Raw genomic sequence first — 144,179 nt, forward strand, 5'->3', positions numbered from 1 at the left:
GTTGGACTAGAGTTCGACAGTGAAACGTAGCACAGAGAACAAATTTTGTGTTGGTTCTGGATCGAATGGATAGCCAGTGTAGGGTACAGAGCAGCGGGGAGGTGTGCTCTGTGGTGCTCTAAGTATGATCCGAGCAGCCGTGTTTTGAAGTTTCTGGAGTAGATATTGAGATGAACCAGACAGAATCGAGTTACAATAGTCCAGTCTTGAAAGTACTAATGAACATACAAGTGTTTTAGTGGCATCAACTGAAAGATATTTGAGAATTGAGCTGATGCGTCTCAGCTCAAGATATGCGGCCTTGCATATGTTCATGACATGTTGGTGCATTGTGAGAGTACTGTCCGGAGTAACACCTAGGTTTCGTACTGATTATGTGAATTTAATATTGGTGTTGTTGATATTTATTGTTTGAGGTAAAGGATGTGAATGAGAAAGTCTTTGTGTTGTGATCAGAATGGCCTCAGTTTTATCATCATTCATCTGCAGCTTGTTATAGGTCATCCATGATTTCACATCAGAAATGCACTTCTCTACACCTTGGATGGTAGTATCGACTTATGTTGGGTGACTAGATTTGTATATTTGGGTGTCATCAGCATACAGTTGGCGAGACACTGGATGATGATCTATGACACTTGAGAGCGACTGAGTGTATTAAATGAAGAGAACATGTCCAAGAACAGACCCCTGTGGAACATCACAACATAGACCAGCTGGGCTGGAGTGTTTTCCATTTGCAGATACAATTTGTGTCCTGTTGACCAAGTAGGACTTGAACCACAGTATGGCTGTATCTTGAATGCCAAATACATGCTGGAGACGGTGCAGTGATATATCATGGTCTTTTGTGTCGAATGCTGCAGACAAATCAAGGAGGGTGAGGACTGTAATCTTTCTGCTATCCAATGAGGCCTTCTGTGGCTGTTGAACTTCAAGCATACACATTACAGAGATTGTACTGGCTTTTAAAAAGTTGTCGTCCCCAAAAATCGGCATTCTCAATATTTTGTTGCCAATTTTCAAAAAATGTCACCAGAATAAGTAGTGAATATTTTTCCAGGGCTACTAACGTAACTGTTGTGACCTGAAAAAAATGCATTATCAAATGTATAATATCTACTTTCCTACAGTCTCTCTTTTTTTTAAAGAAACATCAGGTATTAATCAAATCAATATTATGTATATTTCCAATAATAGTTTTGTAAGAAAACTTATTTAGATAATGACATTTTAATACTAAAACCCTATGAACGTACTTAGCAGTGTAAGATATGTGACATATAATGCGATCATCAATTTCACACATTCAGGAATTAAATGCCCCCCCCCCCCCTTTTTTTTATGGCTAGTTTCACAAAGTACATCTCCATCAACCAGGAGTTGAGAAATTTATTTTTGCCGCACTTTACATGTTTTGCTTGTTAGAAAACTGCTTCATAAATCCCAGGAATGATCACTGAATGCTGTAGCTTTTTTCTCCACAAGCATATTATGATCTCCATTCCCAACAATGACACTTACACAAGTCAACATGACCTGGCATTACTGTACTATATACACCACTCCTTCGATAACTCGCAAACCCGCCTATAATGCGGGGTCAGGCGTGGATTCCATTTTTTAAATCAGAAAATACCCTCAAAATTGATCCCTATTTGTTGAACTTGAAGAAAATCACAATCAAAATTGGTAATGGAAACTTTGATGTATCGCTTGTTTTATTGTCGAAAACAGTAGATACCCTGGAAATTTTAATCAGCGCTATGAAATATCAAATTTAAAAATAGGTCATACATTTTTTTACATTTTCTTTTCAAACAAAATTCGTAGTACACCGCAATTAATGATATGTAAGGAAATTTTGATTAATGAAAATGTCACTAATGCCGAGTGGAGGCTTCACAATACTCTAATAAATAAATACAAATTAAATCATTTTTTATCAATTGAAATTTGTGTTCTGGTTCTATCTTTTAGTTCCTTTGAAGTCTAATTGTTATAAATGCAATGTGTCCGCTTGTAATTAAACGTAAAATGCGTCAATCTACCCTAACAGCTATGTCTGCCGAGCGTTTATCTGAGAATCTAATTAAGTGCCGGCCGTGTTTTGATAACTGACTTCAAGAAGTATTTGTTGTATTGTTGCTCTGAATTAAAATCTGGCCTCCTTTGTATTATCCCGTTAATTACGTCTTTTGAATCATATAAAGGAGGTGGAATAAAAGAAAATACTACAAACTTAAAATCTTGTGGCCCCAGTCGTATGTCAGGTGAACTCACTTCCTTTGACCAATTGAACACTTATAAATATTATTTGTGTATGTAACATGAACTACCTTAAATTAACTGACTCTTTCCTGATAACAAGGCAGGCAAGCGAAACAAATACTTCGTAAAATAAAGTGTTTGATTTCACAGATATGGACCATTGTGGGCAAGCAAGTTTCAGAGAATTCTTGAACTGGCGCTTAGAAATATCCTCAAGGATGATAAGAAATTTCATTATTAATTCCAATTAATTCACAACATCAGTATTGTACTAATTGAGCAATATAACAATTAAGTTTCAAAGTAGATGATTGTTCCACGAAGTAAATGTTGCGTGTTTTTGAAAAAAGGAATCTTGTTTGGTGGTGTATCAACAGTTAGTCTACTTCCCTGCCATGGGGACTCGATTTGGTAGGATAATATTAAACACCACTCCAGGAACCAGACTGATAAGAAAACAAAAAGCAGTTACGTAATACACAGATTTTTACACGTACACGTGATGGTTGTTGAAACTAGATGGAATCAAAGGGGTTGGTTGGAACGATTATTCATATGTTGGACAATTTGATTATAAAAGTTATATAAACAGAATAACGAACAAATTCATTTGAAAAAGCGCATTAAAAAGTATTATCAACGTGATTGTAAAATGAAGATTAAACCAATAAACAGCCCAGTTCCCTAATGTTGCCCCAACCCCACACGGTTTTCTCGATGTCAAAGCGATTTTTTTCAATCTTTGGAAGTCCCTTGGTTACTCACGCCTCGCTTATAGTGCAGTCTGTATTTGTGGACCCCATTATGCGCAAGTTGTCGACGGAGAGGTGTATATAAGCATTGATTACCATCATTAAATTAAAAGAAGGAATGAAGAAACATATCACAGAGCACATGTGCCCCCCAAACACTAATTCAGAATAAATATATTATTTAGTAAAGACCTTTATTTGCATATATGAGTTAATAATAAGAAATTAGGTGGAATATAAAATGTGGGAAATAGTTATCACATGTATGGTAGCTTGAGACCACATTTGATCTGTTAACATACCTATTTTAGGCATTGTTATTTATAACAAAAATAGGGCATGGTTTACTTGTCAAGCAAATGCTGGTGCTTTCACTAACTGTAGAACATGCGATTTCTTGAAATAATCGGTCTCATAATTGGTATCTACAATTTTAATAATCAGCTATACGTGGTATCAGCATAATTGGCAAAAAGTGGCATCGGTACAGCTTTATCACTGAGTCTATTTTTAATACACAATTTGCCATTTACATACTATTCTTTAAGTTGTGAAACACAAATTTTTATATTTTTCACCATCAAATGATTACTTGCAGAAATCGGCCAGTGATAGTTGCTATAATCAGAGACCTAAATAATACATGTCTGTTATGGCTTACTCAGGAAAGGGTTAATGGTCAGCTGTCACAACACATGGCTGTGAATGTGCAAAGAGTTTGTTTCTTGATGCATCTGAAATCAACGCCAGCTGTTTGATGGTTCGATGCCTACATTTCGCCTTGTGCTATAGCACAATACCAGTTTGATGCTAAGGCGAGTTAGTATCTCAGAACATATGTTCACTCAATGTACATCTAAAAAATCACAGAGTGAAGTTGTTTTTGCTTTTCTAGTGGAAAGGGCAAAGTTTTCATTGTTTGGGTGACTCAGTCACCCACTTCGCCTGGTAGCTTGACCTGTTACCCAGGAGAAGTTTTCTAAAATTTTGACAGCTCTTGTAAATAAGTGATATAACATTGTGCTCATTTTGTTTGTTGCCTGTAGTTATTAATAGCAGGTTTTACCCCTGAAGGTGTTGCTGTGAAAACTAGCTGAAAATGGCCAATGTTTCATGTGGATGTAAAATCTGATTGTGTTTGTGTGTGAATAAGAAATGGTCATTGAAATGAGCTGCAATTGGAATGTAGAGTAGGCATCCAGAAGTGTGAGGTTAAAGCCTGGGTGCTTCAGCGCAGTGCAGAGTGCATTCTCCAGTCACCAGAAGGAAAGGAAGTCACCGACAGATGCTCATTTGTACTAACAAATAAGGCTTTTTTTATACAATGAAGTGTTTCTCTGTTGTGAAGTCTTGAGATATGAGAGTGAATTTGAATATGTCTGTAATTACAAGTGAGTTAACCTTTAAAGTGCTTTATAGGTTTATAGCACAAGTTACCTAAATGCTGAATTGTGTGCGAACATAACTGAAAATTGCTCTTGGCTTTGAAATTGACTGTATTTTAAAAATTGTGTGTAATAGATATTCTAACCCCCATCTAGGATCAGATGCATCAAAACTGAATTATAAATAGCATGAAGTCATCTCTAGACTTGGTATTCTCCACTTACACATTTAATTTTAAAAAGTGCTGTTGTTTCCATCCAGCAGGTACATCAGACTTGTATTCAACATCATTCTAAAGTTAGAAATATTGCATGCAGACAACACAGTTTTTACTAGAAACCAGAAATAACCGAGCAGACAGTCTGCTTGTTTACATAAAGAGCTTCTGTTTGTTTTGAAACATCAGTAAGTTAACAGTGTTAGGGATAACCTTGCCAGCTAAGGTTAGAAATTATAAATCATTTAATTAAATGACTAAGTTTTGCACATTTTTCATATCCTTGATGCTTTTCTTTTTAAAATCTGAAGTTTTTTTATTTACAAACAATTGGGAGTGTAATAAAATACTTTAATCAGTATATGTAACTGGTACTTTGAGCTGATGATGAAATATTTAATTGACAAAGATAACGTTACTCATTATGCTATTTTTTTATCAATTGAACATTAATTTTATTTAGTTGCAGAATGTGTTGCAGTGGTAAATATTTTAAAAACTTTTTAATGTATTCATCAGTTACTTGAGCACATGATGCAATGTTTATTGCAATAACGTAAGTGTCCAAGACAAATATATACTACAGTGCAGACAGCAGAGTAAAAGTGGCAGAACAGTTGAAGCCAATAAGATTATCTCTTTTTTTTCCATGTCTCATTAAATGTGTGTGTCTCCTAGATTACAGTGAGGGGGACACAGGATTCTATTCCCATGAGATCCTACATGCAACACTATTATATTAGTCTAATATTCAAGCAAATATAAAAACAGAGTTAATTTCCTTTAAATTTCAGGGGTTGAATATTAACAGGTTTTGATCCATTGTTATATGCCATTCCAGTGGCACTATTGGTCACATTTATTCAAGTTTTGCCAGTGCCAGATTTCATTAGCAAAGCTGTGATGAAAGTAGTTGATCAGATCAGCTGAGCACTTCACAATGGCCCTAGTCAGTGTGGTTGATTTATATGCAGATGGTAGGTCAGCCTGACCCCTGGTCAGCCATGCCAATGGGTAGTGACTTAAGTAGGTCATTTTATTGGTAACAAGTGCTCTCAACTTGTTGATATAGATCCTGCTAGACAGGAAGATGGTGGATTATTTTATTTAGGACACTGAATACAGTGTGAAACATTATTTGTGTATTTTGTTGATACAGAGGTGCGGTTGGATAAACTATGTATGTGGTCATCTGAATGAAACATAGTGGAGCAACACCAGCCAAGTGCTGCTGCTATGATTGTGATAATAGATGTAGGGGTTTTCATTTAATCAATTTATGTCAGTCTTTGGTGTTTTGGTAAGTGGTAAGTTTTGTATTGTTTTCTCATTGGGGCATTACTAGGAACAGAGTAACATGTACTCTGCATAATTAAAGAAATGTTAAACTCACATTTCTATCTAGTAAGTGTTTGGGCAAATATGCAAAGCAACATAAAGAAGACTAAACACCAAGTTATCCTAATCACATTTCTAATCAGTCTTGACAAATATTTGTATGAACCCTAGGAACAATCATTATTGCATAGCTAATATATTTTGAACTTGAAAAAAAAATGAACTAGTGAAATAATGTTTTAATGTTTATTTCCAGCACATCCATTTTAAAGCCACGATTCGAAGAAAATAATATAATATATACATACATTGGATAAATCACATTTGTGCGTGTTTTGCAACTATACCAGTTCTAAAATTACACAACATAAAAAAGCAAGTGAAACTTATTTTTGATGGCAATTTCAACTCCAGATAAGTTATGGGATTTGTTAAAAAATTCAATGTTTTGGCTAGACCTGTCATTCTTGCAATATGTACTCTTTTACTACTTATTTTTCAGCTATTTGATGCTAATTAGGCACACAGCAACACATTGGCATAATGATGCAAAACACATAAATGTGATTTATCCAATAATTTAACTTCACAATTTAGGAAGTAGTTTTGTTTTTGTTTATCAATTGAAGGTAACTACAGCTGTAATCCAAATGACGGACTGGTAGTGGTAGCGCCACCTAGGTAGTGATGATAACTCACCACTAGTGCCATTATAAATAGTACTATCCTTAAAAATGTCCAAAAAAAGTCACACAGGTGAATGTGTATTCAGAACTATATATGGTGTTAGCAGTCATCAAACATGCCAAAGAAGCAGTCAAAAGGCTATGGCTATGACCCACTTAATTCACAATTCAGTTTCAGGAAAGATTCATTAGTTAACACAATTTCAGTTGTCTTGAAAAATGGTTTCAGATGCTTCTCTTTGCTAAAAATGTATGTATTGTATGTATAGAAGTTTGAATTATATGAGACATAAATGTGGTTCTTATTTTCGATAAATAATACTAATGATAATACTAATGATAATAATAATAACAATAATATTATTATTATTAGTACTAGTAGTAGAGGTAAGTATATTTTTTTTAAAAAGCAGAAGTGGATGTATTTGATCGCCATGTCTGTCATATCATACTATTGTCCTATTCTCCATTATTCAGTTTTCAAACTTGGTATCTTGAACATAAATTTGCAGTAAGTTCCCAACATACAATGGGGTGGGAATATTTCAGAATTGCATGGATTTAATCTACAGTCTAAGTAATTGGGGTCATAGATATATATAAAAAACAGGATGTAATAAAACTAATTTGGTAATTAACTAGTAAGTCCAAAACACTTTGTTACAATAGAGTATACAGCTTTTTAAACTTGTCATGCAACTTCTAAATGGGATTTAGATTGGCAATACTGTTTTAGAGCTCATTGCAGTCTCTGTTTATGCAGGAACCAAAGGGAGGTGTTATAAAAGGACAGCATCAAAACATGGTATTGTGTATGTCCAGTCCTGATATCAGGGTTAAAGAGAAATAAAGGATGTTATTAATCCATTTTGTAACAGTATCAGATTGAAATTTAAACAGTAATCATTACAGGTTGTCATTTGCTTATCATGCATCTGCCAACCTTCCAGATGGAGGTGGTGTGATTTGAGGCTTAAAAAGTGGGTTGTGTGGTCCCAAGTCTGGTGACCACAGTAAGTGATGGCTGCACAGTTAAGATTTATGTAGAAAATGACAGGTTTGTTCTTCTGATGTAACAGGTTTCATAGAGCTATATGCTACCAGCATGAGTTGTAAATATCAAGATTTTCTTTGTGCCTTTTTGAATGTGACATGGCTTATTGATTCAGACTGATTACATGGTTTTCAGGGCTCAGAATGAATGGGTTAGTGATTTTGCCAACAAATCAATTAAACCCAGCTGTCATTAATCCATTGGACCATGAAAAGCATTTATGGTCATTATCATAAGAGCTATGTTGTTGTTGTTGTTGTAGGGTTTAATGCCATTTTTCAGCATAAGATAGGCTATACATGGCGACCCGTATTAATGGTGGAGGAAGAACCTGGAAAACCCCAGGAAAGAACCACCGACCCACGAGAAGCTACTGGCAAGCTTTCTCACATAACCACATTAGCTGAATCCGAGACTCGAACCGACGCAGACAGAGGTGAGATGACAGTGATCCGTAACGGTGAGCGCTTTAGACCACTCAGCCACTCGGGGCCCCATCATAAGAGTTAAGAAATGGTTACAAGTCAGCATTTTCTTTGATGCTGAATTCATCTGTTTCTTGTGTTGATGGGGTACATGTCACCATCTTGCGCTCGTGGAGGTACACTAAATGCTCACATTGCAAATGGATGAATGTTAAAACCTGTTGTCCACTCATTGGCTAAATTACTGTGATTATTATTGGAGCAATTTTTATGCAGATTGAACTTTTTATTTCTCTTTTACCCATCCCAAGTACTGATTTTATTACTGGTGACAAACATACAGTATAGGGTACCAGGATAGTAAAGTTCAAACAAATTGGAAAAGGTTGTATTTCCTGATCTGACGAATAATCCAGAATTATACTGAATAGTTTGCTTTAATATTTATATCATTGCTGATAAACAGTCAGTACATTTTGCAGTGATTGTAAATGTGAAAGTATTTATACAGCCACAGCCACTACTGAAACAACAGAAATTGGATGATGACAAAGGAGAGAATGATTGCAAATATGATCAGAATAGACTTAGAATGTACCAGAAATACGAGGAAAATGAACACAAATGGAAGAATTATCCCAGGATTGGCTGTGATGACCACTTTCTGTACTAAGTTTTCAGAAAAATGGGAAAGTGTTCAGGTTACTTTTTTAATGAGTTTTGATTTTTGATGTTAATAATAAATGTTTAATTAGAAACAACTGGCTTCTTTTTCTTTAGCAGGATCAGTGAAATTTAGGCTGGACCAGTAAACATTTTATTTTGATGATCATTTGGATTAGGGCTATCTGAATGAGTATTCTCAGAATGATCAAGTACTTTTCTTTCAGATTTGCACAGAACATATACAGTAAGAGTTGATAACAGTTTATGTTGATTGATGGACTGTGCTTATGGCATAAGTAGTACCCTGGCAATTTTGACTAAATTGGGGTTCATTCTAGATCTTGTGCCAGTGATCCTTATTTTTCATCTTTTGAGCACAAACATTCCCTCCTACATGGCACCCATATGACACAAAAAAAGAACTCAAGAAAACAAAGTGAAAGATCATTACAGTTGGTTTTGGAAGTGGTGGCATCCAAACTCATCCAGGTGTGTACAAAGCAACAGAGAAGTTTTGTTCAGTCCTCAGTTATAATTTTTCACATGGGATTTGTGTATCAGTTATATACAGTAATTAAAGTACATGCAATTTAAAAGCAGAATGCAATATTCATTTCATTTCTCAACAATTCTGCACTGAGTGATTTTTTTTAAAACCAGAAAACAATTGAGCATTTTATGGGTAAACGATTAATAAAGTATTTGTAAATAGGAAAGAAGTTTGGAATGTGTCTCCTTTATATTGATGCATGTTTTCCCTAAGGCTGCAGTATTTATCAAACTTTCTGAATGTGTACACTGTATACAACAACTGAAAAGATTCTGTTTAATCAAACTGATGCAGCTGTTATCAGTGCTAAATAAACCTGATAGCCCAGTGCCCGTGGCACCTCTAATTTCAGATCAGGCCTATCCTTTATTCTACAAGAGGTGCCCACTGGGGTTGTAAAATAAAAATGAAATTTTTCAGAGAAAACTTTGATCACACTGACAAAATATGCATAAATGTATTTTTAGGATGTGCACATACCTGCCAAACATGGTGCAATCTCATTAAAATCCCATCAACACTGTCTTACATGAAATGAAGATTGTAACATGGCATGTATTGCTAAAAAACATGATTTTGTTCTCCCAAATCCGCTGACATGGTTGTGTTTTGAGAGAACTATTTTCAGTAATCTTCAAAAATTAAAAAAAAAATATCCACCACTTTCAGTGCCCATTACATGTAGCATTTATAAACAGTAAACAGTCATGATTGGAGCGAATGTAAAGCTATCCTTTGGGCAGTTTAAATAATTAAGTAATTAAAGGGCAAAGAGTTCAGGTATAAACCACCATTTGACTTATTACTTTATTGGCTGACAATAGCTACTGAGATATGTTAAAAACTGCAGTGGGTGAGTCCATTGTGCTAATCTGCATTGGTACGATCAGAACATGGAACAACCCAATATAATAAATCAAAGAGATGCCAGAAGTGTGTGGGTGAACAACAGTTATTACGTATCACAGCTTTAAATTAAAAATTTTAAGCCACATGTATTATAGGTTTTTGATAAGTTTGAACAGGAGCAATGTTTCTTTGAATTCAGGTTTTATTTAATTTATAAATTGCAAAGCTTGGTCATTTAAATTGTCAGAATAGTGTTGAGTGTGATTCGTGTTTAAAGCCAATTTAGGCAGCAATTAAATGTAGCCATCAGTATTATCAGTGAAGCCCAACAAAAATAAATTTCAGGACTGGTCGATGGAGTTTTACTCTGTGAAGCAACCCAGCAAAATAAAAATAAGGTGGGGGAGGCAATTAATTCTTTGCACATACTGCAAACAGCATATTAACATAAAGCCAACTTAGTTCTGAACAGGATTCGCTCAGAGCATCCAGCTGAGCAGTTTGAACACCAGGACTCCAGTGAGTGTAGCGATGAACACTAATGACACTTATATTACTATCACAACCTCGTTTTGAATTTCTATTTGAATTGTATCAATTACAACATTGTGTGATGAATAGCCCCGAGTCTGTGTCTAAAAACATTTTCTTTGAGCACTGGTTAGGCTTACAGCTGACAGCTATTTATATGTAAGGCAATGTCAATATACATATCTTCAATCAACTTGCAATTGTTTCATTTATTGGTTGAATTTATCGGACTACTTCAGTAAAGCTTTCTTTGGATCATCATGATATTGTTTGTACTGTTACATCTATATGTATGTAATTAATGGAGAAGCAGTAACACAAAAGGATGTACTGTTTTGACATGCACATTTTTGTGGGTTCTTCATTGACTACAAAAACATCCGATGATGAAAAAAAACCTGAAATTTGTTCCATGTCTAGCAGCACCATTTTCATTCAGGACCAACCAGACAGCATAAGAAGTTATTTAATAAAAACCCTTGTAAGGAAAGGTATTTGATAATGAACATCATATGGATGGCACAGGTAGTAGGGTTAGATGTTCATATTGAAAGCAAAGGGTTTCTTTGATTCCTGATCACAGAAATTCTTTTGGTGGAAAACCCAGTGACCATCGTGAAAATTTCAATACTACTCACAAATGAAGAATTTTTCACCACAAGACTACAATATATGGTTTTGACAATGGCCATCTTGAAAATAAGTAACTGCTTCTAGATGCCTGGTCATATCAGTATTGTGCTTTTTCCAGGAGTACTTCTTATGATGTCTAGTTAAACCAAAATGGAAATGGTGCCAACCTGATTTTCAATATGGCCATCATGGCAGCCATCTCGAAAATCTTGTTAGCAGTACTTCTTCATAACAGAAAATCACATCAGGATGGGTATTCTAGCAAAAGACTTTATTTTATGTCTGCTTGCTCCACACTGAGGTCTTGTTGGTTCTAAATGAAGACATTGCTAATCTGACATCCATATATCCATCAAAGCATCTTCATTAAAAATATTGTTATTGCAGAAGAATATCATTATCAGAGGTGCTTTCAGTACTCGACAGTTGTTAAAACAAATAAATGGTCTTGACTATTTGGTCATCGAATGTCAGTCCATATTGGGGAGTGGTTCTGGGGGCAAGAGTATGCCATTGTGAGCATGATGTGGATGGCACAGATAATAGGGTTAGATTTTCATATGGGAAGCCAGTTGTTACAAAGGTTGAATGATTCATCAATATATTGATGCATCAATACTGTTGCTGTAACGATACACATACTTTAGATGGAAAATTGATACAAAATGTTACTTGCTGTTTGTAAGTTACTTTAGTCTTCGGCAGTCCTGAATAATTATTATTAGTTTGCCTTGTTTTTCTTTAAATTTAGAATTCATCCTAAACAGCACACAGGCACTCATTTTTATTAGTAACAGCATAAAAGACTATTGATGATACTCACTCGCAGTCATAAAAATTAACAAAATGTGACATGGTTCATAATCTCCTCCCCCCACCTGCTAATTATCTTAAGCCAGCAGTATGTTCAGTATTTTGGATACATTCCAGATGTGTCCCACATGTATAATGAAGTACTTTACTCATTGTTTAATAACCACTTTTATGCAAAAGTTTCTACGTTGAACTGGTCCATGTCAGCTTCTGTCATTTTGAAAGCTACACTACCATTGTGTCACACAGTGAAATATGTTACATTGAACTCTCATTGGTGGTTGTTGCTTGTTCTGGTTCAAGTTAAACAACAACCACCAATCAGAAATTAATGTAGCTTATTCCCTGTGTGACGAACAGGAAGAATTGGCAAAGCAACTGAAAAACTTCATCTAGAGGTCATCAGTTGATATGTAAAATATTTAAATAGATATGTGAGGATGTGTGATTGTATGAATTGTTTAGTATTTGTATGAATTTGCACACATGGAGAATAGTGATGTGCGGTAACTCTCGCACATTAGTTGAAAGTCACATGTGAAAATGTGTTAGGTGAAGTATAAAATTTTTACTTAACCATTTTTGTTGCGTCATCTGTTTTTTTAGGTAGGCAGCTGTTTATACATCTGGGTTCTTCAAGCATAGCATGTATGGTTGTGAAACTAAATTTTGATTGACACATTGTGCCCTGGGATAAACATTATGGCAGAGTTTGACCCTTCCATCAAGGAAGTTCTACAAATGATTTTTTTAAAAACAGGCTACCTAGAAAACCCAAAATGTCTGATTCCTGGCATGGTTCATTACATTTTCGTTTGGCATATACTGGCTGATAGTGATAATGACAATAATTGTGAAAGTTATGAAGTATATTGGATTAATTATTGGAGCTGGAAAAGTGTTAATGGAGATACCAGTGAGCAATTTTGAGTCTGAAACTGATGTTAAATACGAGTCCTATGTACATGTTAACAGATGGACAAAAATAGATGGGATGACGGTCAGTCTCCTTTTCTGCAGTGTTTCAAAAAGAAGTTTAGAAAGGGCAGAATATTGAACCTGTTAACTTACAGTTTAACAGTAGAATGCAGTTTTCATTTCTTTTATCATTCAGTTTAGCCCTGCAGATCATATAGTTCAAGACCATATATTCACATCAGGATTAAGATAAAGGAATTAAATAAGGATGAAAAAATTAAATGAAGAAGTAAAGATATTTATTTGAATACCACTGTCTGCACAAGCAGATTATGGCATTTATGGACTAAAAACCCTAATAAAGCATTATGGAACAGAGAAGAAATCCAACATAGTCAGTTAACTACTGATTCAAAAAGGTAAGTTTATGTTTGTAAAAATCCAATTTTAGAGTGGATGTAACCAAAAGATATCATTGAGCTATGGAAAATTGATTTTGTTGGTATTTATATGCCTGATTTTATTCTAGATGAGATTTTCTTCGCAAGAGGAAACTGCATTATTTCTTATGTTTTGAAGATTACATCTTAAGATCTTTCTGATTCAAGTAAGACATGAAATTTGCAATACGATGTTTTCAAAGCATTCACACTGTGCAAAACAAAAGGCTTGGTGGTTAAAGTGAGTTCAATGGATTCACCATTAAATGGCCTAAAATGTGAATAAAACTCACTGACAACCAACAGGAAGTGTCTTTGAAAGTGATTTTATTATCTTGTCATTGATGAGAATTTCATATAAACATGCAATAAATATGTCCATCTGTAATCTGCATACTGGAAGTACAAGTATGTCTGCATACATAAAATGGAAGCACCTACCTTCCAAAGATGGAAAGACCGTAAGTTCATGTGTATCGATATGTATCGTATCGCAGGCTGTGTATCGTGACTCCTGTCAGTAAGCGGCACATGTGTATCATTTCACCCCAAATTGTTACCCCATGGAAAATAGTGAAAGTATAGTACAGCCATGCTCCATGGAGTTCTTTTTCTGAAACTGATTATAGATGAATTAGCTGTAAATATAACAGAACTGATAATTGATGTCAATTTTGGATTCAATCAACAAGCCCTAGTCCACTGATACATGACAGCACTGGGGTCATTTGGGTTTTCATAAACACAATTTCTAACCAGAAATATAAATGACTTTACACATTGGAGACTGAATAAATTGGATATGGGAAGAAAAAGAAAGCTATGCTATTGAAATGAGACAAGAACATTTTTTTTGCAATGGATTTCTGGGGATATATAAGATTTTATGTCCATACTACTTTAGTAGGGTCATTTTGATTTGCTCTTCTCCATCCTTCTCTGCATGCTTGTCCATTTTGAGGTGTCTGTTGGAATGATTGTGCAAAATCCTCTTCACAAATAGCAATTGAATTCCATTTATCCATGTGTATGATCTGATCTGATTTTCACGCCATTTCAGCATTATTTAAATTTTGTATAATTGTTTGGGACTTATGACCTTTGATGAAAACTTAGTTGGGATGATAAAGGAAGAAACAGTATAGATGAAATAAGTAGGGTTTGGAATGCATGTTTCTGCACATATCTACAGTTGCTAAATTTGTTGAATGGCTTGCACTTTAGTAAGAAATTATACTTTTGATAATGGTCACTATGGCTGAAGAGGATCAGGCAGTTTTCTACCATCTGCAAATTTGGTTAGTTTGAACTTGGGGTAGGGAAGAATAGTGGTCTTTAGGGAGAATGGTCAATGTCACTCAAAGAAGAAAACTGGTTTCTGCAAACTAACTCAATTTCTCCATCATTTACACTTACAATACTTTGTGGATAGCATGCACTTTGCGTACTGAAGAAGCTCATTGATTTCAGGGCAAAATGGTGAAAGATCAAGATTACCAGCTCATTAATTTCAGGGTCAAAAGGTGAAAGGTCAAGGTCACAAAAATAAGTTTTGATGAAACAGATGGCTTGCATTTGAGATGGCAAATAATCCTGTTGATCTTGGGGTTAAAACGTTAGAAGTAATACAAGAAGGAACATCGTTTAAATACAGTAATTATAGGTTATTGCATTTGTATGGGAAAATATGAACAAGATTTTGGATGGATTACTGCATGACCTTGGGAGTGCAGTATATCCTTCTGACAAAACGAGTTCATATTTTCCCATACAAAAGCAGTAACCTTTTTATTATATGCTCATTTTTTTATTCTATCTAAGGCTTAATTACATAAACAAAATACACTACAATAAACAACGTAAATGAATGTATGCCACATGCCAAACTAAATACACAAGCGCATATTCATCATTACACAAATAAACATTATTACTGTGCACATAACTCCACCCAGATAAATTTGAACTTAGTTGCACACTCGACATAACTTTCGAAAAAAAAATGGTGTGTCTAGTTAAAATTGAAGTTTGGAGTAATATTTGTAAGGACCTCATCTTGCGTCTTTTATATACTGTAGCTAGCCTAAATCTGAAACGTTGTATCAACACGGAATGTGCCAAAGCAGCTGGTATGTGGCGGTCCACGAAACGTCTGTTTTAGTTCATTCAGAAACAAATTTAAACAACCACAATGTATAGAGCATCTTACACGAGTGTACATGATTTGTGTACAAATCAAAAGTGCTGGCATCTACGTCCATTGTTTGTTTACAGTAGAAACTAGTTCCTTTATATACGTGAATGCTATATGTGTATTGTCGCGCGGGTTCAATATCGGGTAATATTGAACAATTCTGACAAAGTAAAGTTAACGGGGAAAAAAATCAGCTTATAATAACTAAAATTATATTCCAAAATTCAAGAGCACAGACTGAAAAGAAGAAAAATGGTTTCTGTACAGTTATTTTAATTATGGGCATTTAAGCTTGACAAAATTTTTGGATGTCTTACATTTGAGATGAGAAGGAAGCTTTCAGCTTCAAAAGGTCAAAGTTCTTTTTCACATTAATTCCAGGAAAAGACATTATTATGCCATATACATAGTCCAAAGTTCATTAAAAGCTTTCATTTTTGCAAGTTGTGAGCCAGGAAAGAAAGCTGTCGATTTTGTGTCAAGGGGTCATAATTCAGGGTCACAATGACAGTGGCATAGTACACAGGTTAAAGTTCTGAAGAAGGCGACTTCCCATATCCACAATTTAACAAGAAATCAGTAACTACATTGCAGTTTACCCCAACCCCCAAAGAAAAATCACAATGATTGGCATTGACTTGAATTGTCTGAATAAAAAAAAAATCTAACTGAAGGGTATACAACGTAGGTACAGAGCAAGTTCCAGAACAGAAGATATTTTTTCTGGTATGACAGAGAAAAAAACAACATGTAATTTAAAATAATTAATAAATTGTCTTTTGCTTATATTTGTATTAGCATAAGAAATATTCCTTAGCAGAAACCTTGTTGATTTTAAAAACTGAGCTTAGGTTTTTGGTAAAAGTGATCTTTGGTAATCACCCATAATTTCAATCTGATTTGAAACATTTGAACAAAAACCACATCCCTTTTACTCCGTTACTACAATATTGTTTGCTATATAATTGGAAACATATAGCATTTGGAGTTTATATAAATATTGTTGTCAGGAGAGCATGTATCTGTCATTTCAGTGATTTTCTTTTTTTTAGTCACATGGTACTTAGGGTCTATAAAACTAGACCAGTTACATGTGAGCATATAATACTGTCTATTGGTCAGTTGGCCAGGATGAAATGTTTGGTGATTCAGCCAATCCCATCCAAACACTGACTGCTTTGTCCAGCTAGATAGGTGGGATATATTTAGGCATAATAAAAGAGTCAAGGTTTTGAATGATGGCCAGATATCCAGTATTACACAGCCCACATCATGGTACATTTACCATCCTTACAGATCCTGGCTATTGGTTGTTTGGATTCAGGACATTTAAACACAGGTTGTTGCTTCCTGGTTAGATTGTGGAAAATTTGCACACATAACAATATACACTAATTTATTTGAGGCAGGTCTAGTTTGTAAAAAGGTATGTTGGAAAAAACTTGAATACTTAAAGATGTAACATCATTTTTGTGGTATGGACCATACGACAAAATAAATTGTGCAGTGGCATGAAATGTCACTGTAAAACAAGACTTGAAAGTAACAGTTTGGTTGGGATTTTATGAATCTGTGAGTGCCCGAGGGATTACAGTAGATGGAATTGGTCACCTGATGAGTCAGTTTTGACAGCATGATCAGCTTGCATACTTCAAAGAAACACAACAGAGTGCAGTATGTATAAAATTAATTAATTATGCAGATTGGTAGACACCTGACTCCTCAGGCACTTTAGGGGTCATAACATCCAAATCAAACTGTGACCTTCTCACAATTGCAGTGGATTTCAGAGTTGATGCATTCAAGCAAATACAGCACAAACAAGAAGTGAAAGCAAATTGTGCATGAGAATGTTCACATTAGCATGTACGTACAGTACATCTGATATATTTATCTGAAAATTTTAAAGGGGGACTTAAAGCACAGCATTGCTGACGTCCAATTTATCAGATACAGGTTGAGGCCAATTCTGTGTTTCTGTTTACATCCACATGCGGGTAGGTTTTACAGTGATCTGCCACAAAACACACAAGGTAACTCATAATTTTCTGAACTTTGATGCTTGTATTGTATATAATTTTTGTTCTTTACTATTAAAAGATTGCAATCTGTCAAACGCTTGCCAATTGGAGACAATGGTTCCATCATGACTGTTGTTTGTAATATTGTACGCTTAACATGTTGAATTGGAAGTTGACTGGAAAAGAGGAGATATTTTGTGTTATTTTGGAAGAGGATAACAAACACATAAAATTTTGCTTTGCAAGGGAATTAGGGCCAGACCTCTCAATTGTTGACTGCATGTTTAACTCAAGTGCGCGATGCAATGCTGCTATGCCAGGTGCCCCTGCAAAGGGGATCTGAATTTAAGAGGGCAATTAAATGATCAGAAAGAGTGTCTTATTTCTTGCTTTATGCAGGAACCATCTATGGTCAGCGATGAAAACGGCGTGGAGGTGTCAGTCTTGACAGGAACAAAGAACAAGAGTAGAGTGTGAATGGGGGGCGGGGAAGAAGCTAAATAAGTGAACTTGGATGCTAACATTTTGTGCCATTAGCTGCCAGATATTTAAGACTTAATTTTGTCAACAGAGACACTGTTAAATGATAAAGTATTTTTAAAAGGAAACTCCTTGTAATGATATCTATTATCGATCTGGTTCATGATGTTGAGCATGTTGTTGGAGCTCATGTGATGGTGTTGCACAGCTGTCATTTAAAATTTACAGGGATAGTTTCACTCTCTTTGTTTCAAGTTATGTAGGAGTCAGTGACAGAGTCGTGTGACATGGATCAGATAAATAAGCTGCGCAATGCAGAGTGGAGAGAGCAACAAGCTGATCTAGAAATAGCAATAGGCACAGGCGATCAAGATTAACATTTTCTCAAAATGGCAACCTCGTTACACTTGGTCCTTTTTCTGCTTTCATATATAAAAAGCCGATATTGTTGTCCAAGCATGAAGTTCATTATGAATGTAGATTTAAATTTTCCGTTTTCTAAGTTTTGTCTCACCTGCAAAAACATGGTGAGGTATTCTTGTCACTTTTCCCATGTTGCCAGTGCAGGATGGTTTGTGAATCATGCTCCAATTTTTTTTCAAAATCAGAAATGTCAATCATGCTGACAAGCAGACAGATGCAGGTTGATGCTGGTTCCACGAAACAACTTACGAAAAATAATCATGTACATTACAAAGTATTGGTTTATCATATAAATTTTCTAGTTCTGACAGGCGGACTAAAGCAACATATTTTCAGACAGTATGCATTTCCCTTTGATTTTGCGATGCAATAGTTGACTGTTGGAATGATAACTATACCAGCAGACAATGTGGCCAGGAGCCAGTATTATGTGACTTCACATGACTTCATGTGATGTACTAAATCTGTTGTTGCCTTCTGTCTGTGTAAGGTCTGGTGCACTATTGTACCTATGTCATGGTCAAATATTTTATGTATTTAGACATTTTAAAGCTATTGTGTATATTTATATCCATTCTATTATTATTTTTAATTATTCAAAATGATTGGTTCAGAAAAGTATTGTTGTTGTTGTTGTGGGGTTTAACGCCATTTTTCAGCACACGATAGGCTATGCATGGCGGCCAGTATTAATGGTGGAGGAAGAACCCAGGAAAACCCCGGGAAGAACTACCGACCCACGAGAAGCTACTGGCAAGCTTTCTCACATACCCACATTAGCCGAATCCTAGACTCGAACCCACGCAGACAGAGGTGAGATGGCAGTGATCTGTAACGGAGAGCGCTTTAGACCACTCGGCCACTCGGGTCCCCCTTCAGAAAAGTAAAATTTTGACATGCTTTACTTGATCATCATGACATTATGGTTTACTTTATCAAATATGTCCATAGTTTATAGTTTATAATGTGTTTTACTTTGTCATATAGTTTATGACCTATTTTACTTTGTCATCTACTTCATGATATCTTGGTTTACTTTATCAAGTTTATGACTGCACAGTGTATCCACTTGGGTTGCAAGATCAAGAGCCAAAAATCCCCTTTATTTCAAAACTGAGTAAAAAGCAAACTTTGGTATCAAAACTGGGGGTCAAATGAAAAATTTTGGGATATCTGAAGGACAAATGAGAGTATGGGGAAACTCTGACATCGTGGTTTACTTCAACATCTAGTTCATGACATGTTTTACTTTATTATTGAGTTCATGATATCTTGGTTGACCTTGCTATCTACATTTGGTGTTTTACTTTATCATTAGTTCATGACATGTTTCATTTTATCATCTAATTCATGACAGTTTGGTTTACTTTTCCTTTAGTTCATGATATCATGGTTTACTTTATCATCTGCAGCTGTGATTTATGATGCATTTTGCTTTGATTCATTACACCAAGTTTTACTTTATTGTCTGGTTCATGTCATCATAAACTGAATAGTGATATGGTATTGCAGGTTCAGGTGTTAAAGTTAGTGGTTGGCAGACAAGTAAATAAAGACACTTACCATATATATTTTTGTATAAACCTGTTCACTTAAAAGCCCAGGGTTCCCACGATATCGGGGGAAAAGTCTGGAGAAATGATAATTTTTTTCCTGACCGTGAAAATTCTTTGAATTTTGCAAATATTGAAGCAAGTTGTGAAAACCCCAGGAATTTTTCTCCACAACTTGATATTCAAAATAATTACGAAAATAAGTTGTAACTGGACTGAATTTGAGTTACATTTATCGAGTTCTAACCGACATATTAGGACTTTTCAGTATGGATCATTTGGGTGCTTGCCATAAATATATTTGTTGAGACAGTCCAAACACTCAGTGGATTAGATTCATCTAGTAGACTTTTTGTTTCACAGCTCTATATCCGTATTTTTTTTAAATGGAAGGTTTGAAAACCAATCTAGCATCACAAGAGGTAAACATGGTGGCATTAAAGCATAGCCTCTTAGATGGCTAGTAAACTTAAATGTTGTTAAATCGAGTTATACCTGCATGAAATCGATATGAAAATGGTTATATGTTAACCTTGAAAAAATTAATTTCATCCTGGAAAAGACCTGGAAATTTATATTTAGAAAAGCGTGGGAACCATGTAAGCCAAGCCCTCCAAACTCAATAGATAATAAACAATAAAATATGCATGACCTGCATATCAGCCAACCCACAAGTCCAAGACAACATCACAAGATGCACGCAGTAAAATCTAAATGCATTTATTTAGGCAAACTTGTATTTGCAAAAATTACACTTATACCTCTCTCGAGTTGGCATGTATGATTCTTACATAGAAATGGTTTAAATTTGTTTGAAAAGTTAAAAACTTTATTTAATTTTCTGTTTTAATATTGTATTTGCCGAATTCAGATTTGTATATATCTTGATCAGATGGTGACAAAAATTGAGTATTCTCAGGTTGCTGTAACACTTCCTCTCTCTTTTGACTTTATTATTGTTTATGCATTATTGCATTAGACTTTTTATATCACTGCATCAGTAAATACATTTTTTACATAAATGCATGACTGCATGTACATTAGAGGTTTGGACATGTGCTGAATGAAGTACATTTCACTGAATGAAGTACATACCTTGGATTTGAATCCTGTTCACCACTGAACTAAACTTTAGTGATATCTTTAAAATACAGTGATGAAGTTGCAGAAATAATGCTTCATAAATTATGCTAATACCATATAAACTGAGTTGTAGTTTGCTTTGATGTAAGCGACCTGATACCCTCGTATTGCAAAACTACAGTAATCATGCTCAAATTATGGAGTGAAAGGCAATTACACATCAAAGTACTGTTATAGTTGCTGGTCAAAATTCCCTCTTAACTCAAGTCAGTTTCAGGGTTTTAATCAATAACTGACCTGTATTGCTGTCTGAAAAAAAATCTGCCAGTTCTAAACAAAGACTCAGAAACATCCAGCTTTCCATTGTGTGGAAATTATGATTTTGTTCAGCAAAAAAACTAAAATAGATTGATGATGATCTTAATTGATTTTTATTTAGAATTTTAGCCTTTATTGTCATTATAAATGAAACAGCTATTACCAACTAGCTGAAGTGTTATCTGGAAGAATGTGATTTGGTTGAAAGAGTGAATAAAGCAAAATCTGCATCTAATATATTTGGGAATAAACAAGGATTCAAGTGATGCTAGGCATGATTGGCAATGTGTAAATCCTGTTCATTATAGTACAGCCTGGTCTTCTGGGTAAACTCAACTGGCCGGTAAATTATGAAGTCTTTATTTCATCATCATCATCAGTCTCATGACCTAGTGTGGTCGTTGAGGCGCTGTGCTGCTGAACATCTGACCAGTTCCTTCCAATTGTCTCGATCATGTGCCAATGCCTGTGTCTCCGCAGAACTTTTCCTGGTCCATTCTGTGATATTGTCAGTCCACTTTTTTCTCTGTCTACCTCTCCTTCTGCCACCCTGGATGCTGCCCTGCAGGACTGTTGTGGATAGACTGTTGGCACTAGTGACATGGCCATACCATTTCAGCTTTCTCTTTTTGATGGTGGTGAGGAGGTCCTCATATTGGCCTACTTCGTGCCTGATGGTGTTATGCACTTCTTCATTTGTGATGTGATCCATGTAAGAGATGCCAAGGATGGTTCTGTAGCATCTCATTTCAAGTGACTGGATTCTTCATTGTAATTCTGCTGTCAGGGTCCATGCCTTTACCTTTATTTAATTTCATGTTGGAGAAATCAGAAAATATGCACATGTAAAGTAATAACAAAAGCAATCATAGTAATTTATAACAGTTTAGTAAGTGTTGGAACATGGAGAATGAATTTTTTTGCATGCATATATATCTGGATACAGAAAAAATTATATTTTTAAAGTAGTGTACTTGCCAGCAATCCAGATATTTTCCTGAAATTAATTGGTGTTGCAGAACTAGTAACTTATGGTCATGCTGTGTATATAAGATAAACAGAATAGGTGGCAATATGCAGAAAAGTACAGAAAATTTTGAATACCACAGAACCTGTGATATTGTAGGAAGCTACTAAAGAACTTCTATGGTTCACTTTGTCTTTATGATGACCTCTGGTATACATTAGCATATGAATACAAGTTTTAATGACTTTCTAACATTGAAAATGTTTTAATGTATGATTAATTAAAAAATGTTATCAATGGATTTTTTTATATATATTTCCAGTGAAGCCAGTATTCTGAGATTAATGTGTGGAAACTTGATACATTTGCAACAATTGACTGCTGAGCTTTACGGGGATATTTGATCTTGCAGGTAGGGTTGTTGATTTGTAAGGTGCCTCCTTATAAAGTGGACACTTTTATTGTGTTCATTTGGTCATGCAGAACTCCACAATTTTTGTTCTGCAGGTGATAGAACAGAAATACTTTAAGCATGGCCTGTTGTCCATTGTGTATCATCAGACATCCATTGTGTCTGCTAGTACAAGTTTGTAATGACAACTACTCCTAAACTAAGCAGATAATTTCCTTGAAATGTTACACTTTCGTTCAGTTGTCTTGTTGGTCCAAAATGGTGATACATGGACAATAAATATGGCCACCACAGTGGCCATTTTGTAATCTTGTCATTAATATTCTTGAATGGATGGACATGTAGGGATTATAATTAAAAGATTTTTGATGTTTAGTTGGTCCAAAATGAAAATAGTATAGGTCTGATGTCCAATATGGCCACCACAGCAGCAGCTTGAAGATTCTGATAGGCTACTTCACCTAATTTGGTCTTGTACCAACATAGGATCTCTGGTGTCTAGTTGGTCTAGAAAGTAAATTATGCAGATCTAACATCCATTAAGACCACCATGGCAGCCATCTTTAATACTTTATCCCTCTTCAGTTTTGCAGGTCATATATATAGCGTTTTCACCAAGACTTCTTACTATATCTAGTTGGTTTGAAGTACAGTTGGTGCCAGTCTTGTATTAAATATGGCTGCCACAATGACCATCTTTAAAATCTTGTTTTTGCCTATCCTGAATGGATGTGGGGGCCCCAGGTTGTCGAGTGGTCTAATGTGCTCGTCTATACAGATCACTCACATCTCTCTTGCAGACCTGCTTACCTGTCTGTATTTTACCGTATTTTTACGGAATAAAGCCCATCGGTACGGTTATAGGGTCAGTGATCGGAAAATATGATTTGATGTTGCATTTATTTATTAACTTTTTTAAATTATTTTTTAAGTGGTTTTAATTTTGTTTCGTTTCGTCTATTTGGTCCGCGTACGCAGTCTTTGCCACATCACTGATTTTATCAGTCTCAACATCCGGTTTGTTTAAACGAAGCAAATGCTGCAGACAAGAAAGTTTCAGCATAAAACTGATGATGAAAATAGAAAGTATAAACATAGAAAGCAGCATTTTCTACCAGTTTATAATACGCTGTGGCCATGCCTTAAACCATCGTATAAAGGAGAACGCTGTTTGCAACTTAAACTTAAATGGCATGTGGAATCAGAAAATCATGCAAAATTGGAATCATTATTGAAGGGAAATGTTTTGTCAATGATGAAGGGAAAGTAAGTCAGTGATCAACATATTATTCAAAAGCAAATAACACATGCTGAGGCAATTCTATGTGAGTTGATTGTAAATATGAATTTGTCATTGAGCACAACTGGCAAGTTAACGGAAGCAATCAAAATATGTTCCCTGATTCCAAAATTACACAAATTATTTAGAAACAAGCCGTTCTAGTAAATGTTGACAAAGCTGATACTAGATTTGATGAAATAAATAAGATTGCCTTTACCTATCTAGATGAGGTTATTATTTTCTCTGAGGATGGGTGGTACCAATGTCTTACATAATGTTTTGTATCAAGTCTTCCTTAACCATGTAAAATGTGAGATTTGGCTTTATTTAAAATGTTATGGATATGTGTGAAGCTGAGAAAGCAGATTTTCTAGAGAAAGTAACAGGTAAATAACAGAATTTTTTTGGGTGTTTGGAGGTATTTTATGGTTTTTTATCACTATAATATCAACATGACGTTTAAGTCAGTGGTCATTTTCTTTAGATTTTGCCTAGAAACACAGAATTGCCTGAATATAAAAATATTAACAAACTAGGAGTTATTTACAGAATATTGTATTGCCAGTATGTCATGCAATAAATACTACGTAATGGTAATATAGTGTGTTGATGGTGTCTAATATTTATGCCCCGTTTCACAGGTGATATGTGCTGTGTTAAGATGTTTGAAACACTGAAGGAAAATACTGACTGCCTTCTAAAAATACTGACAGACATTGCTTAAAATACTGACTAGAAAATGTATGGGTCAACAGGTCTGCTTCTGTGTCCATATGTGTTTGACTCTTGACTCAACCAATGAGTGTAGAGTATGCGAGATAGCTTGCTAGTGTGTTCCTGTGGATCATTGGTTCTTTCCGGAATTTACTTAAAGCAGGGTCTGTAGGGGACCTTGAAAACCCTTGAAAAATGAATTTGTCCCTCAAGGCCATGAAAACACCTTGAAAATTCAAAATATTGTCTGAGTACCTTGAAAAGCCTTGATTTTCATGAACCAAAAGGAATTATTAAATAGTTCTCATTTTACAGATTTAAATTAAAAAGAAGAAAGAAAAAAAAAATCTCTTGTAAAGTTTGTGGCAGAAGGGAAATTTTCACAACTGGCCAATGCAGTCATACATTTTGAACTTCCAGTTGTACAAAGCCCGGATGTAGCCACGATTACATTTGAATCATTTATATGCTTCAAAATGGCTGGCTGCTGATTCTAACCTCGGTGGCTAGACGAAGAAAAATATAAAGTTTGGATTATGAGATTTTTCTCAGAGATTTGCAAGATGCCAATTATGCCAGAAGGATATTGATTTGTATGCAATTGGAAATAGTGCTCTATTATCACATGCAGCTGGGAAAACCCCCAAAAAGCTCTTGTAGTGGTTTCTAATATGGCAAAACAAGAAGCCTTGAACATGAAATCGTTTTCATGAAAGAAGTATGTGAACACAGAGATTCAAGTTTTAAAATTTAACTCTATATAGTCATAATTACAAAATTAGTTTGATCCGGTTCTATATTTCGATTGAGTGGAAATATGACAGACAATAAGTGCAATGAACATGATAAATCTAAAAATATAGACTACAGCTATGCTAAGAGAAATATGAATATATCCAATATGAAATAGTGAAATATCCAGACGCTGTTTTTAAATAAGTGATAATAACAAAAAACAAATACCTTTGTTACTTTTTTGTGTGTTATGGGGGTGGGTGAAGAAGAAAGGCAGGTACTGAAAAAGACACTGAGACAATGACAGCTGCTGCTGATGACTAAGCTTTGAAAGCAGAGACCTGTATGAAGATTTCCTTTATCACAACATCAAATAGTTTGTGGAAAAGTGTTAAGGACAAAATTGCTGAAACTTAGAGCTCTTGAAAAACAGCTTGATGACAAGCTACAAGAACTGAAAAATTCCCTCTAAAATATTTTGGACTTTGTAAATAGTTTAGTGTAGACAGAGTAAAATGAACATAGTTCAGTGACTGTTCATTATTCTAATGCCCAGATGTAGGATGTTTAGTATTAATGGGAATGATATCAATGATCGTAATCTTGATTTCATGTTTTTTTTAATATTTAAAGTTACGTTTACATACAGTTTCAGTTATGTATCCTTTAAAATTAATGTAAAAACAAACCTTGAAAAAAACATTTTGAGCCTTGAAAAACCTTGAGAAAAAAAGATTTGAAAGTTTTGAAAAAAATATGCTACTAACCCTGTTAAAGACTTCTAATGGTGTCCAGTTTGCCCAAATGAAAATGATGATAATCTAAGAACTGATATGGCTGACATAGACAAATTGGACAACCTTATCGCTAAAGATAATCATTCATGGTTTCATCATACTTCGGTTATGTGGTTTTTATTTCCTGGAAATTCTTTTTGGTCAGAGGTGCATCATTCCTGTCAAGTAACTCATCTTAAAAAATCTTGTTATTGTCGCTTCTCCAGAATACAGTGTAACTGGCGATCCCGCTTATAACGTGGTGTCTGGCGTGGCTCACGATTTTTTCCAAAGAAAATATATTTTAAATATCTTTAAAATATGCTGAACGTGAAAAAATTATGATAAGAATTGGTAAATTAAACCTTGATACATCGCTTGTTTTATCATCGAAAATGGTGATTAATGCTTGTAAAGATAGAATCCATATTGTGAAATCCGCAAGTTCTAAATAAGATATTATATATTATGTAAGTTTTTTTTATGATAAATAGTTGTCAGTACACTATAAATAAACAGTCTGGTGAAATAGCGATCAATGAAAACTTCTGGTAAATGCTAACAGGTGACAACAGAGAATGAAACACCAATTAAATGTCTATGTGAAAGTCACGTTCTAATTCTTTAATTCCATTTTATTGTAAACATTATAATCGCAACATATTCTGTTAAATGAAAACATGAAAAGAGTCAACGACTGTCACATCAAAACCTGTGAGTATTTCTGTGAGAACCTAATTACATGCCGGCTTTGTTTTGATCAACAACTTGGGGAAGTGTTTGTTGCAATAAAAAATCAATTAATAGAGACCTGTGTTGTTTTATCACCTTGAATATGTCTTTTGGATCAAATCAAGCATGGGAGGTACAAAGAAAAAATTCAAAGGCATGCAAATCTGAGCACAAGTTCTTGTGGTCACTACCGTTATGAAAATTCATTTTATTGGACCAATCGAAAATGGTTTCACAGTTTTATACAGTGGCTGGAGACACAAATTGTTGACCATGTAAAGATCATACAGTTAAGATATTTGCGGAATTTTTCTTGGTGGCAGAGAAATCAAGGAGTGACTAAAAAATAAACTGATTTTTTTCAAAATGTGAAGTTACCACCATGTTGGCTAATTCTGCGCATTGGTTAATTCTGTGCAACGATACGTCATTTCTGTGAACATTGAATCACGTGTTATTTTTGTTCAGAAATCCATTTTGTATCCAGAAAGAATGATCATACTTTAATTAAGTAAAGTGATATTCATAAAGTGTACAAAAATATCCTGCATTTCGACTCGAAATGCATATGAAAATGTGATTTCTAAATGTTAACATGAAGACCCACCCCTTGACCTTCTTGAACCGGTAACCCTGAAACCCACAAAAAACCCACAAAGAAGTTCAAAACTTCATCTTTCCTGTGGCTGGGTTATTAATGCTGCTGGCTGTTCTCCAGTACTCATCCAAGTTTAGTTCACCCAGAAGAGGAAGTTCCTGAATTGGGCTTCAAGGTTATTCCTCAGTCAGTAACAGTAGAATGACCTGTATTGTCATGTCAACATGAGGCTTTCAACAGAAGACTTCTTATAATGTCTTGCTGGTTCTGTATTAAAATGGTGCTGATCTGTTTTAATATGGCTAGCATGGTGGCCATCTTGAAAATCTTGTTGAAATAAGTGGAAAGGCATTTTGACATTGTGCTTTCATTAAGAGAATAATTGTGGTGTCTGCTTGGCCCTAAATGAAAATGGTGTCAACTGTTTCACAATATGGTCACCATGGTGGGCATCATACAACTATTGTTATCTCTACTTTCAAGTGGATGTCAATCATTACGGGGTTTTTACCAATAGATTTGTAATACTTCATTGGTCCTTAGTGAGAATGGTGGGTTGTACAGGAAATCTTAGTCATTACTTCCCCTGAATGATTGATCACATTGACATGAGAGTTTTCACCCAAAGACTTCTAAGACATCTACTTGGTCTTAAATCAAAATGATGTTAATCAAATATCCAGTATGTCCTCCACAACAGCTAATCTGAAAATCTTTCTGTCACTATTCTTCATTTCCAGGAAATTCCTTTCATCAGTTAGCATTTCAGTCCCTCTGATGGACTTTTTTCTTGATCTGGATGTAGTGTTTTGGGGCTTGGCAACTCCAATGTGCTGATTGCATTTATTAATGCAAATTGTATAGGGTTATATTCTGTCACTGTCATGTGCTGTCAGAAAGTAATGTTTAATGTCACTGAAATGAAGAATTCACCAACCCAAAACTGTTGACAGCTTTAACTCCAGTGGTTAATGAGTACAGTTCTAGCTATAAATCTAGTTTGTTGGTGTTTGCTAAAGTGGACCATGCATGCTTTAACCTTAAAAGGGAACTAACCCCATTTTTACTAATACATGAATTGGTAACTGCACGTTGATCTATAATATAAATCTGTCATCAAATTTATTAACTTTAATTGATAACAGATCTAAGTTCCATAAATATTTAAATCCATTAGATGAGTATAGTAAACATTATTTATTTTATGCTATTGGATAAAACAAATTCCTTTTTAAAAACATGAGTTAAATTTCCCTGGCTAAGTTTCTGATTTTTGAAAAAAAATGTCTTTTGCAATGTTTCTTTTTTATTGGTTGTAGCTTGTGATTTGTGAGCTCAGTTTGAGAAAAATTAGCTCAATTATCATGTTTTTATCACCTTGCTCTTATAATGTAGAGCAGTGCTGTCCAACCTTTCTGACACCATAGGCCACTGACAAATGTTTGTCTTGAAGCTGAGGGCCGCAGCAGAAAACTGAAAAGCAGTGACTATATAGCTGCTTGAGCTCTGGCGGGCCATTTAAAATCAGACGGCCTGCGGGCTGTGGGTTGGACAGCACTGGTGTACAGTGTGTATTACTTCTTGGATAAAACACTTTCTTGCTTGGAATATCAAAGTTTTATTTCCTTGTCAATGTTTTTTGATAAGTTCTCGATTTTACCAGATAATCTAGAAATATTCTTCAGCTTTCATTCTGCACATGTATGTTGAATAACTGAGTACAGTTCAAGAATAATTGTGAATACTTTTGTTTGATAAATTTCATTTACCAGCATAATAAATCTTAAAGTAAATCTTGTTTGTGTTTATTTTGAATTCTGTCATGCAACTAGTTTATGTGTGTTATTTGAAAATTTAGTTACCATTATGTGTGAATTATGTTTGTTTATGTACAACAAAAGTCTTTTTTACATGTCCAATGTATTTTACATATGTTGTTGTTGTTGTAGGGTTTAACACCATTTTTCAGCACATGATAGGCTATACATGGTGGCCAGTATTAATGGTGGAGGAAGAACCCTGGAAAACCCCGGAAAGAACCACCGACTCACGAGAAGCTACTGGCAAGCTTTCTCACATATCCACATTGGCTGAATCCGAGACTCGAACCCATGCAGACAGGTGAGATGGCAGTGATCCATAATGGACAGCACTTTAGACCACTCGGCCACTCAGGGGCCCCTTATTTTACATATACGTTAACTCATTAACCCCTGGCGCTAAGTTTACTTGGCAGGATGTAGTAGCCTACCGCCGAGCTCTGTAGTGTCAATGTCATGTATGATACACTAAAGTGGGTGGTATTATAGAAAGGTAGACAGATGTAGCTCTACAGTGATACCAGATATTCAAAGTTCTAGTTGCACTACAAAATACAGAGAGAAAAACCTCATTTTTTTTTGTACTCCAATTTTTTCCACCCAAAATCGTCTGTGGTTGGAATCCGATTTTTGACTTTTTGGTCTTAGGTCTGAGGAGGACAGGTATGTACTGCAAACAGACTGAGGAACCTTTGCAAAAAGTAGGATAAGATGGGCATTTGGAATAAAGAGTGGTCTTGATACAAAAATGATGGGTCCGTTTAGCAAAAAAAAAACTCCAAACTGTTACCCTTCTGCTCATGCACTAGCGAAATCGCCAATGAAAAATTATGTCTCTAACACAACTAGGCTTTAGGGTATTGGAAAATCACCTGGAAGTTGATGTATTAAAGTGTATTCAGAAATAGCCCACAACATGTGTTTTGTACTCGCACTTAGGCAAAAATGACAAAAACCTCCAGAGTTAATGAGTTTACCCTTTCCCTCATGCAAGTGCCTTTGGACAGCTCTACTCCCTTCGCATGGAAGTGCCTTTTGATGCCTCTACTCCCTTCGCATGGAAGCGCCTTTTGACATCTCTACTCCATTCGTAGTGCCCCTTCGAGAAAACCCCCCATTTAAATACTACATTCATTTCTGCGAATGACAATTTTGTCAGATCACTTGGTCACTGTTTATGCTCTGGTCAATATCTGCTATTTAACTCATTCGGCCCCAGCACTGTTTTCGGTATCTCTGCTGCTGTGCCTCAGAAGCACAAAGCTGTGTCTATCTGCTTGTGCCTTGAAGTTTTTACCTGTTTGAAAACATCGTGCACATGCATTCACTCTTACCTTAATTTCTCTTTTTATATCCAATTAAAATCCACGAAATTTTCACCACTTATTTAAAATGAATTTGTCTACACAGCACTGTATTTTTTTCTCTATTTGTCCAAGTCTTTCACAACTTATTTATACAGTATTTACAAAATTATGTGCAACATTTATCCGTAAGAACTCTTTCATCATCGCTGTCAACATCCTCATCTTCGGATGATTCAATCTCAGAAATGTCTATATCCGAATCTAAATCTCACAAAATATCCAACTGCCGAACATATCTTTCCTCAGCTTGCTCAATATTTTCAAGATCAAACCCGAGAAACTCCACATTTTTGCTCTCATCAAAAACCACTCTATCGTCCGCCATCATTTACGAATTTTCATGAATAGAACACGTGTAGTTAAACCTCTCTCAAACAGTAGCCCTTTGGTTCTGAACAATTCAAATTTGCACAAATGAAAGTAAAATCATTTCTGATTGGTTTAATAGTTGTTTAGTTCTTAGAATAAACCATTTAGTTCTTAGAATAAACCGTATCCAACACACATTCATCACGCCTGGAGACGGGATCGGCCATTGAATACAGTAAACAATTCATGACTACAGGCGGGATCGACCAATGAATGCAGAAACCGGATCACGCATACATAAGGGATCGGGGGCCGAATGAATTAAAGTAACTGGTTCATAATCTCCACTCTCCAAAATGGAGGTCGCGGATTTCATTCAGTACTTATGAAGTTTTCACGATTAGAATCACAACTGTGAAAGATTCAATAACTTAGGTAAAGGCTGTAATATTGATGTAGGCAGCAGTTAGTTCTTATAAATTATCAAATTCAGATGACTTAGTGATGCAGACACAGAAGAAAAAAAACTTGTAAATTTTGAGTGAGAAATGGCAGCTACGGTTGTTCACGTGGTCTCACTGACTTGACGGTGAACAAGTTCTCTCATGTTTTTAAAGCAATTAAAAAATTCTTCTGTGAAACATATTTACACAGCTATAACAATCGGACTTTACTTTGAAATTTTTCTACACGTAATAGATGTGTACCAAAAATATAAAATGGTTAAAATTGCTGTTAAATGTAACATACACTACATTGCTTGACAGTTAACAGGCAGGCCTATGCGTATGGAGTCAAATAGGTAACAGGTGTTCTATTTAAAGCGTGCTGCACTTGGTAACTTTGCTCTATGAGGTAAAGGGTTAATGGATGCATTGTGATGACATCACCAAATTTGAATATTCATTGCGTATTTAATCACTTGTACATCGACATTGGACATAAATTACAAATTTAGCCATACCTTGATGATCTGGAAAAGAATAAAAACATCCTTGTTAACTCATTAAACCCTGGCACCGAGTTTACATGGCAGGAGGTATTAACCTACCACCAAGCTCTGTTGCGTCAAGGTTATGTATGATGCACTAAAGTGGGTGGTATTGTAGCAAGGTAGATGTATGCAGCTCTACAATGATACCAAATAATCTAGAAGTTGTAGTTGCATTACAGGGCCCCGAGTGGCCGAGTGGTCTAAAGCGCTATACGTTATGGCTCACTGCCATCTCACCTCTGTCTGCATGGATTTGAGTCTCAGATTCAGCCAACGTAGGTATGTGAGAAAGCTTGCCAGTAGCTTCTCGTGGATGGGTGGTTCTTTCTGGGGTTTTCCGGGGTTCTTCCTCCACCATTAATACTGGCCACCATGTATAGCCTATCGTGTGCTGAAAACCCAACAACAAGTAGTTGCATTACAAATAACAGAGAGAAAAACCAAATCTTTTGGACTTGATTTTTTTTTCCACCCTAAATTTGCACGTTGTATGGATTCTGATTTTGTGTCTTGATTTTAGTCTTTTTGGTCTCAGATCTAATGCAGATCGGTGTGAACTGCAAACAGATAGATGAACCTTTGCAAAAATTGGATAAGATGGGCATTTGGAATAAAGAGTGGTCTCAGTATGAAAATGATGGGTCTGTTAATAAGCAAAGAAAAAAAAATGAATTAGGTATTAGGTTATTGGGAAATCACCTGAAGTTGATGTATAGGATGTATTCAGAAATAGCCCACAACATGTGTTTCCTAATCTCATTTCAGGCAAAAATGACAAAAACCTCCAGGGGTTAATGAATTAGCACAGACAGGTACATGAACATTCTGAAAAGTAAATGAATTTGAATATAAAATTGTTGGCTATAATGTTATAAAATTACCAGTTCCTTTTGAAATTTGTATGCATCAGTCAGGGAACTTGAAATTCTAATGGCTGTTATTAGACATTGTTACCTGAAAATTTATGTGATGGACGGATATCTGTGGAATTTAACAGAGAAACATTCAAGGAAGTACTTATTATTACAAGTAAGAAAACATTGATATATATTGTTGTTTAATGAGCAGAAGTTATATTTTTGGTTATGAATTAGCCACATTTTCACTGTTTTTGTCTTGCTTCCATACCTCTCTATTTTATATTAACTGTTTGTTTATAATAATTAAATTGCACTGTAGAATGTCACCCTGCGACAGTATTTTATGTTACTCATCTGTTAGGCACATCCAGACATGTCCAAAGGTTACATCTGATATCTTCAGGTCTGCAATTATGCATTGCTGGATAAAAATAAGTGTTTGCTTTTGTTGCTAGTATTTTCTTTAAATTAGGGCATGGGTAAACGTATTTTGTTCTGAAGGTTTGATCTTTGCCACGAGGCGACAACATTGTCAAAAATTACATGCCAAGGTGTGAGGGACTTGTTATTTTAAAGTCTATCAAAACTATCAAGTATAGATCCTGCGGCAGCCTCATTCAGTTATAGGGATTTTACCGTCTGGTAGTTAAGCTTTTACTACTACTTTCTATTGTTCTTTGTGGCTGTAGGATATTTAAACAACTGAGGAAAACAAGATTAATATGGTCAACTTGTGTCCAGTGTCCGACATGTTGAGTTAGCAGGATTTGAAATTTGTCGTCTTAGATACAGGACTGACCATTTCGGGTTGTGGAACTGTCATAAATTACTAGTACTAACCAATCAGACTTTTAATATATTTTTATGTTTCCTATTAAGGCTTTAACTAATGGTGCTGCACTGCCCTGCCTAACTGATAGGGTAACTACTGCAGCTGATTTGACCTGATTACCAGAGTCTGATGTTACTCCAGCCAAATAATGTTTTAGCTGCTGATTTGCTGATATGGGTTAATTGTTGCTATTTTTCTGTCCAATACATTGATTTATAGACTAAAACCATGCACATATGAAAGCTACAAACTACCTTATGTATATTTCCTTTTATGCAGCTGACATCCACATAATTGGTATTAAAATTCATGAATAGAACACAAAATACTTTATTAAAAAAAAACATTTAAATTTCTTTGTCAGTCTTTTATACAAAGTTATTGGTCAAATATGTATATGTATAATTATTTAAAAATGTGTAACTAATCACTATGTTCTATTTTTTTTAAAGATGCTCTTCGTGGTATTTAAAGAAGTAGTTATGCATTTTGCACAGACATCACACTTTTTACACGTGATGGACTCCTCACCCACTTTATTTCTTTCCTGGAGCCACCTTGTTTCTTTTGAACATTGTTTGCATCATCCTGGCTTTTCGGCTTGTGTGGGCAAGTGGGCAGATACAAGTAGTGACTTTCCATTTCTAGATCCTCAAAATGTCCCCACCATCTCCTGTGCATGATCAGTTCGAAAATCAAACTTACTTTCTTTGATTTCTTTGTTTAATTTTGGTAACAAGTTTGTGATTGTGAAGCATGACCAAAACAGATATTTCCTCTGTATGGTAGCTTTGCAGCAGGTGGACTACTGCATTCTTTTCTGATCTTCCAGGTCATCCCCAAACATATATTTATTATTAAAAAGTTCCTATGGACATTCTGAGCTGGCACTAAACCAGGTATGTTCCATTTTTTTGCCTCCTAGTTGCCACTTGCTATCACATGGGTTACAACTTGTTGATAGATGATGTACAGTTTTTGGTTCTCTTCATGATACAGCATATAAATTCACAAAATCTGAAGTAAAAGTTATATGCACGCTGAAAGTATGTGTTGATTGTTAATTATTCTTGCTGTAGTCATTCAAACAAATAGGCATACAAGCATTAATTATTGGAAATTCGCAATGGATAAATGTACACGGAAACGCATATGAGAAAATTTTAGCAGTATGAAATTTGTACAGATGCTGTTCATTGACCCTGGAACATAATGAATCATACACGTGCTTTGACTTCGTCTTTCTTAACCTAATTTTGCTGTTAATTTTTCCCATTTAATTCAGACACATAATGATGTGTGACAAAATTATTGAATAGTTTAAATATGCATACAGTTTTTGCAGTGGAATTACATGCATTATGGATTCATTGCAAGCCCCGACGGTACAATATCAGACGGCAAGTAAACGGCATTGATACTCTGTTCATGCTGTATAGACGTTGAATTCAGACACAATGATCTGGGACAAAATTATTGAATATTGTAAATCTGTGTGCAAATTTTCAATGGAATTACATGCATTATGGATGAACTGCATGCCACGACGGCACGATAGTAAACGGTCTTGATACTCTATTCATCATGTACATTAAACACGAATACACGTATATGTGCCAATGAGTTGTTCTCTGAAAAAAGTTAAATATTGTAAAACCCCGCATTAACTTCACCCAATATTAATGTGATCCAATTTTTTTAACTTCAATTATTGCATTTTGGCGGGTTTCAACTGTACATTAAAAGAAACGAAGACAAAATAAAGTGATAAAACATTGTGCTTGTCATTTTTATTATCATGTTTAATCTCAGATTACTTAGAAATTTGAGAATAATCTTATGAAAAGGTTGCTTGCTCTTTAAGAATAATTTATATGTATGCCTGTCCATTGCAGACCTACATATACTTTCCTAATCAGATCATTATGTTTATAGCAACTGTATATGACATATGACAGACTTCCAAGAAAACAGATGGGGTTCTTCAGTTTGAAACCTTTTTTGGCAGATTCATTGTAATTAATCAAGAGATATGGCAGGTGGACCAGTCTGTAGTTAGGGAAGCTGGTGCAAAGCAGGCTTTGCCATTGACTCTTGGATGTAAATTACTGACTGAGAGGTGGCAGGATCTTTTTAAATTTTAAAACATGTCAGTTAAGAAAAGGGACAACTCACTGGTGCTTTGCGAATTATAATATATGATTATGAGAGTGATGTAATAAAGCATTCGGGTTGAGAACATCATCATTCTGATTGCAGGAGTTTTGGAGCTGACTTTATGATCACCCAGCAAAAGATAGACATGCAGACTAGGAAAAGTTAGTGTTGTATATATAATTTGTCAGTACATTTCCTGTTTTTAATGAAGCAGCAGTTAAAGAGAATCTTATATTGAAATGGAATCAAGTGATCACACGTACAAATTCCAATTCAGCAAGTGTCAGCATTAAAGCGAAAAATCATGCCTGTTTAGTGCATGCCACAGTCACTTGGGATGTGTTCTTTGTATCCAATATTTCAGAATTCAACCCTCACGATTTTGGCGGGAATTTCATGACTTTTTCAGTGATTCATGGATTCATGCCACATGCAAAAAAATCACGAATTCCCCAATTCTCAATTATTTTAAATCTTTAATAAAATAATCAATTTCCCATTAAGTGCTAGTCATGATATTGGCAGTTGCCAAAATGGTCCGGTACTGCTGGTCACGATATTAGTGGAACTATAGCTGAATGGTACAGTTGGCTCAGTAGCAAGCACTTTAGCATATTTTAATCTATATGTATAAGAGTAGTTTTACAAATGCTTTTGAGAGAAACTGGGGCCTAACTGGAATTTTGTTCCGTGCATGCGCCGCAAACACTGATTTGAATTACCAATTAGCATCGCATCTTGAAAATGTTTTCACCAACAAGGAAAAAGAAATGTATTGCACAAAAAGTGAAGTTTAATTTGGAATATACTAAAAATTGGCTGTGCATTCAGCCATCTAACACCAATATACATTGTGCTTTTTGCATGCAGTGTGCCACAAATTTTAGCATTGGGCATGGTGGCAGAGATGATGTGAGGAAGCACATTGAGATTAGGAATATTAAGAACGCCCGCAGCAGATTTCAGCTCTAGAATATTTTAAGCCATTAATGGAAGACCTGCAGGCTACCAACAGTGAAGCATTGTTTATGAGTTTTCTTGTTGAACACAATCTACCTTTATCAGCTGGAGACCATGCTAAACATTTGTTCCGACAAATATTCCCAGACTCGAAGATCGCTTCACGAATTTATGTCAAAATTCACTAATTTTTATCCCATTTTTCACTAATTGCGAGCCTGGAGGGTTGGCAGCTATGTGTGGCATCATGTCTCACCCAAACATATTATGACACCAGGCCAACCACTTCTAACACTAACCTCTTAATACTGAGCAACAAACGAGAAAGCGGCTCGTACCATTTTTTGTGAGACACACTATCCACTTGAGCTAATAGAGTGGTTATTTTCCCATTAAATCTAGAATTGGTCTAGTTTTGGAAAAGGGATGAGGTTGGTGGAGTTGATCTTATTTTGAACAATTCTAGAATGATTGCTATCTTGAAAATCTTGCTGTCACTACAACACCTGCATCTTTAAGGACTTTGTTATGTAATAAATAAACAGTATGCAGAAAATTCACCTGTATCTTACAGCATGTTTTTCTTAAGAAAATTATAAAAAATTAAAAGTTGTTTCTGACATTCAATATAGGAAATGTAACAGGGATTCAGCCTCTTGTTTGATTGGAAACAGGATGATTTGCCTGGTTGTGCCAGGGGAAGAAAACAGCAATGCTGTTACCATATGTACTCACTTAAAAGTCTCCTGACTGCAAACAGTATACTGTGCTGGCAAATCAGTGTCTGTTTTTACTACTAATCTGTGTAATTTGTATTTGGACTCTACTTACATGCAAGTATACATTGTAAACAATGTGTCAGGTCCATGTGGTAAATACTGAGCTTTTTGATAACCTGGAGTTTTTCTTGTGGTAGAGCCATAGTAGGTAGGGAGGGATTGTAATTGTAGACAGTATGGGGGAGTTGTAATCATGATTTAAATAAGGAAGGATTGATAGATCACTGCTACTGGACTAGGGCCAGTTTACTGGCAACACTAGGATAAGATGGAATAATGTGAATTGAGAGTTGTCTTGATGAAAGCCATAGTTAAACACAAGCACAAATTATTTTCTTTTTTATAGACGTTACATAATAGTGAAATAGCGTTAAATTAAAATAATTTACAAGACATAGAAACACATAATATTTAATTACAGGGAAAAAGCAGTGGGATTTAACACAGAAGTTGAAACATAAGCAAACAAAGCACATTTAAAGAGAGTATTTAAAAAAGAATTTAATGTTTTGTGTCCTCAAAAGCAAGTACAGGTCAGGATTAAAAATCTGTTAAGATTGAGCCTAACTAATGATTGTTTTGACACACACACCCCAGCACAGGTCAGAATGAAAACATGCTTACATGTAAATTAAAGGAGTTAATAATAAGGCAGTAGTTGATTGTGCAGTAATTAATATATGTACCCTCATTGTTGATTTAACATGGCAGCCATATAAGTGATTTGTTCTTATTTAGGGCTTCTCTTTTCACATTTGATTTGGATGTGTTTCTGCATTCTTGATGAATTTTACTTGTTTATATCAACTACCTTTGCCTATTGTTTTGTTTACATAAAGGTGTGTGCACTATTTATTTTTGTTTATAGCATAGACCAGAGAAGCTTATGGGGGATTGCCTGTTCTTATCATTACTCATCCTAAACTACCTAGAGGATTGCCATGAGACTACACAACCATTCAGCCAGTAGTCTAGTTGGACCTAAATGATAGTGGTTCTCAAACTTCCAAAATGGCTACCACAGCAACCATCTTAAAACAATCTTGTTGGTGCTACTTCTTTACAATTAATGGTCATATCAACATACAGTTTTCAGTAAAAGATTTCTTTTAATGTTTGGTTGTTCCTAAATGAAAATGGTGCTAATATGATGTCCAAATAGCCCATCACAGCAGCCATTTTGTTATCACTACTTCTGAACAGAAATTTATATGAATGTGAGGTTTTCATCAGAATTCTTGATAATGTGTTGGTCCTCAGGGAAAATTGATGAAAGAGTGCTGCTACAATAGTCATCTTGAAAACTTGTTATTGCTACTTCTCCTGAATGGTCATTTCAATATGGCAGTTGCATTAAAAAAACATTTATGATGTCTAGTTGGTACTGAATAAAAATAGTGCCAGTATGACATCCAGTATGGCTGCTGCAACAACTGTCTTGAAAATTTTGTTATTGCTTCTCCTTCTAAATGGAAAGTTGTATTAGCTTGCAGTTTTCAATATACTGATCATTTGAATTGGGATATTTATTATCCTGCAAAATCGAGTGCATTAACTTTTGACCACTTATTCATTTAATGGCAGCAGCTGTTTCAAAAAATTGTGCGAGAAAGCAGTTTTGTCAAATAGAAACTAGCAGTGAACTTTACATGCAATTTAACTAGTGTGAAAAATAGTAAAGATATATGCAATTTATGACTACTAATATCAGTCATAAGCTGAAGAGAATCATTTATATTTGGCAAGATTCATTCATGTTTGACATAATGAGTTGGTGAATATTGCTATGATTCCTGTTCCATACCATGCCAATTTTAACAGGCAGAAATGTCTAATGTTGTTCTAAAGAGTGCCTGAATTATCTTGAATAGCAGTGGCTATGTGGTTTGTAAGAATGTTTAGGCTCTCATTACCTTTTGAGCTGGTGTGTGAATTTTGGATGATTTATCAGGTTTGATGTTTTTACCTTTTATAAATTAGGTCAACTTTATTAAGTAAACCTTTTTCATTGCTTGCTAATTATTATATATCCATCTATATTTGCCATCATTCTTTTAACATTTTAACATAATGGCTGGAGAGTTTTAATGAAACGTTGTCCAAGTATTTATGGGTATCATGACTAGATGTTAATCATGTGCACCAAAATCATCCTTGTTACTGAATGGCATGATAAATATGTTGTGACTTGTATCATTGTCTCAAGTATAACCTTTGCTGACTGAAGATGTCCTAATGACATGTATGTATGTATGTATATATATATATATATATATATATATATATATATATATATATATATATATATATATATATATATATTCTGCAAATGGTGTGTTGGATGCCACAGTCAAGGTCATGGTCATTGCAGGAGAAAATGTTGTGGGTGTAACACCAGTTTTAAGCACATGATAGTCTCAGCACCGATCCATGGTAGCTGCAGGCAAGCTATCTCACATACCCACATTGACCAAGCCTGAGAATTGAGCTCATGCGAACAGAGGTGAAACAGTTGCATCATTGATATACCATGAGATGCATACATTTTTATTAAAAGGAGATGAGGCTGGCTCTATTTCCTTTTAATTAAACACACTTGTATGAATGGTATTTCAAAGATACAGAATACATACTTTACAAATATTTTATTTATATCACATACAGATACACATACTTGCCTTGCAACATTGTTAAGATTTACTACAGCCAACTGTGTACTGATGGAGTGAACTCTTCACATCATTGCCATTGTCACCGTTTTAAAGTAAGTCTGCTACACAACATTCTTCTGTGACTTTTGTGTCCACTACACACTGCAATTATTCTAATAGATGCTCCAGGGGCAGTTCCATTTCCAGAGGGGGTGGGGCCATTGAATACCGTACATCATTTTCCAACTGTAAACATTAATAAATTAAGTATAAGCCTGAATCAGGTAGGATGTTTCATTTTTGTGGAACCGGAAGGTGTCTATTTGAATGGGGGCTTCTGTTTGAATAACTACAGTATATATTAGAGGATTAAATGTTCTTGGTTGGATATCTGTCATCAAGTAAATTTTACCTAATTTATCATAAAATGTCTAAATTTCAAAGCACCTTATATTAACTTTATGAGTGATAAGGTGATAAGGTAACAATTTATATTTGGATAAATAGCCATCCATGATCATTTAGTCCTTATAATTCCATAATTCTTTTTAATTATCAAATAAGTTGGTGTTTTCAATAACTTCAAGAAAGCACATGATTTTAGGTAGCTTGTAGTTTTTTTTTTCAGCCTCTACATACATTGGCCAGGATACCAAACACTGTCTTTGCTAGCCAGGGATTATCAATTGTTCTTAAGTGTTATGGGTAAAGTCAGAGAGTGGGCCTTGGCAGTGACTAATTAACTTTTGTCACTCCATATAATCTTACATTTTTAAATACCAGGCTGCTGCTTTTTTAAAAAAACATCAAACTTGTTAATGACGTATGTTTTTTGATTTGTTATTCTTGCTTTCTACATATTGCGATCTTTCAAAACCAGAATAATTTGTATTTTTAAACGATCTAGTTTTTCGTATCATATAACAGCTGTTGAAAGATATTGTCAATGCAAAAATGCAATAATTTATAAGCCTGCTATATGCTTTGTTTGGATAAAGCTCTTAGTGTTGCAAAGTAGAAAGGTCTGTGTGATTACATTGTTTAAATTTCTGAAAGGTGATTTTAATTTGGGGTTGCTAATTTTGATCAGAAATCAGTGGAGTTGGGTGGGTGGTGCTTGCTGTTATTATGGTGCAAGTCACTGATATAGACAAAACTTCACATTAAGTAATGTAGAAACTTATTGGGAACTGAAAGTCCCCAGATTTTACCAGTGTGTAAAAATGTCTAGATTGGTGTCATGTGACCGTTGTATCCAATCTCTTTGTAGAAACTCTCTCAATTCATAATAATTCTTTTTATTTGGAATATAGCTTCAGCTTGCTCTTGTCTTTCACAGACAAATTCCTGTATTATCATAGATGAGTGGGGTGGGAGGCAAGTTTGGGCTTATGTTCATCTACATGTATGAAATTCCCCGAGGGAGGTCAGGAATAATCTGTCACTCAGATATCTGTCACTCAGATCTAGTGGTCAGTTTAATCTAGCCTTGATGTGCTTGACAGTTAAATGTCAGCTGCAATGTAGGCAGCTTGTTTTCTATAGAATGGTTGACATTACTACACTATCATGTATATGTTGGTGGTATAAACTTAGTAAATGTTATGGTCATCCTTTGAAGATATACATATTGATAGATCATTTTGACAAAAAATACGCAACTGACATAAAAGCGATCATTTGTCTTGTACATTCATGTGGTATAAATATCTAGTTCAGTTCTGTTGGTGATACCTTTTATTGAGCAATTTAGAAAATTGTGACTTGTGAAATGCCATTCATAAACATGTTGCATGATGAACTAAAATAAATTATGGTAATCCTACCTTAAAGTTGATATATGCACAAGTATGCATCAAATCTGGTTATGTAAACGTACTGATATCTGGCACAGGTGTAATATTTCACCCCTATTAGCAGTTATCTCAAGAAATTAAAAAAAAAAAAAAACATTTAAACTTTTTCATAAACTACTCAATAGAATTTGACCAAATTTGATAAAAAAATTTACATACAGGATTTTCAAACTTTCAAATGATGCTGATCTACTATCATTTATGGCTGCCATTGATAATTGAGGAAAATTTTAAAAAAAAAAAATTCTCAAAAGAACTAATTAGAATTGTCCAAATTTGATGAAAGCATCATTGGATGAAGGTCTTTTAGATTTGTCTAAATGATGCCAATCTGCTATCAAATATGGCCACAAATAATAATAAAAACTACAGACTGCTACTTAACAAAAATGGCCCAAAAAAGTTTGACAAAATTTAGCAGAAGGCATTCTGGCATAGAGGACTTTTAACTTTTTGGAAATGATGCACATTTATTGTCAGATATGGCTGCCCTTTGTTCAGATAGAAGAAAAAGAAAACCAGATTCTTTAAATGTCTTTATTTCTAACTCCTTTACAAAATTTTGCCAGTTTTGACAGCCTCTTCGTGGTACTCTTCCATGAGGCCTTCTGCTTAAAATGTGAAAAAAATATATTTACAGTATAATATAAAGTTAAGTGTGTTTTGAGAATCAGATGCTGTTAAACATGCCATAATAACACTTTTATTTAAATAAAAGATTTTGTTCAAATCATTTCATTGGTTTGATTTGGTTTTGTGGTTTTAACACCATTTTCCAGCATGTTATGAGCTGTACTTGGCAGGCAGTATCTTTACTTGAGGAATATCACAGGAAGACCCTGGAAATAACCACCAACCCTCTGGAAGCTACAGTCATGCCTTCTCACATGCCTGGATTGGCCAGATTGAGTCTCAAACCTTCACAGACAGAAATTAAATCTGAGAGATCTGTAAAAGGAAGTACCTTGGACTGCTTGGCTGCCAGATGAATTAAACATAGATCCACCAGCATAATAATTAACTTTTAACGAAGGGTGGATCATTGTATGATCATCACTAAAACACTTGTGTGTTCATTAGTACTTTCAAGACTGGACTATTGTAACTCAATTCTGTCTGGTTCATCTCAATATCTACTCCAGAAACTTCAAAAAGTTCAAAACACAGCTGCTCGGATCATACTTAGAGTACCACGATCAGAGCACACCTCCTCGCTGCTCTGTACCTTACACTGGCTATCCATTTGATCCAGAATCAAACACAAAATTTGTTCTCTGTGCTACATTTCACTGTCGGACTCTAGTCCAACATACCTATCTGACCTCACTCGTGTACACACCAGCAAGATACTTAACGCTCCTCTTCTAACAATCGTATACTCATCATTCCCACTATGAAAACAAAGTAATTTGGGCAGCGTTCTTTTGCATACCAGAGCTCATTAACGTGGAATGAATTGCCCACCGAACTTGGACACAAAGACACCGTGATCACATTCAAGAGGGCTCTCAAAGCTCACTTATTGCGACTGCAAGAACAAACTTAAAAGACCTAATAATGTTTCCTACCTAAAATATTCTCAGCATGTTTTTTATTGTTTAATGTTTTTCTAATTTCATTTGTTTGTTTTTGTAATATTATTATGTTTCTTATCTTATAGGTGTTTGTCTAATGTTGTAAAGCACTTAGAGCTTCTAAAGATTAGGCGCTATACAAAGTCCTCATTATTATTATTTATGAAGTCAATAAAAATAACACAGCTCCAAAAATTGATCATTGTGGAGTATTTGTTTTGATACTTTGTGCTTGTGATGTTTTGCTTACTATGCATGGTTACTGTATTCTCATTTAGATATGAAGCTAACCACGATGGTGTTTTCATGAAATCTGTTGTATTTCAGCTTTGATTATAGGATGGAATGATTAACAAAATCAAATTTCTTTTGAAAATCAAAGTAAACAATTCCATTTAGGCTTCCATATGTCAGTAATTGTTGTAAGAATGGTTTGGCTAGAGTGTGAATGTTGAAATCCTGACTGTTCTTAAGTGCGTATTTTAATTCAAATAACAATACGTAAAGTACTGCATATTTTTCTGTTTCTTTAAAAAGAAGGGGTAGTATTGATAATGGTCTGTAATTTTCAGGATTTTTTCTAGCTCTTTTCTTAAAAATAGATGTCACTTTTGCATGGTTAAGCAGGTCAGAATATTCATTTGTTGTAATACTGTAATAATTGATTTGTTTACCGCAGAGGAAGATAATTTATGTTTTCTGGGTCCAGTAACATCTAATTCTGTAGGCTTGTTGATATTTATGTTTTCCAGTGTTTTGTAAATGGTTAAAGTAAGATAGTAAACTGTAAATTGTTCTGTGTTTTGTAGTGCCTGGTTTAGGCTCTCATTTAAAGGTGTCTTAGAGTATGCTGGTACCCACCCATTCAAAATTACCTGAGTGATAAAATTAGCTATAGGGTACCCAAAACGTATTTTGTTTTTAAAAAAACAGCATGTTTTCAAATTCAGATTAACGATTATATTTAGTGTTGTCAGGAGCAACTGAGACACAGAATAATGAGTACAGTTCAAGGCTCAAGTCATGTGACTATTGGCTGCTGCACATTGACATTGATTTTACATTTTTGATGTGTTCAACAGTTTGAATGTACAAGTTGAACAGTTTCCTTTTTTCTAATTATAGTAATTGTACATGACATGTTTCCAAGAAAATGGACCTGTTTCTTGAATTTCAAACCACGTGTCACAGATTCATAATAGTTTGATACACATTTAAGTTGTTGTTGTTGTTGTTGTAGGGTTTAACGCCATTTTTCAGCACACGATAGGCTATGTATGGCGGCCAGTATTAATGGTGGAGGAAGAACCCGGGAAGAACCACGAGAAGCTACTTGCAAGCTTTCTCACATACCCACATTGGCCGAATCCTAGACTCGAACCCACGCAAACAGAGGTGAGATGGCAGTGATCCGTAACGGAGAGCGCTTTAGACCACTCGCCCCGAGTTCCCCACATTTAAGTAGCAGACCAGTCTATATTGAAAAACAAACATGGCACCAAATATTAAGTGAAACTGGCTTTATCGATGTGACTTGCAGACGTTATATGACTAAAACTGTACAAGGAGAGGGATTTGGTTAAACTGTTGCATCAGGAAAAGGACTAATCAATAATGCTGACAGATTTTGAAAGGAATTTGACAGTGCTGTACAAGGAGAGGGATTTGGTTAAACTGTTGCATCAGGAAAAGGACTAATCAATAATGCTGACAGATTTTGAAAGGAATTTGACAGTGCTGTAATACTGTATTCAGGATTTGTTGACTTGACTTTATGACCTTTCAGGGAAAGTTAAACATGTGATGTAGACTAATTAAAGTGAATGTTGAGTATAAATAATTGTTTTGTTTTGTGTCTGTGTTCTTATACTAATTTACATAGATTTAGCAGATTTGTGACAAGAATTTAATCTAACTCGCGCGGCAGATCCAGGTAAGTAGCAAAAATAAATGTATGTTTTTCATAAGGTTTTCTTTAACTATGGCATATATTGCTTTTTTTATGCTCAGATTGCACTTTTTTGCAACTTGTATTAGTAACAATTACACTTATTCCTCTTGGGGAGGATGTGTGTTACAACAAAGCAGTTCAGGTTCACATTTAATATATCCATTTGATGAGGTACCAGTCATGAGAATCGTTGGATTAAGGGTTTCAGTGTTTCCTTGAAATTCAACACACACTAATAAATACTTGCTGACTGAATCAACAATATCCTGCTTAAAAGTTGTATGACCATTATATCTAAATTTACTGTGAGGAAATGGTGACTTTTGGTGAACTCAATTCATGTAGATATTGCCACACATTACTAATCGTTTTAATTTTTATAAGTGGCTTGTTTATAGTACGCCAATTGGGCTATTCCAGTTTTGTTTACAAATACATTCCTCCATTTAGTCTAGTTTTCTGTCTTTGACTTTATAAAAATGTTGTGTTGTGAGCATAGCATTAATGATTTTAGGTGATCTAAAGTGCTCTCCATCATGGATCACTGCCATCTCACCTCTGTGTGGGTTTGAGTCTCAGACTTGGCCAATGTGGATATGTGAGAAAGCTTGCCGTTAGCTTCTCGTGGGTCAGTGGTTCTTTCTGTGGTTTTCCCGGGTTCTTCCTCCACCATTAATACTGGCCGCTATGTATAGCCTATCTTGTGCTGAAAAATGGCGTTAAATCCTATAACAACAGCAACAGCATATTACATACAGCCAATAGTGTTACAATTATGACATATATGTTCATCAATTATTTCAAAATTGTTTTGAGTCAATGGAGAAAGTGTCGTTTCAGGAGGAATATTTAGTGTGCATGTGACAATTTTCTGTTTATGTCCATCCCCACAGCATCTTTCGCATTTGGTTCATCTGCCATGTTTACGTACATTGGTTGTTTGCTTTTCGTCCTCACACTGACAACAAGGAGTGTTGAGTGTCTTTTTAGAATGTTTACAGTCAAGTCCATGTTCCTACTGGAATAAATAGTGACATACTTGTTCATTCTGATCATAGAAGAACCTGTATTGCTTTATAAATGTCATTGTGATATTCACATTTAGCCATTTCAGAAGTTCATTTACTGGATAGACATTTACATCAGAGCATGGAAAGATTCCTGACACATAGATGTTTGTTGTACCTTTCATCTTTTCTCAGATATTAATGTGACATAGTAAGGTTTGATTTTTTGTAATGTTTGTTCACTACTGTATCATTTCCTCCAATTTGTAGGATTATATTTTTAAAGTACGACAAGTTCATGTGCTTTAACTTGTACCTGATCTTGTTGATCATATCTCCTCATCTGCCCCCCCCCCCCATTTTGACACCAGTGGAAATTTTGACTCTGATCCTGCACCCCTAGGGTAAACACTGGCCCTAGTCAGCATGTGCTATTAAATGGGTATGTAATAATTTGGCAGTTAAATTGTCCTTAATGTAAGTTTTATGAAGATTTGTTTCAAAGTTGCCAAAATTAGGAGAGGTTTGCAGTGTTTTATTTATATTGAGAAGGAATCATTTTTGATATTTTTTTGTGGTAATTCTTCTTGCGGAATTTTGCATCGAACTTGTATACTTCATTTTTCTTTTCTGACTGCTAGGTGTTGATTCTGTTGATGTTTTTGTTGATTTGCACAGTCAGTCTGTATTAATGATGTATGTTCTTACTTTTTCAACTCCCTTTCCATTTGTTTATTTTGTAGTAGTAGTTATTTTTCTAACAGGGTAATTTTCTCCTTTTAATGCCTTTATTCATTTGCCATTTGAGTGCTATTTTCTGAGCAATTAATCGTTAGAACAACATTTGATAAGTCCAGCAGTGTTAAGCATTTGACAGACAGCTTCAAGGCAGAGTTAAGCATTTGACAGACAGTTTTATGGTTTGTGACTAGTGTAGAAATCCTTGGCAGGGATTTTGCTACTTTGGCCCTGGGAATCGACTACTTTGACCTCTCTGTTCTTAGACAATTGACCACTTGATCAGCTAAATAGGTAATGTATCCTGGCACCTGCTGATGAATTTTATTTGTTGTGATTTGTCAGTCTCATGATGATTATTATTTGTCTCTACCTTGTACATGTGTCCAGTTTAGGTATTATCATTATTAAAGGTGAGATTTTCATCTAAACATTGTTTTATAGCTTTGATTGTCTCTGGGGAAGTGGTGATTGCCACACTTTGTTGATGGAAGTACACATTGAAATTTGATACCAGATTGTGTGTGTGATTCTGATTTTTAACGTACTTTTACATTTTTTAGTCATCTTGCTACTATGTTTGCAGTATGGCAGTTTATAGTGATGTCTAGCACTCAGAGGCATGATGCCGCAGACTTGTAGCATGATGTCCCACCCAGTTACATTATCCTGACACTAGACTGACCAGTCCTAGCACTGACCTCTTAATGTTGAGCGCCAAGCAAGGCATCTGTTTTTACCCTTTCATTTACAAGTCTTTGGTATGACTCAGGGGTGGGGGTGGGGTTCAAACCCATGACATCTTGCATCCAAGGCGAATGCTCTAACCACTAGACTGTGCTAGACTGTCAGAGCAGTCCATACAGAATTGTAAAATTACCCACTTTTAGCATGGTTTTATATATGCTTTGTATACTTATTGACAGTTATTGTGCTCACTTAAAAAATGTATAGAGTGTGATATTGTTTTGCTTACTACCATATAAAAAACACCTGAATACATATTTTACTAGGAAATAAGCTTTTGCTTTAGCCAGAGAAAATGCATATATGAGAGAGAGAGAGAGAGAGAGAGAGAGAGTAATTTAATGAGCAGATGAACATTCATGTAATTAATAGAGTACCAAGATTAGTTCCACAAAATTTTCTGTCACCATCCATAAAGTTATTATCTTTTATTATTATTACTTAACCCTTTACCTCATGCAACTTTGGACACCTCTACTCCATTCGCATGGAAGCGCCTTTTGACATCTCTACTCCATTCGCATGGAAGCGCCTTTTGACATCTGCTGTAAACATCAGCCTTTTAAGCCGGTTTTTGTAGCGCCATCTTCGGGGAAAAAACCCTAGTAAATACTACATTCATTTCTGCGAATGACAATTATGCCAGATCACTTGGTCACTGTTTATACTCTGGTTGATATCTGCTATTTAAAGTAACTGGGTCATAGTCTTCACTTTCCAAAATGGAGGTCACAGATTTCATTCAGTACTTAGAAGTTTTCATGATTAGAATCATAATTATGAAAGTTTCAATATCTTAAGTAAAGGCTCTAATATTGATGTAGGCAGCAATTAGTTTTTATAAATTATCAAATTCAGATGACTTAGTGATGTAGATGCGGACAGAAAACTTGTAAATTTTGAGTATGAGAAATGGCATCTACGGTTGGTCACGCGGTCTCACTGACTTGCCGGTGAACTAGTTCTCTCAGGATTTTAAAGCACATAAAAAATTCTTCCGTGAAAAATAATTACACGGCTATAACAATTGGACTTTACTCTTAAATTTTTCCACACTTAATAGATGTGTACCAAAAATGTAAAATGGTTCAAATTGCTGTTAAACGTAACATACACTAAATTCCTTAACAGTTAACAGGCAGGCCTATGCCTATGGAGTCGAATAGGTAACAGGTGTTCTATTTATAGCACGTTGCATTGGGTAACTATGCTCTATGAGGTAATGGGTTAATATGGACAGAGCTTTAAAAGCCAGAGAAACTTGAAAACAATTGTTTTCATAACATATGCAATCAGCAGCCAGATGGAAATTTTTACAGATATCACTCCTCTGATCCAAATGGGGCTAGGTAGTCTATGGAAGTTGCCTCGACAGATGACATGCATCTTGCCTCGGTCTGTGTGGGTTTGAGTCTCAGGCTCTGCCAGTCTGGGTAGACCATGTCAGTAGCCTCCCATGGGTCAGTGGTTCTTCCTTTACCAAATATACTGGCTGCCATGTATCGCCTATCATGTGCTGAAAAATGCTTTTAAATCCCAAAGACAAAAATCAAATGTTTTTGGCAAACTGCTTTTGCATAGCACTTATGTGTCAACTAGGTGTGCAATCTGGATAAACTTGGGCTTCTTTAATGTTTGAATGGGCTAAAGTAATGTTTAAACCTTTGTATTTTATATGTGGCTCCAAGTATTGCTGTGATGTCATTCTTCTCAAACATGAATGAATGTAAAGTAAAGAAACAACAAGTATACAAAGTTTCATGTAACTTTGTGCCAGAAAGAAAAATTATCAAATCAGTTCTTAATAGCCCCAGACCTGCTGACCCTTAAAATTTGACAAGTCTTCCCAAAGTGACCCTTAAATTATGGACTCACAGAATAATGGCAAAAATTATGAAAATACTGTACCATAGTTGATGGCAGATCTGATCAATGCCTTATCTATTTTTGATCCAGATTTGGTTTCATATTAGATAGTAAAGGAGTTGGTGAGTGAAACATATTTCATGTAACTTTTGTGGATTACCTTAGATTCTTTAAACTGCTGCTATTTTTCAAAACGCCTGCATAATCAAGCTAATGCTGTTAGCATGTTTTGAACTGGCACCCTGCAGATAAAAATAAATTCAAGGTTAAGTGGACAATAAGCCTCTTAAAAAGTTGAAATAATCAGCACAGCAAGGTTAAAGGGACAGTAAGCTTCTTAAAAAATTATAACAATTGACACAGCAAGGTAAAAGGGACAATAAGCCTCTTAAAAGGTTTTAATAAACAGTGCAGATGTACATGTACCAAAAGGTACATTCAGATTCTTGAAAAAAATGCAGGAAATTATGTTTATTTGACATCATGTCAAGTTGATTTGAGAATATCTCCTGGCAAGAGAGAGATATTGCCATTTGCCATTAAACAAAATACCCTAAGATTGAGAGTTGAGATTGCTAGAATTCTTGAGCTATTTGGGATTTGAACTTCTTTTTCTATAACTGCCAGATGTAATTAAGGTCCGAGTTTATTTTACAGATCTGACAGTTGAATGTTTGCTTTTGCAGCATCAATCTCAGATCTTACTTGTGAGCTTTTTTAAATGCATTTTTTCCCCAAGTCGACTTAGCAGTACCGGTGTATAATAATTTTGTACAGTTGACTGAAAATTGGTCTGCTTTGTGTAAAAATGTTGACTGCCTTACTGAGGTCTTCTGTTTGGTAGGTTTGTAACCCCATGTAAATCCCTTTATGATTACACTCACAATGTGACAAATATTTTCATCACAACACCTGATATTTAATTTACTTCATGATGGTCAGTGACCAGTTTGTTACTTGTACATGTCCAGATCTGCAAATGATTTTGTAATGTTAGGGATAAAAGTGTTTCCTATTGTTCTGGTTTTAAAATAAGGGTAGGCAGGTCAGTTTAGTGGTTTTATTTTTATCATTATATTTATTTAATTATTGTGTGATTTAATTTTTTTTTTAAATTTTCTTTTGCTAGGAGGTTGGGTGGGGGAAGTGCCAGGGTTGACAGTGAGAAATGGGGATGGTCTGCTAACTGGAAACAAATAATTTGGTTTTTGCCTTGTCACATCCTTGCACCAAGATTATGTTTGATGATGATCTTAGGTGAATATAAATGTTACTCCAAATGCAGTTCATTGAGTTCTTTGTAGTAGTGGTGGTGGTAGGGGAATGGGTCAGCAAGATTTGCTATAGTACTATATAAAAGTAAATTACTCTTGATGACCTCCCTCAGGCATCTGCCAAAGCACCATTACTATCATTAGCTGCTAACCACAATAAACAAATTCCTTTAGGGACCACCTGTAATTATTCATTGCTGCTGCTGGTCAAATTCAATAAGAAACATTGAGTATCATGCTGTCTGTCTGGCTACTTACAGCATTCCAGGTTTTTGGCTGAACTCTTTGACTGAACTCCTTTCATTTATTTAAAGTAGGAAATACTTTCATCTAGAGAGGTTATTCAGAGGTAAGTGTTGACTATAGCAGTGGTTCCCAGTCTTTTCAAGTATGAGGACCCCTTCTTAACTGAAATTATTTTGTGAATGACCACATGCTAGTAGTTTTACTTTTACCACTGTGAAGCTATATGAATTTGCAGACCCCTTTGGAATGACCTCTTGGCCTGTCCCATGGGCCCTCCAGGTCTGCAGCCCACAGGTTGGGAACCACTGGCCTAGAGTGATATGTACATCACATGCTTGGTTACCATGCAGTACATAATATTTGTTGGTGATGCAATACATACCACAATATCATATCTGTCCAATTATCTCATGTACCAGAAAAGTTCGCTGCACTTTGCAAAATTTTGGTCTGGATTGAGTCCTAGTGCTAATATTAGTACCCTTACTCGTACCTTGTGGACAGGATACTAACATGAGCATATACATGTTAATGGAGCAAGCCGGGTGTGAATCACACCCGGCACTCTTTAAGCCTAATAATGACACTTTAAACATATTCCTTGCATATAATCCAATAAATAGAGTAGTCTCTTATTTAATACCGGAAGTATCGAAAATCATTGTAGAAATAGTTGTAAAATCTCGTTTACTTTTTTCAGCCGATATTTTCGTTTAGATTGTCTGCCATGTTATTTCAAATAATGATTACTTCCGTTCTCAGCCTCGTTTGTTTGTGTGCCATATTAGGACATTGACGCCTTATTTGGAAATGTAAACAAATCGTAGTAAAAATTTGGCGCCATTTGGGTCAGAAAATCTGCGCATTAAAAGTAAATACGGTTTATCGGCAACTTTGAAATTCAACCAAGAAGCGATTATTCACACTTGATTGATAATAATATTGCGTAGAATATCCAAAATATGTTCTGGCAAGCCTTACATAGAAAAGGGGTCACGGCGAGAATCTCGTGTTATCTGTCATGGCGGACAGGATAAGGTTAGAGTAGCCATGCCAATTTATTTTATCGTGTAAGGGCTTAATAAAGTCAAAATAAGCCAAACTTCTTTCACAAAATGATTTACTTATGTAGTTGATTTCTACACTGTTTGTTTTTCTGACTTTAATGATGATTTTTTTTGCTCCATTACATGATATGGGATCAGTTCGTAGCCTCAACCACAACAAATCAAGTTGAGGCTACGACATCGTACCTAGATTGAGTCCATGTCCACTGGTTGTGATCCATAATTAACCCTTTACCTCAGAGAGCATAGTTACAAAGTGCAGCGCACTATAAATAGAACACCTGTTACCTATTCGACTCCATACGCATAGGCCTGCCTGTTAACTGCTAAGCAATGTAATGTATGTTACGTTTAACAGCAATTGTAACCATTTTACATTTTTGGTACACATCTATTATATGTAGCTGCCATTTCCGATACTCGAAATTTACAATTTGATAATTTATAAAAACTAACTGCTGCCTACATCAATATCAGTGCCTTTACCTAAGTTATTGAATCTTTCGTGGTTGTGATTCTAATCGTGAAAACTTTGTACGTACTGAATGAAATCTGCGGCCGTCATTTTGGAGAGTGGAGATTACAACACAGTTACTTTAAATAGCAGATATCGACCAGTGCATAAATAGTGACCATGTGATCTGATGTAATTGTCATTTGCAGAAATGAATGTAGTATCTAATAGGGGGGTTTTCCCCGAAGGTGGCACTATGAAAACCAGCTAAAAATGGCTGATGCTTACAGCAGGCATCAAAAGGCGCTTCTGTGCGAATCTTGCAGAGGCGTCAAAAGGCACTTCCATACGAATGGAGTAGAGGCGTCCAAAGACGCTTGCATAAGGTAAAGGGATGAAAAGGAGTTTGTTGTTAATATCACGTGACTATTGGACTTATATATCGTTTGAGATTTGTGAAAATCATGTGACTAGTAATGCAGATGGCGAGTACAGGGTCAGGTTTCATCTGTGCCATAGTTTCATCTAGTTCTGTCAGCGGATTAAAGACATAACGATTATAATACTTGCATTTTGTGAGAGAAAAAAATCATTTTCCTATTGATTTCATATTTGTAAAAATTGATATACATTTAAAGTTTCTAGGCCTGCTGGTAAGTGACTACCATATATCACTACCACATGGTGGCAGCAAATTCCAAATTGTAGATATGCAATTGCAATTACCCCACACCCAAATGTACAAATTTGAAAATTGGGATGGGAATATTCGGAGGAAACCTGGATCAAAAAAACGGACAGCTATTCGTTTTAAGCCAAATTTGTAGTCCAAATTGTTGAATCTCAGAGCTGAAATGAGAAATTGTCATCCCTTGTATTATATATTAAAATTATATGAGCCTCTATATCAATACAGGTTTGGGGACAGGTTTATCGAATTACAAAAAGACAAGTTGATTTTACAGAAAATTCAGTCCTTTTTTATACAACTGTATATAATTATGAAGGTTTTTTGTCAAAATTTAAATCAACCGTTTTGAATTTTTTTAAATGATGGATTTTTAAGCAGATCATCTTTAGGAGATAAGATTGTTTTAAAAATCTTTGGGATTTTATCGACACGTATATTCAGGTTTAAACTCATTTCATTACAAGACAAGATTTTAATTTTTTGCATTTATTTTTTGTTTTATACTGTAATAGGAAATGTTTACTTTCTTTAAGATATATATATATATATATTGCTAGAATTCATTTAGAAGTAAAGGTTTGAAAAGAAACAAAGCTAATTTATGTTCATTATGTTGTTCCCACTTAGTAACATAATGCAAGTCAGCAAAATACAGTTAGAATTTTTATTCTGTACAGTGAAATGACAATACATGCCAATTTATAGGAATATAATCAAACTTGTTTCATGTGATACATTTTGTGGTTTTGTACATTATCATATTTTCTGACATATTTTGGAGTCTTAAAAAAGAAACATCTTTAGATTTAGAAAGTGCATCTCTTATAATCCAAAATGTACTTTAATTCCAACCAGTAATGGTCATATGTGAACCTTGAAAAATTAATTTCGTCCTGGAAAAACCTGGAAATGACCTGGAAATTTATCTTTAGAATAGCGTGGGAACCATGTTCTGACAACAATCATAATGCATGGATTGATTTTATTATATAAATTCTCTGTTATGAGTGACCACCTGCTGCACGTGACCAGCCCGCGATGTCCTGGCAAAATATGCATTTCGACACTGCTATAAACTACCGCATTGCAAAACGAGGTAAAACTCACCGACCTTTATTTAATCCCTGTAAGAGCGATCGCTCATACCATTCTAAATTATAAAATAAAAAATAGGCTGGCTACTGATGTCTGAATTGTTTTACCTATGATTATCGTGTTTTATAGTTTCTGTCATAAACCAGACCAGTGTTTCCCTTTACCCTCATGCGCTTCTCAGACCCCCAAATTTTTAATTTGACCCCCAGTTTTGATACCAAAGTTTGTTTTTTACTCAGTCTGACCCCCTGTTTTGACACCAGGGAGATTTTTGACTCTCAGCCTTGCACCTCTAGGGGATACACTGCAGACTAAAGTATATATAGATTATTTCTTAGTCTGGTTCCCTGCTTCATATGCTCCCTGCATTCTCTACTATTCTTATAGGGTTGAGCAATGCAGGGAGCATACAAAGCTGGGAACCAGACTAATTATTCCCGCACTTAGCCTGCTTCCCTGCCTTATCGTAGGACCTGGCATCCCATGAACGACTGTATCGCGAGAACAGACAGATACCACTGACCTATATGTAATCAATCACAAAGCTGTCATCTATTCAAGTTGGTGCGATCAGGTTACACACGTTGCTTTTAGAGTTAATCCCTGTTTGTCATCTTTGAATGAAGGCATTGACTTTTGTCTCTGAGTAAATTGTTCTGTTTCTGGATGAGATAATTGTTTCTTTTTATTCATTAGTTGTTAGATATGCAGTGCACATTTATATATTTTTTTAATAGTTTCCCAAAGCCCAGTCAAAACCGTCTTTATGCTCAAGATTACAACTGAGCATAAATGATTTTAACGCATAGAACATTATTAATAATGGACGAATCTCCAACTAAAAAGAGACAATTTTAAGGCTGGAGAAAATAATAATTTTAACTGAAAGAAGTGAAAATAAGCAGACCACTTACAGAAAATGCGGTTTAAACATCTGTAAAACAAATTTAGGTTATAAAGGAAAAGAGTAAGTCAGAAATGATTTCATAAGCTAAAGTATGCGATCTTCAAATGTAAATGTGATTTCTTGTTTAGTGATAGAAGTATCTCTTTATTGCTATGTATAATTTTGTTTTTAGATGAGTGCATGAAATATTTGATCAAAAACCATATATATACAGTGATTGTAGTTATTTTTCTTGAAATTGTTCTGAAAATGGACCTTGGAAACTGGTCTTTTTGTACAAACCTGTTATGAGAGACCACCTGTCTTCAGAGATCACTTTTTGTTGTCAGAAGGGGCATAACAGGTTCTACTGTACTAACAGACTTACTGACTTGAAGCTGAAAGTCTGCAGCCAACAACACTTGCCCATAATGCTTTTATTTAAATGATTGAACGAGTTGATATTTTTGATTGCTTTTGGTAAATTTGGTGGTTGTTAATATGATTAATGTTGTAATCAGAGTGCTTTGCAGTTTTGAGACTTGAGAAGTCAATATTTTTAAATTTATTTCTAAAGCATGGTATTCAATGTAATCCTGCATATCCCAGTGTCTTTTAAGAAAATTTTCACCAGTTTTGAACAAAAGTAATGTTGAAAAGAGCTGTTGTTTTTAAGTAGATGGCAAACAGATGGCACTTTGATCCTGTTTCTTTATACAGACAGATGTTTCTTGATCCTGTAACCCAAGTATTTATGTGTATATTACCTGTTTACTGTATGTGAGCAGCTTTCAGACCTTGAGTTGATTCATTCATCATTGTCAGTGAGAGTGGACATGTGTGGCATGCTTGGCTTCTAAATGGTTTCACAGGAATAACAGGGTAATCGAATGTGATAAAGCAGGTATGGTCTCCAGCATTTTTATGGAATTCTCATTAAAGCCATCACGTATACAAAACAAAAAGATTTGTAAATGTTTTGTATATTCATCAGAACACAAAACAATTTTGTTTATTAATGATTAACCCACTTGCGTGCAAGAACTGGCAACCTGCGGCAATTCTAAGTTGTTTTCGTTAAAGATATTGACAGGAAAAGTTAGGTCTTCATAATTAGGTCCAAACGGGTATTTTCCTTAATAATTCAGTTTTAACTGAAAAGGGCTGTTTTCTGTTTACTGAGGTTCTACTCAAATTTGGACCAGACGATGACAAGCAGATTTATCTAAAAACTGAGCTGGGCAAGGTGCATTATGGAATGTGAACGGAGACATTGCTCAGATGCTTTGAGGACTCCAAAACACAATAAATTTGTTCAGATTAAAACAAGAATCAAACTTACACTTTCATATCCATATGAATTCTCTTGGGAAGTACATTTCACTGCATATGCAGACAGTGTTTGCCTTTACCCATTATTTGCGCTTCAGAGACTCTCACATTTTTAATTTGAGACCCCCAGTTTTGATACCAATGCGTGTTTAAGGATTTCGTATACAATAATTTTGACCAGATTTTTAAAAAAATAAAAACTTACCCTTTCATATCAGACTGAATCTCTCTTTGAAGTACATTTCATTGCATATGTAGATTCAGATTTACCAAAGGTGTATTCTGTGACTAAACTCTTAAAAAGGAACCAAGCCCAATCTGTCGGATAATAATGTAATTCAATCACCTTGAATTTATACTCAAATGAATACAGACATTTTCTTGATTTTTTCTTTCACTTTGGATATGGTGAAGTCAGTAAGCATTAATGCCACTGCAAAAACAATATGCTGGGCTGTTTTATTTTCACCAGTTTAGTCAATTCTTCTTGCACCAGGCTGTGGCAGTCATCTAACAAGTTGCTCACTTGTAGTGATCAATGAAGACAGAATACTGGGTCAATGCACCATTTTTGATAAATTTCTAGATTTACTGTGTAAATGGAGGGTGGATTTTGTAAACATAAAGGCTAATATGAAACTGTGTCATTTATCCATGTAAATATTACAGCCTTCATCACCAGAAATTTGAATGTTATATGAAGCATTTTACTTTTGAACTTATATTGGATATAGAACAGATGCTTTTAATAGAAAATAAATTAGGAAATTTTGTTTTTGGAACTTTGAACAAAATTTAAACCTGTTTTCAATAAGAAAACTTGATGATAAATACACATCTTTGTAGCTACTATTCATCTTTTTAAACACAGTTATAGTCTGTTTACATATTGGAATGTTTATGTATTAGAGGTAGGAATGATGAAGTTATGTTATTTTGTACAGTAATTATAAAGTTTATTTTAACTATTATCAGCATGGTTAATGAGCAGTTGTTTAATAGTTGATGAATTTCATCATCATCATCATCATCATCATCATCATCATCATCATCATCAGTCCCGGTGTCTGTAAGACCATTGGGGCACTACATAAGACATAACAACCAGCTTCCTCCATTCCTCTCGATTTTCCGTCTTTCTCAGTGAGTCGCGCTCAGTGTCAAGCCTGTTCACTTTCAAATGTTATCTTCCCACCTCTTTCTTTGCCTGCCCTGTCTTTCTTCTTCCTTGTGCAGTGCCCAGTAGGATTGTCTTGGCAAGTCCTGATGATCGTGAGACATGTCCATACCACTGAAGTTTCCATTTTTTCACTATGATCAGGAGGTCATCATGAGGCCCAATGGCTTGTCTTATCCTTTGCCGTATTTCTTCATTGGTGATATGGTCTTTGTATGTGATGCCTAGGATCTTTCAGAAACATCTCATCTCTGTAACCTGTATCTCCAATTCCACTGCTATGGTCCATGATTCGCAGGCATAGAGAAATATGGAGATCACCAGTGAGTGCATCAGTCTGACTTTTGAGCTGAGTGCGATGTTCTTGTCCTTCCAGATGGGCTTCAGTTTTGTCAGCGATGCTGTTGTCTGTGCAATCCTGGAGAGTATTTCAGGCTTTGATCCTTCATCTGTTACAGTTGCCCCCAAATACTTGAAGCTGTGGACTTTCTAGCTTTGTACCTTGGACCCTGATGTCGGTGCTGATGCCCTTAATGTTTTTCATCATTTTGATCTTCTCTGCACTAATTTCCATGCCGTAGGATGCAGAGGTTTTGTCGAGGCTCTCTTCTAAGCTAGCTAATTCATGCTCATTTCCTGCTAGTCCATCAATTCCATCAGCAAAACGTAAGTTGGTGATTGTTCTGCCTTCAGTGTGTGGGAGAGAGCAAACAGCCTTGTCTGACTCCGACTGTCGTTCTGAACCATTCCCCTATGCTGCCGTTGAAGTATACTGCACTGGTGGCCTTGTCATTGAGGTGCTCTATTACTGTGATGAAGTTGGCATTGATGTTATACAGTCTCATGTCACCATCAATGCTGCATGCCCTACCTTGTCAAATGCCTTCTTGAAATCCATGAAGACGTGGTACAGATCTTGCTGGTGTTAGAGGTGCTTCTCACACAATATCCTGAGGTTGAAGATATGCTCTGTTGTGCTGCGTCCTGCTCAGGAGCTATTTACAGGTGATGCTTAGATGCAGCAGTCGCAGCTAAAGGGTTAAAGTAAAATATATATGGATGCATGTCTTGGGACAAGAAATACGTGTGTCTCAAGAATGTCCTTTTTTTAGTCCCAGTATTTAACCCTTTACCTCATAGAGCATAGTGACAAAGTGACATGTTACCTAGTTGACCGCATACGCATAGCCTGCCTGTGAACTGTTAAGCAATGTAGTATATGTTATGTTTAACAGCAATTTTAACCATTTTACATTTTTGGTACACACCTATTATATGTGGAACAATTTAAGAGTGAAGTCCGATTGCTATAGCTGTGTAATTATTTATCACAGAAGAATTTGTTATGTGCTTTAAAATCTGGAGAGAACTCGTTCACATTCATGTCAGTGAGACCGTGTGACCAACTGTAGCTGCCATTTCTCATACCTGAAATTTACACGTTTTTTGTCTGTGTCTACATCACTAAGTCATCTGAATTTGATAACTTATAAAAACTAATTGCTGCCTACATCAATATCAGAACCTTTACCAAGGTTATTGAATCTTTCATAGTTGTGATTCTAATCGTGAAAACTTTGTAAGTACTGAATGAAATCCGTAACCGCCATTTTGGAGAGTGGAGGTTATGACCCAGTTACTTTAAATAGCAGATATAGACCAATTACGTCAGATCAGATATAGATACACTGTTTATGTAACAGTGACCATGTGATCTGACGTAATTGTCATTCGCAGAAATGAATGTAGCATCTAATAAGGGGTTTTCCCTGAAGGTGGCTCTACAAAAACTGGCTTAAAATGGCTGATGTTTACAGCCGACGTCAAAAGGTGCTTCCATGCGACTTTTGTAGAGGCGTCAAAAGGCGTTTCGATGCGACTTTTGTAGAGGTGACCAAATACGGTTGTATGAGGTAAAGGGATAATAGACACAATTTGAGGCAAGATTGCCACATTGTTGCAGGATGGAACTGTTTATATTGGATTTAGCGAAGACACTTAACACTGACGCATTAGCTGGTATGCCTTCTTCCACCTGTCATAAATTAGATAGTAACAAACGAAGACCCTAGTCTCCTTCTGTATGGAATTAGCTGTGATCACTTATGGGATTGTCACATAGGACATTGCCTTTAAAACCTAATATGTATTCCATCAGCACATATGACAAAATTGTTTTTTGGCATGCAAGGGATTCTCATGATATTTTCAGTCCACAACTACTGACAAATGGTTAATGAATCGCATTGTGTGGTCCACTCCTCCCATTTCCCTAGAGGATCCCTCAAGAATCTCCCTATTCTGCAGACTTGTTGGTCCAGAACCTTTGGCCCATCAGTTGACTCATTCGGCACCAATCACGTCTGTAGGCGTGATCCGGTTTCTGCAGTCAGTGTCTCCAGGCGTGATGAATGTGTGTTAGAAACAATGTCTCTATTGGTTACAAATATTTTTTCCCAAGAACTAAACAACTATTAAACCAATCAGAAATGATTTTAATTTCATTTGTGGAAATTTGAATTGTTCAGAAGCCAGGGGTTACTGTTTGAGAGCAGTTTTGCTACATGTGTTCTGTTCATGAAAAATCGTGGCAGACGTAAAAGTGATTTTTGATGATAGCAAAAATGAGGAGTTTCTTGTGTTTGATCTTGAAAATATTGAGCAAGCTGAGGAAAGATATGTTCGGCAGTTGGATATTTTCGAGATTTAGAGTCAGACATAGAAGTTTCTGAGACTGAATCTTCAGAAGATGAGGATGCTGACAGCGATGATGATAGAGTTCTTGCAGATAAACGTTGCACATAATTTTGTAAATAGTTTATAAACAAGTTGTGAAAGACTTGGACAAGTAGGATGAAAAAATTACATCACTGTGTAGGCAAATTCATTTGGAAAAAAATGGTGAAAATTTCGTTGATTTTAATTGGATATAAGAAGACAAATTAAGGTAAGAATATATGCATGTGCACCATGTTTTCAAAATTTTTCAAATAGGTAAAAACTCTTGGGCACAAGCAGCTAGACACAGAGCCTAGTGCTTCTGGAGCATAGCAGCAGAGATACTGATAACAGTGCTGGGGCTGATTAGTTAAGCAGTGTGGTCCCTTAAACCATTGTTACCACTGACCCCAGTATCCAGGTTACCCAACCCCAGAGATTTAAATGACTCCCCATAATGCTCTACAGATGAAGATTGCTTCTGTAAAATGGACAACCTTCTGACAAGACTCGTGTATTTGATGATACAGATAACATGAGCATTATATTGGCTGTGGGTAGAGAACTTGAAATAAATGCAACTCCCCCTACTGTGCCCCAGGTTTTTTATATTACCCGAGTTAAAACAACCATACACCTAAGGGTTAACACTTTACACTGCAGCAAAACCCATGATCACTCTTATCCATATTTAACACAAGGGTATTTCATGCAAATTTTGGAACACACATAGCACCATGATTATTGAGACTTGTCTACTATTATTTACTTAGTACATATATGGACAATTCTCCTTTTTTCATTTGAAGCACAAATTTTTCTTGTTCATTTTATTTTTACCATATTTCGTTATTCCAGATCTCCTTTTATGATATTCCCATTGTTTTAAAAAAAAAATGAACTTAGATATTTCATATGATGTAGTGGCCCTTTAAAAAAAAAGTTTCATTGATATTCATAATCATGGAAAAGTTCTGTAATCCATTTAAAAAGATGATGCATGTTAAATGTTTACAAATATGTTATACATAACCATATATTCACATAACTATCAGTTCATCATTCAAGAATTTAAATGTGCTTAAATGCTAAATAAATATCAGTTAATATTGTTATGGATTCAGTTTGATTTTGTTTTTATTTTAAACTTCAGACAAAGTGTAATTTCACTACTCTGTTATTTAGCTGTTAATTATGGCAAGCTTGCAATTTAAGTATGTCTGTTTAATATTACAATTGTTTTATTTTTGTTTCGAAAGTAATATGTCTCAGTTTTTATGAAGGTATTGCATATCAGTTGTTTTACACCAGAAAATGACTCCATCATACCAGCATGATTACCATAGCTGAGTATACTTGTCAGTTCTTAATGTCATTTGGTTCAAAACAAACTATTGCGGTATTATTATTTAAAATGTTAGAAGCGTTAGATGTGTGATATCATTGAGTACAGGCAGTAAGGCAAGTGCATTGGTGCCTATAGCTTGCAAACCAAGAGGTGAACTAGTTTTTCAAGGTAAGTTGGTAACTGTGTTACAAATGAAGTCACTTGGTGCAAGCAGTTAATTGTATACTGGCACGCTTTGAAAATAATTAAGGTTGTCCTATGTTTTGTGTCACATGATATACATCCACTATGGTATTTTTTTTCCTCTAGCATTTTATTAACCTAAAGACTACTGTTTGTTAGAACATCATGAAGATGACAAGTTGCATATGCCTGCCTTGTGTGCTCTATACTTGGCAAAAGATCTTTTTACTGATTATTTTAATATCTACAAAGTGTATTTAGACTGCTTCAGTGGCCTAGTGGTTAGAGCATTTGCCTCGGATGAGGGGTGTTGCAGGATCGAACCCCGGCCTATTCATGCCAAAGGCTTATAAGAATGGTAATGACAGCTGCCTCTCTAGGCCCTCAGCATTAAGAGTTTAGTGCTAGGACTGGTCCGACTGGTGTCAGAATAATGTGACTGGGTGGGACATGATCTACATGTCTGCAGCATGGACATCATGATGAACTGCCACACTAAAGACATCATAGTGATATGGCTGAAAAATTCTTAATTCTATGTTAAAAATCAAATCGCATGCATGCACAAGCATATTTATATTTCTTTATCAATGGATGGTTCTGCAGAGAGGCTCATAAGAATATTTTCCTGGCAAATGGAGCTGTATTTTGTGGCAAATCTACTTTGTGTTTCCCCTCCCAACTTGATAATGTAGCATTCCATATGTTCATTTTTTAAAATAAAAATCTTGATTAGTTTACAAAGTTGTGTAAGCTGCATTAAATTGATTGAATTCTTTTGATACTGGGGGACTTGCTGATAAAGAAAGATTCAATTCAGTTCAGTTTTTCTAAATAAAAAGTAATAAGTAAAAGAAAGTGGCAGTTGTGGGTTTGATAGTTCATTTGTCACCAAGCAGAAAAATTGCTGTGTTTCATTAAAGTGATCAGCTGTATTTAAAGGAAAACTATTTTCTCTTGAGAATGAACTCCCATTTTTGAAGAAGAAATACCTAAAACATAGGTAAATATGAAGACCCTGCTGTATCTACCAAGCAAGTAATTGTGCCCCAGCCATTTTCACCAGCACCTCAACAATAACAAATGAAACAATGGAAAACACGTTTGATTGCTGTGCATGTCCTCCTCATTACAGTGATTAAATGCTTGGTAATCCCTATTTTAGGATAAATGTCCTTGGGCCCGGCATTTATGTTCTGATTGGTTATAGATCTTTGGTTAACACATTAACCCCTGGCGACGACTTTACAGGGCAGGAGGTAGTAGCCTACTGCCGAGCTCTGTAGCGTCATGGTCATGCATGATACACTAAAGTGGATGGTATTATAGAAAGGTAGACAGATGTAGTTCTACAATGATACCAATAATCTGGAATATCTAGTTGCACTACAAAATACAGATAGAAAAACCTTATTGTTTGGACCCAACTTCTTTTTATGCAAAATTCGCTCGTGGTCAGAATCCCATTTGGTGTCCGGATTTTAGACTTTTTGGTCTTAGATCTAAAGCAAACCAGTATGAGCTGCAAACAGACAGAGGAGCCTTTGCAAAAAGTAGGAAAAGATGGGCATTTGGAATAAAGAGTGGTCTCCATACGAAAATAATGGCTCCGTTTAGCAAAAAAACAAAAAAAAACAAAAAAAAAGAAACAAGTCCAACTTTTACCCTTCTGCTCATGCGCTAGTCAAATAGCCAATGAAAAATGATGTTTCTAACACAACTAGGCAGTATGTTATTGAAAGATGACCGGGGATTTTGTGTTTTCGAGTCTATTCAGAAATAGCGTTCAAAGTGTGTTTCCTACTTGATTTTCAGGCAAAAATGGCAAAAACCTCCAGGGGTTAATGTGTTAAGAGGTCACTGGATGCAAATTCTAAGTAGTAATATGGCATGGAAAAGCAGCAGATGTTTTTTCTAAAGCAAGTATGTTTTTCAGTGATAATATAACAGTTGTTTAAATGCTTGAGATCTTTATAAACATTACAGTGTTTCTCCCAAGGTAAAACCCAGGGTCCCTGTGTAATAAATTTGTTAAAAATTAGGGAGTGGACTTTTCATTAAGCATTGGCTTATCATCAGAGAAATACAGCATTCTGGAGGTATGAAAAATTTGGGACACCAGTTTTGCAAACAATGGGTGAAAAATCGGCAATGAGCAGATTTTTGCATGTTGCATGCAAAAATAAGAGACACAGTGGCAGAACATTTTTATATCCATTTCCAAATGGATAGCTATATCAGCATGAGGTTTTCAGTGATAGACTTATTGTGACATGGTTGGTACCAAAGGAAAATGCTGTTGTACATTCAGTATGGTTGCTATGATGCCTGTCTTAAAAATCTTATGACTGTATCCTGTGACCAAGACTTCAAATAATGTCCATTTTGTCCTCAGTAAAAATGGTACCAAGCTGACATCCATTATGTCAACACAGAAGCTAATATGAAAATATTCTTATTGCTGAAAATTATCAGAGATGGGTACAATGCTAGACAATTAAAATGAGGAAATGTCTTTTTTTGAATCCCTGCATATACATGTTCCCAGGAACTTTTGTAGATTTTTAAATTTTGTTCGATATTCACTTATTTTGACATGCAGTAAGCATAAGTCAATTAATATTATAGAACTTGTAATGATTGGACATTACAGTTGGTTTCTATACACAGATGTCACAATATGTTGGAGTTAAGAGAGTCAAATTATAAATTATCCCCCCCACTTCTTAAAAAATGTAGAAGGTGAGTTCAAAGGAGTTAACCAGAGAAGTTTACATGAGCTGGAAGGTATTTTGCAGTATGATGTATGCCCATTATTTATTGAAAAATGCCTTTAAGTACCACACTTGCCTTCCTTTTATATGACTGTCCATTTTGCAATGAAAAAGTGCCCTTTTTAAAAAGTTAACATCTCTGGAAGGGAACAAGATGATAAAAATGGAATATTTTGGTTTCAGACAGTGACTTATCATACAGGGGACCATTTGAAGGGCCTCAAACAAGGATCCCATTGTTTTCCCTTATGCTATGATTTATTGTATTTGTATACATTTTCATACATGTTTACAATTAGTGTGAGTTCTACAATTTTTGTATAAAACCTCTCATAAAAGTTATGTGCAAATTTGATTTTTTTATGTATGCTATGTTTCGATAAGAAATGTCAAGATTTAAATTCTTCATCACAGTCAAATTTATGCATTTTTTTTTTTTTTTACAGAGATTTGCATCAAAGAGTGACACTAAAATTTCACTGCGTTGATAGAGGCATATGATATTGATGTCATAAATAGTAAGTACAGTCTGATTCATAGTCGATATTCCAGATTTCAAACTCCATGCCTCATTTTTCACAGGTGTGTATATCAATATTCAGAACAATGGTTTTCGTTAAATTAAAGTCAGACTTTTATTTAGTTGATATTGCTGGATTCTTGATACAAGTCTAGACGATTTCTTTGGTGAAATCCATTTTTTTAATTTATAGTTTACCTGGCATAAAACCTTGTGAGCTTATGGTGCAGTCCTTTGACATAAATGCATCAACTGTTATGCGCTGCCCATTTAAATTGCTATGTATGGCCTCTCAAAAATCAGTCAGCAGACTCAGTTTGACAGAAAGCTCACTGGCAGGAAGGTGTTTTAAATTTTTTCAAAACAAATAAATGACCTGCCATCAAGAATGGAAAAAAAAACATTTAAATGACTTAAAATCACCCAACAGAAAATGACCAAATGGAACAGTTAAGTATTAACACCATGTACTCATGGCATACATGAGAGTGAGTCTATAATAATTTCATATTTCTTTCAAAAATAGGAGGTGTTTCAAATTTTGTAAAGATGATTATGACCTGCCATCTAATAAGGTTGCCATTGTTAAAGACAGGAAAATATTGAAATGACTTCACAAAAACTACTCAACAAAACAAGACTAAATTTGACTGAAGGCCTCGGTATGATTTTCATTCAGATTTATTTAAATGATACTAATCTGCCATTAAATATAACCACTGTTGCTAAGCATATAAAATTTTTTAACATATCAATGCAACAAGATGTGACCAAATTTGACAGAAAAGCAGGTGCATGTAACCCTGCTCTAACATGATGGTGTGGGTTCACTAAATCTCATTGTGCCATGTACCAAATCATGCTATAATAACCAAGTTAGGTGATGAAAATAATGCATGCACGAAAAGAACGGTGGGGAGTAGGGGTTGTAATAAATGTGGATGCAAAACTAGATGCTTCTTTGGCACAGTTGCCACCATAAATAGATGCGTATGAAATGAAATGTTTGCATTGATAATTTTTCACTTTATTCAGAACCATGCATTAGTACGCACACACACACACACACACACCATGTATTCACCCAGCCAAGCTTATCACAGGCATGAGAATGAATCAATTTTAATTCCATCAAAAATAGGCACAAAGAAAAGCATATTTAGCATTTTTGTCACAGATCATTATGATGGATGACATTATTCACAGGTCAACTGATTGCATTGCATTTGTCTAACAACACTGCCAAGTTGCATGCATATGTTGGCAGCTTTTTATTTTATGTTTTATAAGTCATTACCCCGTAATTTGAACATATAGCTGTGATATTAACTTTGATGATTAGCAGTTACTTATATTAATTGATTTATATATTTGGGTGAAAATCTTGAATCAAACTTCACATTGTTTGGTGCTTGGTTGTGCTTTGAAGACAAACAAAAACAAGACTTAATGGCTTTATTGTTCATGGATCAGTAATAAGATTAACAATATGAGCTGACATCTTTCAAAAGTAAAATATGAAATTGCAGTGTTTGACCACTGACTCATTCTAAATGAATATTCACAAATATAAAAATTTGACAGCTTTTTTTATTTAAAGAATGAGCAAATCATAAGACACTTTTTTCTTCAAGAATGCAAAACATCTTGCTGAATTATTAAATCAAACTCCTGTTTATTTTCACACAAAACTTCAAGAAAATGGTGACATTATTGTAAAATTCTGGGAGCCACACCACAATTGTTTTATACTTGATTTTGTAAACAATCTCTTCCCCAAAATGATAATGAAATTTATACACATTATATTTTTAATACTTTGAATAAAAATGTACAAAAATTGAAATTTTGGGAACCTTGTCATGATTGTGTTATTCAAATTCATGCTATATCAAAACATGTTATATTAGGGTTTCACAGTACATTTTAATACCCAAAAATATACTTGAAGAATGTGGCTATGACCGGTTTCAGGATTATGAATTAATTTACTTAGTTTTGGTACAATGTGCTCTTTCACACTTTATTTATGACAAAATATCTCATAATGCTAGTTTCCCTGATTTGGACCAAGAAAATTTGGCATGTACAATTGTTGTTCATATTCCCAAATAAGATTCACAAAGAAATTTCTCTCTTGGTCACGAGTAAGAATAACTTTCTAATACAGATGAAATATCTTAACGAGTATCTTGATATTTCTGATGTGTAATTTTTAAGCGAGTTTAGATTTTTGTCCTTCTAAATTTGGACAGCAGCGAACAATTTTGAAGTTTTGCAGTTTATCATAGTAAAAGAATGAAAATTATTTGTGTTGCTTTGCAAGCTTTTTTATTCTTAGATTAAATATCAGTTTATTTTCCAATACTGTAATGAAATCAATATATTTAACTTTCATCAAGGTATAACCTTAAGCTGCTTAATTTTCTTTGAGTACTGATATAAATTGGTGGAAAATGTAACCATTATGGTCTGTATCATCATGGCAGCAAGCTCATTACTCCACTTTGTTCCACATCAACGCTTGGCATATTTAGTAAGCAGAAATGGTATCTACTGCTCTGCTATCTGATTGGATGCAGCTTTTACCTTTAAAATTGATCTTTGACCAGAAGAGCTCATGGTATGGTCTGTTGTCTATCATCTGTTGTCCATTATCAGCTGTTAGCACAAGTCTGTTATTGTTACACATCCTAATCTATTTCAAGGATTGTTTTGAAACATTTTACTCATTCATTCCATGGTCTAGTTTAGGGTTGGGCAACCTATTTTACATAGGGTGCCACTTTTTTTTCTCCAGATTAATTACAAAATGAATGAGCATGTGCACTGGTAAGAGAGTAACACTTTTGGCTGCCCGTCACATGCCACACAAAACCTCTTGATGTGCCATCTTGTGGTATGAATGCCTTATGTTGCCGACCCCTGTTCTAATTGGTCCTAAATAACAATGGTGCTGAATGGAGATCAAATATGGTCACCAGTGGCCATTTTGAATAAATTGTTGCTGCTTCTGAGTGGATGGTAATATCAACATGGACTTTTTGGCTAAAGGTTTCATATGATGTCACTTGGTCTTCATTGAAAATGGTTCTGATCTGACATTCAGTATGGCCACCATGGTAGCCATCTTGAGAATCATGTAGCAGCTACTCCTAAATGGAAGATTATATCAGCATAGGGTTTAAGACTTTCTATGATGAAATGCTGATCTATGATGAAATGCTGATTTAAAAACAAAAATGATGCCAATAAAACGTCCAGTATAGCCACTTGGATCTATCATAAAAGTCTTGCTGTTATAACTCTACTGGAACAGAAAATCATTGGCTTCTCACTAGAAGGCTGCTTATGATGCCCAGTTGGTGTTAATCTGACATCCACTAGGGCTGCCACAGCTGCCATCTTCAAAATATTGTTATTGCAATTTCTGAATGGAAAGTCACATCTTGAAGATATTTTTTTAATGCTCTGCAAATGGATGGCTGTATGAACATGGTATTTTCAGCAGTAGTCTTTTGTTACTTAGTTGGTCCAGACTGCTCCAGTGTGGCCTAATGGTTAGAGCGTCTGCTTCAGATGCAGGAGGTCGTGGGTTTGAACCCCAGTTGAGTCATACCAAAGACTTGTACATCATGCTGTATATCTGCGGCATGATGCCCCATTGCTAGAAATCATTATAATAAACTGCTACACTGCAGACTTTGTAGTGATATTAATGAAAAATTGTTAAATCTACTTTGAAAATCAAATCACACAAACACACACACGCACACACACACACCCCTAGTTGGTCCTCAATGAAAATTGTGCCAGTAATATCTTCAGTATGGCTGCCATGATGACTGTCTTGAAAAATCTTATTGTTAGTACTCCACTAAATGGATGATCATTATGACATAGGGCTGTCAACAAAATACTTAAAATGATACCCATTTATCTCCTAAATGAAAATATTGCCAAGCTGACAGCCTGTATGTGTACCATGGCAGCTATTTTGAATATGTTGTTGCTGAAGAATATTAGAGATAGATAGTTCCAATATTTGACAGTTAAAATGAAGAAATTGTCTTATCTTGAATTCTTGGAAATCATGTTTTGCCAAGTGGATTGACATTCTATTCAATTGAATTGTTTCAGGATTGAGCGTAGTGGCGTTCGTACACAGCAATAAATGTCATGTGTAAGTTTCTTTAATTTAATATTTTGCACATTTTAATTCCAAGACAGTTCCTGTGGACATCATAAAGATTGTTTGATTGAATTCCTGCTAGGTTATGTAATGATATATCTGGTAATTGATTTCATCTGCTGCAGTTGGGCACTTGTTGAAAACACCATTTCCGCTGACTAAATATTCCAAAGTTGATGTGGAACAAAGTGAAAATATGGCCACCACATAAGAACTTCTTGAAAATGTTGTCACTAATTCTTCAAATTTAATTGTCTACGGCATATAATTTTCACAAAAAGTCATCTAATGCTTTCAACTTGTTTATTCAAAATGAAAATTGTGCCAATCTTACACTGTACAACAGTATAGCTGCAACAGTGGCTGCTTTGAAAATCTTATCACTGCAGAATGTTAGAGATGGTTTCAACACTTGTCAGTAAAAAGATGAAATGGTGTTATCTTGAATTGCTGGAAATTCTTTTCAGTAAATAGAGCATTAACCTCTTTAAGGGACTCTTATAAATGAGCGAGACCTGTGAATATATGAAGTGATCTTGCATCTAGATTTTTTAAAAACCACTGTAGAGACTTGTTTGAATCAGACATCTAAAAGAAGAATCTGTAATTATGATGATTGTTAAGAATGTCAAGTGAAATTAAGACATTCTAATGACTAGGCCTTGCATTTGGTTCCCTGAGATTGTCAACACTCCAGCAACTATATTTATGATCTTATTTTGATCAGACTTTTTAGATAGTCTTATATTTTCAAGATAGTAGATGAACATGATTATAAGCTGGATCTATACATATTAATGAGTCAGTTTTATATCTCATTGGCTAAGCAGGTTTCCACCGTATTCCAGTTGGATTTTGCTCAGTATTGGTAGTAAGCTTTTACTGTGTTGTGATTTTAAGTGAGTTCTGTATATATTGATGTGATATCATACATCAGATTAGCAGAGCTTGTTGCCAGTCTAGATGTTGAGATTATACTTCTCATCCAGTTTCAGTAGAACTTAATTAACAGATCTTACATGACTTTAACTCATTCAGCCCCAGACCCGTTATCAGTATCACTGCTGCTATGCCCCAGCAGCGCTAAGCTGTGTCTAGCTGCGTGTGCCCCAGAGTTTTTACCTGTTTGAAAAATTTTGTAAACATCGTGCACATGCATTCACTCTTACCTTAATTTCTCTGCTTATATCCAGTTAAAATCCAAGAAAGTTTCACCATTTATTGCAAATGAATTTGTCTACACAGTGATGTATTTTTTTTCCCTATTTGTCCAAGTCTTTCACGACTTATTTATACAGAATTTACAAAATTATGTGCAACGTTTATCTGCAAGAACTCGATCATCATCGCTGTCAGCATCCTCATCTTCGGACGATTCAATCTCAGAAACTTCTATGTCCGAATCGAAATCTCACAAAATATCCAACTGCCGAACATATCTTTCCTCAGCTTGCTCAGTATTTTCAAGATCAAACCCGAGAAACTCCTAATTTTTGCTCTCATCAAAAATCACTCTTACGTCCGCCATCATTTACGATTTTTCATGACCAGAACACGTGTAGTTAAACCGCTTTCAAAACAGGAGCCCTTAGCTTCTGAACAATTCAAATTTCCGCAAATGAAAGTAAAATCATTTCTGATTGGTTTAATAGTTGTTAGTTCTTGGAATAAACCCATTTCTAACCAATCAGAGACGTTGAATCTAACACACATTCATCACGCTTGGAGACGGGATCGGCCATTGAATGCAGTAAAAAAATCACGACTACAGGTGGGATCGGCCATTGAATGCAGAAACCGGATCACGCCTACAACATAGCTGCCAACCCTCACAAATTTGGTGTGAATTTCACGACTTTTTCAGCGATTCACGGATTCATGCCGTAAGCCAAAAATTCACGAATTTTCCAATCCTCAATTATTTTAAATCTTTAATAAAATAACCGATTTTCCGTTAAGCGCTAGTCGTGATATTCGCAGTTGCCGAAACGGTCCGGTACTGCTGGTCACGATATTAGTAGATCTACAGCCGATTAGTACAGTTGGCCCGGTAGCAAGCATTTTAGCCTCTTATAATCTATATGTATAAGAGTAGTTTTACAAATGCTTTTGACAGAAACTGGGGCTTAACCGGAAATTTGCTCCGCGCATGTGTCAAAATACTGATTTTAGTTACCGTTCTGCCTCGCATGTAAGATTTTGAAAATGTCTTCACCACCAAGGAAAAAGAAATGTGTTACTCAAAAAGTGAAGTTTAATTTGGAATATATCAAAAGTTGGCCGTGCATTCTGCCATTAAACATTGATATTCATTCATGCTTTTTGCGCTCAGTGTGTCATCGCAGAGACGATGTGAAGAAGAATGTCGGTTGCAAAAAACACGTAGAAGTTGGGAAAATTAAGAATTCGCAGATTTCATGTCTGGAATATTTTAAACCATTTGTGGAAGACCTGCAGGCTACCAACGCTGAAGCATTATTTGTGAGTTTTCTTGTCGAACGCAATCTACCTTTATCAGCTGGAGACCATGCTAAACATTTGTTCTGACAAATGTTCCCGGACTCGAAAATCACTTTTTTTCCTGTGGAAGAACCGAAAATGCTGCAGTTCCTGTGCATTACTCACAGCAACAGTGACAGCGTAAGAGTATTTTCTTTAGTGAGGAAAAATAAGACAGACTTTAGGGCCTCCTTAGCTGCAGAAAATTTGTCAGCAATTTTAGTCCCCAAGATCAACCTGCAGGCAACAAGTCGGAACTGTTTAGAAAACAAATTTACGATCAAGCAGTTGAGGAAGTTCAAGTCTGCATCAGTATAATGTCTTGATAAATAAATATTTCTGCATATGTGTAGTGTTTTATATTTATTTTGCGAACTTGATATAGTGTAGTATTGACGGTCGGAGTGGTCAGAGTGGATGGAGTTATTGTCATGGTATTTTTCACGAATTCATGTCCAAATTCACGACTTTTTATCCTATTTTCACTAATTGTGAGCCTGGAAGGTTGGCAGCTACGCTACAGACGGGATCGGGGCTTAAAGGGTTAAATTATAAGAAATAAATCATGCACATAATTCCAGTGTTGGACACTGAGTACAGACTCGAGGGTTTCTCATTTTGTTATCCATGTCCCCCACATTTGGATCTTGTGCTTCCCTCTTTGTATGCTTCTTTAACCATCCCCCCCCACCAAAAAAAAATGGGCCTGTAACCTTTCATTAGTGGATGTCCATCAATGTCTCTGTTGTTGCTAGCAGAGGCAAAAGTTGCAGGTGTGAAAACTGAAAGATGACAATGAATATCAATTTTAAAATAAAATATCTATGAATGTAAACATTTAAGGTTTGCTGTAGTCAGCCCATTGCAATGTACGGTTCTCGTGGGTCAGTGGTTCTTTCCGTGGTTTTCCCTGGTTCTTCCTTCACCATTAATACTGGCCGCCATGTATAGCCTATCTTGTGCTGAAAAATGGAGTTAAATCCTTCAACAGCAACAACAACAACAGCGATGTACAGTGTTTGATGGCTGCTAGTGTATCATATTTTCAAGGTTAAAGAAGATTTAATTTATTTCAAGGCTGAAATAATGACAGAAGATAACAAATTTGTATAAAAACAATTGTCATTAATTAAGGATTTATTTATTTTGAATGTATTGTCATAAATTTTGGTAGATGACAAGTGTACACTCAAGTTAAATGCAAGATCAAGAATAAAATAGTCATGTTACAGCTCATTTTACAATAACCAGATATTCAGACATGTTATTTAATATTTTCAGGATTTTTTTTTTTTTTTTTTTTTTTTTTTTTTATTAACCCCGTAATAGGTTGACCAATGGGTCGGGGAACCATCCCAGGGTCACCTTACAATCAAACATTTCTGGTTATCAGATAATCTAGGGATAATAAATATAATCTACAGAGAAAGTAAAAAAGAAAAACATACACACACACGCATATACACATGCATATGGCACACAATCTAGGTGACATGGCTTTTGTGATATTACAGTATTTTGTTCCTGTTTACCCTCAAGTCAGAGACAAATTAAATGTTCATTGTTGAGGTCCATTTTTGAAGAAATTGGTCCTCTTTTTTATTTACCTTAGCAGTGTAATTTTCAATGTTCTTATGCATTGCAACTATTTGCTTAAAAGCAGAAATAGAAGGATTTTTCATATTGAATCTGCAAGTATAAATATAATATTTTGCCAAAATAAGCAGAAAATTACCCAAACTGTCCAGTTGTTCACTTCCTAAAAATGTTTCTTTTTTGGACAGATGTACAATATTTGGGCAAAAAGGTACAAAAACTTCAATAAAATGGTACCAAAACTGTGAAGTAATACTGCAGTCATAAAAGAGATGCTCAATACTTTCAGTTTCACTCTTACAGAAAGTACATTTGTTGTCATCAAATATGTTAATTCTTTTAAGAAAATCATTAGTAGCGATTATTCTGTGGATTAATTTAAAGTTAAAAGAGATCAACTTGGTATCCTTGGTACAGCATTTTGCCCGGCTATATATATCAGACCACTCCTCACTACTTATATTTTTATTAAATACTTGCATCCAAGTTTCTTGCTTCGCAGTGTGTTGCCTTTTAGCTTCCTGTAAAAGATCTTTGTAAACAAACTTGAGTGAATCTTGTTTTCGCAAGTTCGTTATTTTATCATCCTGCTTATCAAAATTATTATGTACTAGGTGGTTTTTTATGGCATCTTTCCATGCTTTAGGAATTCTGGATATTAAGGAGAAGTATTTCAAGAAATCATCGCTTCCAGATTTTTGTTTTATTATCTCAAAAGGTATTAAATTACCGTGAACATCTACTAGATCGTTCAGAATTTCAAAACCAGCTTCTGTCCAGGATTTTTATTGATAGATCATTTTAGGGGGGACAAAATTTAAAATACTCATGGATAGATACTCGTTAGGACTTTGCGGTTCTTCTATTTAGATACTGCCAAAATTACATCTCTCCAAAAACTGTTTTTAATGAACTTACAAAATTCTTCTAATTTCCTTCTCCCTAAATTCCAAATATCCTTTTTATTTCTGAGTATAGTTGTATTGACTAAGTTCTGCCACGTTCCATTTTCCTTTTCCAGCAATCTTTTAACCCATCTTATCTTAATATACCTAATGAATGAAAATATGTGTATCATATTTAGTCCTCCCTCGTTTTCTGGGGAAACTAGTATATCACGTTTTATTCTCTCTACTTTTCCACCCCATACAAATTTAAATAACATGCGATTTAGTTCTGCTTCAACTTTTGTTGATGGGTTAGGAAGTGCTGAAAAAAGATGTATGAATATGGGCAGAACAAGAGTCTTTACAACAATTACTTTACCAACTATTGATAGATGTCTTTGACTCCAGCTTGCCAGTATTCGTTTTGCCTTTGTTAGTTTCTTCATATAATTGATTTCCACCATCTGTTGTAAATCTGGAGAAAATTCTATGCCAAGGAGTGTAAAGTTAGAAGAGGACCAAATTAGGCCCATTTCGGGACATATTCTTTCATTAGAAAATTTCCTGTTTCCAATCTAAATAGCTTTTGTTTTTGTTATGTTACATTTAAGTCCCGATAATAGAGAAAAACCTTGCAAGATATTCATAGTTGCTTCAAGAGAAAAACTAGATCCATCAAGAAGAATAAAAGCGTCATCGGCATACTGACCCAATTTATATTCACTGGCGTCAAAGATTACTCCCCGTACATCCACGTTTTGCTTTAAAGTTATAGCTAAAATCTCAACCCATATTTTCAGGAGTTGCTTGAGCTGTGTCATGATAAAACTTTTATTGCAATAATGCAAGTTTCCAAGGAAATTATATTGACCACAAGTTAAGTTAGCAAAACTGTAATGTTTATCTTCTTTTTTAAGAGTACTATTAGTGTATTATGTACTGTTCTTTTGATTTGTCCCTCTAAAATTTGTCACCCAGATTTGGAGGGTGGGGACACTGTCACCCGCCTTTGGGATCCTGTTTGTAACAATGCTGCTTTTATCTTTATAAAGAATTTTAACTAGGATGTAGTAAATTAGGTAAAATCATCATGATAGATAGCTTGGGAGATGGTACAGGTCTTCTTAGTGAATTGCTTAACTGTAAACTTACCTGAACCAGGTGAGTAATTTCCAGCCCACTTTTGGGCCACATTTTAACTATTTTATGCTAACCATGATTATCACAGCACCTAGTAGACAATAATGGAAGATGCTGACTTATTTTGTCTAACTGATACTTAAGAAATTTTGACATGAATTAAAATATACTTATGACTGATTCCAGTTACATATGATTGAAATCAATTCTTGACTGGGCACAGTATTTGTCAGATCTTGATTTATTTTCTTCACAAGATTGGGTAAAATATATCTTGGATTGGCAGGTTGATGCAATTGGTTGCAGAACCTAAAGCAAAACTTTTATTCTTATATAGGTCTTAACAGTTATAAGAGAATGCTGTAAATACATGTTTGTATACCTTTAGGTACCAATCAATTGCTTTCATGTGAATGAAGTTAAAAAATGAACAAAATCTTGTTACAATGGACATGATGCATGGTATAATATAGTCTGGAGTTTTCTCGGAGTTTTTACACCCCACTATATGACACTTCGCCAGTTTCCTCACTTGGGCCTCCTCCATACATGCCAACCATTATGCTTTGGCATAATCATTACACCCCACCCCATCCCCCTGAACATTTCTGTGAGCTTTTGGGTTATGCTTTTTTGCTACATTAAAATTTAAAATAAAAATAAAGCAATAAAGTTTTTTTGTCATTTTACAATCATCCCTTTAATTCCACTATAAATTTGAGAAATTCTTAAAAAGGTGACTGCTGCTTAACCCTTTAGCTACTACAGCTGTTGTGCAGTTTCACTACTGATGAGTGCTATCATATCAGTTACTGAGACTACTGAGGCTGGTTGCTAGGATGAATACTAGAGCTTCATCAAGGCTGACAACAGAAACTGACAGTGAAAATATGGTTACATTTATATGAATTATTTCATTAGCTTTTGCTGGATTTCAGTGAAATAAAAAACAGCTTACTTTGTATAGTGTCTGTTATTCATATATTTCCACTTTATATTACAAAGTTGAGAGTGGTACCTCTCAAAACAGTATTATCCACACATAAATGATGATGTATATTCCAAAATATGTCCTCATCTCCGTGATGATGATTTCATACCGTTTCAGCCTCAGGTCTTGCTTTTGGTCCCCCATTTTCTTGAGATTGTGTGTTTCTTTCCCAAGCTTCTCCACCAGACATTTGGGAAAAACGTTTGAGAATACAATTGTTCTCACTGCTTAGTCCAAGCTTGATTGTTGAACCAACATGAGAATCAAAATCATTGATCTCAAACATGGTGAGGTCATAACTCCACTGTGCAAGTAGGACTATGTCCCCCTCGTCATCCGATTAAAAATTACTTGCATCTGGCATTGAAACCAGACTAATATCAATATCCGATCCATTTTCTAAGAATGATCCATTAAACTCTTTGATATCGCTTGCACTGAACCCTTTAAAGTTGCTCTTATCTGAAGTGGAATCTATCTTTGTTTATCTCAACTACACATTTCGTAAAGTGCAGGAAGTCCCAGACAGTGTGTCTAAATTTAACCTTTAATCTTTCATACTTGTATCAAAATGTTGAGTAAACAGTTCTCTCATTGGTTATGATAATCAAAAATATGTAAACTTGTGTACTTTCAACCAATCAACGTTTAGTTAACATAGCAGTCACGTCCGCATAGTAGCTACAATCGGGTTTCAAGTACTGGTGAACTATATGCACATAAGCGACACTGGGGTAGTAAACTAGGCTTATCGACACTGCGTATATGCGTTAGTGGGGTTCAGGAGCTATTTACAGGTGAAACTTAGATGTGGTACTCGTAGCCATTGGGTTAATAATAGTGCCAATCTGATTAAGATTGCTAATTTTATCAGCCAATGACGTGAAACCTTATATCCTAGCATTTGTTCTATTTTGAGAGGAGGAGGGTGAATTTGCTTCTTAAAATATAAAATCACCTGTGTAATTTGTGCACATTTTAAATTGTTGTATTACAGGTTTTCAATTTTTCAATTGCAGTATTAATTTTGTGAGCTTTAAAGTTCATGATTTGTGATGAGTTTTTTGGAAATTTGACAAACGAAACCATACATAGTATTCCCAGTCATGTACATTATGATATACTGCACAATTTTCATGTTTAACAAATTGGCATCATTAAATATGATAACAGAAAACAATGTATTTTGAATTAGAGTTAAAATATTTGGAACTTGAAATGTGCTTATGGAACACAGATGACCCATTTGAGTGCATGAAATGGCTTGAAGGCAAGCCTTAGTAGATGAGAAATGTATGGACAGATGTGCAGGGGAAACCCTATGTGCCCTACCGATGTCCTGGTATAGCATAAAAATGTCTGACCCACTGACCCTTGATCAAGGAAACTACACTTCCCTTTCCTCAGGACACCTGCTGGCATGGCTATCTTGTAGTTTTAGAAAAGTCAGCAGAAACTGGACACCCCAGTCCATTTGTGTTTTGCCCCATATGTAATTTTGTTTTACTTTTGCTTCATTTGCTGCAGCAATGACCTTTTTTGATGTGCTGCAAAACAGCAAACCATAACAAAATTAGGGATAATTATAAGCTAATATTAGGAACTAAAAACCATATTTTTAGAACCAGAGCAGGTATATTAGCCATAAATGTGAAAATTAGCCATAGTAATAACATGTATTGAAATTACATATATCTGTCAAACCACACACACACAAACGGCTTCCTCCTTTTTATGTCCTGATAACTTGTAAACATGCTTATAATGCGGTGACAAGTATAGATTCCATTCTTTCTTTAATAAATAATTGTAAAAATAGGTCTGTATTTGCTGAACTTCAACAAAATTTGTTGTTTTATCTTTGAAAATAGCAGTTGGTGCCTGGTAATTTGGAATTAACATAATTACATTTTTTTTGTTACATTTAATAAGGCCATATAATTTATTAAATTTCTCAATGCACTGTAAATAATAATACATTACAAAATTTCCATGAATGAAAATGTTGGTAATGTCTACTGGTGACAACAGTTTGCATGTACCATTCAAACAAATCTTGTCAATTAGAAACCATGTCTCAGTTGTAACTTAATTCAGTTTCAGTGTAATCATCATTGTTATAATAAAATATTAATAGTGACAACTGACCATTCAATGACTGCTCCGGTGGCCTAGTGGTTAGAGTGTCCTCTAAGGGTGCGGTAGGTTGTGGGGTTGAACTCCAGCGTAGTTATACCAGAGACTTTAAAAAATGTTACTTAGAATTGCCTCGCTAGGCGGTCAGCATTAGGAGGTTAGTGTTAGGACTGGTTGGCCTGGTGTCAGGCTAATGTTACTAGGTTGGACATCATGCTGTATGTCTGTGTCATGATACCCCAGTGCTAGACATCACAGTAAACTGCCACACTGTAGACATCATAGTGATATGACTAAAAAAAATCCAAATCACACACACACACACACACACACACACACACACATACACACACACACACACACACACACACACACTGACCATTCAAGTGATGACAGCATTTCCATGAGAAGCTAATTAACACATTAACCCCTGGAGCTTTTTGTCATTTTTGCCTAAAAATCGAGTAGGAAACATGTTTTGAAAGCTATTTCTGAATAGACTCGAAAACACCAAATTCCCAGTCATCTTTCAATAACATACTGCCTAGTGGTGTTAGAAGCATCGATTTTCGTTGGCTATTTGACTTGCACATGAGCAGAAGGGTAAAAGTTGGACTTGTTTTTATTTTTATTTTTTTTATTTTTTGCTAAATGGAGCCATTATTTTCGTATGGAGACCACTCTTTATTCCAATGCCCATCTTATCCTACTTTTTGCAAAGGCTCATCTGTCTGCTTGCAGTTCATACTGGTTTGCCTTAGATCTGAGACCAAAAGGTCTAAAATCCAGACACAAAATGGGATTCCGACCACGGGCGAATTTTGCGTGAAAAAAAGTCTGGTCCTAAAAATGAGGTTTTTCTATCTGTATTTTTTGTGCAGCTAGGTATTCCAGATTATTTGGTATCATTGTAGAGCTACATTTGTCTACCTTTCTATAATACCACCCACTTTAGTGTATCATGCATGACCATGATGCTACAGAGCTCGGCAGTAGGCTACTACCTCCTGCTCCATAAAGTCGTCGCTAGGGGTTAATGTATTAACAAGAATTTTTTTGTTTTTTTTCACAAATCATCAGGGAATTGCTAAATTTGTAATTTATGTGCAATGTCGATGCACAAGTGATTAAATATGCAAGGAATATTCAAATTCTGTGTTGTCATCAAAATGGACTGTTTAACACTTTAACCCCTGGAGCTTTTTGTCATTTTTGCCTAAAAATCGAGTAGGAAACATGTTTTGAAAGCTATTTCTGAATAGACTCGAAAACACCAAATCCCCGGTCATCTTTCAATGACATATTGCCTAGTGGGGTTAGAAACATCGATTTTCATTGGCTATTTGACTTGCGCATGAGCAGAAGGGTAAAAGTTAGTCTTCTTGTTTGTTTTGTTTTTTGGTTTGTTTTTTTTTTGTGCTAAACGGAGCCATTATTTTTGTATGGAGACCACTCTTTATTCCAAATGCTCATCTTATCCTACTTTTTGCAAAGGCTCATCTGTCTGCAGTTCATACCGGTTTGCCTTAGATCTGAGACCAAAAAGTCTAAAATCCAGACACAAAATCAGATTCCGACCATGGGAAAATTTTGGGTAAAATAAAGTCTGGTCCAAAAAAATGAGGTTTTTCTATCTGTATTTTGTAGTGCAACTAGATATTCCAGATTATTTGGTATCATTGTAGAGCTGCATCTGTCTACCTTTCTATAATACCACCCACTTTAGTGTATCATGCATGACTATGATGCTATAGAGCTCGGCAGTAGGCTACTACCTCCTGCCCCTTAAAGTTGTTGCTAGGGTTTAACACATTAACCCCTGAGCCAAACAGCTTGGCAGTCCCCTGAAGCATACTTGTAGAGATCACCTAGAGCAGTGTTAGCCTTTCCAGTGCCTGTATCCCTGAGACTAGCTGACAGCACTTGGCTTGCAGATTTTTATAGAAGGGGCTACTTGCAATAAAATTGTTATTATTTTATTTGTATTTATTTAATTAAGCTGAAATTTGGCACAGCAGTTCTCAATAAAATTACACACAAAATGGTATAAATTTCATGTTACATGCAGAAATAAAACTCATGCATAAAGGTGAAAACAAATGATGTAATTACCAATTTGCTTCTCTTGCCATAAATAATCCATTATGAATTCACACAGAATTATTAACACTATCAACACATGAAATAATTCTATTTTATATACACTGACAATCCACTTGTCATCTCTCTTGTAAACCTAATATCTTGTGAATACTGTATACAGATGGACATATTTTCCTTGCTCATTACTTACCTTTCTTCCTTAGAATTCTCACTGAAAATTTAAAAACTAATAAAACATTTAACAAACCTTGAATTATGCACTCATGCTAATAAAATGTATTTCCTAAACATTTATTTAACGATTCTTCAAAAGATCTACATGATATGGTTTAAAACAATCTGCACACAAATGAACATTACAATAAATACACATATTCAAAACTTCACGGCGTCGCTTCTGTTTTACTGCAGTGTCAACATCTTCCCCTCTTTTGACCATTCTTAGGATAGTGGCCTCCTGTGTTTGTAGCTAGTGCTACTATATCACTTTCCTGGTAGTCTCCAATAAGTAGTTTTGCCAGATTCATATTAAAATCAATCAGTCGATGCACCTTTATCCATCTATTCTTGCTCCGCTTGACATGATGTACTGATTCCCTCATTAGTATGAATTCACTGGTTACTGCAATATCAAACAAAAACCAAAACGGGTACAACCACCATTTTTTTGCTGCTCTGTATGTACTGTACTGTGTTCTCAGCTGGTCTGCCGTGTCTACTCCCTTCATGTTACTGTTGTTCTCTGGCACGATAGATGACGCTCTGATGTCCCTGACTTGTCCATTTTTGGATTTGTACTGTACTGTCCTCTCAATGGCTGCTGGATCTTCTGCTGTTGATAGAGTGTAGATATGCTTCTTGTCAATCCAAATACAGGCTGTTACTTCGCCACGCTGTACTGTTTTAAATTCCTCTTGAACCTTAATGTCTCTTTTATTAAGGTGCTGTATGGGATATCCTCTTCTGTTAGATCTTATGGTTCCACGTGCATATGTACCTTTCTGTCGAAGCTTCTCGAATAAATCGGGACTGGTGAAATAATTGTCTACATTTACTATGTGGTTTCTTTCCCAAATCTTTTCTGTTAGGTCCATAATGACACATGTTGCTAATCCAACTTCTCTGGTACCTGCGTCCTTACCTGTATAGACTTGAAATTCATTGGTGTAGCCATTCGTTGGGTCAGCCATCATCCAGACCTTGATTCCATACTTTGTCGGCTTGGCTGGTAGATACTGGCGAAAAGATAACCTACCTCAAAATTTTATCATGGCTTCATCTACACTTACATTTTGATGAGGATTGTAGTTTTCTCAGCAGCTGTTTTCAATGGCATCATACACTGGCCTCACATGATGTAGCTTGTCATGACCTTGTTGAAGCCTGGGAGGATTTCTACGACTATCATTTATATGAAAATATTGTGATATTTTATCAAACCTATCTCTCTTCATTACTCTTCTAATACTTAGGTTTCCAAATAGGGCATCTGTTGACCAGTACATGGCTGTCTCAGGGAGCTGAAGAATACTCATAAAAACTCTCATCAGGGTCTAAATCCGTTGTTGGCCCGGGTGTTGGTCTGTGTATTGCCTCTTGTCAATGCATGTTCTATCGTTTACGATCCACCGATCAGCTATTCTTTCATTTTCTTCTTCTCCACCCTCTTCTCCATCCTCTTCAACATTCTCATCACTACCGCTGTTATCTCCAATAGCTATTTCAATGTCACTATCGATCTCGTCTGATGAAATCCAGAAAATTCTCCGTCAGAATCCGTCAAGTAAAAGTCAGCTGCTAGAGGCTGATTCTCGTCAATTTTCATCATTTTAAAATCGAAATATTTTCACTAAATCAACTGATATCAAAGTGAAATTTTTTTTCCCTTTGTTCAGCAATGTGTGCTCTATCTGTGTAAGCTAAAATTGTATTGGTTAAGCTGCCTGCATTAGTAGGAAATGGCTTTAAATCAACCAATGGTTTGTGCTGAGTTAACTTGTCGTGCGGGAGAAAGGCCTTGCTAAATGCTGCCTCTTAAATTCGGCGCTCGGGATACAAGTTATGCAAACTCAGCCACTTTAGCGAGGCACATGGGAGATCAGGGATGTAAAGTACGACGAGTATACTCGTCACCAGGGGTTAATGTGTTAAGTGGCAACTTGTCAACAAATTGTGAAAGCATTTATTTCATTAATATAATAAATTTAAAGTATACCAGCTTTGTAATATCAGGTTAATTATCTTTGCATGAAATGAAATAGAAGGATAGAATAAAATTGCTAAAAAGTCATGCAGATACTGCCTTTGTAAGAGCTTGTGGTCATCGTCATGGTCATATGTGAGCTCATTTCAACTGATTGATCAAGTGAATGTTATAAAGATTATTATATGAATAACACAATTAAGGGGACTAATATTATTAAGTGGTTTAACTTAGCCATGTGCAAATCATGACCAAATACAGAGATGTTGCCAGGCTGTGGTATTGCTGGTCCCTCTCAGTAAAGAGTTTTTAGCAAATTCTGAAAACCAATGGGGGAAAGGTCATTCAAATTATTTGCAGTTCCCCCAGTTTTCTGTACCTAATGTACACTGTTTTATTTTTTGTTTCATCTTTTTTGAGACAAAAATTAAACATCATGGTTGTCAAATTAAGTCGTGGTAAGCCATTTTGTTGGTGTTAACAATCAAGCTGTCGTAAGGTGGATTTAGTGTTTGAACACAGCAATGAGATCTGCTGCAGTATTAGCAGAAACTGTCCAGGGGTTTCAATTTAACAGTCTCTTGGATGGTATAATAAAATTGATCCATTGGTCATCCATAATAGAACTTTATAGAATGTAACGAGCAGTAATTTTTATGAATGTTGAAATGGAAGATTTCTTGATGGTGAGTGCATCTGCTACGTTGGCACTATAGAGCAAAAAGAAACCTTTTATATTCCAAAAGGAACTGAAGACATGACACAAACTGATGACACAAATATTTGGCACCTGGAACCTGAAGCTTAGAAAAAAGGGAAGGAAAGGAACTACAATTCTGGACATGTGGTTTATTACTTACAACTGGTTAAGAACCAGAAAGGAGGGATGTTAAGTGTTCTTTGTTGAGAATATATAAAAGATAACCCATTTACTAATGAAAATGTTTGCACAGGTTAATCTATGTTCTTCAAAGGCTGCAACATATCCTGAATACAGCCTTGCAACAAATGTGATTCTACAACAGAAATATCCTAAGGACAACATGATCAACTGCTGGAAAACTATGTTCAAATATCCCTAATTTGCCCAAATTAACCAAATACATGTATGTAGTGGTTCTCCATTACAAACAGCTGCTTGTGAGAGGCGATTTAGGCCACAAAACAGAATTCACACTGCTCTTAGTATCAGAAACAATGAATAGACTGATGACTATGCAGAAACAAGGAGGTCATATATACCTTTTCCCATTTACAGAGGCTTTGAAGAAGTCAAATGACAAGAAGTAAAGAATGTTTACCAGAAAAGCAAACTAAATTTGGTACGAAGATACTTCATATCTTTGTTGTCAAAGAAGTGATCATTAAATCCTCTACCTCATGCAAGCGCCTTTGGACACCTCTACTCCATTCGCATGGAAGCGCCTTTTTGATGTCTCTACTCCATTTGCATGGAAGCACCTTTTTGATGTCTCTACTCCATTTGTATGGAAGTGCCTTTTGAGGTCTGCTGTAAACATCAGCCATTTTAAGCCAGTTTTTGTAGCTCCACCTTCGGGGAAACCCCCTATTAAATACTACATCCATTTCTGCGAATAGCAATTACATCAGATCATGTGGTCACTGTTTATGCTCTGGTCGATATCTGCTATTTAAAGTTACTAGTTATTAATCTCCACTCTCCAAAATGAAGGTCGCGGATTTCATTCAGTACTTCCAAAGTTTTCACGATTAGAATCACAACTATGAAAGATTCAGTAACTTAAGTAAAGGCCCTGATATTGATGTAGGCCGCAATTAGTTTTTATAAATTATCAAATTCAGATGACTTAGTGATGTAGATGCGCACAATTTTTTATTGTTAATTTCGAGTATGAGAAATGACAGGTACGGTTGGTCACGTGGTCTCATTGACTTGATGGTGAATGAGTTCTCTCAAGATTTTAAAGCACAAAAAAAAATTGAAAAATAATTACACGGCTATAACAGTCGGACTCTATTCTTACATTTTTCCACACATCATAGATGTGTACCAAAAATGTAAAATAGTTAAAATTGCTGTTAAACGTAACATACACTACATTGCTTAACAGTTAACAGGCAGGCCTATGCCTGTGGAGTCGAATAGGTAACAGGTGTTCTATTTATAGCACACTGCACTTTGTCACTATGCTCTATGAGGTAAAGGGTTATAGTAGATATGCATTACCTTAACCCGTTACCTCATGCAAGCACCTTTGGAAGACTGTACTCCATTCGCATGGAAGCGCCTTTAGACGCCTCTACTCCATTCACATGGAAGCTCCTTTTGACGCCTCTACTCCATTCGCATGGTAGCGCCTTTTGACACCTGCTGTAAACAATGGCCATTTTTAGCTGGTTTTCGTAGTGCCACCTTTTGGGAAAACCCCCTATTAGATACCTCATTCATTGCTGTGAATGAGCTTTATGTCAGATCACGTGGATGCTGTTGATGCTTTGGTTGCAGTCTGCTATTTAAAGTAACTGGCTTGTATTCTCCACTCTCCAAAATGGAGGTCACGGATTTCGTTCAGTACTTTTCACGATTAGAATCACAACTATTTGTATGGAGTCGAATAGGTAACAGGTGTTCTGTTTATAGCACACTGTACTTGGTAACTTAGCTATATGTGTATCAGAGGGCTGAAAAGACATACACTCTATGAGGTAAAGGGTTAAAATAATGTTACTCATTCGCTCCCATTCAGCATTGTCCCCTTTGATTCCCCCATCTGACCTCCCTATCTTCAGAAAATTCCTGGCAGCATCTCTGCAAGTATGCCAAGAAAACCAAGCAAGCGACATTCCTTGTGCACAGAAAGCTTCTTCAATTCATAGATAATTGAATTATGAAGAAGTGACAGCCAAAGTTTGTAGTGAACATATTGGCACTCAGAGTTTTGCTCAAGGATGGCATCATTATTTTAGTGATAGAACAATGAAATATTGAATTTTGATAATATTGTTTCTCAGAATAATCTTTCTGAAATAGAATTTAGTTCTGTTCAGAATGAACAATTGCACTAGAATGTGTTCACATTAATAGCCACAAACAGTGATGTAATGAACCATTTGTTCCTTTTGCATGTGTTATGTTTATTGAAAACTCGTGGTGTCATGTTTTTACAGATCTTTCAGAAGGGAGTTGTTTTGGAACATGAGCAATTTATGCAGAAAGGTGAACAGCTTCATTAGAAAATGCAATTATTGATAATTATTCTCAAAAGTTATAAAATGAGATTTAAATTGTTGAAACACCGCCCCCTTATCTGTTCATGTCCATCCCTTTCATAATTTTTCAGAGTTACCTCAGTAACTCACCTGTGCTGTAGTTATGGTATTGGAAACTATTGTGCAAGGGAAATGTGTGTCTTTGTTTACTCACAAACAAATGCATTGAGTACACACATCATTTTCTGTTTTTTAATCCATTTTGTTCTTCAAAAAAGAAAGTATTGGCATATTGGATGGATTTTGGGAACGTGTACATTTTATGGAGACTTCTAACAATTACAGTGATGACTGGTAGACCTCTGTACATATTCGAAAGAAACTTGAGAGATGGTGAGCAGGATTATCACAAAGATATGTCCACTGGCATTCTGTTAAGACATTTTTGCATTTTGGAATAGGCAGAAGGATATTGTCATCAGTATCGTATTGCATAATGTTCTGGCAGATAAGGGTCTATGTTTGTTTTACTGATTAGTCTGAACAAACTGCAAATGCCCATGTCTTAGGTACATGATGTAGCTTGTAGTTTGCTCTGCCTTATGAGTGAGTATATAAGGTACATCTGATTGATTGAGCTTGTTACTTGTCTGGAAGCCATATTTCTGACAAGATTTTGATCAAACATGGAACATGGGTTTGTATCATTAATGATCTAATTCCTTATCACAGCCTGTCTTGGCATTGTATTACCTTGTGTTTTATTAGATCTACTGGATATAGATGAAAAGCTATGTCTGCGTAGATTCGAGTCTCAGATTTGGCTAATGTGGGCATGTGAGAAAGCTTGCCAGTAGCTTCTCTTGGGTCAGTGGTTCTTTCTGGGATTTTCCTGGTTTCTTCCTCCACCATTAATACTGGCCGCCATGTATAGCCTATCGTGTGCTGAAAAATGGCGTTAAACCCTACAACAACAACAACATCGATGAAAAGTTTATGGTTGTTGTCCTCGATGTGTGCATGAATGAAACAAGCTTATGGGTTACGCTGTTGTTGTCTATTGTCTTTCGTTTGTTGGTGGCATGTTTGTTTGTTAATGTTAGCACTACTCGTACACTATGCAAAGGATTGCCATGAAATTTTATGCGTACATTCACCCTAAAGTCTAGTAGATTCCAAATGAAAATGGCATTGCTCAGACATCAAATATATCCAACACTGTGGCCAATTGAAAAGTTTATTATCACTACTTCAGTACATATCATGATCTAGACACAGAATTTTCAAAAAAGACTTCATATGATATCTAAATGGTCCTCAAAGAAAGTGTTGGTAATGTCTACTGGCAACAACAGTTTGCATGTACCAGTTAAATAAATCTAGTTCTCTTGTCCAGATTTCCCCCTTGAATGGCTTTTATTTTGCAAAGAATGGAGAATTTCCTCTCTTTAACAGCATTAGAATGTGGCAGTGACAGGACAACCGCTCTTCATCTGTAAGACATTCTGACTTTACACTTTGTATTGTTGAGTTTGTAAGGTTACTTATTGCTCTCTGATACTACAAGTTATGTTCACCCTGAAGAGAAAGTTCCTGACTCGGAATTCAAATGTATTCCTGATCCTCATCCTCAAGTGGCTCTTTCTCTTTGTGGATTAGATCCAAAATTCTCTTCGTAAGTTTCACCAATGTGAATTTTAAAAAATAATAGATTGACTTGGGCTTGAAATATACAGTTAAAAGCTACATGATACATTTATGCTTTTATGAATAATTTATCTCAACTTTATAGTTAATTATCCTGTAATATATCTTTAACTGATGTATTTTATCTAGGTCATGAACAAAATTAAATTTTGTTAATGACAACTAGAGATAGTTTACAAAATACAGAAAAACTGTGCAAACTTGCCACCATTGCAACTTTCCTGCACACCATTAACTCAGATATTTAAGCATTGTTCAGCTTACAATATTTTTTAGCTGGAGGGTTCTTAAACATCTTGAATAAGAGTAAGACTGCATGTGTTGCCTAGTAGGTAGAGTCTTTGCCTCAGATGTGGGAGGTTGCAGTTTGAAACCCAGCCGAATCATACCAAAGACTTATAAACATGATACTAACAGCTGCTTTGCTTTGTACTCAGCATTAGGAGGTTAAGTGTTAGGACTGGATGGCCTGGTGTCAGGAAAATGTACCTAGGTGGACATGATACTACATGTCTGTGGCATGATGCCCCAGTGCTAGACATCACTATAAACTGTCCCACAGCAGGCATAGTAGCAATATAATTGAAAAATTGTTAAAGCTATGTTAACAATGAAAAATACACACACACACACACACACACACACACACACACACACACACACACACTCTTGAATAATACAATAATAAGTAAACACGGTAAAAGCAAAATAAATAAATAAAAAAAAAATAGTTTCTGCCAGAAACAATTTTTATGGTTGATTGCTCCGTTTTATCTTACCTTTGCCAGAGGATGGCCAATCTTCATCAAAGAAGTAAAATACGTCAAAGACCGCATTTGTTTTTTTATTTATAATGCCTCAGAAAACATCCTGAAGCTGGCATTAAACACTCCAAATTAAAACAATGTTTTTAGCACTGAGTAATGAAATGTAAGGACCATCTTATCTTAGGTTACAGTTTGGCTAATAGAGCATCAGTTCATTCATGGGACTCTTGTAATGGGTTTAGGGTTAATCTCAGCATGATTAAAACTCCCTATCTGCTCCTGATAATATTCTGGTTACTCAGGGTTAATAATTTCCTGGTCTCCCTGGCCATAAATAACAGAAAGGTTTAGCCTTGAAATTGTCAACAGAAGACTTCAGGGCTAGATGTATTGGATAAGAGCTTCTAGTTTCTAGAAATTGAGCTGAGAATTACCAGCTTACATGTTGCTCAATACCTATGACAATTTATGGTTTATAACCATTAAGTTCTCACTTCCTTGTAGGCAGTGTGAGCTTATGGTACCACCCAGCTGTAACAATGCATGTTGTGGTGCATCTGTGAACAGCTCTGTTTTAAACTTCTTGAAAACCCTTGACCAATTTTAACCTAATTTGGTACAGGTCTTGGCATGAAGAGCTTTCAGATTTGTAGAAATGATCACTGCCATTGATAAAGAATTGTAAAATACATTTGAAACCTCCTTCTGAAAAACTACTGAAAAGAATTTGATAAGTTTGTGAAAAAAGCTTCCCAGCAATAATACCATTAAAATTTTTACAGATGGTTCTGATCGTTCATTGAGTATGGTTGTTGCTAAAAATGGAAAAGCCAATGTTACTAAAGTTAGAAAAATGTTTGGATGATTTCATCTTCGAAACTGCTAAATAGAATTTGACTGAAGTTGATAGAAATCATTCTGGCATGAAGACCTTCCATTTTTTTTATAATTGTCTGTTTCCCATGGAAAAATGACTTTATTTTAAAAAAGCAGATAAACCTCTAATTAATTTCATCCAAAAATTGCTGAACAGAATGTAACAGAAATAACTCAGGCATAGAGAGTATTCAGTTTCAGACTAGTGATGAAGTGCCAGGCCATTTTTGATCAATCTTTAGATATTGGCTTATGCTGTATCATCAAGAGTTTGGATGAATTTGATACTGTGTAAAATCTGTGCATATTAATGATGTAATATAGCATATGATAGAATGAGCTTGTAACTACTTGGTAAGCCAAAATTTTGATCTGATTTTGATAAAACTTGGAAAATATGCTTCTATCATCAGGATCTGGGTGTTTTAATAGTGAGTGAGATTGATCCATATTAATGAGATGATATAGCATCCAGTTGTCTGGGCTTCTTACCACTCTTGAAGCCATATTTTTGATCTGTTGGGTTTATTATCATAGGCTGCTAGGATGACTTGAGTTATGAACAAGAAACCGGAAATTAATTAAGCTTTCATATTTTAGAAAGAATTTTTGATAGTAAATAGGTAGAATCAAACATGATAAACCACTCCCTTGAGTACTTATGAACCCACTGATAATGCTGGGTCAGGCAGGGATCCCATTTTTTTAAACTTGAAAATACCCTCCAAAATAGGTCTCAGTGTAATCATCATAAATCCAATATGCCCTTTTTGTATCCAAATGTGAAAACTGTAAATATACTGTCACAGCCATGTCCATATGCAATTCTTTGAGAATCTAATTAAGTGCTTTGTTTTGATCTCAGAGATTACAGACATATTGTCTTGTTACGCCCAGCTAAAAGCAGATATGGTTGGTATTATAGTTTTAATAATATCAATGTGTGTGTGTGATTTTGATTTTGATATAGCTTTAACAATTTTCCAGTCATATTGCTATGATGTCTGCAGTGTAGCAGCTTTCAGTGACGTCTAGCACTGGGGCATCATGCCACAGACATGTAGCATCATGTCCCACTCAGTCACATTATCCTGATATGAGGCTGACACATAACCTCTTAATGCTGAGGGCCAAGCAAGAGGGCTGCTAGTACCATTTTTATAAGTCTTTGGTATGACTGTGCCACTGTTTGAACCCTTGACCTCCCACATGTGATAGAGAGGCTCTAACCAATTAGGTCAGTGGAGCAATCTCTTTTGTATCAAATCAAATAAAGTGGGTGGAACAGAAGAAAAGTTAAAAGGTATGCAAGTCTTATCTTTTTTAGAGCAAGCAGTCAAGGTCAGTTAATTTCAGCTGACCATTGTAACTCTGATAAATATTATGTAGCATAATTAAACTACCTTAAATTAGCCTACTGTTTCACAAATGTGATAAATGATAGCAGGGCAACCAATCAAAATGGCATATAAAAAGTTTTGTGTCACAGACAAATTTCATTTTGGAGATGCCAGTTCCATAGTTTCAGAATCGGTACTTGATATTTCCTCAAGGATGAGAAGTTTATTGCTTGCAATGAAATTACTGCATCAGTATTTTACTAATAGAACAACACAAAAATACATTAACTGTTGATGTTGACAGTTGTTTCAGGAAATGGATATCCCTGGCATTTGAAGAAAGGAATGTAACAAAAAGCTGTACTGTAATACACTGATGTTTTTGTGTACACATAATTCAGTGTTTCCCTTTACACACATTTGTGTGGCAGGGACGCACGCTGGAGAAAATTGACGCACACATTTTGTTACTGTGTGGTTTTTTTTACACAAAGGATTTTCATAACATGATCATGACTTATTTAATACCCAATGCATTGGACGATGGATGGCATCGTATATACTTCGTGTATAGGCATTGACTGGTTCCCCGCTTTGTTTGCTTCCTGCCTTGTGCTTCTCTATTCGTATAGCAAAGTGCAATGCAGGGAACATATAAAACAATGAAACAGACTAGCATAGGCAATGTTATGATGAAGTAGCTTCCCCTAATCTCGCGAGCTTCTCATGATTTCCATCGAGCTCAGCAAGCTGTTCTAAATATTTAACATCAAGCCTCGTTGCATTAGAAAGTGATCGCCAGATTAAAACGTCATGCACTAAAAACATTAGCGAAGAAAGTGAAAGAAGCAGAACACAAAAGAGTAACTGGATCTAACTTTAATGAAAAATGGAGAAAATTATTCCCTTGACTGGAATATTCATTATGATTACCGGTGTGACTTCTGATGATGTGATTGCAAAGACTGCAAAAGTGAATAATCCTTTCGTGACAGGATTTTAGAATTTTTAAAAATAGGCCCTCGTTCGCCATAAGATATCTGGAGAACACATTATAACCTAAGACATTATTTTACAACATAGAAATCAGTAAACTTCCAGAGACAAATGCATTATTTGGATTACAAAGTCAGCGGGTCATTGCAGATTTTGTTGGTTTTTAACTTTTACTGCAATAAAAGAAAGATCTTAAAGTTCAAGTGTAACTTATTAGAAAGAAGATGAATCAGTATCCTCCTTGATATTTGGATAAATGTGTTCTAGGACGAAGTACAATGAAACCTATGATAGTACACATTTGATGAAAGGCAGTAAATTAACTCCCATTTGGTTAAAAAGATTTATTTGGCTTTTTGTATTGGCTTATATGTAATGTGTTGGGCTATAATATTGTTGAAGAGACTGTTAAAAGTATGACTTTAGAAGAAAAATGAACTAATAAAATTATTCTTTGAATGGACAATGCATTTGTTTGTTAATTGTGCATGTTGGTGTATTTGTATGTTTAGAGAAAGAGAGAGGGGGAGAGTGAGTATGTTGTGCAAGTTGCAATATCCTGTTTCAAGCTGAAAAAGTATGAGTCATATGAAAATTTGTCTACATTTTTGACCCCCACATTTTTTATTTGACCCCCAGTTTTGACACCTAGGGGTTTTTTGTACCCTCAATTTTACACCCCTGGGGGATACACTGACATAATGGTTGTTTAAACATCTTTGAGTAATGTTGTAAATGATCTTTCAGAGGTTGGGTATCTTGTATAGATAGTTTATACCAACACGCTAAGAACTTTACTAGGAATTCTCAACATGATTATAAAATGTGCATTCAGGTTATTAGATAGCCCTGTAAACATCACCCTGACCTCATCCCAGATTATTTTGATGTCCAGCAAGGACAGCATCCCCTTGATTTTGTTTAGGTCATTTGGTAGTTCACACCCTAACTTTTTTTTAGTGCGGTCTATGGATCCTGTTTTGGGGGTTATTAAGGGAGAGGTCATAAAAGTGGGGGAGATAATTTATATAGCATGTGTTACACAGTTACAGGTGCACATGTTAGCAATTAAGAGGTCTATAAAGCTTGGGAGATAATTAATGATAATAATAATAATAATAATATGAACACAATTAGCTGAAGTTCCAGTCAACTTGAAGCCCTCATACAAAGGAACTTGTTTATACACAACACAAAAGCACACGCATACACAAACATGCATACGTATACATAATAGTATGTACATGTATAGACCACACTGTATTTACTTTCTTTCCTTTCGCTTATCAGATGGATACTGACCCATGCATATTGAAACCACATAGTCAATATGCTTGCAATATGCAATTAGTGACATATAGATTGGTAGCATATTTAATGATGCCCAGAGGCATTCATGAATACAAATACAGTTGTTTTCATTCTCATTTTAACTACGTCTCTGAAGCCACTGGATATGTTGGGTTTGTAAGAAGGAAATAGACTGGACATTTCTAATCTCAACTGGAATACTGTTCCAGAACAAAGTTAAGAGATTGGAAAGGTTTTTTTTGAATTATTCCTCATTTGGTTTTGGAATTTTATTCTCCAGATACAAGTCATGTGTGGAGAATTACAAGCTAGCCAGCAGCAGAGAGGGTGAACAGACCACTTAAGGGAGTGGTCACCCTTGTGTTTGACCCAAAAAAATAGTGACCCTTCATAGAGGTCAATTACCACGTCTACGATTATTGTTTGTCCCAAACAGAATTGTAGACGCCCCTCTCTGCTGCTATCAATATTGGGAATCATCATCTGAATCATGGGAATCTTCATCTGTTTCATCTTCATCTGAATCTTCGGAATTTGTTCTATGTTTCAAGTAATATTCAAGTTCTGATGGTGGTTTTTCTATTTTTGGATTTATGTTTTTTCTGTGTTTATAATATATCATCAAACTTCTGTATCGATCTCCACCGCAATTTTTACAAATCTGATATAATCCTCTAACGCCGTTGTTACATCCAACACAACCTCGTGGACCAGCATGAGGATTTTTCTTTATAAGATAATTATGTTTCTTGCAATATTCTCCGCGACATTTTTTATTACAATTGTTAGTGGTTCCTTGACGTAACCACGCACAGTTGTTCATTATATTAATGATATCTGTTTAATTCAATTTAATTTTATCATCACCCCTGTTACCCAAATATTTTATCAATACCCACACGATATCTTGTTCTTGGATCATGTAAATTTATTGTTATAAATCCATGCGGAGTAGCTTGCGCTCGTGAGAAGAAATTTTTGAATTTAATTATATCCATGTCACCACCACACCAAGTTTGATGAATATTTCGCAACGTGTGTGTGTCTACGCCATTAAACACAACTAAAATGTTGCAGTTGTCTCTGATCACCTTCGGAATTTGTGTATATCGTTGAGTAACATAGATCACGTCTGTATTTTTGTGTCTACCTCGGGAAAATATTCTGGCTGGATTTGATTGTTTATCTAGCATCACATCGTCGTATACAACTAAATTATTAATAAATCCGTCTATGGAATCTACAGATGGTGCTTCATCAATATCGGTTATAAACTCTATAACATCATTATCCTCATCCAGTAATCGCGCGTTTTCATTGAAATCTTTAAGTACATCATAACATCGCTGATCATCAACGGATGGTGCTACTAAATACAACTTATCCCATTTCAACCATCTCATTATCAGATTAAGTAATAATTGCGTCTTACCCGATCCAGATGGTCCTATGATAATCATTCTGATGGAGTTCGGTAGCGCAGGATGATGCTTAACTGGCTCTCGTTGCCGAGTTGCTGAGAAATCAATTATATCCATATATATTATAACATGAATTTATATTGTTTACGCTGTAGAGTTAAAACTCCAACCACTGATTTAGCTACGGTTATAACAAAAAATAAAAAAATATCGTATGGTGGAAAATGTTCTATATGCGGTAGAAAGAAATTTTCGTTTTTACCTAATAAGCGCGGTGGTGATATTGCTAATTTGATGTCAAAGTTTCCAGGTGCTCCATGGGCTAAATATAGTGGAGAAAAACATCTACCAGGATATAATTATTGTGGTCCTGGTACCAGACTTGATATCAGGCTCGATGATCAAGATCAACCAAAACCAGGCGAGGAACCAATAAACGCTATTGATCGAGCTTGTCATGCTCATGATGTAGCTTATAAAAGTCAAAATCTACAAGATAGGCATATTGCAGATGTAAAATTAATTCATTCATTAAATTCTATAAAAAATAAAAATATTAGAGAATCATTAGCTAATTGGTTAGTAAGATCCTCGATGAAAGGTAAATTAGCGATTGGGGCTGGTAATTAATAATGGAATCAATTTATTATTCACCGAGAGGATACTGGAGAGGCAAAGCAGCAATTGGTAAACTTGCTGATGCAGCGGCGGTTAAACATTCTACTGCTAGCGCGTGGTTGTCCAGGCAGGCAATATGGCAAATTTATCTACCACGTCCTAAACAAATTCAGTACGCGTATTTCGATGTCAGTGTTCCTAATGAAGTTCATCAAGCAGATATTCTGTTTTTACCGCATGATACTGTGCGTGGAAAAACGTACAAATACGCGCTAACCGTAGTTGATGTTGCAAGTAGATATAAAGAGGCAGAGCCGCTATCAGCGAAAACATCATCTGAAGTAGCCGATGCGTTTGAACGAATTTATCAACGAGGACTCGGACCACGAGGTGGTCTACGATGGCCACAGCTACTACAGGTTGATCCTGGTAAGGAATTTCTTGGTCCAGTATCATCGCTGATGAAACAACATAATACCAAAATACGACGAGGTCATACTGCAATTCACCGTGATCAAGCAATTGTTGAGCGATTTAATCGAACACTTGCTGAACGGTTATTTGGATATCAATACGCGAGGGAATTTATTCAAGATAAAAGATCTCGCGAATGGGTGGCAAGATTACCAGGCGTGATAGCTGCATTAAATAATGAGATCACACGAACAACCAACATGAAACCCATTAGCGCGGTCACAAAAAAAAATATACCAACACAACGGAAAGATGCTGGAAAACAAAAAATATTAGGTGATGTCACAGTCAGATATTTATATGAGCCTGGTGAACTTGAAGGTGGTAAAGCGAGAGCAACTGATCCTATTTGGAGTGTTACCACACACAAAATATCTACCGTGACAAGATCCACTGGAAGAAATGTAGGCGTTTCCAGACCTGCAATCTACAGATTAGATTCGGCCGCTCCTCAACGTGGATTTACACGTGAACAACTACAAATAATTCCCGCGGATACACAACTACCACCGCGATCACTCCGGTGATTTCGATCACTTAACTAGCACCCAAGGCGCTAGCGCCAAGGGTGCCTGCACCCCGACGTCGATTACACTCGAGACAGGTTAACATGGTATTTTCTCGTGTATGACCGCGACTATTATCTTTTCTATCTACGGTAAATTGTCTTGAATCATTACTCGAATACCGCCATAACATTATACAATTACAACTGGTGCAATGATTGTTCTGCTGCTGTTTTAACTCAATAATAAATTCAACATTAAGATCAAAGTCACGTTTATTTTTTTTGTCAGATTGTTTGTATCCGATTAATTTTTTTCTTATTATATCATCATCGATGATGTTAAATTTATCAACGATTTCAGGAATTATAATTCTACGTAATTGAGATATATTTCTGACCCTCGATACCGCCAAATAAACTAAATTTGACCACTCGATGCGATCGTCTACAATCCAGACTCGTGTATCAGAAATAGTTAATCCCTGAGACGAGTGGATCGTCATAGCGTATCCCAACATCCATGGAGATTTGTCAGCGTGTATTGCATCTTCGACCACACTGATATCAACGGCGACAATATCATTTAATACGAGAATCTGTTTCCTTGACTCTGTCAAGGGTCCTGGAATATCAACATTAATATTCTGTTTTCGTGTATCTGATGGTCTATAACACAACGGTACGGGTAATTCTGAATATTGTTCTTTATGCAGCTGAAATAACTGTTGTTGTAAAGCGTCTCTGATTATCTTTCTACTTGCTACGATCAAATCGTTGGGTCTCCATGAGTTCAAAAAATCACTCATTGATGTCTCTGAGATCACTCCACGTATTATTTCACACTGAATTTTGTTTGATTGTAATCTGATTAATTTTTTAAACTCCTTCAAATTTGCATCAAGAGCTCTATGATCATCATCTATTTCTTCGTAATAATCAACGAAATTTTTTAACCAATCATGTGGAGATGGTCCAACAAAAGGCGGCGGTTGACCATGATCGCCACACATTATTATAGCGGTATTTTTCGTCAACAACCAATCAAGAAACATTTTTAATGTATCCAATGACACCGTGCATATCTCATCCCAAATAATTATTTTAGGTATATATTTTTCTCTCATCTGTTCAGGAGTCCATGTATCTCCGCGCCACCGAAAGAAACTATGATACGTACACGATTGTACTTGCCGCTGTTTCATCTCACATGCAAGTCTATGTGTGGGTGTCAGCACGATTATATCTGAATTTCTAAAAACATTAATCGTTCGACTTGTTTTGCCGCATCCACCAGGTCCATTGAGATATACTGTCTTATATCTGGTTATTGGATCACTCAACGATGGTGCCTTCGACATTTCTGATATTTTATTACCCTCACGATAAAAATCTCTCACTGGAACATCTGCTGATTCTGTATAATTGTGTAATAGTTCCTTTTTTATTCTCCACGAACCCCATCGTTCATCATTACTTGTAAATTTCATAACAGGTTCTAAATATTTACTTGAAATATAAAACGAATCTGTTGCGACTCTGACTGCGGTCTTGGGAAATCTATTAATCATCGATAATAAATTTATAGAAACATAAGCCAACATGGAAGATCTTAGATGAGTATATTGCGGGGATACGTCATTTATGTAACTAACGATCGTACCTAATTTTGTTCCGTCGGATAAATAAACACTCTCTCGATTTACAAACGTATTTTTCGCCGTTGTATCAGCGATTATAAAATCGTACTCGGCATCATCTAAAATTAATCGTGCGTGATGTCTTTTATAATCATATGCACCACCTTGAGTAAATTTTCCTATAATTTTTCTACCGAGATCTTTTGCGGTTTTGAGTCTATTAGGAATATCATCTTCGGAAATATCCTTAAACTCGCTAATAACTTCAGAATCTGACATGGGCAACCAAACTTTGGTCTGTGCATGATATGATATAATTGCCTCACTGACCACCAATGATGTCAGTATCATACAATCTAGCATATATCGCAACAGAACTATAGGTGCCCAACGTTTTTCACAAAAATGTCTACCAAACCAAACATAACAAATCTTGTGAAGATTTTCGTTAAGCTCGAATGATTCAATACAGGCGAATCCAGTCAGATCAAAATCAGGTAATGGTCCATTAATTGCCACTCGCGTCATCTCGTTTGTAGGGTGACCAAATCTTTCAAAGTACGTAGAACAATCTCCGTATCCCAGAAAACTTCCTGGATAACATGCAACCATATCAACCGAAATAACATCATTGTAATTGTATTTGGTATTCCATAATCTGCCATGTCCATATTCGACGCAACTTGCGCGTACGTCCTTGAGTAAATCAAATCGTGTTGGTTTCCATGAATTTCGTTCTCTGGCGAAATGAGCCGCAACAGATGGAACGGTAAAACAATTAGTTAGTAATTTGTCAGTATTTTCCGCGTGCTTGCACTGTAAAAACGTCGCAAGATTTTTCATCTCGTCATGGAGGGATTCTGTGCGATATATTTCACCGTTCGGTTTGACAAACTGATCAAATTCACCCTCCTCATTACTTTTAAACAACCATACCGATACAGGATCGGTTTTACTTATTTCGTTGATAAAATCAAACATACCTCCCCCCATATCTGGGGGGTAAAATCTAACAGTTCGATCACGTGGAAATATTGTTACCGCGTTAGTCCATGCGTGCGCGTTATGATCGATAATATTTATTGGAGCTCCCTTCGATTTATATTTCGACTGGTACAGTACTTCTCCCGTTATTGTCTCCACAGTTATTGGAAATTTTAATATTTTTCCTAACTCAGCAACATCTTTTATTGTAGCACCGGTATCCTTAACTGAATCAGCCCACGAGTTTATTTTTTCACGCCTTAAATCGGTTAATCCATTTCCACACATCGCGTTTGTAAAGTGTTCTATTACTCGTTCAGCCACACAATTTAACCTTGAAAATTTCATCGGCGCTAGTTTATCAACGTTGGGTTTTTTATTTATCTCATAAATTCCATAAATAACCGCTGTTACAGGATACGCTCGCTCATAATACGGTTTGTCAATACCAGTCAATAGACCCGGTCTGGAATTTTTACTTAATATGATAGTTTTATTATTACCAAGGACAGGATCATATTTGTCACGGATAATCCAACTACCTGTTTCTGTTAATACAATAAATTTTACTCTGAAGAAATATTTTTGATTGCCCTCGTATTCAGCGATGTAGTTAATGATAGTTGCCGCTCGTTTGTCATTCATTGTAGCGTCCTTGACAGCTTCCTTGACAAAGTCAGTGTTGCGTATAATCTTGAACGTTGACCATGTATGAGATGCACCATCCGTGTAAAATTCTTTCTTGGCGTCGTGAATTTTCGAGATCAAACTTTTATTTTTCGGATCAACCAAATCTCGCACTGGCAAGTCAGAAGATAATCTGTCAAGGTTGAATTTAAATTTAACAGGCCTAGTTTGGGATAATCTCTCAAACTCGTTCATATAATTAAAACAAATATTTAAATAAAGAAAATTATATATATATATACAATGTCCCAATGCAGATGGTTGATGATCGGCTCGGTAAATCGATGCAACAAATCCTGTAGAAAGGAATTTTGTTGGATGCACTCACAAAACATACGACGAGGAAGTCTAGGACCAATACCATGTCTACAGTGTGGTATTGGAGTGCGAGGAAAGACAGAATTATGTGGGAAGTGCGGCGGAAAACGGTTCAGAGAACTCAAAAGATATTATGACAAAAAAAATAATAGCGGTGAAAACGCTATAAAATCCTTGAGGGATTATATATCAAGATTTCAGACAAACAATGATTTAAACGTATAATATTATTATAATGGAGCAAAATATATTTGTCCCACATCCTGTCATAACAAACTATGAATCAAATATTAATGGTATCATCAGACACTGCAAGTTAAAGAGACAAGTTGGTTATATTACTAATGCTGGTTATCTAATGTTCACATGCGGGGGGGAAAAGAAACATTATCTATGTCATAGATTTACGTATGAATGTTTCTTCGGAGTGATCAATGACGGTCTTGTTATTGATCATATTGACGGGGATACTCAAAACAATAATTTATCCAATTTACAAGCTATCTCTCAGCGAGAATAATACACGTGGAAATACAGGAAGATGTAAGATAATCGGAAAGAGGGCGGTAATTTCCTCAAACATAGAAACTGGCAAAGAAATTATGTTTCGTTCAATATCTTCTGCTGCGAAATATTTTGATATTCACCCGCATTCAGTACAAAAAGTAGCAGAAAATATATATAAAACCACCTTCTCGAAAAAATATAAACAGAAAATTATCTTTAAGTATCAGTAACTATCATCACCACATTATTAACTATCATCACCACATTATTAACTATCATCACCACATTGAATTAATTTTTTTAATTTATGTCACAGTAGGTCCTCCATACACTACTGAATTTTTGATTATATAAGGGGAGATTACTTTGTAATATATAGTTTTCTTCGTAGATGGTTGGTTTTTTATGATCGTAATTAGTCAGTTTAACTAATTACATCGTAATTAATTACTCGTAGAAGTATTATTTATGTTTTTTAAATATTTCCCCATCATACAACATTACGAGAGATCATGATAATGTTATTGATCCGTAGGAAGCTGTGTGTGAAACAGAAACCGTTGTCATTGTAATCGACCTGCAGTTGTGTGTTCATGCCACTGTTATTATTGATTCTCAGTCTGCTTAGGAAAACTGCTACAAATACACAAACTGTTATTATTCAGAAACCGCTACAAATACAGAAACTGTTATTATTCAGAAACCGCTACAAATACAGAAACTGTATTTATTCAGAAACTGTTATAAATACAGAAACTGTTATTATTCAGAAACCGCTACAAATACAGAAACTGTATTTATTCAGAAACTGTTATAAATACAGAAACTGTTATTATTCAGAAACCGCTACAAATACAGAAACTGTTATTATTCAGAAACCGCTACAAATACAGAAACTGTTAAATACAGAAACTGTATTTATTCAGAAACCGCTGTTTAGTGTAAATATTGGTTCCTTAGCTATATAGCTAGCTATATATTAACTTCCGAAACATATGTTCGTAACAATGTTTGATAGCTCGATCAGTATGGTATTGGACTGTGACGCTCGCGGTCCAGGATCAAACCCCCATGGCTGACAATTTGTCGGTGGTGTACGCATAATTGCGATTTTTATAATAGTGGGGGGAACCGCAAAAACCCCCCCGCTCAGCAAATTCCCAACCACAATATTGACTTGTGGTTGATACCTATTTTTCGTATCACCCACTGGATTAATTATTATGGGTGGGTTTTTGCTGAGCGTACCTTAATTAAGTTATATGTTTTGTGCTGTCCTTGAAACATCCCGACGAACTCGAAGGGGTTCTGGGATATTTTTTTTTATTTTAAAGATTTATATATTATATAATGAACCATGAAAATATCAATGATGTAATTGTCGCTATTAAAAAATTGAAAAAAGATGGAATTAATATATCTGATGAACTTAATCCTGAAAAAATAGTTTCTGAATTTGAGATTTTACAAGAACGTAAAACCATGGGGACACACACACTATCATCTGAATACAGGCTCATGAAACAGATTCAATCGGCAATGTTTCAGTCGCTAGCTACCGTAGAAGATGATCATGTGAAGGAGTTCGTTCCTCTTTCTACCGCCGTAGAAAGAATTAAATCGTTATTATCCCACGAGTATGAGGCAAAGAAAACGATTAGTACTCGCATAAGACTATTAAGAAAAATAATGTCAGAAGGTAACTTCGTTACTGGTGAAACGATCCAAAGTAACCTCGTTACTGGTGAAACGATCCAAAGTAGTAATTTTGAAGATGACTGAGATCTTTGATCAGAAATATTATTTCTGAATTTGATGGGTTAGTAATTTTTTTTTTTTACTGAAATTTAACAAATTTGTACAAATTTCTTAATTTTGACTACCATTTACCCCATCAAAAGCATAAAATTGTACAAATTTCTTAATTTGAGTACCATTTACCCCATCAAAAACATAAAAATGCACGAATTACTTGATTTTGACTACCAACTACCCCGTCAAAAACATAAAATTGTACAAATTTCTTAATTTTACAAATTATTTATTTCTGAATTAATTTATTTATTTACTGAATTAATTTATTTTTTTTTTTACTAAAATCAAGAAAAATGCACAAATTACTTGATTCTGACGGGGTAGTTGGTAGTCAAAATCAAAGAAAAATGCACGAATTACTTTATTTCTGACGGGGTAGTTGGTAGTCAAAATCAGAAAAATTGAGCAATTTCGTTGTATTTTAGTAAAAAAAAAAAAAAATCTCAGTAAAAATAATATTATTAATAAATAAAATTAATTTATAATAAATAAAATTTGTTGGGAACAATTTGACAAGGTTAGAACTTTCTTGATTTTGACGGGGTAGTTGGTAGTCAAAATCAAGTAATTCGTGCATTTTTATGTTTCTGAGGGGGTAGTTGGTAGTCAAAATCAAGTAATTCGTGCATTTTTATGTTTCTGAGGGGGTAGTTGGTAGTCAAAATCAAGTAATTTGTACAATTTCAGTAAAAATCAGGAAAATTAATAAATATTATTTTTTTTTGTGATAGAAATTTTAATTTTACTTTCATCGACCAGCTTTTTTAGTTGCCTAGGCCGATTAATTTGTACCAAACACAAATTTGTGCCAGTAATAATAAAATATTTTTTTATTTATTTTTTTAAGTTGATCGAATTTGATTCTGATCTCTGTTACAAATGTTCTTCTAACTGTTAAGAAATCCTCGCGTGTAAAAACCCTCCATTACATGAAGATCTACGACAAAAGTCCTTAGACAGAAATCCTTAAGACGGAAGTCCTTACGACGGAAGTCTTTACGACGGAAGTCTTTACGACTTTACATACAGATTTATTACAAGCTCTTCTTCACGTATGTCAATTAAGCGATTAAGGTGGTCTGTGAGCTTAAAATTGATTCGCGTTAACATATTATTGTGACACCGCAAATACACGGGATTAGTTGGCTCTTGCACGATTAAACTTCCAGGGGGAACTTGTGGTGTGAACGTGTACAGGATGTATCCTTGTTGAGCCTGATTTGATCTTCCGAGATCTATTTGATAGCTGCCATCGATTACGTCACAAACCAGATTGACCGCGACCGTCGGTGTTATATTAACGATTCCCGGAGATACGTGTCTTCCGCCGCCATGTGGATCATTATCATATCTGAGAACAGCTGCTGGTGGTGCTAGTTTTTTCCACGCATCGAGTATTTTAGGAAAAAACTCATCAATGACATCACTGACAGATTTTCTTAATTTATCCGGATTATAATCAGGAAACTTAAACGTTACAATGTCAGCTTCGGGTATTTTGTACTTGGCTGCGAAGGATTTTTTATAATCGCTTGATGACTTAAGAACCAAATCTCTAATTCTGTTATAGATAACTTCAGAAGAATTAACTATATAATTTAAAACTTCTATGTACCTAATAATATTATCGCGCGCAGATGTTGAATCAAATAAATACTCTTGAAAACTATCACGTAAATTATTTACTTGTATTTCATGGTCTAAGTTTATTGAAGCAAATATAGAATCAATATTCAAAGCAATAACACGTTCATTAAGATTATACAAAAGAGCTCTAGGATCATATACAGGTGCTCCCCCCCTCCATCCTGGTTTTACTTCTATGTAATCTAGCCATTCTGAATTCATTTTAATATCATGACGAAGACTGGTCTTTGACGTAAAATCACCCCTAGTTGGTTTTGGTGGTCCTTCATACACCCTGGGAATTTCAGGCCATCCTAGCACGGATCTGATTGAAGATTTATAAATATCAACGGCATAATCAGGCGAGTTTATTTCAATCGTCGAGGACAGGGTGGGTTCATGAACATTAATTGATATTTTTGATTCTTTTCCCGTTATTGATTTTATTCTACGCGCAAATTCCTCACTGATCTCTTCAATCTCATAACTGCCAGTTGGTATTCCAACAACAACCCAGTCAGGTGTTCCATCGGGTTTGTTCTTGTTAGCAAATACAAGCGAATTATTTGCTGGTGTGCCATTAAATGATTTTGATCTGATATTTGGCCAGCTGTAATATACTCGTAATTGTGCTAGTGCTATTTCTTTTACTGGAATTGCAGTAGGAAAATTAATACTAAATTCAGGATTAGTTGAACTTACCGAGATCATTGTTATCTTTGGCGGAGTTGTGTTGGTCACGATCTGCTGGAGTAATTCTGTCATTATTGATACTTGTATCTTTAATACGGATACCTTCGTCGTATATTTTGGTTATCATTGAAAATTCGAAATCAGATATAATTCCATCACTGAGACTTGCTGATAACAACAAGGATAATTTCGAGTATGCTACCGTCGCTGTATGTAATTTTATTTTGTAATCGGATAATTTTTCGTTCGTACAAGTACATATTTTTTTTGTGATGATACCAAGCACACCTGCAATAGTTGTTGCTGCTGAAATACAGATAGTTACAGCTACTGGTGCCATCGTTGTCAACGCTGATAATATTACACCGGTTCCAGCAACAACAGCGGATACTGAATAAACAATCACATCAACGATAACCAATCGTCGTCGATATTTTTTTACTTTTACTGTATATTGATCAACTTAATCTTTTAGCGCAGCCTGCAATTCACGCGCTTGATTGTATCTGTATTGTGCACCGTCCATATATATTTTTATACAGTAACCAATTGATGTGCTTCAGCTACAAATTCCAAACACCACCAGTAAGATGTTGCGGTTAATGTCCTATCAGCTGCTTCCAGAATAAATATTTCCTCGGCTCCGATATTTAATATAACAGATACAACCCCGGAAAACCTGTCGGTGGAATGACGCCATGGAAACGTTGTAAATATTTCAAATTTTGCAGCACTAAACACAGACAGCCTGTACACGCCAGTGCTTGTTGCGGTATATTTGATGGTATTATTTTGTTTTGACCATGTTGCAAATCCCGATGATACCGTGCATACGATGTTTGTGATATGCCCGGGAGTTATTTCAGCTGGAATTTTAATCAGATTGGTTTTATTGATAATCTCAGGAATTCCCGCTACGATGTCTAGCTGTGTTCGTTTGATCGTGTCTAGGTTACTTTTGATATCAACGAGTTTCATGTCAATGACGGAAGGAGTTCCAAAGAACTTATTTATGGCATCATCGGTTTTTTGAAAATTTCTTCGAAGCCTTGTAAAACCGGTTACGTGAACGTCATACTCGGCCCGCAGCGTGGATAGTTTTCCATCCACGTCGTCGACGTATAGTTTGTTTGCGACGTCGTTGTCAGATTTTGGAGCTGTTACAGCTACTATTTTGTTCCCATTCATGCTAAGTTCACCTGTCATTGTGTCACCGGTGTTTCTCACGCGATTAGCAACACTTTTTGCAATTTCATCTCTGATGGTTTTAAGTGACATACTTGAATCTCTGATTCTACCACCGTCAGTAAACACGGGAATATTATCTGTAACTGCACCAAGTACTCGCCGGACTATATCATTCCATTTGATATTGCTGGTTTTTAGTTTACCATATCGATCTTGAAAAATAACAACCTCATCTGGATCAACTCCAGCAAGGTTCATAATATCAGCGAGGTCATCTTTAGTCGCATACTTTGACAGATCAACGTCGGATTTTATTTTCTTACTAGTAGAAGATCTTCCGTAAATGTCAACCATTATAATAAGATCCGTTGTTTAAAATGCTTTACGCGCAACAAATCGGTTGCTTGTATAATCGTGCACAACTTTATGTGGCGGCCTGGATGATTTTGATATAGCGTCGAGTAGATTAATTACTTCACGGCCGCATATTGGCGGATCTGTCATTGTTTGTGTGGGTAGCGTTGAATACCAAACTTTGGAACCTCTGGTTGTTGCGTGGAGTGGTGCGACATACTTGATAAATTCAACAGGTGGAGCTAACCCGTACGAATCAAAATAAACAATTCCACGCGGGTCAACCGCGTATGATACCCAATGAGTACCAGGTCCAGAACGTTTGTCAAGATTAATAATACCTGTTTCTAGTTTGTTTGGTTGTTTCGGTAATTGATCTCGCATAAAAACACCTCTAAAGGCGGATATTTTTAATTTTTTAGCGGCATTAAGTAAATCAAAATTTGATGCTGGAACGTCTAACGAAATGACCCTGGAAGCCTTAGGCCTCTCCCCCAACGAGATCCTGGCAATCTTAGACCGCGTCCCTTTTTTTTGTTATATCGTCCACCAGTAACTTTTTCGAAAATTTTTTTACCCGCCGCTCCAGCAACACCTAACGCGGCCGCTTTTGCTACGGCTGGAGCAGCTGCAGCTAGTAATGCCGGAATGGCAGCAAGAAATGGGAATATACCACCCGTTTTAACCATGTCTTTGATGGCGCTCGGGGAGAGATGGAATTGAACTCCAGTTTTTGATTCTAGGGCTTTATTGAAATGTTTAATCTGATTATTTGTCAACGATAATTTGTTTGGACCACCACCAATCTGATCTCGTTTTAGTGATATTTTAGTTCCGCATTTGTTGGCGGTTTTTGATTGAAGCTTTTTTACCTGACTGGGGGTCAGAGTAACATTAACATGACTATACAACATTTTTATATAAATAATATTTTTCTAAATAACACGATTAAATATTTTCCACTGGTGCATCAACGACCCTCATTCGACCACTACCACCTTCAAGTAACATGGCCTTGTCGCTAAGTATGACCGCGATCGCTCTGTAAAAGGCACCACCAGCTGGTGGGTTAGTAACATGAGCTCGAAAGTGTATATCAACAACAGATTGTTTGGATAAATCAAGATGTTCTAGTGAAAAATAATAAATCGGATATAGACCTGTAAAATCTAATTGTGATATTTGCAAACCAGTATCTATATTTTGATCACGTCCCATGAATGACATTAAACGATATGCGCGCTACATGATTTTGTGCATAATTTAACAATATATCCTCGGATGGTTCTTGATGTCCATTTATCCGTAAAGAAACTTCACTAACTCCAAGGTTATCAAATATCATATGCGAATGTTCTTGATTATTTATCCGGTTAATATTTTGCAATGCAATAAAAATATGTCGTGGTGCAGAAACACCCTGTTGTGATGCTATATGCCATGTAAATAAACCATTAATATTGCTTTGAGCAGCATCTGTGGTTACTGTTAACCATGATAGCAATGATTTACCACCTTGATCCATAAAAGATAGTAATTTTTGTTCCTCAGTAATAGATGGAGTCATTACTGGCATCCACAATGAAAGTTTTGATATATTTACTTTACCAGCATCAGCAACACCAACACCTCGCCAGATTGCATCATTATCATCACCTTTTCTTACGAGCACAATTGTGTGTTTAGCTCCAAAGATGACTTTTCTAACATTTCTGCAGAATCCAAAGATGTGAGATAATGGAATTGCACACGAAAAATTTCTATCATTTCCCGACAGCGCTGATCGGCGTGCTGCAAACCCTAAGTTGTAAGTCGGGGCAATATCTTTTATGATTTCAAATTCAGCAGCTGGTCTAGCTTCACGATCGGGGTTGGCAGCTTCTGCCTGTGGATCAACTGCAGTAGCCCTTGGAGTGAGTACCTTGGTATACTGATTATGGTTAGCGTTGTCGGTGATATCCTTGGCAAACATCATTGTTGGACCAGCTGATCTTGTAAAGTCGTCAGAATATCTCGCCAGACCAATTACTGTTGTAGCAACATCAACATCCTTCTGAATTGATTCAATATTTTTTCCATCAATCATGTATGTGGCGCTATCAAACAGTGCCATAATTCCGTTGTTAACAAAACCAACACGTAAATTAGCAGCATATGCCGTATCAGCTGCAACATTCGTCACAAGTTTACCTTCTACTTCAATAAACGCCTCAGCGGGCAAGAAATATCTACTCGTATCATGAACCTGTAATTCGATTCTCCCCCGCTGATTTGGTAGTCTTGCGTCATAAGAATAAAATTGATAATCACGTACTGACTCGTACTTAAGGACAGGTGCCTCCATATCAAATGCTGGGTCTGATTCGCGCCTGAACATTTTTATTATAGTTACCATTTTTCCAAATGATGATCATCGTCGACGAAGACCACTTCCTGCTATTAAATTTGCTGTTATATTTTTTTCCGCTCCTTCAGATATCGCCGCTAGTTTTTGATTTGCAGCCTGATTTATTATTTTACTTACGTCTGCGGGCATCACCTCAGTACTTGCCAGTTTCACCGGTGGTTGTTGTTTTCGTCGCAATAATCGTGCTAGTCTTTCTTTGATCGCCGAGAATGCCTTACCAGCAACATTGACAATTGCACCAGGAGCTTTATCACGAACAATATCAATAGCCTTCATCGATAATTGTTTTGCAACAGGTGCTACTTTGGGAGCTATCCTCGTGAATAATCCTCGAATGACATCACCAAGTCCATTTCCGTAAATAACACTATAGATTGGTAATCGTGAGTTTACCACTCTGACCTGTGTGGGTTTACGATGATTATCATGCACAATCATCTTATTTTATTTACCATTTATCTAACAACTAGTCATCAACGAGCTCATCAATAAGTTCTCGGTAAACGCCAATATCCATGATGCCGCCGCGAAATAATCGCTGGCAAATATCAGCTGCTTCATTGGTTATTTCTGGTGAATTATTTCCGGCACGTTTTCCTCCTATGAGAACTTCTAACCGTGATACGTCATTGATGATATTATCAGGACAAATCAAATTATTTCCCAGACCATCGCCAGTAGCTCCTTCTTCTTCTGATTTCTTAAATAGTCTTAAGGGTGATCTTTTCTTAAATAGTCTTGAGGGTGATACTTCTTCTTCTTCCTCACTTATTGTTCTGAGAGATTTTGGTTCTTTTTGTGCAAGATACATGTCTATTTTTCTGCGATAATCATTATATACCTCATCACTAGAGTAAACTCTATCTTTATTGTAATATATACGATATATCCATTTATACCAGATTTCAGGATCATTAATACGAGTGGAACTATGTTCAGGTCTTAAAAGTTCTTCTTTTTTATTAAAACTTTCTACTGCAAGTTTTGATAACGTATTAATATCCTCAATTTCTTTTATGAACTTGATACCCGCACTAGTAAATTTATTGCTCAGCATAATCATTTTCCCTTCTTCTGATTTTGTTGATTCACGATCTTTCATATCACCTATCTCAGCACGAAGTTGTCCAATTTCTTCAAGTATTTCCTCACCAACAGGTGGAGGCTGAGCCGCAGCTATTTCCCCGGCTATGCCAGTTGGAAGATCTTGTAAAATCTTCTTTGCCTGTTTAGTTCTTCTTGCTATTTTTTCGGCCTGTGCCGCAGTTTGTTTTGATACCGGAAGAAGATCTTCTTTGATGACAGTTGCAACTTGTTCAGTAGCTGCAGTGACGGGTTTAAATAGTTTTTTAGTGTCTTCCTCCAACTCAAATTTTGCTTCTTGCCGCGCTTGCAGATTTTTTCTAAATGAGTCTTTGACAGGAAGAAATTTTTTAATTGCTTCTAATCGTTCTCGAGCTGTTCTTGCAGTATGAGATTCTGGATGTACCATTTTATTATAACATAATAATTTAATTAATATCAGCAAAAGAGGAATACAGAAGTTTGATGATATATTATAAACACAGAAAAAACATAAATCCAAAAATAGAAAAACCACCATCAGAACTTGAATATTACTTGAAACATAGAACAAATTCCGAAGAATCAGATGAAGATGAAACAGATGAAGATTCCCATGATTCAGATGATGATTCCCAATATTGATAGCAGCAGAGAGGGGCGTCTACAATTCTGTTTGGGACAAACAATAATCGTAGACGTGGTAATTGACCTCTATGAAGGGTCACTATTTTTTTTGGTCAAACACAAGGGTGACCACTCCCTTAAGTGGTCTGTTCACCCTCTCTGCTGCTTAGCCTATACTGGAATAGTGACTGTAAATACACAGGAATGCTGTTACTTGATTTTTTGTACATTAACTTGGCTTTTCTAAACTGGATTATGCCTTTATTAGGTAATAGGTTTAACGTGCCAGCTACATTTTCCATGCATTATGTTTGGATTTATATTAACCCAAATGCTTTTTTTTTTAAGATGTGCTTGCTTTGCTTTATTTTTATCATTTGAATTACCTCATACTGTATTGCACTAATCTAAATATGGTTGTATGTAACTGTTATAAAATAGTTTTCAGAGCCTTTCTGAGAGAAAATGTATTGTCCTACTGAGAAGCCATGAACCTGAAGTAACTTTTCTACATGTACACTCCATGATAGGTTATTATCTACAAAGCACTGGAGTAGTCTATCATGCCAGTCCATTTGAAAATTTGTATCCTTGCCTGTTAGACATAGTTCGTACTATCAGGATTTACTCTTTTTTGCAATGTTAAAATAAGTGATGTTAGTTTTCCCAGTATTAACTACCATGCTATTGCATGTGCACCAGTTGTCCAGTTTGTTTAGTGCATCCTGTAAAGAAATCTCCAGTTTGTGCTTTGTTTCTAATGCCTGGTAATGTTTCATCTCTATAGAGATCTGAATATGAAATTGAGTCCCCGAGTACAAGTGGTGGGTCAATAATAAATAATATAAATAGTAATGGACCTAGAATTACGCCTTGTGGGACTCAATCTCTAATTTGTCCAGGTTCAGATGGAATATCGTTTATAAAAACATGTATCCTCATTGAAGTATAGAGTAGACCATCTCACTGTGTTTTCGTCACAAATTTCAAATTTTCAGTTTGCTCGAAACCATTTCATGATCCACCATGTCTAAAGCTTTCCTCAAATCTACAAGTACCTACCCTGTTATTCTACCTTGATATAGTGCTTGAAGCCATTTATTAGTTAGGGAAATCAAGGCGGCATCACATGAATGTTTCTGTCAAAAACCAGATTGGTTAGGGTGTAACAGCAAATATTTAATTAAATATGACATGAATGAGTCATGAACATGTTCAACGATCAATTTTGACAAGTTTAGTACATGTAGTATCAAAATTGGTTGGTAGCTTTCTGCTTCTTTCTTTGAACTAGATTTGTGAATAGGCATTACTTGTACAGTTTTCCATTTTTGGGGAAAGATGAGGTTGCAATACTTAATTACTTGTGAGTGTTATGCTATCTGAATTAGTTGAGGCAGATGATGTTATGAGTTGTGGACCAATCTGAGTAAGTCCTGTAGTTTTCTTGGTATCAGGTTCAATGAGACATTTTTTAACAAAGAATTTTTTTATACTAGTGGGATAGACAAAAATTCTTTTTCAGTTTGTTAAAATTGTTTTCTATCACTTTTTTCTATGGTTTTATGGTAATGTTGATGACAAAATCATTGAAAATATTTGCAGATCAGTGTCGTTAGTGACGATGGTGTCATTTACCAGAAATGATTGATTTTATTGGTCTGATCTTTGTGTGTTCCCCTTAAGAGTTCATTGAAAAATTTCCAGATAGAATTTGTTTCTCCTTTTCTTTACAACCATCATGTGTTTTCGTGGCATCATATGTTTCATTAGTAAGCCAGTTATGTTGGATTTCATATTTTACCTTATGTACTTTCATTGGTGCATGTTTAGATATTACATTGTTGAACAAGTCAGTCCACACCCTCAGAGCTTCATCTGTGTCATCAAAAGTTTGGATTATAATCCATGGAACTTTGTTTAGGTCATCCAGAAATTGTTCTTCATTAAAGTTTTGAATGACGTGTATGTGATAGTTTCGTGCGTATTTTTCCTAATTGTCGTATATATTGCTGTGCGAGAGAAGTAAAAGTAGGGTAGTGATCACTAGGACCAGTATTCAGTACATTAATATCTGCCACATTTTCTTGTGTGATAATGTTCGGTGCCATGTATTTTCAATATGGACTGGTCTGCTACATGACTGTGTATCAAACTATAATGAATGTGTGATGCATGGTTTAAAATTCAAGAAACCTGTGTGCATTTCCTTTAATTAGAAAATAAGGAAACTGTTTTAATGTACATAGCTCTTTGGTTGCAGACATTGACAATATAAGATCAGTAGATGGAGGTCTATGATGGATAAGTGTCACATGAGACTAGTCTTGAACTGTACTTGTTATTTTGTGTCTCGCTCGCATCCGATGTCACCAGATATAGTCTTTGATTTGAACTTGAAAACATTTTTTTGTTTTTTACAGAAACTAAACGGGTATCCTATAGCTAATTTTATAACCTGGGTAATTATGAATGGGCGAGTACCAGGGCAGATATTGACACCTGTAGGAGTGATTATGGTATCAGTTTCTATATAATTTTCAGATGAGGTGAATACATAATCCGATATGGTGGCTATTACTTTAATTTTTAAAAATACAACAACTTGAAATGGCTTCTTTAAACACCATTTAGCGGAAAATATCATTGCATACAGTATTTGATGAAAATTTACATTGCATCCCAGCATAAAGGCCTTGAATTTTTTTTACAGCATCCTGGCATAGTGCGCTTTAAAGTTTTTACAAATACAGATGACACTCACTCTACCAAGTTCAGTTTACATGAAAAATATAATATTAATTTAAAATGAATCTGATTTTCAGTCAGATTGCAGCAAAGAGTAGGAACTGCTGAACATTATAATTTCAGAAACTATTTTTGTTATGGACTTTACTTTTGAAGTACCAGCTATACTTTCTCATGAGTCCAGTCAAACTGCAAACTGCAGACTTGAGATTTGCTGTCACATAGTTCTCAGGCAGATTATATATAATTTTTAAAGAGTAATTGGTGTAACAAGCAGCATAGACCCTGATCTGACTATACATTATGTGATAGACTGGGGTTTGTGTTGTTTTGGAGTTTAGCATGCAAAAGAGAGGTTACCAGGAAATTTATATACTAGGTAAACAGATCATATTGCTCATTTACCTACCTGATAAATGACTGATTGCATGGTATATAGCTAATTAAGACACTATGATTTGTAGGTTTTCTGTTCTAGTACATAATTACAGAATTCCCTTTCCTGCTTTTGGTCAGGGTCAAGGTGTCATCATAGTTTATATGAATTTATCCACTGTGCTTCAAGATAATTTTATTTCCTGCTCATGGTCAAGGTTCCTGTTTTACCAAAGTTGTGAAAATTGGTATGGGAGGAAATGCCACCTAGTAACTGATGCATTATATTTTCAGCTGTTAACTGTTACACACTCAGTGTATTAGACTCTATTTCACTTAACCCTTTCATCACTTTGGGGGCATAGAGTCCTCAACACTAAGTAACTTTGGAGTTGTAAAGCAAAATGGATTTTGAAATAACATAACTTTGCCAATTTTAAAGATATCTGGCTGGATTTGGTGTCAAAATCAAGGTTAAAAATCAAATTTTATGACTAATTGACTCAAATGTGAATATCTGTTATGGCTGTTAAAATACAGGTGCAAACAGGTAACACAACAGGTAAAATACAAGTACTTATCTATTTACTTCATAGAAAATTCACAAAACTTGTTCAGTTGACCCTAGATGTACTCATGAATAATTCCAGTAGCAACACAAGTCTTTCAGGCAGGTATATGACAGGTAGAAATTAAAATTCGATAAAATGCCTTGATTTCATCCAAGGTGAGATCTGTTCACATACCTGTATCGCCTCTGACACGTTTGATCGTCACATTCAAATTCGTTAGATGGACAATGTTTCCAAAAACTTCATCTGAATAGAACATTTGAAAATATTCCAAAGCTCTCCTGGAACCATCTAACACTCGGGTGGGTCCAACTCTTTCAGAAATCTCTTTGGTTTTCCAACTTCATCCAAACAAAATTACGTGGAGCGTACATGTCCTCCGGTTCAAAACCTTCAAAGTCCTCTTCATCGTCATCACTGTCACCCACAAGCGCATTCCATTGCCCCACCAAATGCCTTCTGTCATTTTCATCCAACTTTACTAGGTCAAAATTGGTAAGATCCTCTGATAATTCAAAACTTGTAAATTTCGAGTATGAGAAATGGCAGCTACGGTTGGTCACGTGGCCTCACTGACATGATGGTGAATGAGTTCTCTCAAGATTTTAAAGTACATAAAAAATTCTTCCGTGAAAAATAATTACACAGCTATAACAATCGGACTTTACGGAATTTTTCCACATATAATAGATGTGTACCAAAAATGTAAAATGGTTAAAATTGCTGTTAAACGTAACATACACTACATTGATTAACAGTTCACAGGCAGGCCTATTCGTATGGGGTAGAATATGTAACAGATGTTCTATTTATAGTGTGCTGCACTTAGTAACTATGCTCTATGAGGTAAAGGTTAACCATAACAAAAACCTGATCAACATACCATCATTTCATGCTTTGATGGCTGTTACGGTTTTTGATTATCATTATCTAGGAGATGATCAATGGTGGTGTTATTGCCTGGATTGAGTAAACAATAAGATAAAATATGAAATTCAGGGATGGAATAACAGAGGTCTTGTCATAGGTATAGAATATAACAACATGAACATATGCATAAAATAACAATTTATTCAATCACATAAACCAAATAAATTGAACATGCCAGTTGAATGATTCTCTTTAATAGAGTTACAAAATTTATGTGAACTCAACCTTTCTGTCACTCTGATTGAACAAATTTCATCATGTGATCGAGTGACAGATAAAATTCTAATTGCTGGCATGTCAGCATCACCTGGTGCTTCTGGTCTTTACCAAATCACTGTAGATGATAAGTTGGCATTTTCTCTCTCCCCCCCTCTCTCTCTCATCTTTGGGTCATCAACCTCTTGGTTACAAATTGCATTCTCTTTCCACTGCTGTCTAATATGAAGCTATTACCTTTCAAATAAAAATAAAGGCCCTGAGTGGTCTGAAGCACTCACCATTATGAATCACTGCCATCTCACATCTGTCTGTGTGGGTTTGAGTCTCGTGTTCAGCCAATGTGGGTATGGGAGTAAGCTTGCCAGTAGCTTCTCATGGGTCGGTGGATCTTTCTGGGGTTTTCCTGGGTTCTTCCTCCACCATTAATACTGGCCGCCATGTATAGCCTATCATGTGCTGAAAAATGGCATTAAACCCTACAGCAATAACAACAACAAGAACAACATCAAATAAAATTATGTTATCTTCACTTCTCATTTGTTTTGTTTTTGTTGTTTCATTGAGGGCCTCAAGGTAGATTAGTTCTTAGCTAATTGTGTTACCCTCTTTAAATAAGGTCATTATTATTATTATTATTATTATTGTTCATTGATTGTTAACAACTTTTCATACATAAACCATTTATCGTGTATGCTTTATTTGTGGCACTATATAGCCTTACAGTGCTGGTGCACAGTAAAACAGTCAGTCAATCAATCACTCAATCAATCACCCCAGTGAGCAATATAGATGATGTCAACAGTGCCTGAAACATAATTATGGTATCAGTTATTAAATACAGTCTTTGACCAGTATGCCCCAATTAAAACAAAACAGGGTTAAACAACAATTTGCCCCCAAATTGATTGCCAGAGATCACTGAAGCTAGGTTACTAAGGAATAAATTCCACAAGAAAAAAGACATAAATTATAGAAAATAAGGGATAAAACTAAGTACTAGATTGAATATTATACACAGGCTATTGATGAAAGTAAGAGTACCAAGAGATTGTGGAAGCCTGTAAAGGAGCTGAGCCCCTCCAAGGACAGTTGTTTTCCCTCTAGACTTAACCCTTTACCTCGTACAAGCGTCTTTGGACACCTCTACTCCATTCGCATGGAAGCGCCTTTTGACGCCTCTGCAAGATTCGCATAGAAGCGCCTTTTGACGCCTGCTGTAAACATCAGCCATTTTGAGCTAGTTTTCGTAGTGCCACCTTCGGGGAAAACCCCCCTATTAAATACTACATTCATTTCTGCGAATGACAATTACGTCAGATCATGTGGTCGCTATTCATGCACTGGTCGATATCTGCTATTTAAAGTAACTGGGTCATAATCTCCACTCTCCAAAATGGCAGCTGCGGATTTCATTCAGTACGTACGAAGTTTTCACGATTAGAATAACAACCACGAAAGATTCAATAAATTAAGTAAAGGCTCTGATATTAATGTAGGCAGCAATTAGTTTTTATAAATTATCAAATTCAGATGACTTAGTGATATAGACACACACAAAAACCTTGTAAATTTCAAGTATCAGAAATGGCAGCTACGGTTGGTCACGCGGCCTCACGGACATGACGGTGAACGAGTTCTCTCAAGATTTTGAAGCACATAAAAAAATTCTTCTGTGGAAAATAATTACACAGCTATAACAATCAGACATTACTCTTAAATTTGTCCACATATAATATATGTGTACCAAAAATGTAAAATGGTTAAAATTGTTGTTAAACGTAACATACACTAAATTGCTTAACAGTTCACAGGCAGGATTTCATTCAGTACTTACGAAGTTTTCACGAGTAGAATCACAACCACGAAAGATTCAGTAACTAAGGTAAAGGCTCTGATATTTATGTAAGCAGCAATTAGTTTTTATTGATTATCAAATTTAGATGACTTAGTGATGTAGACGCAGATGAAAAACATGTAAATTTCGAGTATGGGAAATGGCAGCTACGGTCGGTCATGCGGCCTCATGGACATGACGGTGAACGAGTTCTCTCAAGATTTTGAAGCACATAGAATTTCTTCCGTGAAAAATAAGTACACAGCTATAACAATTGGACTTTACTCTTCAATTTTTCCATATATAATAGATGTCTACCTAAAACGTAAAATGGTTAAAACTGCTGTTAAACTTAACACCACTACATTGCTTAACAATTCACAGGCATGCCTATGCAGATGCAGTCTGCTAGGTAACAGGTGTTATATTTATAGCGTGCTGCACTTTGTCACTATGCTCTATGAGGTAAAGGGTTAAGCAGAATGGTGACAGCATCATCTCTGTGAGATATTTTTGAAACGTTCAATACTTTCATCACTGTTCCAGTGGCCTAATGGTTAGAGCATCTGCCTCGGATGTGGGAGGTTGAGGGTTTGAACTCCGGCCTAGTCATACCAAAGACTGTTTTAAAAAATGGTACTTACTGTTGCCTCGCTAGGCGCTCAGCATTAGAACTGGTTGGCTTGGTGTCAGGATGAGGTGACTGGGTGGGACAAGATGCTACAGCATGATGCCCCAGTGCTAGACATCACTAAAAACTGCCACACTAAAGACATCATAGCGATATGACTGAATTCTTTTTATAAAGCTATATTAAAAATCCATTTCACACACAGAATAATTTTATCACAAGCATTTCCATAAACTGTATTGAGAAACAGACTAACATCCCAGTTGAGCTTGATGCTTTTTTTCATATAAGAGCTAAAATTTCTGATGATAAATATTTTTCATTTGCTAGGTTTTGATATGCTTATCATGTTGAGTATTAGTAAGTCCTCTGGACTGGATGGCATTGGACCATGAAGTCTGAAATGGATGGCGTAAGTCCACAAATTCTTTAAATTGCTGTACCAGTGATGACAAAGTCATTAATACATATTATAAACTTAATTATAATGATCGGCAACTTTGATATATTGATATGTGCAAGTCGTTAGGAAAGGAAAAATCTGATAAATGCAGACCTGTATCCATCTTATATATAAACACCCCACATTTGTCATTCTGTGTATCATGCCTTCCAAACAAGAGGTTGTGTGTTAAAAAAAAGCTCAAATTTGGCATCCCAATTTTTAAAAATACTTTTTTTGTATTTTTATGTTCAACTTGATTCTTAACTCACTCATCCCAATTTTTTCATTTTAAATACTTTTGATCTTTTTTTTATCTTGAAACAATAATTTATCACTTCCATTCTAGTATGGGCATTAACTAGTTTTACTTACATTGCCAAAGTTATCTGAAAAGCAAGTAGCTCTGCAGGTTCGTGAGTTTTTCAAAAACTTACTTTCTATTTTGTAAAGCAAAAAGCAGGATTCAGAAAATACCACTCAGTGCTTCACAGAACTCTTGAAATTAGCAGAGCTTTAGCTACAAGAAATGGATAGTGGATCTTTAACTTTTTGTGTCCCGATTTGAGACCTTTCGGCCTCAGATCTAAGGCAGACTGGTATGAACTGCACACAGACAGGTGAACCTTTGGAAAAACTAGGATAAGGTAGGCATTTAGAATAAAGAGCAGCTCTATACGAAAATGACAGGTCCATTAAGCAAATTTTTTATTTAAAAAATCCAATTTTTACCCTTTCTGCTCATGCGCAAGCAAAATAACCAACTGAAAATGATATTTCTAATACAACCAGGCATTAGCCTCATGGAAATTCTGTTGAAAGCTGATGTATTACGATGTATTCAGAAATAGCCCCTCAAATGTGTCCTACGCGCTTTTCAGGCGAAAATGACAAAAACCTCTGGGGCCGAATGAGTTAATATAGTTAAAATAAAATGTATAAATTTGGGGAGATCACAAAAACTATACAAGGTAGGGGACCCAAAATTATCTCTTACAATAAATAATTTTTACAAAATGTTTAACATGAAAAACATTTAGCTCTTTGTAGATAATGATTTACTGCAAGCTGACAATATTGATGAGATCTGTAGAGCACTGTCATCCAGATTTACCCTCCTCAGCAGAAACTAAACTCTGTACTACAATTCATTTCTTTAAGAATGGATTATTATTAAGCTGTACCTAGAATTGGTGCCAGATCTCAGCTTGACAGAATTTATAAACTTCACAAAAGGGGATTACACATTTTAGAGGCATTTTTTGATCATTCACAAAAGGCATTGTTTACAGAACTAAAATGTTTTATAGTATATGAAAGAATTGGCTTTCACAAGGCAGGTATTCTATATAAATGTCTACAAGAATTTGCAACATTTTGGAAACTCCATGATAGATTTTCATCATACTTGGTATGAAGGACTTGCTTGCTCTTGTACCTTGGACATGAGATCACTTGTAGAAAACTTGAAATTAATGAATTGGGGAATAATTTGTGATTAATCTGTAATGTAGAGAAGATAAATGTGTTATTTTTTGTGCCTGTTGTCACTTTTGTTTATTAGTCACAAATTCATAGATATTTGGTCACAATTCTGAATTATATTTCTAGTCAGTGCACAGTTACTATTACTTAAAAAGTCGCATATTAAATAGATTATTTTCGTCAAAAACAAAGGTGGTTGTCTAAAGCAGAGGTGGTCTAACCCAAACATTAACAATATCAAAAGGCTCTGATGGAGCCAGTCCTGTCCCATCATGAAAGCTTTATCCTTTATCGTCATTTAATTCTTTCTCAGAGTAAGATTTATAAAGTCTAGGCCATACCTGGACAATGTGATAATTATCATGTAACAAACTTTTTTCCTTCTGGAAAGATGAACTCTTGACCCTCATCCGGGCATCTGTTTTGCATTTTAGTTAGCCTTATAACACATGATAAGAATCTGATGAGTCGTGCCTTATCACTTGAAAAGTCAAGTAGTTTTATGTTGTGTCCACTTTGGGCTAATTATTTTATTTTCTTCCAGTTATTTTGAATTCAAGTAATTCTTTTCCCTGGAAATACGTAAGTGCTCCTACAAAATTCTTGGACAAAGACATTCACTGAAATTTATACAGAATTCAAAACTGGAATAATATTTTCTATGATTCAACAAGAAACTGTTGACATAACAGCACATTGCAGGTTACAACAGACATCGTCTTCCATTTTGGATTTCATCGGGATTCAAACTCTGACAGTTTCATTCAGGACTTTTTATTACTAGGACTTCAAATTTTTATTTCTTGGATTACTTTTGGATTTGATTTGTTAATTTCTCATTTTCACTTGATATTCCATGGAAATAAAGTATTTGTTAAATTTTACAAAGCTTGTTGCCTTCACTCTTTTCTGTTACTTTTTGTAAGAGACTAGACAAATAACAGCATTGTACTTTAATATTTAGATAAATAATTGCAGCAATCTATTGTTGGGTAAGCAGACTTTGGAAACTTTATATTATAGCTACAATTTTATTTGTTGTAGCAACAGACCTAAAGGGTCGGACAAGTTTGCGATGTAGCCGAGGATGGATTTTTTCACACCTAGTCAGTGGTCCTTTGGACTTTATCTTGCATCAAGTAAACCTCATCTGAAAGTAACTTATGAAATAAGTTTAGTAATATTTTTAGCATTTAGCCAATAGCTTGGAATAAAAAGAAGTATCTTAGTGTAATGAATCTACTTGCGGATTTGTGCATTCTATAATAAGCAAGTCTTTAACATTTTTACCTCTTGGATTTGCAGGTAAATTAAGGGGGAAGAAGAGTTGGAGAAGTTTATGTAAACATTTAATATAGGCCTTTCAGCAGGTAAGAGATTTTTCAGTGTTTTTAATGCATTGTATCTCACAGTCCTAGATTTGGTTGGTTGTTTTTTATATATTATTTTGGTTTTTTTTTCTTTCTTCTTCATGGCACTGTCAACTCAGTAGCCATGCTGAGGTAACAGGAACTAAGCCCAAGGTAACACAGAGGCAGCTGATCTGAGTGTGTATCATCCCTGTTACTCTTGCATGATAAGTTTCAAGTAATGGGCAATATGTACTTTTTTCTGTTTTTTAGATTTTCAGTTTAAAAAGACAATATGCTGAGCCATTTGGGCCCTTCATAGAAATATCCTTGTACACCTCTCCATCAAAAACTCCTGCACATTGGGATCCAAAAGCATCAACCATACTATAAGCTAGGGGTTAAATGATTAATCAATATAAGATGCGAAGAATTGATACAAAATGATACTTACCTTATTATTTTGTTCAGATGAACAAAAAGTGACTAACTTGTGTGGTTTGTCATATGCCCTAATTTGTCTACTTGAATCGAATTTGCTGTGTCACAGAGAAATGTGTTCAAGTCTAGAATAAAACAATCGTCACCAATCAGAACTGTAGTGTGTTCACTGTGACATCCTGGAGGTATCGTAATCCAAAATAGGTTGTTATTGTTGTTGTAGGGTTTAACACCATTTTTCAGCACAAGATAGGCTATACATGGTGGCCAGTATAAATGGTGGAGGAAGAACCCGGGAAACCCCCGGAAAGAACCACCGACCCACGAGAAACTACTGGCAAGCTTTCTCACATAACCACATTAGCCGAATCTCAGACTTGAAACCATGCAGACAGACAGGTAAATTTATATTCAGAACTACAGACACTTTGTATAAAATTGGCTATTAAATCATCTGTAAAAAAAAGTACTTGAATCATGTATGGGATAAAGTTTGTAATGACTCCATATTTTTGTGGATATACACCACTCTGTCGATAACTCACGCCCTGATAACTTGTGAACCTGCTTATAACGTGGTGTCAGGCGTGGATCCCATTTTTAAACCCGAAAATGCCCCAAAAATGTATCCCTATTTATTGAACTTGAAGAAAATCGCGATCAAAATTGGTAACAGAAGTTTTGATTTATCACTCGTTTTATCGTTGGAAACGGTAGATAGGACCTGGAAATAGTAATCAACACTATGAAATATCAAATTTAAAAATAGGTCATACAGTTTTTTTTACATTTTCTTTCCAAACAACATTACGAGTACACCGCAATTAACGATATGTAAGGAAATTTTGATCAATGAAAATGTCACTTACACCGCGTGGAGGCAGTACTTTAATAAATAAATACAAATTAAATTAAAAAAATTATCTTTTAGTTCCTTTTAAGTGTAGTCGTCATAAATGCAATGTGTCCTCTTGTAATTAAACGTAAAATGCATCAATTTACCGTAACAGCTATGTCCGCGAGCGTTTCTCTGAGAACCTGATTAAGTGCCAACAGTGTTTCGATAAATGACTCGCGGAAGTATCTGTTGTATTGTTGCACTGAATTTAAAGCTGGCCTCCTTTGTATTATCATGTTAATTATGTCTTTCGAATAGTAAAAAAGGAGGTGGAATAAAGAAAAAGTTAAAAGGCACAAAAATCAGACTAACTTAAAATCTAGTGGCCTCAGTCGTATGTCGCGTGAACTCACTTCATTTGATCAATCGAACACTAATAAATGCTATTGTGTATGTAACAGAAACTAACTTAAATTTACCGACTCTTTCATAACTGTGATAAAAAATAACAAGGCAGCCAAGCGAAAAATGAATACTTCATAAAATATAGAGCTTGATTTCACAGATACGGACCATTGTGGGCAAGCAAGTTTCAGAGAATTCTTGAACTGGCATTTAGAGATATCCTCAGGGATGATAAGCAGTTTCATTATTACTTCCACTGAAATCATGACATTAACATTGTAGTAATTAAACACTAAAAAGTTGAGTTTTGACGTAGATGTGTCACGAAATAAATGTTGCATGTTTTTGAAGGAGAAAAAAAGGAATCTTGTTTGGTGGTGTATCAGCAGGTAGTCTGGTTCCCAAATTATGGACTATCGATTTGGCAAGATACTATTAAACACCATTACGGGAACCAGACTCATAAAAAAAACAAAAAGCAGTGACATAATACACAGATTTTTCGCGTACACCTAATGGTTCAAACCAATTGGAACGATCTTCCATATAATGGATATTTTGAAGATTTTTTATTTTATTTAAACAGAATAACAAACAATTTCATTAGAAAAAGTGCATTTTTAAATTTTTTTTATCGACGTGATTGTAAAATGACGATTCAGTCATTAACAGCCCAGTTCCCTAATCCTCCCTCCCCCCATTACGGTTTTCTTGATGTCAGAGCAATTGTTTTCAATTTTTGGAGGTCCCTCGGTAACTCGCGCCTCGCTTATAGTGCGGTCTATGTTTGTGGACCCCGTTGTGTGCGAGTTATCAAGGTAGAGGTGTATGTAATGCATGCCACTGAATGTGCCAATGGGACTAAACAATACACCAAAAAAAAGAACACAAAATCCAAGTCACACAAATTAACTAACAGTTATCTAGTTAATTTTTGAAGAAGGGGAGTGGGTGTTATCAACAATTTCATTTTAAATGGCAAAAACATATGTCTGAAAGGTCATATTACATCTTTGTAAGTAATTGGGAATAAGATCATCATCCATTTTAAGCAATAAATCTGACATACACAAGAAATGGAAGACAATAAACAGATAAATGCAAAAATTTGATGCTACTAACTGTATTGATTAGTTAACAGCTTTTACTTTATATCACCAATTTTTCTTTTTATGAATCAAACAGTGGAATAGCCTGTGGTTATACAGTATGATTCACTTATTCCCAAGTACAGTGTTTATTCTCAACATAATGGCAAAGAAAACAAACCTGCAGAAGAGCTGTTTGCTCTTGTGTTATCATTTTATGTATACAATTAACACCTTGATAGAAAAGAAAACAAACTGTGTTGAAAGCTGTTGTTGTGCTAAACAACAAACTTGAAAATTTGTTAGTTTTCTTGTTGACTAGCAGTATATATTGTTATTGTAGACGACTGAAGATGAGATCATATGCCTCATGATGCCACATATCTCATATGATGATGTACTGTGTCAAAATAAAACTATTATTTTTGCCTGACTTTATGGATAAGATAATGATTGAAAAATAGGTATTACCTGGCTACTTTTGTTAATTTGATACATCTTCATCCACCAGAAGTGCAGCCATATGTGTATTAGATTCATGATTATATGCGCATTTTTCAAAAGAATCACCATTTTAGTAATCTCTCCATCGAGTCCTTAATAATCTGCTGATGCATTGATCATTAGAATCTACCTTTCAATTGCACATAAGCTTTATTTCTGTTTAAATAAGACATGAAAACAACAGTGTTTCCCTTTATGCACATTTGTGCATCAGGGACGCACGCTGGAGAAAATTAACGCACACATTTTGTTGGCGGCATCTTGTATACTTCGAGCATAGGCATAGACTGGTTCCCTTCTTTGTTTGATCCCTGCGTTGCACACACCTTTTTGTAAATTGGAGTGCAATGCAGGGAGCATACAAAACAGGTAACCAGACTAGCACAGGCAGTGTTATGACAGAGTAGCTTCCCCATGTCTCGCAAGCTGTCGTGCGATTTCCATCAAGCTCAGTAAGATCTAGGTGTTTAACCTCAATGCTTGTTGCACTAGAAAGTGATCTCCACATTAAAACAGCATGCACCAAAAATCATTAGCAGAGAAAGTGAAAGAAGCAGAACACAAAAGAGTAACCGTGGATCTAACTTTAATGAAAAATGGAGGATATAATTCCCTTGACTGGAATACAGCACATTCATTTAAGATTACTGGTGTGAACTTCAAAAGTGAATTATCCTTTCGTCACAAGGTTAAAGAATTGTAACAAATCTGCCCTATTTCGCCACAAGATATCTGGAGAAACACATTATAACCCAAGACATTCTTTCCCAACAAAAATCTGTAAACTTGACGATACAAATGCATTATTTTGATTACAAAGTCAGCAGGTCATTGCAGATTTTGTTGGTTTTTAAATTTGGTGCAATAAAAGAAAGATTTAAAGATCATTTGTAACTTATTAGAAGGAAGATGAATCATTAGCCTCCTTGATTTTTAGATAAATGTGTTCTAGGATGAAGTACAATGAAACCGATGATAGTACACATTTTATGACAGGCAGTAACTTAACTGCCATTTGGTTAAAAAGATATATTTGGCTTTTTGTATTGGTTTGTATGTAATGTGTTGAGCTATAATATTGCTTCAAAAAGATTATATAAACTATTCTATAAACTAAACGAAAAATGAACTAATAGAATTATTCTTTGAATGGACAATGCATTTGTTTGTTAATTGTGCATGTTGGTTTATTTGTATGTTTAGAGAGAAAGTATATTGTGCAAGTTGCAATATCCTATTTCAAGCTGAAAAAGTATGGGTCAGATGAAAATTTGTCATTACATTTTTGACCCCCTGTTTTTTTTAACAGCTCACCTGATTTACTGAAAATTTAACAACAAATATCAATGTTTATCATGTACTATTATTTCATTGTTCATACAGCAAAGATGTTTATTAGCGACAGAACAGTAATTTGTAAAAACTAATTGCTGCCTACATCAATATCAGAGCCATTACCTATGTTATTGAATCTTTCATGGCTCTGATTGTAATCGTGAAAACTTCGTAAGTACTGAATGAAATCTGCGACTGCCATTTTGGAGAGTGGAGATTACGACCCTAGTTACTTTAAATAGCAGATATTGACCAGTGCATAAATAGCGAGCACATGATCTGACGTAATTGTCATTCGCAGAAATGAAGTTAGTATCTGATGGGGGGGTTTTCCTCAAAGGTGGCACTAAAAAAACGAGCTAAAAATGGGTGATGTTTACAGCAGGCGTCAAAAGGCGCTTCCATGCGAATCTTGTAAAGGGGTCAAAAGGTGCTTCCATGCGAATGGAGTAGAAGTGTCCAAAGACGCTTGCATGAGGTAAAGGGTTGAGCAGCAAGAGTGAAAGGGTCCCTAAGGGTTTATGTTGCATGCATATCTACATGTGGGGGGGTAAATAATGAGGTGGCAATATATAAGTCAGTGTGATTAATATTTCTGATATTCTTAATTAATGGTGTTCAATCTTTTGCGTGAATTCATTGATGGGTGTGTTGAGAAATAAAAGGCAGCCGCCTGTTTTTGTTAACAGCTCACCTGATTTACTGAAAATTTAACAACAAATATCAATGTTTATCATGTAATATTAGTTCGTTGTTTATACAGCAAAGCTGTTTATTAGTGACAGAACAGTAACTATTGGTATACTTTTCATCTGTGGTATATAATGCCTCAGGGATAATAGGCTTGTTTTGTTGGGCAGTGCCAATGAGTCTACTAATCCATAACAACTTTCAGATGTATTGTTCCAGGAGAAAGACTAAGGCAAGGTTCATGGTTTCTAATCAAAGTCATGATTGTCGCACCCGCTTGAAGTGGTTTGTTGTGTAACGATGTAATGATCTTTTCAGTGTCAACCAATTATAGTTTTGTCAAGCTACTGGTAGTTAAAAGGAAAGCAAGCTATGATAAATAATTTTCAGTACAGTTTGATAACTAACAACCCATTGAAAATTACTATAAAAAGTTATTTAACACATTAACCCCTGAATATTTTTGTCATTTTCGCCTGAAATTCGAGGGAAACACATTTTGAAAGGCATTTCTGAATACATCCTAATACGTCAACATCCAGGTGATTTTCCAATAACCTAATGCCTAGTTGTATTAGAAACATTGTTTTTCATTGGCTATTTGGCTCGTGCATGAGCAGATGGGTAAAAGTTGGATTTTTTTTTTTTTTTTTTTTTTGCTTTACCCTTTATCTCATTGAGCAAAGTTACCCAGTGCAGTGCGCTATAAATAGAACACCTGTTACCTATTCAACTCCATACTCATAGGCCTGCCTGTTAACTGTTAAGCAACGGCAATTTTAACCATTGTACATTTTTGGTACACATCTGTTATGTGTGGAAAAATGTAAGAGTAAAGTCTGATTGTAGCTGTGTAAATATTTTTCATGGAAGAATTTTTTATGTGCTTTAAATACCTGGGAGAACTCGTTCTCCGTCAAGTCAGTGAAGCTGCATGACCAACCATAGCTGCCATTTCTCATACTCAAAATTTACAAGTTCTTTTTTCCGTGTCTACATCACTAAGTCATCTGAATTTGATAAGTTATAAAAACTAATTGCTGCCTACATCAATATCAGAGCCTTTACTTAAGTTATTGAATCTTTCATAGTTGTGATTCTAATTGTGAACACTTTGTAAGTACTGAATGAAATCTGCGACCTCCATTTTGGATAGATGAGATTATGACCCAGTTACTTTATATAGCAGATTTCAACCAGAGCAGAAACAGCGAACATGTGATCTAATGTAATTGTCATTCGCAGTATCTAATGGGGGTTTTCCCCGAAGGTTGTGCTATGAAAACCCACTTAAAATGGCCAATGTTTACAGCAGATGTCAAAAGGCGCTAACATGCGAATGGAGTCAAGGCATCAGATTGTGCTTCCATGCGAATGGAGTAGAGGCGTCAGATGGCGCTTGCATGATGTAAAGGGTTAAGAGACACATTATTTTCGTACTGTGACTATTTATTCCAAATGCCCATCTTATCCTACTTTTTGCAAAGGTTCATCTGTCTGTATGCAGTTTATACTGGTCTGACTTAGATTAAAGACCAAAAAGTCTTAAATCTGGACACAAAAAATGGATTCTAACCACAGGCAAATTTTGGGTAGAAAAACAACTGGTCCAAAAACATGGTTTTTCCCTCTGCTTTTTTTAGTGCTATTAGAACTTCCAGATTTTTTTGTATCATAGTAGAGTTACATCTGTCTTCCTTTCTATAATAACACCCACTTAAGTGTATCGTACATGACCTTGACGCTACAGAGCTCAGCAGTAGGTTACTACCTCCTGCCACTTAAATTTGTTGCCAGGGGTTAATGTATTAATCCATTACTCCATCTTCGCTAGCCAAGGTTCTGATAACCCTATCTATTCCTTGGAATATCGAGCAGATATTTCTGAGCTTCAGGTGTGTGAATTTCAAGCCGCTGCATCCAGTCAGAATTAAGTTGTTCAAATTTTAACCCTGTTCCTTTTTGATCGAGACAAGGGGAGCACACAACTTGAATGGACTGATTAATAATAAATTTTCCAGTGTCAGTCTGTGTCTGTACAAATAGCTTTCACTCAAATGAGAGGGTTCTTAGTCACACTTTGGATGTTAAACTTGCAAAGTATCCTTTTTAGGTCAGTTCAGTCACTGTTTTTGGCAGATGTACAATGCACCACACTATTGGTTTGTTGGCATTATATACTTAGGAAGACAGCACATGATATCCATTAGATGTCTCTAAGACAAAGCACCAATATAATTATTCGATCCGCCAAGGTGTAGATGTGGTTATTGGAACCTTGGTTAGTGAAGAAGCCTTTACTCCTGAGGTACCTTTTTCTTCGCCTTTATCTTTGTGATGCACCCACCCACCTCCATCTTTGTATTGAGATGTATTACACAGTATATACTATGGATAGGGAATATCTTACAGTTAATTGTTGATTTGCCACAAAGTAACCAAAAACTTGTATATCGTCTGGTTTTAGTGATGTAATCCTAATATTAGGCCACATAAATCTTAATTTAACCATCCAGTTATACGTCACAGTAGTGCTTAACAATGCCACATGCAAAATGGTGTCTCTAGCCATGATGGTGATACCTCATTTCATGGAAATATTGTGGCCTTTTCAGTTTATGTAAGTTACCTATAAGTGTAAGGTTCTCCAAGTATGTTGTTTTACTTTAAATTAGGAGTATCAATTCATAATGATAATGTTCTTTGTGTTAAAAATCATATTTTTGAATGTGGCGCAAATATTGAAAGTCTTATGCAATACATTGGAATGTATAATGGAGCTTTAGGTGTTACAAACATGAAATCAAACATAATTGTTTGGCATATTTAATAAAATAACAGAATTAAGACTATTTGTGCTGTTAATTTCTTCCATTTTTTTTCAATAAGCAAAGTTTCAAACAAATCATCTGAACATGTGATACTGGAAGTGAAAATTTGTATTTGCATAGGAAATTCCCTGATTTTATCATGGCGATTTCATCCGTATCTGTTAACTTGTTAATCCCTGAGCCAAACAGCTAGGCATTCCCCTAAAGCATACTTGCAGAGATCATCTAGAGTAGTGTTAGCGGTACTGGTGTCTGTATCCCTGAGGCTAGATGACAGCACTTGGCTTGCAGATTTTTACAGATGGGACTGCATGCAAAAATATGTTTTTATTTATATTCCTGTAAGTAAGCTGAAATTTGGCACAGCAGTTCTCAAAACAATTAAGTACATCATGGTATAAATTTCATGCTGCATGCAGAAATAAAACTGATGCATAAAGGTAAGAATAAATTATTTACTGAACAGTTTGCTTCTCTTGCATTGAATAGTCCATAAAATACATTATGAATTCGCACTGAATAATTAACACCATCAAGACATGAAATAATTCTATTTTATGTACACAGACATTCAACTTGTCATCTCTTTTGCAAACTTAACCTCATGCGAATAGTCTGTTAGAGTCTGTCAAGTAAAAGTCTGCTCCCAGTGGGTGATTCTCGTCATTTTGCATGATTTTCAGATCTAAATATTTCCACTATTTCTGCTCTATCGAAGTCAAATTTTTGTTACCTTTATTCAGCAATGTTCACTCTTCTGTGTTTGCTAAAATTGTGTTGGTTAAACTGCCTGCATAATTAAGAAATTTCTTGAAATCAGCCAATGGTTTGCACCTATTTAACTCATATGGGATACAGGCCTAGACTAAAACTGCCACTCAGACTTGGCGCCCAGGATATAAGCTAGGTAAACTGACATTATCATGGCACTCGAGAGATGCAGGAGGTAAAGTATGATGAGTTATTGTGGCAGCAGGGTTTATTGAGTTAATTAGTGATTTGTCTGGAAGTGAACACGATTTTTCTAGATTAATTTTTGATGAAATGCCAGATTTTATCAATAATGATACCATTTATGATGAAGGATCTGACATTTTGTCATCACATATCAACATTGAAATGTCATCAGACTTGAGTGTCACTGAGAATGATAACCAAATTGGTTTGCAGATGTGCAAGATAATGACACCTGTCGGGACTGTCGTGTAATTTGCAGGAAATGGCAACAGAACTAGACTATTTCTGTTTATATTTTTGGACTGTCTGAAATGATAGTAACTGAAACTACAAAATTTGCAGCTGAACAGGATGATCATGAAATCAGTGATCCAAACTTGACAGACACCAGCGTACCTAAGATGTCTCCTTTTCTAGGCATGTTGATCCTTGTTGGGATAATTCAGTCTCTTGACTATAGTTTTGATTGGTCAAATGACAAGTTTCTCTCCAATGAAGGAATCAGAACTGTAATGCCATGCATAAGGTTTGAAAAACTTCTCCTGTATCTACACCTTAATGATGACAACACAGATTTTCCTGCAGATCACCCTAACCATGACAAACTTCACAAAATACACCCTGTACTCGATAAAGTTCTGGCCAGCACTAAGAAGATATATAAACCTTGATTGATGAAAACATTGATGAAGGTTTTTATATATTTCCACATTTATAATAAATAATATATTTCTTTCAAAGAGTAAATTGCAAAGCAGATACACACTCACATATAGAGACCCTAGCAGGAAGAAATACACATGCATGCATGCATACATATTTTTATTTTATTTCATCTTTACAGTAATTGTAATTTTTTTAAAGGACAATTAAACATGCACAGAATATAGAATTGGAACCACTCATGTGTACATATCACAGACAGAGAGATATAAATTATATACTCATTACCATGTAACTCCAACCTCCAATCATATCCCCATTCATAAAACTAAACATCAAACTCAAAATCTGAAGTATAGTGCATACCTTTTCATAGTAAAAAACTTTCCATTAAATGATCCTATTGAAAATTTAGATTATAATTTTATATAAAAATTCATTAATGATCTATCAAGAAGCTGATGCACATCATGTTCACTTTTCTTGTTTTCAAATATCAATTAATGTTGACTCAAATTTTCAGTTTAGTTGTTGTGGTTGTTGTAGGTTTTAACGCCATTTTTCAGCACACGATAGACTATACAAGGCGGCCAGTATCAATGGTGGAGGAAGAACCCGGGAAAACCCTGGAAAGAACCACCGACCCACGAGAAGCTACTGGCAAGCTTTCTCACATACCCACATTAGCCGAATCCGAGACTCGAACCCATGCAGACAGAGGTAAGATGGCAGTGATCTGTAATGGAGAGCGCTTTAGACTACTCGGCCACTCTGGGCCCCTTCAGTTTAGTTGACTTGTGTCTAGACCTGAATTTTTTTTCTTCTTCAGAAATATATTTTTATTCTTGAAAAAAAAATGGATTTTAAAATTATCCCCAACAAAAAAACAAAAAATGCATTGGGCCTAATTTTAAAAATGACTAGAAATGGCAGAGATTTTTATTTGCTGATAATTTGACTGCATTCAGGTGTTTGTGGGCTTTTTTCATTTCTATGTTAATTGTATAAGTTTATTTGACTACCATAACTCTTACATTAGGTAACATCACTTAAAGATGTTGCATTTTTCAAGTAGTAAATATTGTAGTGACTATTTTGTTGTTTTTGTTAAGTGTTACTGTATTGCAGTATAGATTTGTTATATCACAATATTGTTTCGACATATCGTTGCACCCCTACCTGACATCTAGTACAGCCACTGACATTCCGTAGAGCCACTATGGTAAACATCTTGAAAATTAATGTTATTGCCACTCCTTCTTAATGGAAAGTAATATTAATATGGGGTTTTCACCAGAAGAGTAATTATCATATATAGTTAGTCTTCAATGAAAATGGTATAAGTCTGACCTCAGATATGGCTGTCACAAAGAACATGTTGGAAATCATGTAACTAGGTCACCAGAATGGACAATCATATCAACAAGGGACTCGTTTTTTTTATTCCAGAGTTTGAAGAAGAGGATGGTTCATTTTAATTAAGACCATGATATATTACTTCACCGTCTCCAGCATGTATTTGGCATTCATGATACAGCCTTACTGTGGTTCAAGTCCTACTTGGTCAACAGGACACAAATTGTATCTTCAAATGGAATACACTTCAGCCCAATTGATCTATGTTGTGGTGTTCCACAGGGGTCTGTTCTTAGACCTGTTCTCTTCATTCTATACACTCAGCCACTCTCAAGTGTCATAAATAATCATTTCTGATGTGAAATCATGGATGACATGTAACAAGCTGACAATCGTATACATATTATTCCCACTATGAAAACAAAGTCATTTGGACAGTGTTTTTTTGCATACCATGAATTGCCCACTGAACTTAGACACAAAGACACGGTGATCACATTCAAGAGGGCTCTCAAAACTCACTTATTTCGACTGCAAGAACAAACTTAAAGACCTAATAATGTTTCCTACCTTAAATATTCTCAGCATGTTTTTGTAATGTTTTCTAATTTCATGGTGTTTGTTTTTGTAATCATATCATTATATGTTTTTTATCTTATAGGTGTTGTCTAATGTTGTAAAGCGCTTAGAGCTTCTAAAGATTAGGCACTATACAAAGTCCTCATTATTATTATTATTATTATTATTATTATTAAAATGACCGTTTTCCACTTGAGGATATATAATTTGTATTGTTTATTTTTGTTTTAATATAATTTTTATTCAATTATATGCTATGAGTAATATAAAATAGTAAGGTTGACCTTGTCCAAAATAAGTGACAGATTTGTAAACAACATTGTTTACCTTTATATGACTCAAGGGTAAGTATTAGTATTATTATCTTGGTCTGAGTCAAGGACGTTGTGTTTACCATGTTGTTTATTATAATTTTAGTAATAGACCCAATTATTGCTAAGATTTTATCTTGTAAACATTTACAACCTTCTAGAATGATTTTTTTTATTATTAGGTTTGTGGTTTTAAAAAAAAAATGCTAATTGTGACCTAGGTCAGGTAGAGAAGTATAAAATATTGTTTAGGGGAAAAATGACTTATTCCTGCAATAGCATTAGAGGCAGAAATCAATCTTATTGTTGTGTCCACTATTTCACTTTAGGTGGAAATGATTTCTTTTTACAAATTATTTATTTCATTGGAAATATGAAGTGCTCATCTAAAATGATATTCTTTGAAATAGAGAAATTCAAGTAAGGATATATTCTTGGATAATATTATTATGATTCAACAAAAGACTGTTGGCACATCACTACTATTCAGTCCATCACAGGCACATAGTTTCTGCATTGGATTTATTTTGGAATACCGCTTTAAAAAATTCCAGATCTTTATTATTTAGTACTTGTGTTCACAATTCCATATTTCTTTTACATTTCTCTTTGCATTAATGGGAAATAAGTTATTTGTTGAATTGTAAACCTGTTAGTTTTTGCTCTCTTCTGTTACTTTGTTAGAGTAGTAACACACACACACACACACACACACACAATGGCACATTAATTTATTGATTTTCAGGTTTATCACAAGGTCATTGATATTATAGTTGTAATATCCATTAAAAGTTTTTTTCTTCTATTTAGATCACCTAAAGAATTTTTTGGGGGGAGTGGGGGTGTTTGTATGGTTTGATGCTTTATGGCACAGCCACATAGGTAGATTATTTAGTGCCAAGGCAGTGGGAGTAAAGTGCCTGCCCAAGGACACACCAGGGTTGCTGACCCAGACTGGTTTGATGTCAAGATCTTGCAATAGATGATGTCATGTCATGTAAGAAAGACCAGACAGAGACATTGTGTAAGGCATTCAATTTATGTTTATCAGTCTAATAAATAAGTAGAATCTTAACAGTTATGCTGATTTCAAACAAAATTTATGTAACTTGTCAGTATCAATATTTTTTTTCCATAGGGCATTCGTACAATGATATGGCAATAACACAGGTCATATGCAGCCTATGTTTAGTTAACTTATATAGAATATAGCTGAATGTTCTTTTCAATCCCACCCACCCCCAAATCTTCAATTTGTTTCAGAAATTTCATTTGAAATAGGCACTTGTGCAGCGTCTTCAGTTGGTTTCAGAAGTCCATTACACAGTGAATGCAATCAGGGTCTATTATGGGGTTGGTTGTTGGTACTTGTGGTAATTTCAAACAAAATCATGCCAAAAAAAGTACAGAATATGCAAATAGTGTTCACACATGTTCAGGTCCTACTCTTATTTCTGAAATCCCTCTTTTTATTTTTGATAGAAAATTCTCTTTTTTTCAAATGGAGGGTATGTTTTCTCCCTCTATTTTCAGTCTTGAATAGACCCAGTTATATGTCTGAATGGTTTCCTATGGTTGGCCTCACTTCTCCAGACTCCAGTCATAAAATTTGTAACAGTCCACCAGACCAAACTGGATTGAAACCATGAGTGATGTAATTGTGGGGTCACCTATGGGCCATGTCAGGTTATATGACCTTTGGGGCAGTGAATCTCACCTCTCCCACATTATAACACCACAACCTGGGGCTCAGGAAGGAATAAAGACTTTGATTCAGCAAATAGGCCCACCACTCAACCAGGTGATTGACCTGACTTGGGTATCAAACCCCCAGGCCCCATAACCCTTTGGTTAATGAAGCAGTTGTCATTACCATAGGGGTAAGGATGTCATAGTTTCTGCTGGTCATTTGTAAGTGTAGATGTATATGCAGGTGTATTAGACAGTGTCCAATAAGTTATTTATGTACAGGTTGACTGGCAACAAGACTGATAGAAATAATTCCTGCAATTACATACTGCCTAGTTGATATATGGTGGCTTGATTAGTCTTGATTTTTGATGGATCTCTTTCTTCATCACTAAATAGTCCAGGATCACTAAATATCGGAGAAATTATTGAAGTGTCTTGTACTTTTGGTTGGTTTTTGGGATATTACAAACATTGGCAGAATTGAATTGTGGAGTTTGGTGTTTGAAACCTATGGAATCAGGGAGTGTGTGGTCAGTTGTGAAGGCTGTATTGATGCAGATAACTGCCAGTCAGTGGAATTTGTGTGTGTACATGTGTGATGAGATCTAGACTAGTTCATTTTCTTCATTGAGGCAGACTGGACATTTGCTGTCTGTAGTGGACAATGGTCAGTGGGATGTTATTACTTGAAGTAGTGGTCAGAGATTCTTGTTGGGTCAGTGAATCACAGGAATTTTAACAGGTGAGATAATGACTTGCTATCGACTTTGTTGTGCATGAATCTTTTTTTTATTATAAAAATTATTTACTAAAGTCCAAATTAAAAGGAAGTTTAGAAGAAATTAAATAAATGTACACATCATGCCTCAGACATATGTATGCTGGGGATGATTAGGATAGGCTCCTTTGTGCAGTTAGGGCTTTAACATTTTTGTTTAGCTTGCACAGAATGGAGAAAAATAGTAGGAATCACCTTATTCAGTCTCGAGAGAGTTTACTGATATTTTGTGGCCACCATTACAAGTGGATTGTTCTAACAACTAAAAGAATTTAATTGTTCCTCACTAAAAGTGACATTTCTTTCCTGAAAGTTTATCTCCATAAAGTTAGGGCTGTTGATATATCTCAGACCTCTTGAATCATTCCTCTCTGGATGCTGTTATGAGAGTCATCTTTTAGCGATCTTGCTATCTCCTTTTACTTCTCTCTTTGGTGTGCCAGAGTGAGGCATTTTTCATTGGATTGTGTAATAATAGTACAGCATGTGCACCAGACATTTATCAGCCGTAGTAGTAAAAACATTCATACCATAAGGGAAGTGTAGTTGTTTTCTATCAGTTTTGTGTACAACAATCAGCCTTCCTTCTGATACATTCAGCATTGCAGTAATAGAAAATGTATTGTGGGAAACTTTTCTAAATATGTAATACCAGGACAAGTGCAAAGATTCCCTCCCACCCTGCTCTGATATCGTACTTTTGGTCCAAGTAAAAAGAGATGCATCTTTTTTTAGTTGTGACTAAGTATCAGGCTGATACAATTTTCTTGAGTTTAGTCCACCAGTACTGAATGGAGGAGGGAATAATTATCTTTCACTGTGGACTTGCAATGCAGTACTAAGAATTATGTAAATGAAACAGGTTTTACCCCCAGTGGAAAGACTATTCTTTGTTACAATACAAGCGTTATATTCATGTTGCATTTTATGTTCATCGTGTGCTTTTATCTGTTGCATTTAAGTTATCCTCTGAACAAAATGTTTTCATCATTTGTATATTGTATCACTGAGTATCAGTTAGTCAATCTTTTTACATTTCTGTCTCATTTTGTCCTCTACTGTGTTGCATAATTTATATAATTCTCTGAGAATTTATTACAAAATGACCTGGTTGGGGCATTTGCCTTGCATCATTATTAGCACATGATCAGCACTCCTGATCATGATTGATTAGGCATGAAAGGAAAGAAACAGAACATTCATGGTGCTATTTGATATAGATTCAATCATGTCAGTCAAGCACTTTTATTGATATAGAATCAGAGAAAACAAGTGTCTTCTAGGCATAGACCGATCAGTGTCAAAAGGAAGATGTTAACCTTAATTGGATGAATCATCTAAAATGGAATAGGTGCTGTATTAAAAAGTTTGTAAAATGAACCTATTTGATTTCTGGAATAGTCGGCAGTATTTTCTGTGAAAGGTGGAAGATCACTCTGGCTACTAGGTTCTATTGAATACCTATGTTTTAGGAATCTAGAAAAACAAGAAAATGTATAACACACAGAAAACTATTTCATATCACTCTTTAGAAGTGCTGGTTTGTGTCAAAAAGGATAAAGCTAAACCATAATGGTTTTGGTTATCTGAAATTGAAGAGGTCATTGGATTTTTATATACCTGTTGTAAGGTGGAGTGTATTATATCAGTCACTGTATAGTGTATCACTCAGATAACTTGCTGTACAGTGGGTGTCAGTCACTGGTAACCTGTACATCACTTGGATAACTTGTTATAAGGTGGAATCTATTGTATTAGTCACACCTATAGTGTATCACTCAGATAATTTGCTGTAAGGTGGAGTACAGTAGTTGCTCATATGGTGTATCACTCAGATAACTTGTTGTAAGGTGGAGTGTAATATATATACCATATTTACCCAATGTGGATATGTGAGAAAGCTTGCCAGTAGCTGACCGCCATGTATAGCCTATCTTGTGCTGAAAAATGGCATTAAACCCTATAACAACAACAACCACCATATTTACCATGTATGTTGGGACACCATCAGTTAATTTTAAAAGTAATTTTTTGTGTACTGTATGTTCTGGGACACATCGTTTTATTGAGTCTTAAGTTGTTTGACACCTTTTAAATCAGTCGAAAATTACATGTTGGAAAATGCACTCGGACATAAATTGTATTATGGAAAACTTTGAAAAGGAAAATCCTATGAGTGTTGTTTGTTTACACTTTTCTTCCTTGGTGCAGATTTGCTAAGAACAAGGGCTCAGGTAAGAATGAATTGTTTGTTTATATGAGAATAAGTTCATATTTTTCAGTTCTAATTTTTTGCTTCAACAAAGTTTTTATTTGTTCAATTAAATGCCAAGGTTTATTTGCTGTTCATCTCATTACACAACTTATTTTGGCAAAATAACTATTGATGAGCACAGTATAAATTATTCACTGTAATTATGTACAAATATATTCAGAGAGATACCGGTGGATAGTGATGGTACACAGTGATTGATAAACATACTAATTTTGAAACCGAACATGTTTTATTTACACAGCAGTCATATCTGACATAATCCAAGTACTGCTGAACAAACTTGAATGTCGCTAATATACTTAATTTAAATCCTTCAGTCTATCCACATTCTTAATTGCCCACTCAACCTCCTCAGGCTCAAATCCATCAAATTTGTCCTCTTTCCAGTTGCTGCCATCACATTCAGTATCTCTTATGATATTGTCCTCATATCCATTCAAGTTATTGTTAATACCACAAACTTTAAATGTTTTCAGATCACATCTGGCTTGTCCCTAAGCGATTTGACTGCTTTCACAATCCAGTCCACAACTGTTTGTTTATCTTCACTCTTAACATGTTGTCCTTTTCCTTGGAAAGGCCCTCTGCTGCTTTATGAATCAAATTTGCTGAGAAAAATTTATTTTTGACCAGTTTGCAATGGTTGATTTGGGGATTTTGAAATGTCTTACTGTTACTTGAATTCCATGCTATTTTGAGAAATTTACAACTTCCTCTTTTTACTTCAGTGTAAAACGCTTGTAATTCCATCACCTGACATCATCATTTTAGTAGGCATCATCTCTCTCCTGACTAGTGACCAATTTCGTATCATTTTGCAGCTGGTTCATTTTAATTTACATCACACTCCTCTCCAGCATATTTTTTGGGTCGACCTACGGGCCTCTTAGGCAACACATTTTCTTTCCATGCACTTTGCAAGGCCTCATCACTGCTTGATTATTGCACTTCAAACTTATCCATAATAGTGGAGATCTATAATTCGGTTAATTTTTAAAAAAATTTCCTTTTATATGTTATGATGTGATAACAATGCAAGGAATCATTTTTTGTGTAAATGTGTGACAAGTTATCCTTTCAAATTGTTCTATTGTTTCTATTTATTTTCAAAATCCCAGTGAAAACTGGTTGAAGGAAATTAAAGTTGGCTTCCCCATGTCGGCTGACTTTGTATGTATAGTTTTTAGAAAAAAAACTCTGTGCTAAAGGAATCCAAAGTCTGCTTCTGTGGGGTTGGCTTGATTTGTAATAAATTAACCTTTGCATTTGATATCCTACTGGTAAGTTCAAACAGTGAGTTTATGGCTGTTAAATGTGTGTTTATTCAACACCTGGGCTTTCATTTGTATGCCATCTGTAGTTGTAATTGACACAAGCAGGGTTATGTGTTCTTCATTGTAAATAGTATACTCAGCAATAACTTGCTTTAGTAATACTTTTTGTTACCCATGGAATCGAAAGATTGTCATTTGTACTAAAAGTGAATGTATTTCGAATAATGAGTTTTTTTTTGTGAGATATTGTCATATTGTTACCCTGGATATAAAACACTCTTGGTTATTTTGTACCTTACACTGTGTCACACATGAATGGCAGGTGTTTTTGAGCAATGGGGTTGATAATTCTCATTCTCTCTCATTCAAATGTGATTTTGCTGGATCCAATTTTCATTCTCATAACATTCAAACCTTTGAGGACAACGAAGCATGATTCGTTTCTAAATATTCATGTCAGTGACCAATGTGTTGTGTTGTCTGATGAAAGCCTTTGAGGACAACGAAGCATGATTCGTTTCTAAATATTCATGTCAATGACCAATGTGTTGTGTTGTCTGACGAAAGCGATAATGCTATGGATGCATGTGCTACTTATACAGAGTTTATGGATATATTTTTCCTTTAATAAAATGCTAATTTTGACCAAATAAGTTTGTGTGATTTGGATTTTTAACGTAACTTTAAAAAAATTTCAGTCATATCGCTGCAATGTCTGCTGTGTGGTAGTTTACAGTGATGCCTAGCACTGAGGCATCATGCCGCAGACATGTAGCATGATGTCCCACCCAGTTACATTATCCTAACACCAGGCTGACCAGTCCTAACACTAACCTCTTAATGCTGTGCGCCAAGCGAGGCAGCTGTACACCATTTTTGTAAATTTTTGGTGTGACTCGGCCTGGGATCAAACCCATGACCTCCCACATCTGAGGCAGATGCTGTAACCACTAGGCCACTCTGGAGCAGTCCAAAAAAGTAAATAAATGATAACAGTACAAGGTTAGTTTTATTTCATTTTATTATCAAATGAGCATTTTATTTATCTATTTTATTGTAACATGTGGTGTTGCCAGTTATGGGGATAGAGGGAAGGGGGCACAAATTGAGCACAATTTATTTAATTTCCTAAATTGAGCACAATTTATTTAATTTCCTAAGTCTTGTGACACATGATGTAGGTTTTTTAAAAAATTCACCATAAGTTCTGGAACACGAAAAAAAATATAATTATTTTTTCATGTCCCAACATATTTTGTAAATATGGTAGTCTCTTATATAGTGTATCACTCGTAACTTGCTGTAAGGTGGAGTGTATTAGTTATAGTGTATCACTCACAGCTTGTAAGATGGAGTGTATTATATTAGTCTCTCCTACAGTGTATCACTCAGGTAACTAGCTGTAAGGTGGAGTGTATATCAGTCTCTCATATCCTATGTGTCACTTACATAACTTAAGTGATGTCACTGGTTGCCAGGGCACAGGATTTACCCTAGTAACTTTGCCGCTAGCACCCACCTATATTCAGAAAATTAATAAACATTTTTTGAAGTGAAAATAATATAAAAGGTATATTGAAAAACATTTCTCAAATGAGCTTGTTTATTTTATAAATAATACAATAACTGTGTTATTCTTCGAAGCTATTTCCTAGTCAGTTCGCAGACCCTCCAACTCTTCATGTTAGTATTAGTGTCATGAAGATCACACATATTTCAAATTCACTCAAATCTATGTAAGAAAACACTTGCAGTTAAATGATTAATTATCAGTGTGCCTGGAAGATTTGGTTAAACCTGAAAGTTAATTTTAAAAAATATTGATCGCAGAACTGAAAGATAAAAAACAGACATGCCCTTAAAATATAAATTTAAAGATGATCCATGTCAGAAGAAATTGAATTTTCTCCTTTCCAAACATTTTATTTCTCTGGTAACCTGGCTGGTCACAGGTGCATCACTGATGACTGTGACAATCTCTTTCCATTTTGCTTGTTCTCTACTCCTATTCAGGACTTTGCAGGGTCCATGCCTGTCCACTCTTTGATGTTATCTTCTCATCTTTTCTTCTGTGTGCCTCATTTTCTCTTTCCTTTCACTGAGCCTTCTAGGATTGTCATTGACAGGCCAGATGAGCATGAGGCATGACCATAGCATTGTAGTTTGAATTTCTTTACACTGGTGAGCAGATCTTCAGATGATCCAGTTGTACTCTGGATTCTAATACACAATTTCTTAATACAAGTGTGGCTTAGGTATGAGGTGTTCCTGCTCCTCCATTATCCTTCATGTCTATAAGATATGGATTCTTCTAGTTCTGCTGCCTGGATCAATGTCCATCCATACAGGAATATAGACATGACTGCAGGTCCTGGACCTCGGACCACTGCTATTTTCAGGTCCTGTTCTACTTTAATTTTGTTACCTTCTTACCTGGGTTTTCTCGAGTTTTTTCTTCAAAATCTACACTGTCTGCCATGTATAGCCTAACTTGCACTGAGAAATAGTATTTCACCCAAAACAACATTACCTTCTTTGACAAGCAGATCATCTAAAATGTTTACCATGTACATTCTGATTGTTTTCATTGACATAGTCAAGGTAATAAAGGTATCTGGATGTATGGAAAACTTTTTGACCTGGATTTTGTGAATATTTTATGTTGAGTTGACACCACATGGAAAAGATTGCATGCTTTGAGTTTCAATAACAATGGAGCTATTGTCAAAGGTGCATAAAATCTGAGTTTGCTGATGTCTTACTTCAGATCTCCTATGGTGTGCCTCAGTTTTCTCCCTGTATATAATATATTATAGTCAAAACTTGTTGTAACATAAGAAATCATGAGGTTACTGTTAATTATGCAATAAAAAGCCCATACTTGAAACTGTAAGTATTTACTTTAATCACAAGGGCAACAAGTAGTCAGCTAGTGGCATGTTAATTACTCCTACTGACCTTACACTAGCTCTTATCAGTAGGCAAACAAAAACAACAGTGTTGTATCAGTTGATGTATAGACAATATATGAATGTGTAATCCTAATCAAACAAGTAATCATTTAAATTTATGGATCTACTCTGAGGATTCAGCTGAAATGCTGTTTACACTGATCAAAAAGTCAGGATGAACTACAAACAACATAGATCCTGATCCACTGTGGCTTAATAAACTAGCATATCAGAATCTGTCTTGTTTGATCTAATGATTATCCCTAACAAACTGTATAGACTCAGATCTACTGGCATATTATGTGATGGCAGATCAGGGTCTGTGAACTTTGCAGTTGAATCCAACTTGTAGGAGAGAAATATGTAGTAGTCATTCTAGGTATTGTAATTTTTAGGGTTGAAACAATATACCTGTGCCAAGTACCAATACATATTGCAATGCACAACCAACACGCACACAAATATATATATATATAGAGAGAGAGACACACACACACACACACACACACACACATATATGCTGACTGCTTTGGTGACCCTAAGTGCTTAGAGTGTCCGCCTCAGATGCAGAAGGTTGTGAGTTTGAATCCTGACCAAGTCATACCAAAGACTTATAAAAATGGTATTAGGTCAGCAGCTTCGCTTGGCATTCTTCTATTGTTGGACTGGTTGATTTAGTGTCATGATAATGTGACTGGGTCCTGGGACTTAATGCTACTTGTCTGTGGTGAGATACACCAGAACTAGACATCACTATAAAGTGCCACACTGCAAACATTATAGCAATAGGATGAAAAATTTGTTAAAAAACTATGTTAAAAATCCAAATCACGCACAAATGCACCTATAAATTTGAAGTTAGGATCACCACAAGTTATTTGAATTCGTCATGTAACTTAAGTTTATGAATGGTGTGTTAAAATTTGTAGTGTCATATAGATATATGCTGTGAAAAGAAAATGATTTGATCTGTTTAACATTTTATTGCAAAGAATGGGATCACCAAGGAATTCCAAAAAAGATGAAATTTCATCACTTGCTTGTTACTGTGAGTGTAACCAATTAAAATGTGACATGAAGTTTTTGACGTGTTTCTTAATACAAATGAGAAGTCACTTATTTTATGTCTGATTCATCACAGTATGTTATATAAAACTACAACATCAAATGTTTAATTAGGATCAGAAAGTTATAATTATTCATACTTTTCTAAGCTATGCATTTTCCTGCTTCATTCAGTTCCAAAAATGAACTACACAAATACTTGCACAAACACAAATTTGTCATAAATGGTTGCATTTAAGTGAATGAAAAAGGATCAGAATTTTGGAAGATGGTTGTTAATTTTGTAAGCACTCAGACTACAATATTGACTAGATCATGCCAAGAAACTGGTGCTTTGTGCTATTCCCAAGGACCATACCAAAGCAGCTGACCCAGGTTGGCCTGAATGGTTATTGATATCATAAATCTTTGATGGCAAGTCAAGTGTTGAGTACCAAATTGAAGTACTACAGTCTCCTGTTCAAAGGGAATTCATTTTATCAAGTGGCAGTGTTTTAAAACTTAGACTGTTGTCAGGGCTTGTAAGAGGTATAACCAAAAGAACTTTTGTGGGCAATTTTGCCTCATGAATATACACAGAACTACTTGTCACAACCTTGTTACAGTTTCATATTTTTCTTAAAAATGTGGAAATTAGTAAGCTTTAAAC

The sequence above is a fragment of the Sinohyriopsis cumingii genome, chromosome 10 (assembly GCF_028554795.1).
Source record: "Sinohyriopsis cumingii isolate HCF-2022 chromosome 10, ASM2855479v2, whole genome shotgun sequence".
NCBI lineage: Eukaryota > Metazoa > Mollusca > Bivalvia > Unionida > Unionidae > Sinohyriopsis > Sinohyriopsis cumingii.